This window comes from Rana temporaria, assembly GCF_905171775.1.
Source record: "Rana temporaria chromosome 8 unlocalized genomic scaffold, aRanTem1.1 chr8y, whole genome shotgun sequence".
In the NCBI taxonomy this organism is placed as follows: domain Eukaryota; kingdom Metazoa; phylum Chordata; class Amphibia; order Anura; family Ranidae; genus Rana; species Rana temporaria.
The window spans coordinates 1-144,179 of record NW_024404475.1 but is presented as its reverse complement, the minus strand read 5'-3'; the positions used below and the strand labels follow the sequence as shown (position 1 = coordinate 144,179).

General features: G+C 53.8%; 1 protein-coding gene across 1 annotated transcript; it reads left to right on the top strand.

The window, feature by feature from the left end:
* The first annotated feature begins 40,689 nt into the window (after positions 1-40,689).
* LOC120921893 (tumor necrosis factor receptor superfamily member 26-like) lies at positions 40,690-144,006 on the top strand. Its single transcript, XM_040334392.1, has 8 exons — positions 40,690-40,943; positions 67,698-67,782; positions 113,100-113,219; positions 114,705-114,893; positions 131,309-131,419; positions 134,360-134,379; positions 140,939-140,960; positions 142,577-144,006. The coding sequence occupies exons 1-8, from the start codon at positions 40,875-40,877 to the stop codon at positions 142,681-142,683; spliced, it is 723 nt and encodes a 240-aa protein (XP_040190326.1). The 5' UTR covers positions 40,690-40,874; the 3' UTR covers positions 142,684-144,006.
* Positions 144,007-144,179: the final 173 nt, after the last annotated feature.

Here is a 144,179-nt window from a genome sequence, read left to right as displayed (position 1 = left end):
AATTTCAACAGGTATCAAACTAGATATAATGCAAAACATTACTTTTTACTTTATCAGCTACTGTCAGACTTTAATTTAAGAGGAAAATATTTTTGTCTTTACAACCCCTTTAAGAAGCATGTATCAGGGTCCATACCTCTTGCACTCTTTGGGGACCAAAGAATTCAAGTGGGGGGAGTGCGTAGCGGGGTCATCCTGTCAGAGCTTCATGACTGGTCATCCCTACTGGAATTGCGTTCAAATTGTAAATATGTTAGACCCTATTATGAAGCTATGCATTGCGGGGTTGTGAGTAGCAGGAGATATGGACTCCATTGACTCTGAGGAGAAAACAGACTATGCCCCCTTGCAATGCCCCGTACCCTTGGAACATGTGACAACTCCAATCAGCCAGTCAGGATGAACATGGGAAGTTATTTAAAGAAAAGGAGGGGCCAATTTCGCTTTCTCGGGATCTGCACTTTCTCCTCTGCGGAGCTGCTGATATTCACCGTCGTGCTGTTAGGCCATAAGCCTGGGCCTAACCACCGAGGGACCAACCATCCAGACGGAAGCAAGACCCCAACGTACCAGCCTGTGTTCCCGGAGATCGGAGAGGCAGCCCAGCTGACAGCCGAAACAGTGGAGCACCCTCGTCCGGGATTCCATGTGCTGTGGAACAGTGTCTTACCTACGCATCCCCTGCTGAGGAGAAATCAGGCGGGTCGGCCCGTTGGGTGAGAGAGCACATGCTCAACTTCTGATTCTCTGGTTATCATAGACAGCCAGTTTCATTTCACAGGCCACGGATACATGTTCAGCTCATATCCGGAGTTTAGGGGCCTAGTTAACTGTTACAGTATTTCACCAAAGTGACTGACGCTGACGAGCGATCAATTCACCAACGTTATGCTACACTAGACATTCTGTTGTGTGGTTTTCTCCTTTAACTATCACCAGTGGATTACAAATCTTTCACGTGCACCACCCGGCCGCAACGCGAATATTGACTAATTTACAGAACCTCCCGCTAGGGGCGCTCGCGAGCATAGACTGACTTTTTTTTTGTTTAAACAGATGGTACCATTCCTAGGTTAAGACCATCACATTGATTCACATTAATTGCTGATTCTTGCAAGGGCTCTTGCGAATCAGATTGAGCCATTACTTATTGATTGCATTGTATTTGAATCTTATGTCTGTCGTTTCTAAGTTCCTATATAGTAAACTTACCCCTTTTATTCAATCATATTCATTGTGTGGAGTATACTTTTTGCCTGGAGGGACCGTTCCATTATAGCAGGTAATTCTTTGTCATAACGTCTCTGCATGCTGTGTACCTGCTATTGTGATTCCAGCCCAGCAGGGGTCACAATATCATACTACCAGGCTTCTGATGTGTCGGGGGGTTCGAGTCAATTAAACAGGGGTGAACTGAGCCAGAGAGATCCCAAATAAAAATCAACCAGCGGCTCCTTCGGGGGTGAGCGCTACACTTATTTTCGTTAGAAGCTTCGCATTTATCTTTTGGTTGGTGAATTTCTGTCCGGGTCCTTTCCAGGAAATGAAGAGGAAGGAACATTGTTTGTTGACAGGATGACCCCGAAACCTTCAGATCCGTTTCATCAGCATTCTAATTCTAGGGCTTGTTCCAGGAAAATGAAAGCCCCGGTGTGTCGTGACTTGTGGGGTCCCAACATTTCAGCAGATTCTTAAACCTCGTTCACATGTTCTTTGGTCTCTGAAGAGTGACCTGCATTAGGATCAACCTTCAGAGAGCATTTGACAGGTGGTGAGGAGTCATTGCATCGCCTGCTTTAACCCATTGGACCCCCCACTAGCGTGCAGTCGCAGGGCACATTCGTAGAAGCCCCATTTGCTTGAATAGGGTCTAGAGAACGCATCAGGGGGTATAATTCCTCCCACTGCTGAAAAACAAAACATCAGAGATGTGTCAACCCCTGACTGCTGCCTCTGCAGCTAACGAGGGTAGTGTTTGGGGGGGTAAAACCACAGCTCAAATGGGGGGGGCTTAACCACCCCCTGAACTCAGGTGGGGAGAATTCCTTTAGGGCAGTTGTTGTCAACTTATGAGCCAAAGAAAGGCATCAAAGGGCCCCTGACATCACCAAAGGGCCCCACATAATGTTCAGTATATGTAATGCTGAGAGGAGTGTCAGAGACTGCAGGCCTAATAGAGGAAATGAGGGTCAGAGAGTGAGGGCATGGGGGGGGGGTGTAGCTGGCCAGCTAGAACCTGTCCTAGGTAGCTAATATAACCTACATGTATATATACAGCTAAAGAACAAGAACCTAAATGTAATGCACATGTTTATATGTGTGAAACAAAAGCAAAGTTATTCACTGGGATTTTATGCTTGAATGTCATTGTGATACATTTGCCTATATGTCTCAGTGTACTGCTCCCTGCTAGCCATATGGGTAGAGGTAGAAAGGAATTTCATGTGTGATTCATTCCTCTGACAGGTTATTGACGTGCTAATGTCCCCTCACTATTCTAAACGTTAATTGATTTATTGTGTTGTGTGAAGAAGATCTGTGTTTACCCTTAAAAGATGTGTATTGTATCATCAGGCTAAATGATTAGAGAAGTGGGATGTTAATTATTCTGATTGCTTCAGTGTAGTAATTAACTCCCCTGATGTCTTTATCTAAAGAAACGTGTCTGCATGGTCGGCTCCGACTTGTCTCCTATAATCTGTATGGGAAACCCCACTGTGTGAGGGGGGCGTTCCTAACAGGCTGCAACCACATATAAGCTGAGTTTTTGTGGCAATAAAGTGTCTTGTTCTAGCAGTAAGCTTGTCTCATGTGTGGCTTTCTGGGCGATTCCAGGGATATCCCTCCTCGTGGAATATTGGGGTGATTTTCGTTATGGGAAGAAGGGAACGTTGACGGGGATATCATACCGATACCGTCACAATTGGTTGGTAGCAGCAGGATCTTCCCTTCTATTCCCCTTTACACCCGGATTCCAAGCAGACACTGGAAGACCTACTGGAAGTTCGTGGAAGGATTGCTAGCAACAAAACCAAGCGGGTCATCATAGCAAAATTAATGGAGCTAGACCAGGAGAACGTGATTGCAGCAACGCCAGCAGTACAAGAGATGGAGACACCAGTGATTCAGGAAGAGGAATCACCAGCCAACAAGCTAATGAGAGAGAAGCTAGCGTGGTTCGGCCCGAACCCAACGCCGGATGTGGTGCTGAAAGTGATGGACCTGTTAGCGAAGGAGGCTAAACAAATAAGAGACGCAGAGCTACAGTTAAAACTGGCAGCAGTCCAACCAGCAGCCGCACATTCTCCAAACAGTGAGTACAGCACAGCAGACGCAAGGAAGATTCCGTTTAGCGCTTTTAAAGCTTTTGATGAAAAGGACAGAAAAGCCCGGAGCAAAATAAAAGAATGCCATAGGCGGAGGGCTGGCATGACGGGGTTAATCTGGGAATGTATGAAGAGAGGGAAGTGGGTTGGCAAGAAGAGAGGGTAGGGGGAGGGAGCAGTATAAAATGGAAGGTCCCTCCCACTCCTGTAACACTTCCCCTAACGAAATTTGTGGAATGTCCAGGATTCAGGAGCTACTTGCGGAGCTCAGGGCCGAAGCCTCAGCCAGGGGTGCAGACTGGGTTCAGGAGAACCTGGGGCCTATCATGGACCCTCCAGCAGTGGGTCCGCAGACAAGAGGGAGAAGGTCGGAACGAGCTAGGCTGTCCAGGCCGCCTGAGCGCTTCTCCCCCGACCTCTCCCCCCGAGCCACGCGACCAGGGAATCCCGCTCCGCGGGCCCCGTCGGGTCCACCCGCCAAGCGCCGCAATTCCACCGCTGCGGGGGACGCCGGACGGAATCCCCAGCAGGACCTCAGCTCGTCGGGCGGCCGCTCCGGGAGCTCCGTTGCGGCCGATGCACCCGTCCATCGGCGGGAACCGGAGCGCGCGGGCCCCTCCCACCATGCGGGGAGTCACGTGGGGGGGGCCTCGGCAGATCGTTACCAGGGCGGCGGACCACGGGCCTAATACCTCCGCGGCCGGGTCTCGGAGCCGGATGGAGGTGGATGGTCGTAGAGCGGCAGATAGGAGTGAACCCTGCAGGGCTGGAGAGAGCCCCCCCCCCCGCCCGGGGAAAGCGTCGAGGAAATCGGTCGGCGGGTCCGCCGCGAGGGGGCGGAGCCAGGAGGCGGCAGGACCTTCGCCTTCCAGGGATCCTTCCCCTGGGGGGTTTTCATCTGATGAGGTCGAGCAGGCGGTGGACAGGTCGGAAGGCGAGATTTCCGGATCTGAGGAGGAGAGTGTCAGCGCAGTGAGGACGGCAGCGGTGGATTCGGGACGGTCGGCTGGGGCTTCACTCCCCAGGCTACCCGGTAAGTCTGCTAATAATTCTCGCACTGTTATTGCTTTGAATGCTGCTGGTCAAGGGGCGGTCAGTGGTAGTCAGGAAGGGGTTAGGGATGAGGTCCCCGGGGGGGAGGAGGCTGGTTTTAAGGGGTTTTTAGCCGGGATTAAGGAATTGGTGTCACGTTTCGAAAAGGGGGGTGAAGTTAACCCTGCAGGGGCATGGGGGTCCCCACAGAGTAGTGTTACAGCGGCAGTTGGTGCGAGTGTGGTTGAAACAGGGGGGGGGCAGCCCCCGAACCCAACAGTGACCCCCACAGCCCCCCCCTCGGCTGCGGGTGAGGGGGCACAAAAGAAGGGGGAGGAGGTTAGCAAGTCCTCGGGGGAGAGGCAGGACGTGGTCAGGCTGGCGGACGCAGCCAAGTGCGAAGTATATATATGTTTCGAAGGGCCGTTGGGCACGCACTTGAAGTCGGAGGTGCGGGAAAAAATAGGCAAGGGTGAGTATGTGGAGATTTTTTCATTGCTGCCGCTGGAAAAGTTCAACCTGGACAGGGTGAAGCCGGACGACTATAAAAAAGACGACGAGGAGAAGCGTAGGTATCGTCTCATTCCGCGCACCTTTTCAAATTGGCTGCAAGCCTTCGGCATTCTAGCTAGTGTGATTAGCACTAAGAAGCCGGAGTGCGGTGCAGCGCTTTTTGGGTACCAGGACTCCATAGGGGAGGCCTATAGGGTTTACGGTGGCACTGCCTGGTTGCGCTATGACGAGCAGTTTAGGCAGCGGATGGCCATGCGGCCGGATCTGAGGTGGGACCACAAGGACATCAACTTGTGGGTCCGCCTCATGACGTCCGCCAGGGCACCCAACCAGTTTTTTCGAGACGGGGCCGGCGGGTCGTCCTCCTCTGGACAGTCGGCCTCAAAAACAAAAGGGGTTTGTTGGCAATACAACGCCGGAAATTGTAAGTTCGGGTCCTCCTGCAGATTCAAGCACGAATGCGCTGGCTGCGGGGGATCTCACACCCAGGCGAGGTGTTTCAAGCATGGAAAAGGGCGAACAGGTGAGTTTGGCAACAAGAGGGAGGACTCCGGTGATGGTGGGAAGGATGCGTCCGTTCCTAAATAGGTACCCGGACAGGCAGGCTGCCCGCTTATTGGAAGAGGGTTTTGAGGTGGGGTTCAGGATTCCGTGCTCGCTACAGGAGATACCGCCGATTCCAAAAAATTTGCGTTCGGCCTTCCGACATCCGGAGGTGGTTTCCGAAAAACTGCTGAAGGAGGTGGGTTTGGGGCGCATGGCCGGCCCTTTCACGGACCCCCCCTTGCCCGACTTGGTAGTTTCTCCTTTGGGGGTTGTTCCAAAGAAGGAGCCAAACAAGTTTCGGCTTATACACCATCTCTCCTTTCCGAAAGGGGGTTCGGTGAACGACGCCATAGACCCGGACACTTGCACAGTTAGCTACACGTCATTTGACGCGGCAGTGGCTTGGGTGAGGCACTACGGTCAGGGGGCTTTGTTAGCCAAGGCCGATGTTGAAGCGGCTTTTCGGTTGCTGCCCGTGCACCCGGACAGCTTTCGCCTGTTGGGATGCACCTGGGGGGGGGAATTCTTTGTAGATAAATGTTTGCCCATGGGCTGTTCGGTGTCGTGCTCGCTGTTTGAGCACTTTAGTTCTTTCCTGGAATGGGTGGTCAGGGATGTGTCGGGTGTCAGTTCCATCATCCACTATCTGGACGACTACCTGTGCGTGGGACCGGCGGACTCCAGGACGTGCGCGGTACTGTTGGGAACATTGGAACACGTCGCGGATCGCTTTGGGGTTCCATTGGCCCCGGACAAGACGGAGGGTCCAAGGACGGTGATTACCTTCTTGGGGATTACAATAGACTCGGTCGCCATGGAATGCAGGTTGCCGGAGGGCAAAGTGGACGCGCTGAGGGAGGAAATAGGAGGTGTGTTGGCTTCACGAAAAGTGACGCTGAGAGATCTCCAATCATTGCTGGGCAAACTCAATTTTGCCTGCCGCATTATACCCATGGGAAGGGCCTTTTGCCGACGGCTGTCGGCCAGCACGGCGGGGGTGCGTTCACCGCACCACTTTATCCGGCTGTTGAAGGGGCACAGGCAGGATTTGCGGGTTTGGCACACATTCCTGGAGTCCTTTAACGGGAGGGCTGTGTGGATGTCGGGGCCGGTTAGCAACTTCGACATGGAGTTGTTTACCGATGCAGCCGGCTCCTCGGGCTTTGGAGCCTTTTTCCAAGGAAAATGGTGTGCAGGCTCCTGGCCACTGAGTTGGGTTAAGGCGGGTTTTACAAAAAACCTGGTGCTTCTGGAGCTGTTCCCGGTGGTGCTGGCAGTGGAACTGTGGGGGGAGTCTTTCCGGGACCGGAAAGTCCGTTTTCACGTGGACAACATGGGAGTCGTTCAGGTACTTAACAAGTCGTCTGCTTCTTCCCCACCGGTGGTTAGGATGTTGCAGAGGCTGATTTTGCGTTGTATGCAGCTTAATATTTTTGTTTATGCTGTACACATCCCTGGTATTGAGAACGTTATCGCTGACGCGTTATCTCGTTTTCAGTGGGCCAGGTTTCGGGAGTTGGCACCAGAGGCGGATCAACGTGGGCTCCCTTGTCCCGACTGGCTGTGGAAAATTGCGTTGGAGTAGCGCATAGGTGGATTCGCAGGTCGGTGAGTGAGACGACGTGGGCCTCTTACAGCAAGGTTTGGGATGAATGGGCGGGGGTGGGCCGTGAAACAGGGGTCGATACCAGGGGTGCGGAAGCACGTTTGCTGGTGTTGTACTTTGTTTCCAGGGCAATGGAGGAAGGGGCATCAGTGTCGGGCATAAATAAGAAGGTTGCAGCTTTGGCATTTTTATTTAAATGGCAGGGCCTACCGGATTTTACCAAAGATTTTTGGGTAAAACAGGCGCTAAAAGGGTACAGGAAGGCGACGCCTAGCAAGGATGCCAGACGGCCAGTGTCGTTTGGAGTGCTGCAGGGTCTGTTCGACAGTTTGCCGGAGGTCTGCGCCTCGGCTTATGAGGTAACGCTATTTCGCGTGGCTTTCGCGTTGGCCTTTTTTGGAGCATTCAGAATAGGGGAATTGGTTAGCCCTTCCAAAAAAGTTCAAGGGGGGATCTGGAGGAATGAGGTGAGTTGCGAGAAAGATAGGGTGTTGCTTTGGTTGAGGAAATCCAAGACAGATCAAAGGGGCAAGGGGAAAAGGGTCTTGATTTTTGCAGTGCCGGGGTCACCGTTATGCCCGGTGGTGGCTGTTCAAAAATTTTTGGAGGTATGCCCGGGGGAAGGGAAGCCCTTTTTGATACATGCAGATGGGTCATCATTGTCCAGGTTTCAATTCACTGCGGTGTTTCGCTCCTGTCTGAGGTCCCTGGGTCTGGCCGAAAAGGAATTTTCATCGCATTCTTTTAGGATTGGGGCAGCTACCGAGGCAGCCAGGTGTGGGTTGGACGAGGAATCAGTTAAGAAAATTGGGAGATGGGAGTCCAATAGGTTTCGCATTTATGTGCGCCCCCATTTGTTGGTTCAGTTATAAAAAAAAAAAAAAAAAAAAAAAAAAAAAAAAAAAAAAAAAACACATGTAAGGGGGGGACAGAGTCGTGTTATGAACGGGTAAGGTAAAAAATGTTGGTGTTATGTATCTTATTGGTAGGGCAGCTGGGTTACGCTGGAGCTATTTCTTTTGTCTTACAGGTTCGGTGCCGGCCCTGGTATGGATCATGGGCCATTCGTATGTTTATTGGGGGGCCAAGAGGGCAGAGGCTAGACCGGGTGGTAGACAGTTGGGTTTTCCCAGGGAGGAGGCTAGGATTCATTGGATAGGGGTGAGAGGGATGCTGTGGAGCAGGCTTGTGCCCGAAGTGCATAAATATGCGCGGCTGGACCGACCGCCCGACGTCCTCATTTTGCACGTGGGTGGTAATGATCTCGGCCTTCAGTCTATGTTGGACCTGATCAAGGACATAAAGTTTGATGTCCTCAGGCTGCGCATGGCTTTCCCAGACATGGTGGTAGTGTGGTCTGACATGGTGTCGCGTACGTCGTGGCGCCTCGCCAGATCATGGGGGGGGATTAATAGGGCCAGGAAAAAGGTCAACAGGGACGTTGGGCGGTTCATGGTGAGGAACGGAGGGTTGGTCATTCGGCACATGGAGCTTGAGGAGGAGACGTGGAGGTACTTGCGCAGGGATGGGGTGCACTTATCAGATGTCGGGATCGACATGTGGGTGCTAGGTCTGCAAGACGGGATACAGAGGGCCCTTAGGGTGTGGAGGGTCGCCCAACTGTAAAGGCTTTTACAGTGGTGCGCTGTGGCGGGTGTCGGTCGTTTTGCAGGAGAAGAAAATACCAGTAAAAGAAGGGTCAGGACTCGTCGTTGGTATGGGTTCCTGATAGTTTGGATTTTCAGCAAGCGGAGGCTTAGTTTGAAGTACGGAAAATGGGGCACTGCGGTCAGGACCTGTCTTTTAGCCAGGAAGGCGGCTTGAGGCCTAGTATCGGATGAAGAAGGCCGCAGTGCAAGAAGTGGTTAAAAAGGTTTAATAAAGGTTTCCTGCAAAATTGATCACACCTTGGGTTTGAACGAGTTTTTGGTTTTGAGTTATGTTAAAGTTTATATTTTTATATTTTAAAATAAAGGAGGCTGCTACGGCCATGTTTTACTCCACACCCTCGGTTTGGTCTAAATTACTTTAGAAGGTATAGTATGTTAAGTAGTGTTTTAGAGGTAATGACATAGATTATACAACAGTCAAGAAAAGCCCGGAGCAAAATAAAAGAATGCCATAGGCGGAGGGCTGGCATGACGGGGTTAATCTGGGAATGTATGAAGAGAGGGAAGTGGGTTGGCAAGAAGAGAGGGTAGGGGGAGGGAGCAGTATAAAATGGAAGGTCCCTCCCACTCCTGTAACACTTCCCCTAACGAAATTTCCCGCCCACCCTTCCCCAAGAATTACGGGACTGGGAGTTGTGTTGGTTTTTTTTTCCCCCTTTTTTGTTTCCTTATCTATCTAGATTATGACGTTGCCTATGTCGTGGCAGTGGCGGGTGTCGGTCGTTTTGCAGGAGAAGAAAATACCAGTAAAAGAAGGGTCAGGACTCGTCGTTGGTATGGGTTCCTGATAGTTTGGATTTTCAGCAAGCGGAGGCTTAGTTTGAAGTACGGAAAATGGGGCACTGCGGTCAGGACCTGTCTTTTAGCCAGGAAGGCGGCTTGAGGCCTAGTATCGGATGAAGAAGGCCGCAGTGCAAGAAGTGGTTAAAAAGGTTTAATAAAGGTTTCCTGCAAAATTGATCACACCTTGGGTTTGAACGAGTTTTTGGTTTTGAGTTATGTTAAAGTTTATATTTTTATATTTTAAAATAAAGGAGGCTGCTACGGCCATGTTTTACTCCACACCCTCGGTTTGGTCTAAATTACTTTAGAAGGTATAGTATGTTAAGTAGTGTTTTAGAGGTAATGACATAGATTATACAACAGTCATGTGAGATTGATAACTTCCTGGCGTATTTTGAGCGACAATGTAACCTGCACCGAATAGCTAGAGGAGAGTGGGTCGCAATATTGTCAGGCAAACTGTCAGGCAAAGCTTCTGATGCTTTCCGGACCGTGCCAGATCAAGATATCCATAGCTACGCCCGGGTTAAAGAAGCGCTCCTGGCTCGTTATGCAGTAACCCCAGAGTCCCACCGACAGAAGTTCAGGGACTCACGCAAAACCACGAAAGACTCTTATGCGGAATGGGCATGCCAGTTGTCCCGGTCGGCCTCTAACTGGGCTAACAGCAGCCAGGCCACCACCGCAGAGGACATTTTGCAACTAATGCTCCTGGAGCAATTTTACAATCACATCCAGACGGACGTCAAAGACTGGGTGAGAGATCGCAGGCCCATGACTCTACCAGAGGCCGCGAAGTTGGCGGATGAATATGCGGATACTCGCAAGACAAACCAGGTCACACCACGGGTACAACCTCCACCACAAACGGTACCCTCACACCCACCAGCCGCTAGATACCAACCTCCTAACAGACCGATGACATCTAGCCCTCGCTATCCACGCCAGGAGGACAACGAACAACGCTGCTTCCGGTGCAAACAGCTGGGTCACTTCAAGCAGAATTGCCCCATGAGTGACAACACCAGGTCAAATTGGTCTCAACCTGGGTACCGCCCACCAGCAGCAGCCCATTGTGTAGACTCGGCTTGGGATCTCCAGGAGCTGGGTCCGGAAGAACCATCGGACACCGTTTACGAAGTCCTCACGGTACAATCTGGTATTACGGACAACAGGGAACACCATTGTCAGCTGGTCATGGGCGACAGCCATGAGACGGAGGGGCCCTGGAGGGAGCTGGGCAGAAAGAGGCACCGCCAGCCACCCTTCAAGAAGAAGAGGTCCTGGAAGCCGTATAACAAGCTGACCTGGGAGGAGAAGAAGCGACTGGAGGAGAGGGAGTCGCAGCGGGCATCCCAGATGCGGGCCGAGATGTTCACCAAGGGCCCACCGGTGGCCCCTTACACCACCACCCAGTTCCTGATGATGAAGGACCACGTGGAGAGCCTGCAGGACATGAGCAAGCAGGAGCTGATCCGTGAGTACATAGAGCTGGAGGAATGCATAAGCCGCATGGAGGAGGAGAACAACCACCTGAGGTCACAGCAGGCTGACCCCCCCAGGCTCCATGAACTGGAGATGGAGCTGGAGAAGCTCCAAGAGGAGAACCGGCGGCTGCGGAGGGAGCAGGGGGTGGCTGATCTTATGGGGCTCTGATTCCCCTCCCCCCCCCCGGACTCTGAGCACCAGTGCTACAGCATTTCAACAAATATAACTTTTTCTTTTTATGAATCTCCTGTGATTGTCACTTCAGAGCCATAACCTGCCCCCTCCCATAGCGGGACACCTAGATGGCGGCGCACAGACCCATTCGCTGTCTTCACACTGACTTCTGGTGACTTTGCAGATCGCACAAAGACTTGGGGACTGAACGGCGTGTGATCTGACGACCCGGTGACATACCTGAGTCTGAAGCAGTTGTCAAGGGAGGTCAGTCATGCCAATGGAGTTAACCTCGGACTAAAAGCTCTGAACCCGTCAACCCTACTGGACCAGGGAAGGTCCAACCGGGTTTGCCGGAGCAGGGAGCAAAAGGGGGGCCATTGTGATACATTTGCCTATATGTCTCAGTTTACTGCTCCCTGCTAGCCATATGGGTTAGAGGTAGAAAGGAATTTCATGTGTGATTCATTCCTCTGACAGGTTATTGACGTGCTAATGTCCCCTCACTATTCTAAACGTTAATTGATCTATTGTGTTGTGTGAAGAAGATCTGTGTTTACCCTTAAAAGATGTGTATTGTATCCTCAGGCTAAATGATTAGAGAAGTGGGATGTTAATTATTCTGATTGCTTCAGTGTAGTAATTAACTCCCCTGATGTCTTTATCTAAAGAAACGTGTCTGCATGGTCGGCTCCGACTTGTCTCCTATAATCTGTATGGGAAACCCCACTGTGTGAGGGGGGGGGCGTTCCTAACAGGTTGTAACCACATATAAGCTGAGTTTTTGTGTCAATAAAGTGTCTTGTTCTAGCAGTAAGCTTGGCATGTGTGGCTTTCTGGGCGACTCCAGGGATATCCCTCCTCGTGGAATATTGGGGTGATTTTCGTTATGGGAAGAAGGGAACGTTGACGGGGATATCATACCGATACCGTCACAGTCATATAATAGTTCTATGTTGTGTTCACAGAAGCAAAAGAAAAAATATGCCTTTAAGAATCGTTTATTTATATGACAGTGAAGGTAAGCTCAAATTACACAGTAGAATTCATACCAGAAAGCATAGAGTTAAGCATTTGTGACTCATCAGTAGCCTTGGCCAATCACAGCTAATCTCATATTGAGCAGAGTCTTGACCTATCACAGCTACCTTTGCATCCATTCTGTCTGGGAGGTTCCTAATACTAAACATGTGCTGCAAATTCATTCCACATGAAGACAGAGAGCAGAGCAGACATACAGAGTTCAGTTTTATGGAAGCAAGGGCCTAAATAGGTATGTTACAAACGTTATATATATATATGTTCTTATTGTAAATAGTGTGATCAGAACTGTATACTGATCTAGTTGTGTGTTCACTTATAGTTCCACCGAACTAAGCCATCAAACAAAGTCATCTAACTGCCCTGACTGCATTCAGTCATTCGAGTCACATCTATCCATCCACTCTAACAAACTCATTACCGAACTAAAGCAACACTGCAAACCAAGTTGCAAACCACAGTTATACCTTTCAGAGAAATCCAAGAATGCTTTGATAACTTACAGAGAGAGAGAGGGAGTATAAATACTGAAGAAAGAAATATATCCACCATTTTACGTTGAATGACAAGATTGAATATTTGAACCGCCATTTTGTACATGGACTGTCTTCTGCAAAGCAGCGGTGTTATCTATGAAGAAAGTGAAGTTAATAAAGAAGTTATTTTAAGCATTTGATGTGCTCTTTAAACCTACTGCTTCCATAGAACGGCAATAGAGGAATTTCAGAGTAATAGACAGTCTTGTTGGACTGAAAAGTCCTCGGACTGAGGTCCGAGGGCCACACATCATATACTGGGGGGCCGCATTCAGCCTTCGGACAACAGGTTGGGCACCAGGACCTTAGGGTATTACTACAAAGGAAGACCCAACACAACAACTCTGGCTCTGTCATTTTCAGCCTCCCTTAATGAAGGTCTCCAACTTATAAATGACCGGATACTAATATTCCAGTAATAAAATTTAGGAACCCTCCAATGATTGGTCACGTGACTTTGGAAGGGGTAGACTCATAGATGTTTGGGTAGAAGCATCCAGTCTATGATTGTAGCTGATCAGGGATTTCTCCCATTCAGTACACAAGACCAATGCCAAGACCAACACCAGGACCAACACCAGGACCAACACCAGGACCAAGGCCATGACCAACTTCATGACGAACCCCAGGACAAACGCCATGACCAACGCAAGGACCAACGCCAGGACCAACTTCATGACCAACGCCAGGACCAACTCCATGACCAACGCCATGACCAACGCCAGGACCAACACCATGACCAACGCCAGGCCCAACTTCAAGACCAATGTCAGGCCCAACTTCATGACCAACGCCAGGCCTGAATTCATGACCAACGCCAGGCCCAACTTCATGACCAACGCCAGGCCTGAATTCATGACCAACGCCAGGCCCAACTTCATGACCAACGCCAGGACCAATACCATGACCAACGCCAGGACCAATACCATGACCAATGACAGGCCCAACTTCATGACCAACACCAGGACCAACTCCATGACCAACGCCAGGTTCAATTCCATGACCAACGTCAGGTTCAATTCCATGACCAACGCCAGGACAAACGCTATGACCAACGCCTGGACCAACATCATGACCAACTCCTTGACTAACGCCTGGACCAATGCCATGAGCAACGCCAGGATCAACGTCAGGACCAATGCCATGAGCAACGCCAGGATCAACGTCAGGACCAACGCCATGACCAACTCCATGATCAACGCCACGACCAACGGCAGGACCAAAGGCAGGACCAACTTCATGACCAACGCCAGGACCAACTTCATGACCAAGGGCAGGACCAACTTCATGACCAACGGCAGGACCAATGCCATGAGCAAAGCCAGGATCAACGTCAGGACCAACGCCATGACCAACGCCAAGACCAACGGCAGGACCAATGGCAGGACCAACTTCATGACCAACTCCATGACCAATACCATGACCAACACCATGACCAACACCATGACCAACGCCAGGCCCAAATCCATGACTAACACCATGACCAACGTCAGGACTAACACCATGACCAATGCCAGGCCCAACTTCATGACCAACACCATGACCAAGGCTAGGCCCAACTTTTTTGACCAACGCCATGACCAACGCTATGACCAATTCCATGACACGTGCCGAGAATGCAGAGAATAAAGTGCCAATCTAGCCAATGATTTTCATTTTTATGTAGTAGGGAATGATTATATGTAGTAGAGAATGATTATATGTAGTAGGGAATGTAGTAGGGATTGTAGTAGGGAATGTAGTAGGGAATGATTATATGTAGTAGGGAATGTAGTAGGGAATGATTATATGTAGTAGGGAATGTAGTAGGGAATGTAGTAGGGAATCCTCGTCTCGTATATCTTGCTGTCTGTAGACTCACATCGGGTGATCCTCTCACTTCCTCACCATTTGTTCTCTATTCGAAGATTTGTGTTCTTCCATCCAATTGCATAAACAGCATTTTCTAACCCTAACCCCCCCCCCCCTCTCTTCCCACATCCCCTCCCCCTCTCTTCCCACATCCTCCCCCTCTCTTCCCACATCCTCCCCCCCCTCTCTTCCCACATCCTTCCCCTCCTCCGGTAAATAAAAAAAACGTTTGGCATCGATAGTCCAGATAGAATCTGACGCTGGACTTTAACCCCTTGCCTACCGGGCACTCCCCTCCCCCTTCCTGACAATTACTCACCTGTATATGTCCCTGTTGCGTCAGAGGGGGGCGGGGTCACCTGTATATGTCCCTGTTGCGTCAGAGGGGGGCGGGGTCACCTGTATATGTCCCCGTTGCGTCAGAGGGGGCGGGGTCACCTGTATATGTCCCTGTTGCGTCAGAGGGGGGCGGGGTCACCTGTATATGTCCCCGTTGCGTCAGAGGGGGGCGGGGTCACCTGTATATGTCCCCGTTGCGTCAGAGGGAGGCGGGGTCACCTGTATATGTCCCTGTTGCGTCAGAGGGGGGCGGGGTCACCTGTATATGTCCCCATTGCGTCAGAGGGGGGCGGGGTCACCTGTATATGTCCCCGTTGCGTCAGAGGGAGGCGGGGTCACCTGTATATGTCCCCGTTGCGTCAGAGGGGGTGAGGTCACCTGTATATGTCCCTCTTGCGTCAGAGGGGGGCGGGGTCACCTGTATATGTCCCCGTTGCGTCAGAGGGAGGCGGGGTCACCTGTATATGTCCCTGTTGCGTCAGAGGAGGGCGGGGTCAGCCATGCACATGACGGTTAACCCCGCCCTCAGCTATTTAAGAGCTGTCACGGTGGGTTTAGTATCAGCCTGGAGGCGGACCGCGTTTTTTCTCCGTATCCTACGCTCGAGAATGGATTTACATCGCTGGAGGGGGGGGGGGGGTCTGGGGAGTGCCCTTTGTTAAAGGAGACTTTCAGATTCCCAAAACCCCCCCGCATACCCCTCACAATCACCGGGCAAGGGTTGTGGGGATGAGGCCCTTGGTGCTTTGGACCCAAAGCATCCTCCCCATGTTGAGGGCATGTGGCCTGGTACGGTTCAGGAGGGGGGCGCTCTCTTGTCACCCCTCTTTACCTGCGGCCTGCCAGGTTGTGTGCTCGGATAAGGGCCTGGTGTGGAATTTGGGGGAACCCCATGCCATTTTTTTTAAAATTTTGTTTCAATGACTTATCTATATTGCCGGGACCCAACAATTCATTATAACCGCGAGTGATTTTAAATAACTTTTTTTCCTTTAGAAATTACATTTTGTGCAGAGACAGTTCTAAACCCGGGAAACATGCGCCACTTCTCAGGCATACTATAGACACCCCCCAGGTACAACATTTAAAGGAATATTTCACTTTTATAGTTTAACTTTAAGCATCATTAAATTCACTGCTTCCGAAAAAACGGAAGTTTTTAAAACTTTTTTGCATTGATACATGTCCCCTGGGGCAAGACCCGGGTCCCCAAACACTCCCCATGGGGCAGGACCCGGGTCCCCAAACACTCCCCCTGGGGCAGGACCCGGGTCCCCAAACACTCCCCCTGGGGCAGGACCCGGGTCCCCAAACACTCCCCTGGGGCAGGACTCGGGTCCCCAAACACTCCCCACGGGGCAGGACCCGGGTCCCCAAACACTCCCCCTGGGGCAGGACCCGGGTCCCCAAACACTCCCCCTGGGGCAGGACCCGGGTCCCCAAACACTCCCCTGGGGCAGGACTCAGGTCCCCAAACACTCCCCACGGGGCAGGACCCGGGTCCCCAAACACTCCCCCTGGGGCAGGACCCGGGTCCCCAAACACTCCCCATGGGGCAGGACCCGGGTCCCCAAACACTCCCCATGGGGCAGGACCGGGTCCCCAAACACTCCCCATGGGGCAGGACACGGGTCCCCAAACACTCCCCATGGGGCAAGACCCAGGTCCCCAAACACTCCCCATGGGGCAGGACTGGGTCCCCAAACACTCCCCATGGGGCAGGACACGGGTCCCCAAACACTCCCCATGGGGCAGGACCCGGGTCCCCAAACACTTCCCATGGGGCAGGACACGGGTCCCCAAACACTCCCCCTGGGGCAGGACCCGGGTCCCCAAACACTCCCCATGGGGCAGGACACGGGTCCCCAAACACTCCCCCTGGCGCAGGACACGGGTCCCCAAACACTCCCCATGGGGCAGGACCCGGGTCCCCAAACACTCCCCATGGGGCAGGACACGGGTCCCCAAACACTCCCCATGGGGCAGGACCCAGGTCCCCAAACACTCCCCATGGGGCAGGACCCGGGTCCCCAAACACTCCCCCTGGGGCAGGACCCGGGTCCCCAAACACTCCCCTGGGGCAGGACTCAGGTCCCCAAACACTCCCCACGGGGCAGGACCCGGGTCCCCAAACACTCCCCCTGGGGCAGGACCCGGGTCCCCAAACACTCCCCATGGGGCAGGACCCGGGTCCCCAAACACTCCCCATGGGGCAGGACCGGGTCCCCAAACACTCCCCATGGGGCAGGACACGGGTCCCCAAACACTCCCCATGGGGCAGGACTGGGTCCCCAAACACTCCCCATGGGGCAGGACACGGGTCCCCAAACACTCCCCATGGGGCAGGACCCGGGTCCCCAAACACTTCCCATGGGGCAGGACCCGGGTCCCCAAACACTCCCCCTGGGGCAGGACCCGGGTCCCCAAACACTCCCCATGGGGCAGGACACGGGTCCCCAAACACTCCCCCTGGCGCAGGACACGGGTCCCCAAACACTCCCCATGGGGCAGGACCCGGGTCCCCAAACACTCCCCATGGGGCAGGACACGGGTCCCCAAACACTCCCCATGGGGCAGGACCCAGGTCCCCAAACACTCCCCATGGGGCAGGACCCGGGTCCCCAAACACTCCCCCTGGGGCAGGACCCGGGTCCCCAAACACTCCCCTGGGGCAGGACTCAGGTCCCCAAACACTCCCCACGGGGCAGGACCCGGGTCCCCAAACACTCCCCCTGGGGCAGGACCCGGGTCCCCAAACACTCCCCATGGGGCAGGACCCGGGTCCCCAAACACTCCCCATGGGGCAGGACCGGGTCCCCAAACACTCCCCATGGGGCAGGACACGGGTCCCCAAACACTCCCCATGGGGCAAGACCCAGGTCCCCAAACACTCCCCATGGGGCAGGACTGGGTCCCCAAACACTCCCCATGGGGCAGGACACGGGTCCCCAAACACTCCCCATGGGGCAGGACCCGGGTCCCCAAACACTTCCCATGGGGCAGGACACGGGTCCCCAAACACTCCCCCTGGGGCAGGACCCGGGTCCCCAAACACTCCCCATGGGGCAGGACACGGGTCCCCAAACACTCCCCCTGGGGCAGGACCCGGGTCCCCAAACACTCCCCATGGGGCAGGACACGGGTCCCCAAACACTCCCCCTGGCGCAGGACACGGGTCCCCAAACACTCCCCATGGGGCAGGACCCGGGTCCCCAAACACTCCCCATGGGGCAAGACCCGGGTCCCCAAACACTCTCCTGGGGCAGGACACGGGTCCCCAAACACTCCCCCTGGGGCAGGACCCGGGTCCCCAAACACTCCCCATGGGGCAGGACCCGGGTCCCCAAACACTCCCCATGGGGCAGGACACGGGTCCCCAAACACTCCCCCTGGGGCAGGACCCGGGTCCCCAAACACTCCCCATGGGGCAGGACCCGGGTCCCCAAACACTCCCCATGGGGCAGGACCCGGGTCCCCAAACACTCCCCATGGGGCAGGACACGGGTCCCCAAACACTCCCCATGGGGCAGGACCCGGGTCCCCAAACACTCCCCATGGGGCAGGACCCGGGTCCCCAAACACTCCCCATGGGGCAGGACCCAGGTCCCCAAACACTCCCCATGGGGCAGGACCCGGGTCCCCAAACACTCCCCATGGGGCAGGACCCAGGTCCCCAAACACTCCCCATGGGGCAGGACCCAGGTCCCCAAACACTCCCCATGGGGCAGGACCCGGGTCCCCAAACACTCCCCCTGGGGCAGGACCCGGGTCCCCAAACACTCCCCTGGGGCAGGACCCGGGTCCCCAAACACTCCCCTGGGGCAGGACCCGGGTCCCCAAACACTCCCCCTGGGGCAGGACCCGGGTCCCCAAACACTCCCCTGGGGCAGGACACGGGTCCCCAAACACTCCCCATGGGGCAGGACACGGGTCCCCAAACACTCCCCCTGGGGCAGGACCCGGGTCCCCAAACACTCCCCTGGGGCAGGACCCGGGTCCCCAAACACTCCCCATGGGGCAGGACCCGGGTCCCCAAACACTCCCCATGGGGCAGGACCCGGGTCCCCAAACACTCCCCATGGGGCAGGACACAGGTCCCCAAACACTCCCCCTGGGGCAGGACCCGGGTCCCCAAACACTCCCCATGGGGCAGGACCCGGGTCCCCAAACACTCCCCATGGGGCAAGACCCGGGTCCCCAAACACTCTCCTGGGGCAAGACCCGGGTCCCCAAACACTCCCCATGGGGCAGGACCCGGGTCCCCAAACACTCCCCATGGGGCAGGACTCGGGTCCCCAAACACTCCCCCTGGGGCAGGACCCGGGTCCCCAAACACTCCCCATGGGGCAGGACCCGGGTCCCCAAACACTCCCCCTGGGGCAGGACCCGGGTCCCCAAACACTCCCCTGGGGCAGGACCCGGGTCCCCAAACACTCCCCTGGGGCAGGACCCGGGTCCCCAAACACTCCCCCTGGGGCAGGACCCGGGTCCCCAAACACTCCCCTGGGGCAGGACACGGGTCCCCAAACACTCCCCATGGGGCAGGACACGGGTCCCCAAACACTCCCCCTGGCGCAGGACACGGGTCCCCAAACACTCCCCTGGGGCAGGACCCGGGTCCCCAAACACTCCCCATGGGGCAGGACCCGGGTCCCCAAACACTCCCCATGGGGCAGGACCCGGGTCCCCAAACACTCCCCATGGGGCAGGACACAGGTCCCCAAACACTCCCCATGGGGCAGGACCCGGGTCCCCAAACACTCCCCATGGGGCAGGACCCGGGTCCCCAAACACTCCCCATGGGGCAAGACCCGGGTCCCCAAACACTCTCCTGGGGCAGGACACGGGTCCCCAAACACTCCCCCTGGGGCAAGACCCGGGTCCCCAAACACTCCCCATGGGGCAGGACCCGGGTCCCCAAACACTCCCCATGGGGCAGGACACGGGTCCCCAAACACTCCCCCTGGGGCAGGACCCGGGTCCCCAAACACTCCCCATGGGGCAGGACCCGGGTCCCCAAACACTCCCCATGGGGCAGGACCCGGGTCCCCAAACACTCCCCATGGGGCAGGACACGGGTCCCCAAACGGGCAGGACCCGGGTCCCCAAACACTCCCCATGGGGCAGGACCCGGGTCCCCAAACACTCCCCATGGGGCAGGACACAGGTCCCCAAACACTCCCCATGGGGCAGGACACGGGTCCCCAAACACTCCCCCTGGCGCAGGACACGGGTCCCCAAACACTCCCCATGGGGCAGGACCCGGGTCCCCAAACACTCCCCATGGGGCAAGACCCGGGTCCCCAAACACTCTCCTGGGGCAGGACACGGGTCCCCAAACACTCCCCCTGGGGCAAGACCCGGGTCCCCAAACACTCCCCATGGGGCAGGACCCGGGTCCCCAAACACTCCCCATGGGGCAGGACACGGGTCCCCAAACACTCCCCCTGGGGCAGGACCCGGGTCCCCAAACACTCCCCATGGGGCAGGACCCGGGTCCCCAAACACTCCCCATGGGGCAGGACCCGGGTCCCCAAACACTCCCCATGGGGCAGGACCCGGGTCCCCAAACACTCCCCATGGGGCAGGACCCGGGTCCCCAAACACTCCCCATGGGGCAGGACCCGGGTCCCCAAACACTCCCCATGGGGCAGGACACAGGTCCCCAAACACTCCCCATGGGGCAGGACCCGGGTCCCCAAACACTCCCCATGGGGCAGGACCCAGGTCCCCAAACACTCCCCATGGGGCAGGACCCAGGTCCCCAAACACTCCCCATGGGGCAGGACCCGGGTCCCCAAACACTCCCCCTGGGGCAGGACCCGGGTCCCCAAACACTCCCCTGGGGCAGGACCCGGGTCCCCAAACACTCCCCTGGGGCAGGACCCGGGTCCCCAAACACTCCCCCTGGGGCAGGACCCGGGTCCCCAAACACTCCCCTGGGGCAGGACACGGGTCCCCAAACACTCCCCATGGGGCAGGACACGGGTCCCCAAACACTCCCCCTGGCGCAGGACACGGGTCCCCAAACACTCCCCTGGGGCAGGACCCGGGTCCCCAAACACTCCCCATGGGGCAGGACCCGGGTCCCCAAACACTCCCCATGGGGCAGGACCCGGGTCCCCAAACACTCCCCATGGGGCAGGACACAGGTCCCCAAACACTCCCCATGGGGCAGGACCCGGGTCCCCAAACACTCCCCATGGGGCAGGACCCGGGTCCCCAAACACTCCCCATGGGGCAAGACCCGGGTCCCCAAACACTCTCCTGGGGCAAGACCCGGGTCCCCAAACACTCCCCATGGGGCAGGACCCGGGTCCCCAAACACTCCCCATGGGGCAGGACTCGGGTCCCCAAACACTCCCCCTGGGGCAGGACCCGGGTCCCCAAACACTCCCCATGGGGCAGGACCCGGGTCCCCAAACACTCCCCATGGGGCAGGACCCGGGTCCCCAAACACTCCCCATGGGGCAGGACACGGGTCCCCAAACACTCCCCATGGGGCAGGACCCGGGTCCCCAAACACTCCCCATGGGGCAGGACACAGGTCCCCAAACACTCCCCATGGGGCAGGACCCGGGTCCCCAAACACTCCCCATGGGGCAGGACACGGGTCCCCAAACACTCCCCATGGGGCAGGACCCGGGTCCCCAAACACTCCCCATGGGGCAGGACCCGGGTCCCCAAACACTCCCCCTGGGGCAGGACCCGGGTCCCCAAACACTCCCCTGGGGCAGGACTCAGGTCCCCAAACACTCCCCACGGGGCAGGACCCGGGTCCCCAAACACTCCCCCTGGGGCAGGACCCGGGTCCCCAAACACTCCCCATGGGGCAGGACCCGGGTCCCCAAACACTCCCCATGGGGCAGGACCGGGTCCCCAAACACTCCCCATGGGGCAGGACACGGGTCCCCAAACACTCCACCATGGGGCAAGACCCAGGTCCCCAAACACTCCCCATGGGGCAGGACTGGGTCCCCAAACACTCCCCATGGGGCAGGACACGGGTCCCCAAACACTCCCCATGGGGCAGGACCCGGGTCCCCAAACACTTCCCATGGGGCAGGACACGGGTCCCCAAACACTCCCCCTGGGGCAGGACCCGGGTCCCCAAACACTCCCCATGGGGCAGGACACGGGTCCCCAAACACTCCCCCTGGCGCAGGACACGGGTCCCCAAACACTCCCCATGGGGCAGGACCCGGGTCCCCAAACACTCCCCATGGGGCAAGACCCGGGTCCCCAAACACTCTCCTGGGGCAGGACACGGGTCCCCAAACACTCCCCCTGGGGCAAGACCCGGGTCCCCAAACACTCCCCATGGGGCAGGACCCGGGTCCCCAAACACTCCCCATGGGGCAGGACACGGGTCCCCAAACACTCCCCCTGGGGCAGGACCCGGGTCCCCAAACACTCCCCATGGGGCAGGACCCGGGTCCCCAAACACTCCCCATGGGGCAGGACACAGGTCCCCAAACACTCCCCATGGGGCAGGACCCGGGTCCCCAAACACTCCCCATGGGGCAGGACCCGGGTCCCCAAACACTCCCCATGGGGCAAGACCCGGGTCCCCAAACACTCTCCTGGGGCAAGACCCGGGTCCCCAAACACTCCCCATGGGGCAGGACCCGGGTCCCCAAACACTCCCCATGGGGCAGGACTCGGGTCCCCAAACACTCCCCCTGGGGCAGGACCCGGGTCCCCAAACACTCCCCATGGGGCAGGACCCGGGTCCCCAAACACTCCCCATGGGGCAGGACCCGGGTCCCCAAACACTCCCCATGGGGCAGGACACGGGTCCCCAAACACTCCCCATGGGGCAGGACCCGGGTCCCCAAACACTCCCCATGGGGCAGGACACAGGTCCCCAAACACTCCCCATGGGGCAGGACCCGGGTCCCCAAACACTCCCCATGGGGCAGGACACGGGTCCCCAAACACTCCCCATGGGGCAGGACCCGGGTCCCCAAACACTCCCCATGGGGCAGGACCCGGGTCCCCAAACACTCCCCCTGGGGCAGGACCCGGGTCCCCAAACACTCCCCTGGGGCAGGACCCGGGTCCCCAAACACTCCCCATGGGGCAGGACACGGGTCCCCAAACACTCCCCATGGGGCAGGACACGGGTCCCCAAACACTCCCCATGGGGCAGGACCCGGGTCCCCAAACACTCCCCTGGGGCAGGACCCGGGTCCCCAAACACTCCCCATGGGGCAGGACCCGGATCCCCAAACACTCCCCATGGGGCAGGACCCGGATCCCCAAACACTCCCCCTGGGGCAGGACCCGGGTCCCCAAACACTCCCCATGGGGCAGGACCCGGTCCCCAAACACTCCCCACGGGGCAGGAGTCGGGTCCCCAAACACTCCCCACGGGGCAGGACCCCGGTCCCCAAACACTCCCACGGGGCAGGACACAGGTCCCCAAACACTCCCCATGGGGCAGGACACGGGTCCCCAAACACTCCCCATGGGGCAGGACCCGGGTCCCCAAACACTCCCCATGGGGCAGGACCCGGGTCCCAAAACACTCTCCTGGGGCAGGACCCGGGTCCCCAAACACTCCTCATGGGGCAGGACCCGGGACCCCAAACACTCCCCATGGGGCAGGACCCGGGTCCCCAAACACTCCCCTGGGGCAGGACCCGGGTCCCCAAACACTCCCCCTGGGGCAGGACCCGGGTCCCCAAACACTCCCCCTGGGGCAGGACCCGGGTCCCCAAACACTCCCCTGGGGCAGGACCCGGGTCCCCAAACACTCCCCACGGGGCAGGACCCGGGTCCCCAAACACTCCCCCTGGGGCAGGACCCGGGTCCCCAAACACTCCCCCTGGGGCAGGACCCGGGTCCCCAAACACTCCCCTGGGGCAGGACTCAGGTCCCCAAACACTCCCCACGGGGCAGGACCCGGGTCCCCAAACACTCCCCCTGGGGCAGGACCCGGGTCCCCAAACACTCCCCATGGGGCAGGACCCGGGTCCCCAAACACTCCCCATGGGGCAGGACCGGGTCCCCAAACACTCCCCATGGGGCAGGACACGGGTCCCCAAACACTCCCCATGGGGCAAGACCCAGGTCCCCAAACACTCCCCATGGGGCAGGACTGGGTCCCCAAACACTCCCCATGGGGCAGGACACGGGTCCCCAAACACTCCCCATGGGGCAGGACCCGGGTCCCCAAACACTTCCCATGGGGCAGGACACGGGTCCCCAAACACTCCCCCTGGGGCAGGACCCGGGTCCCCAAACACTCCCCATGGGGCAGGACCCGGGTCCCCAAACACTCCCCCTGGCGCAGGACACGGGTCCCCAAACACTCCCCATGGGGCAGGACCCGGGTCCCCAAACACTCCCCATGGGGCAAGACCCGGGTCCCCAAACACTCTCCTGGGGCAGGACACGGGTCCCCAAACACTCCCCCTGGGGCAAGACCCGGGTCCCCAAACACTCCCCATGGGGCAGGACCCGGGTCCCCAAACACTCCCCATGGGGCAGGACACGGGTCCCCAAACACTCCCCCTGGGGCAGGACCCGGGTCCCCAAACACTCCCCATGGGGCAGGACCCGGGTCCCCAAACACTCCCCATGGGGCAGGACCCGGGTCCCCAAACACTCCCCATGGGGCAGGACACGGGTCCCCAAACACTCCCCATGGGGCAGGACCCGGGTCCCCAAACACTCCCCATGGGGCAGGACCCGGGTCCCCAAACACTCCCCATGGGGCAGGACACAGGTCCCCAAACACTCCCCATGGGGCAGGACCCGGGTCCCCAAACACTCCCCATGGGGCAGGACCCGGGTCCCCAAACACTCCCCCTGGGGCAGGACCCGGGTCCCCAAACACACCCCTGGGGCAGGACACGGGTCCCCAAACACTCCCCATGGGGCAGGACCCAGGTCCCCAAACACTCCCCATGGGGCAGGACCCGGGTCCCCAAACACTCCCCCTGGGGCAGGACCCGGGTCCCCAAACACTCCCCTGGGGCAGGACCCGGGTCCCCAAACACTCCCCCTGGGGCAGGACCCGGGTCCCCAAACACTCCCCATGGGGCAGGACACGGGTCCCCAAACACTCCCCATGGGGCAAGACCCAGGTCCCCAAACACTCCCCATGGGGCAGGACTGGGTCCCCAAACACTCCCCATGGGGCAGGACACGGGTCCCCAAACACTCCCCATGGGGCAGGACCCGGGTCCCCAAACACTTCCCATGGGGCAGGACACGGGTCCCCAAACACTCCCCCTGGCGCAGGACACGGGTCCCCAAACACTCCCCATGGGGCAGGACCCGGGTCCCCAAACACTCCCCATGGGGCAAGACCCGGGTCCCCAAACACTCTCCTGGGGCAGGACACGGGTCCCCAAACACTCCCCCTGGGGCAAGACCCGGGTCCCCAAACACTCCCCATGGGGCAGGACACGGGTCCCCAAACACTCCCCCTGGGGCAGGACCCGGGTCCCCAAACACTCCCCATGGGGCAGGACCCGGGTCCCCAAACACTCCCCATGGGGCAGGACCCGGGTCCCCAAACACTCCCCATGGGGCAGGACACGGGTCCCCAAACACTCCCCATGGGGCAGGACCCGGGTCCCCAAACACTCCCCATGGGGCAGGACCCGGGTCCCCAAACACTCCCCATGGGGCAGGACACAGGTCCCCAAACACTCCCCATGGGGCAGGACCCGGGTCCCCAAACACTCCCCATGGGGCAGGACACGGGTCCCCAAACACTCCCCATGGGGCAGGACACGGGTCCCCAAACACTCCCCATGGGGCAGGACCCAGGTCCCCAAACACTCCCCATGGGGCAGGACCCGGGTCCCCAAACACTCCCCCTGGGGCAGGACCCGGGTCCCCAAACACTCCCCTGGGGCAGGACCCGGGTCCCCAAACACTCCCCATGGGGCAGGACACGGGTCCCCAAACACTCCCCCTGGCGCAGGACACGGGTCCCCAAACACTCCCCTGGGGCAGGACCCGGGTCCCCAAACACTCCCCATGGGGCAGGACCCGGGTCCCCAAACACTCCCCATGGGGCAGGACCCGGGTCCCCAAACACTCCCCATGGGGCAGGACAAGGGGCCCCAAACACTCCCCATGGGGCAGGACACAGGTCCCCAAACACTCCCCATGGGGCAGGACCCGGGTCCCCAAACACTCCCCATGGGGCAGGACCCGGGTCCCCAAACACTCCCCATGGGGCAGGACCCGGGTCCCCAAACACTCCCCATGGGGCAGGACCCGGGTCCCCAAACACTCCCCCTGGGGCAGGACCCGGGTCCCCAAACACTCCCCATGGGGCAGGACCCGGGTCCCCAAACACTCCCCATGGGGCAGGACACGGGTCCCCAAACACTCCCCATGGGGCAGGACCCGGGTCCCCAAACACTCCCCTGGGGCAGGACCCGGGTCCCCAAACACTCCCCTGGGGCAGGACTCGGGTCCCCAAACACTCCCCTGGGACAGGACCCGGGACCCCAAACACTCCCCATGGGGCAGGACACGGGTCCCCAAACACTCCCCATGGGGCAGGACACGGGTCCCCAAACACTCCCCTGGGGCAGGACCCGGGTCCCCAAACACTCCCCATGGGGCAGGACCCGGGTCCCCAAACACTCCCCTGGGGCAGGACCCGGGTCCCCAAACACTCCCCATGGGGCAGGACCCGGATCCCCAAACACTCCCCATGGGGCAGGACCCGGTCCCCAAACACTCCCCACGGGGCAGGACCCGAGTCCCCAAACACTCCCCACGGGGCAGGACCCCGGTCCCCAAACACTCCCACGGGGCAGGACACAGGTCCCCAAACACTCCCCATGGGGCAGGACCCGGGTCCCCAAACACTCCCCATGGGGCAGGACCCGGGTCCCAAAACACTCTCCTGGGGCAGGACCCGGGTCCCCAAACACTCCTCATGGGGCAGGACCCGGGACCCCAAACACTCCCCATGGGGCAGGACCCGGGTCCCCAAACACTCCCCTGGGGCAGGACCCGGGTCCCCAAACACTCCCCCTGGGGCAGGACCCGGGTCCCCAAACACTCTCCTGGGGCAGGACCCCGGGTCCCCAAACACTCCCCATGGGGCAGGACCCGGGTCCCAAAACACTCTCCTGGGGCAGGACCCGGGTCCCCAAACACTCCTCATGGGGCAGGACCCGGGACCCCAAACACTCCCCATGGGGCAGGACCCGGGTCCCCAAACACTCCCCTGGGGCAGGACCCGGGTCCCCAAACACTCCCCCTGGGGCAGGACCCGGGTCCCCAAACACTCCCCATGGGGCAGGACTCGGGTCCCCAAACACTCCCCTGGGACAGGACCCGGGTCCCCAAACACTCCCCCTGGGGCAGGACCCGGGTCCCCAAACACTCCCCATGGGGCAGGACTCGGGTCCCCAAACACTCCCCTGGGACAGGACCCGGGTCCCCAAACACTCCCCTGGGGCAGGACCCGGGTCCCCAAACACTCCCCCTGGGGCAGGACTCGGGTCCCCAAACACTTCCCTGGGACAGGACTCGGGTCCCCAAACACTCCCCTGGGACAGGACTCGGGTCCCCAAACACTCCCCTGGGACAGGACTCGGGTCCCCAAACACTCCCCTGGGGCAGGACTCGGGTCCCCAAACACTCCCCCTGGGGCAGGACCCGGGTCCCCAAACACTCCCCTGGGGCAGGACCCGGGTCCCCAAACACTCCCCACGGGGCAGGACCCGGGTCCCCAAACACTCCCCTGGGGCAGGGCTCGGGTCCCCAAACACTCCCCCTGGGGCAGGACCCGGGTCCCCAAACACTCCCCCTGGGGCAGGACCCGGGTCCCCAAACACTCCCCCTGGGGCAGGACCCGGGACCCCAAACACTCCCCACGGGGCAGGACCCGGGTCCCCAAACACTCCCCACGGGGCAGGACCCGGGACCCCAAACACTCCCCACGGGGCAGGACCCGGGTCCCCAAACACTCCCCACGGGGCAGGACCCCGGTCCCCAAACACTCCCCACGGGGCAGGACCCGGGTCCCCAAACACTCCCCACGGGGCAGGACCCGGGTCCCCAAACTCTCCCCTGGGACAGGACCCGGGTCCCCAAACACTCCCCCTGGGGCAGGACCCGGGTCCCCAAACACTCCCCCTGGGGCAGGACCCGGGTCCCCAAACACTCCCCTGGGGCAGGACCCGGGTCCCCAAACACTCCCCTGGGGCAGGACCCGGGTCCCCAAACACTCCCCTGGGACAGGACCCGGGTCCCCAAACACTCCCTTGGGACAGGACCCGGGTCCCCAAACACACCCCTGGGGCAGGACCCGGGTCCCCAAACACTCCCCTGGGGCAGGACCCGGGTCCCCAAACACTCCCCTGGGGCAGGACCTGGGTCCCCAAACACTCCCCATGGGGCAGGACCCGGGTCCCCAAACACTCCCCATGGGGCAGGACCCGGGTCCCCAAACACTTCCCTGGGGCAGGACCCGGGACCCCAAACACTCCCCATGGGGCAGGACCTGGGTCCCAAAACACTCTCCTGGGGCAGGACCCGGGTCCCCAAACACTCCCCCTGGGGCAGGACCCGGGTCCCCAAACACTCCCCACGGGGCAGGACCCGGGACCCCAAACACTCCCCACGGGGCAGGACCCCGGTCCCCAAACACTCCCCACGGGGCAGGACCCGGGTCCCCAAACACTCCCCACGGGGCAGGACCCGGGTCCCCAAACACTCCCCACGGGGCAGGACCCGGGTCCCCAAACACTCCCCATGGGGCAGGACCCGGGTCCCCAAACACTCCCCACGGGGCAGGACCCGGGTCCCCAAACACTCCCCCTGGGGCAGGACCCGGGTCCCCAAACACTCCCCCTGGGGCAGGACCCGGGTCCCCAAACACTCCCCCGGGGCAGGACCCCGGTCCCCAAACCCCCCCCCTGGGGCAGGACCCGGGTCCCCAAACACTCCCCACGGGGCAGGACCCGGGTCCCCAAACACTCCCCCTGGGGCAGGACCCGGGTCCCCAAACACTCCCCCTGGGGCAGGACCCGGGTCCCCAAACACTCCCCCTGGGGCAGGACCCGGGTCCCCAAACACTCCCCTGGGGCAGGACCCGGGTCCCCAAACACTCCCCACGGGGCAGGACCCGGGTCCCCAAACACTCCCCTGGGGCAGGGCTCGGGTCCCCAAACACTCCCCCTGGGGCAGGACCCGGGTCCCCAAACACTCCCCCTGGGGCAGGACCCGGGTCCCCAAACACTCCCCCTGGGGCAGGACCCGGGACCCCAAACACTCCCCACGGGGCAGGACCCGGGTCCCCAAACACTCCCCACGGGGCAGGACCCGGGACCCCAAACACTCCCCACGGGGCAGGACCCGGGTCCCCAAACACTCCCCACGGGGCAGGACCCCGGTCCCCAAACACTCCCCACGGGGCAGGACCCGGGTCCCCAAACACTCCCCCTGGGGCAGGACCCGGGTCCCCAAACACTCCCCCTGGGGCAGGACCCGGGTCCCCAAACACTCCCCTGGGGCAGGACCCGGGTCCCCAAACACTCCCCTGGGGCAGGACCCGGGTCCCCAAACACTCCCCTGGGACAGGACCCGGGTCCCCAAACACTCCCCTGGGACAGGACCCGGGTCCCCAAACACACCCCTGGGGCAGGACCCGGGTCCCCAAACACTCCCCTGGGGCAGGACCCGGGTCCCCAAACACTCCCCTGGGGCAGGACCTGGGTCCCCAAACACTCCCCATGGGGCAGGACCCGGGTCCCCAAACACTCCCCATGGGGCAGGACCCGGGTCCCCAAACACTTCCCTGGGGCAGGACCCGGGTCCCCAAACACTCCCCATGGGGCAGGACCTGGGTCCCAAAACACTCTCCTGGGGCAGGACCCGGGTCCCCAAACACTCCCCCTGGGGCAGGACCCGGGTCCCCAAACACTCCCCACGGGGCAGGACCCGGGACCCCAAACACTCCCCACGGGGCAGGACCCCGGTCCCCAAACACTCCCCACGGGGCAGGACCCGGGTCCCCAAACACTCCCCACGGGGCAGGACCCGGGTCCCCAAACACTCCCCACGGGGCAGGACCCGGGTCCCCAAACACTCCCCATGGGGCAGGACCCGGGTCCCCAAACACTCCCCACGGGGCAGGACCCGGGTCCCCAAACACTCCCCCTGGGGCAGGACCCGGGTCCCCAAACACTCCCCCTGGGGCAGGACCCGGGTCCCCAAACACTCCCCCGGGGCAGGACCCCGGTCCCCAAACACTCCCCCTGGGGCAGGACCCGGGTCCCCAAACACTCCCCACGGGGCAGGACCCGGGTCCCCAAACACTCCCCCTGGGGCAGGACCCGGGTCCCCAAACACTCCCCCTGGGGCAGGACCCGGGTCCCCAAACACTCCCCCTGGGGCAGGACCCGGGTCCCCAAACACTCCCCTGGGGCAGGACCCGGGTCCCCAAACACTCCCCACGGGGCAGGACCCGGGTCCCCAAACACTCCCCTGGGGCAGGGCTCGGGTCCCCAAACACTCCCCCTGGGGCAGGACCCGGGTCCCCAAACACTCCCCCTGGGGCAGGACCCGGGTCCCCAAACACTCCCCCTGGGGCAGGACCCGGGTCCCCAAACACTCCCCCTGGGGCAGGACCCGGGTCCCCAAACACTCCCCACGGGGCAGGACCCGGGACCCCAAACACTCCCCACGGGGCAGGACCCGGGTCCCCAAACACTCCCCACGGGGCAGGACCCCGGTCCCCAAACACTCCCCACGGGGCAGGACCCGGGTCCCCAAACACTCCCCACGGGGCAGGACCCGGGTCCCCAAACTCTCCCCTGGGGCAGGACCCTGGTCCCCAAACACTCCCCTGGGACAGGACCCGGGTCCCCAAACACTCCCCCTGGGGCAGGACCCGGGTCCCCAAACACTCCCCCTGGGGCAGGACCCGGGTCCCCAAACACTCCCCTGGGGCAGGACCCGGGTCCCCAAACACTCCCCTGGGGCAGGACCCGGGTCCCCAAACACTCCCCTGGGACAGGACCCGGGTCCCCAAACACTCCCCTGGGACAGGACCCGGGTCCCCAAACACACCCCTGGGGCAGGACCCGGGTCCCCAAACACTCCCCTGGGGCAGGACCCGGGTCCCCAAACACTCCCCATGGGGCAGGACCGGGTCCCCAAACACTCCCCTGGGGCAGGACCTGGGTCCCCAAACACTCCCCATGGGGCAGGACCCGGGTCCCCAAACACTCCCCATGGGGCAGGACCCGGGTCCCCAAACACTTCCCTGGGACAGGACCCGGGACCCCAAACACTCCCCATGGGGCAGGACCTGGGTCCCAAAACACTCTCCTGGGGCAGGACCCGGGTCCCCAAACACTCCCCCTGGGGCAGGACCCGGGTCCCCAAACACTCCCCACGGGGCAGGACCCGGGACCCCAAACACTCCCCACGGGGCAGGACCCCGGTCCCCAAACACTCCCCACGGGGCAGGACCCGGGTCCCCAAACACTCCCCACGGGGCAGGACCCGGGTCCCCAAACACTCCCCATGGGGCAGGACCCGGGTCCCCAAACACTCCCCACGGGGCAGGACCCGGGTCCCCAAACACTCCCCCTGGGGCAGGACCCGGGTCCCCAAACACTCCCCCTGGGGCAGGACCCGGGTCCCCAAACACTCCCCCGGGGCAGGACCCCGGTCCCCAAACACTCCCCTGGGGCAGGACCCGGGTCCCCAAACACTCCCCTGGGGCAGGACCCGGGTCCCCAAACACTCCCCTGGGGCAGGACCCGGGTCCCCAAACACTCCCCATGGGGCAGGACAAGGGGCCCCAAACACTCCCCTGGGGCAGGACCCGGGTTCTCAAACACTCCCCTGCTACTACTAGACCACTACTACACCGCTACTACACAACTACTAGACCACTACTACACAACTACTACTACACAACTACTAGACCACTACTACACAACTACTACTACACAACTACTAGACCACTACTACACAACTACTACTACACAACTACTAGACCACTACTACACCGCTACTACTACACAACTACTAGACCACTACTACACCACTACTACACAACTACTACACCGCTACTACACAACTACTAGACCACTACTACACCACTACTACACAACTACTACACCGCTACTACACAACTACTACACCACTACTACACAACTACTAGACCACTACTACACAACTACTAGACCACTACTACACAACTACTACTACACAACTACTAGACCACTACTACACCGCTACTACACAACTACTAGACCACTACTACACCACTACTACACAACTACTACACCGCTACTACACAACTACTACACCACTACTACACAACTACTAGACCACTACTACACAACTACTAGACCACTACTACACAACTACTACACCGCTACTACACAACTACTAGACCACTACTACACCACTACTACACAACTACTACACCGCTACTACACAACTACTACACCACTACTACACAACTACTAGACCACTACTACACAACTACTAGACCACTACTACACAACTACTACTACACAACTACTAGACCACTACTACACCGCTACTACACAACTACTAGACCACTACTACACCACTACTACACAACTACTACACCGCTACTACACAACTACTACACCACTACTACACAACTACTAGACCACTACTACACAACTACTAGACCACTACTACACAACTACTAGACCGCTACTACACGGCTACTACAGTAATCTCCACCACCTCCTGGGTCCCGTACTGATTTCCTCAATGACTGGAGAGGTAGGGTAGTGATGTCACGCTCTCCACCTCGTCCAATCACAGAATGTTTTGGCTCCCATGACCTCCTGTGTTCAGTCTCTCTGCAGAGGTCCCTCAGAAGGTCTATAAAGGGATTTCCAGGTGCAGAGACTACAAATCCCATCATGCCTCTGCCTTGGGGGGTCATGCCTGTAGTGCATCATGGGACTTGCAGCTGGAGTGCCTTGAGAGGGACCCCAGAGGAATGGACTCCAACAATACAGAGCAAAGTGTCAGCTCCTCTGCCAAGGGCTCCTCCTTGGACCTCTTATGACTCCCCTGGATATAGAGGAACTCTGCTGTGACCATGCTCAGGCCTTGCAGCCAGTCGCTGGGGGGGGGGGAGGGGTGACGGCACCACCGTCTGCGGGGTCCCCAGCGCCGTTTTCAGTGCCAGCTGTGATAGACAGGAAAGGCGATGTGATGTGCACACCGTGGGCTGTCAATCACAGGCTGTGTGCTGGCACTCCCTCCCCTGTCACCTTTTATCTCTTGGTGTCGCAGATAGCAGTGGGGGGAGGGGAGGGGGAGGAGTCATGTAGTTCAGATTTCATGTGCGGAAGCAGGCAGTGATTATGGGTAAGTCCCTTCACCTGTGTGGGGTTCCCATCCCCCATCCGCAGTGCATGGCGGCCGCTCTGCCAGCGGGTGCAAATACCGAGTGACATAAAAAATTGCAGCACCCACCATTTTATTCTCTGGGGTCTCTGCCTAAATGTATAGCATTTATTTCAGGTACTTGTATAGCGCCGTCAGTTTACATATATCTAATGTCCTCAACTAACATTCATACATACCGGGGCCAATTTATAGGGGAGCCAAGTGTGGGAGGAAACTGGAGGACCCGGAGGAAACTGGAATTACCCGGAGGAAACCGGAGAACCCGGAGGAAACCGGAGAACCCGGAGGAAACCAGAGAACCCAGAGGAAACCGGAGTTACCCTGAGGAAACCGGAGAACCCAGAGGAAACCGGAATTACCCTGAGGAAACCGGAGAACCCAAGGAAACCGGAGAACCCGGAGGAAACCAGAGAACCCGGAGGAGACCAGAGTTACCCTGAGGAAACTGGAATTACCCGGAGGAGACCGGAATTACCCGGAGGAAACCGGAGAACCCGGAGGAAACCAGAGAACCCAGAGGAAACCGGAGAACCCAGAGGAAACCGGAGTTACCCTGAGGAAACCGGAGAACCCAGAGGAAACCGGAATTACCCTGAGGAAACCGGAGAACCCAAGGAAACCGGAGAACCCGGAGGAAACCAGAGAACCCGGAGGAGACCAGAGTTACCCTGAGGAAACTGGAATTACCCGGAGGAGACCGGAATTACCCGGAGGAAACCGGAGAACCCGGAGGAAACCAGAGAACCCAGAGGAAACCGGAGAACCCAGAGGAAACCGGAGTTACCCTGAGGAAACCGGAGAACCCAGAGGAAACCGGAATTACCCTGAGGAAACCGGAGAACCCAAGGAAACCGGAGAACCCGGAGGAAACCAGAGAACCCGGAGGAGACCAGAGTTACCCTGAGGAAACTGGAATTACCCGGAGGAGACCGGAATTACCCGGAGGAAACCGGAGAACCCGGAGGAAACCAGAGAACCCAGAGGAAACCGGAGAACCCAGAGGAAACCGGAGTTACCCTGAGGAAACCGGAGAACCCAGAGGAAACCGGAATTACCCTGAGGAAACCGGAGAACCCAAGGAAACCGGAGAACCCGGAGGAAACCAGAGAACCCGGAGGAGACCAGAGTTACCCTGAGGAAACTGGAATTACCCGGAGGAGACCGGAATTACCCGGAGGAAACCGGAGAACCCGGAGGAAACCAGAGAACCCAGAGGAAACCGGAGAACCCAGAGGAAACCGGAATTACCCTGAGGAAACCGGAGAACCCGGAGGAAACCGGAGAACCCAGAGGAAACCGGAGAACCCGGAGGAAACCGGAGAACCCGAGGAAACCGGAATTACCCGGAGGAGACCAGAGTTACCCTGAGGAAACTGGAATTACCCGGAGGAAACCAGAGAACGCAGAGGAAACCGGAATTACCCTGAGGAAACCGGAGAACCCGGAGGAAACCGGAGAACCCGGAGGAAACCGGAGAACCCAGAGGAAACCGGAATTACCCTGAGGAAACCGGAATTACCCTGAGGAAACCGGAGAACCCGGAGGAAACCGGAGAACCCAGAGGAAACCGGAGAACCCAGAGGAAACCGGAGAACCCGGAGGAAACCGGAGAACCCGGAGGAAACCGGAGAACCCGAGGAAACCGGAATTACCCTGAGGAAACCGGAGAACCCGGAGGAAACCGGAGAACCCAGAGGAAACCGGAATTACCCTGAGGAAACCGGAATTACCCTGAGGAAACCGGAGAACCCGGAGGAAACCGGAGAACCCAGAGGAAACCGGAGAACCCAGAGGAAACCGGAATTACCCTGAGGAATCCGGAGGAAACCAGAGAACCCGGAGGAAACCAGAGTTATCCGGAGGAAACTGGAATTACCCTGAGGAATCCGGAGGAAACTCGCGCAGGCACAGGGAGAACCCGGAGGAAACTGGAATTACCCTGAGGAATCCGGAGGAAACCGGAGAACCCGGAGGAAACCAGAGTTACCCTGAGGAAACTGGAATTACCCTGAGGAATCCGGAGGAAACTCGCGCAGGCAGGCACAGGGAGAACATGCGCACTCTACACTGTATATAAATAATATTTGGGGGATTTAACCCCTTGGGATCCGCGCCAGAGATGAAAGACGTCCGCAGCGCGGCTCTCAAGTCCCATGTGGACGTCCTGTTGTTTACATTCCCCCTGCGCGCCGCTGGGGGGCGCTCAGCGGGTAAACACTGTGCCCGGCGCATCGCTCGGGAGCCGATGTGAGTGCCTGGCGGCCGCGATGTGCGCCGGGTACCCGCGATCGGCGGTGACAGCAGGGAGGTGGAGCTCTGTGTGTAATGATGGGGTGTAAACACAGAGCTCCACGTCCTGTCAGAGGAGAGGAGACGGATCTGTGTCCCTTGTACATAGGAACACAGATCGGTCACCTCCCCCAGTTACCCCCTCCCCCACACAGCATCGGTCACCCCCTCCCCCACACAGCATCAGTCACCTCCCCCAGTCACCCCCCTCCCCCCACACAGCATCGGTCACCTCCCCCAGTCACCCCCCTCCCCCCACACAGCATCAGTCCCCTCCCCCAGTCATCCCCCTCCCCCCACACAGCATCAGTCCCCTCCCCCAGTCATCCCCCTCCCCCCACACAGCATCGGTCCCCTCCCCCAGTCACCCCCTCCCCCCACACAGCATCAGTCCCCTCCCCCAGTCATCCCCCTCCCCCCACACAGCATCGGTCCCCTCCCCCAGTCACCCCCTCCCCCCACACAGCATCGGTGACCTCCCCCAGTCACCTCCCTCCCCCCACACAGTTAGAACACACCCAGGATACACATTTAACCCCTTCCTCACCCCCTAGTGTTACCCCCTTCCCTGCCAGTTACATTTATACAGTAATCAGAGCATTTTTATAGCACTGTTCGCTGTATAAATGTGAATGGTCCCAAAATTGTGTCCGATGTGTCCGTCGCAATATCGCAGGCCTGACAAAAAAATCGCAAATCACCGCCATTACAAGTAAAAAAATAAATCATAAATCTATCCCCTTTATTGTAGACTTGAAAACTTTTGCGCAAACCGATCAATAAACGCTTATTGGGATTTTTTTTAACAAAAATATGTAGAAGAATACGAATCGGACTGAACGGAGGGAAATTTTTTTTTTTTTTTTAAAATTGGGATATTTATTATAACAAAAAAGTAAAAAATATTGGCCCAGATTCAAGAAGCACGTGCGCCCGCGCAACCATAGGTTACGCAGCGCAAGTGCTTACTTGCTCCGGTGTAGCGAGTGCTCCTGATTCAGGAACCTCGTTACACCGACACTCTTATTCCACGCAGATTTTAGGCTGCATTCTAGCGATGGCCGCTAGGGGGCGCTCCCATTGTGTATCAGCGTGTAGCATGCAAATTGGAGTTTCCGTACGGCTACTTTTAGCGCAAGGTTGCCCCTTCTAATAGTAGGGGCAGCCAATGCTAAAGTATAGCCGGCCTTCCCGCGCCGTGAAATTTGAATTTCACGGCGTTTGTGTAAGTGAAACGTGAATGGCGCTGGAGGCCATTCACGTTCACTTAGAAGCAAATGACGTCCTTGCGACGTCATTTGCCGCAATGCACGTCGGGAAAGTTTCCCGACGGAGCATGCGCTGTACGCTCGGCGTGGGAGCGCGCCTAATTTAAATGATTCCCGCCCCGGCGGGATCATTTAACTTGCGCGCGCTTACGCCGGGCAAATTTGCCGGCGCACCCTCGCAATTCACGGAGCTACTGCTCCGTGAATCGAGGGCAGCGCAAAATATTTGCGGGGGCGCAGGGCAAAATCGTTGCCCTGCTCCCCCGCAAATATCGCGCAATTCTACTTGAATCTGGGCCATTGTGTTTTTTTTTCAAAATTTTCTGTCTATTTTTGTTTATAGCGCAAAAAATAAATATCGCAGAGGTGATCAAATACCACCAAAAGAAAGCTCTATTTGTGGGGAAAAAAATGATAAAAATATAATTTGGGTACAGTGTAGCACGACCGCGCAATTGTCATTCAAAATGTGTCAGCGCTGAAAGCTGAAAATTGGTCTGGGCAGGAAGGGGTTAAAGTCATTTTCTAGCAAAAAAAAAAGCCGATTTTAAGTTGTAAACAGAAAGGCCCGGATTCACGTACAGCGGCGTATATTTGAGCGGGCGTAGCGCATCTCATATGCGCTACGCCGACGCAGTATTCACAAAGCACTCGCTCCCTACGTTGCGCCGGCATAGCGTAAATTGGTCGGCGTAAGCCCGCCTAATTCAAAGTAGGAAGGAAGTGGGCGTGATCCATTTAAATGAAGCGTGACCCCATGTAAATGAAGGGCCGAACGAACGGCGCATGCGCGCGCATGCTCACAATCACGTCGCATATACTCCCTAAGATACGACGGCATAATGCGTACGACGTGAACGCAACTTACGCCCAGCCCCATTCACGTACGACTTACGTAAACGGCGTAGCTAAATCCCACGGGAGTAAGTACGTTCGTGAATCGGCGTATCTCGCTCATTTACATATTCGACGTGTAAATCAATGGAAGCGCCCCTTGCGGCCAGCGTAAATATGCGCCCAAGGTACGACGGCGTAGGAAACTTACGTCGGTCGGAGCCAAAATTCAGGCGTATCTTACTTGCAGAATCCGGCGCATAGATATGACGGCACATCCGTGCAATTACGCGGCGTATCAGTCCCTACATTGTGACGATCGATGTGTCCCTACAATGTGACGATCGATGTATCCCTACAATGTGACGATCGATGTGTCCCTACAATGTGACGATCGATGTGTCCCTACGATGTGACGATCGATGTGTCCCTACAATGTGACGATCGATGTGTCCCTACATTGTGACGATCGATGTGTCCCTACAATGTGACGATCGATGTGTCCCTACAATGTGACGATCGATGTGTCCCTACAATGTGACAATCGATGTGTCCCTACAATGTGACGATCGATGTGTCCCTACAATGTGACGATCCATGTGTCCCTACATTGTGACGATCGATGTGTCCCTACAATGTGACGATCGATGTGTCCCTACAATGTGACGATCGATGTGTCCCTACAATGTGACGATCGATGTGTCCCTACAATGTGACGATCGATGTGTCCCTACAATGTGACGATCGATGTGTCCCTACAATGTGACGATCGATGTGTCCCTACAATGTGACAATCGATGTGTCCCTACATTGTGACGATCGATGTGTCCCTACAATGTGACGATCCATGTGTCCCTACATTGTGACGATCGATGTGTCCCTACAATGTGACGATCGATGTGTCCCTACAATGTGACGATCGATGTGTCCCTACAATGTGACGATCGATGTGTCCCTACAATGTGACGATCGATGTGTCCCTACATTGTGACGATCGATGTGTCCCTACAATGTAACGATCGATGTGTCCCTACGATGTGACGATCGATGTGTCCCTACAATGTGACGATCGATGTGTCCCTACGATGTGACGATCGATGTGTCCCTACAATGTGACGATCGATGTGTCCCTACATTGTGACGATCGATGTGTCCCTACAATGTAACGATCGATGTGTCCCTACAATGTGACGATCGATGTGTCCCTACAATGTGACGATCGATGTGTCCCTACGATGTGACGATCGATGTGTCCCTACAATGTGACGATCGATGTGTCCCTACAATGTGACGATCGATGTGTCCCTACAATGTGGGAACCTTCTGATACTTTGTATAGGGAGGACTGGGAGATCGGTGATCGGTGTGATGATCGGTGTGATGATCGATGTGATGATCGGTGTGATCGGTGTGATGATCGGTGTGATGATCGATGTGATGATCGGTGTGATGATCGGTGTGATGATCGGTGTGATGATCGGTGTGATGATCGGTGTGATAATCGGTGTGATGATCGGTGTGATGATCGGTGATCGGTGTGATGATCGGTGTGATGATCGGTGTGATAATCGGTGTGATGATCGGTGTGATGATCGGTGATCGGTGTGATGATCGGTGTGATGATCGGTGTGATGATCGGTGTGATGATCGGTGATCGGTGTGATGATCGGTGTGATGATCGGTGTGGAGACTCCTGATGATCGGTTCCTCCTCCTCCTCAGCCTCTCCCTTTTCCTTGAAATGAGAAGTTGCGCCGCCACCTTCCGCATTCCCCCCCCCATGTATCGGTGTGATCGGTGTGATGATCGATGTGATGATCGGTGTGATCGGTGTGATGATCGATGTGATGATCGATGTGATGATCGGTGTGATGATCGGTGTGATGATCGATGTGATGATCGGTGTGATGATCGGTGATCGGTGTGATGATCGGTGTGATGATCGATGTGGAGACTCCTGATGATCGATGTGATGATCGGTTCCTCCTCCTCAGCCTCTCCCTTTTCCTTGAAATGAGAAGTTGCGCCGCCACCTTCCGCATTCCCCCCCTCCCCTCCCCCCCATGTATCGGTGTGATGATCGGTGTGATGATCGGTGTGATAATCGGTGTGATGATCGGTGTGATGATCGGTGTGATGATCGGTGTGATGATCGGTGTGATAATCGGTGTGATGATCGGTGTGATGATCGGTGATCGGTGTGATGATCGGTGTGATAATCGGTGTGATGATCGGTGTGATGATCGGTGATCGGTGTGATGATCGGTGTGATGATCGGTGTGATGATCGGTGTGATGATCGGTGATCGGTGTGATGATCGGTGTGATGATCGGTGTGGAGACTCCTGATGATCGGTTCCTCCTCCTCCTCAGCCTCTCCCTTTTCCTTGAAATGAGAAGTTGCGCCGCCACCTTCCGCATTCCCCCCCCCATGTATCGGTGTGATCGGTGTGATGATCGATGTGATGATCGGTGTGATCGGTGTGATGATCGATGTGATGATCGATGTGATGATCGGTGTGATCGGTGTGATGATCGATGTGATGATCGATGTGATGATCGGTGTGATCGGAGTGATGATCGGTGTGATCGGAGTGATGATCGGTGTGATCGGAGTGATGATCGGTGTGATCGGAGTGATGATCGGTGTGATGATCGGTTCCTCCTCCTCCTCCTCAGCCTCTCCCTTTTCCTTGAAATGAGAAGTTGCGCCGCCACCTTCCGCATTCCCCCCCCTCCCCCTCATGTATCGGTGTGATCGGTGTGATGATCGGTGTGATGATCGGTGTGATGATCGGTGATCGGTGTGATGATCGGTGTGATGATCGGTGTGATGATCGGTGATCGGTGTGATGATCGGTGTGATGATCGGAGTGATGATCGGTTCCTCCTCCTCCTCCTCAGCCTCTCCCTTTTCCTTGAAATGAGAAGTTGCGCCGCCTCCCCTCCCCCCCTCCCCTCCCCCCCCCCCATGTATTACTGGAATAGCAGGAAGAGATTTGTCGCCTTTTCTCGCCAGCAGGAAAGTTCAGCTTTAGAGATCCGAAATAGAAGAGAATCTGAGTTCTCATGGAGGAGAGGAGACCCGAGGCTGAAGTCCCTCTAATGGATCTTTAAATTCCAACAACTTTCCGGGAAGTAATATGTGATCTGATCGAACGCGATCGAACGCGGAATAATGAAGATCCTGCCACAAATCCAACTCTGTCTCCTGCTTCTCATCACTCTCCTGGAGAAAGCCCAGCAGGTAAGGTGGGGGGGGGGGCTCAGCAGGCAATGTGGGGGGGGGCTCAGCAGGCAATGTGGGGGGGGGCTCAGCAGGTAATGTGGGGGTGGGGGCTCAGCAGGTAATGTGGGGGTGGGGGGGCTCAGCAGGTAATGTGGGGGTGGGGGGGCTCAGCAGGCAATGTGGGGGGGGGGCTCAGCAGGCAATGTGGGGGGGGGCTCAGCAGGTAATGTGGGGGTGGGGGCTCAGCAGGTAATGTGGGGGTGGGGGGGCTCAGCAGGTAATGTGGGGGGGGGGCTCAGCAGGTAATGTGGGGGTGGGGGGGCTCAGCAGGTAATGTGGGGGGGGGGCTCAGCAGGTAATGTGGGGGGGGCTCAGCAGGTAATGTGGGGGGGCTCAGCAGGTAATGTGGGGGTGGGGGGGCTCAGCAGGTAATGTGGGGGTGGGGGGAAGTCAGCAGGTAATGTGGGGGTGGGGCTCAGCAGGTAATGTGGGTTGGGGGGGCTCAGCAGGTAATGTGGGGGTGGGGGAAGTCAGCAGGTAATGTGGGGGTGGGGGGGCTCAGCAGGTAATGTGGGGGTGCTCAGCGGGTAATGTGGGGGTGGGGGGGCTCAGCAGGTAATGTGGGGGGCTCAGAGGGTAATGTGGATGTGGGGGGGGGCTCAGCAGGTAATGTGGGGGTGCTCAGCGGGTAATGTGGGGGTGGGGGGGCTCAGCAGGTAATGTGGGGGGGGGGGGGGGAGTCAGCAGGTAATGTGGGGGGAACTCAGCGGGTAATGTGGGGGTGGGGGGGCTCAGCAGGTAATGTGGGGGGAACTCAGCGGGTAATGTGGGGGTGGGGGGGCTCAGAGGGTAATGTGGATGTGGGGGGGGGCTCAGCAGGTAATGTGGGGGTGGGGGGAAGTCAGCAGGTAATGTGGGGGTGGGGCTCAGCAGGTAATGTGGGTTGGGGGGGCTCAGCGGGTAATGTGGGGGTGGGGGGGGCTCAGCAGGTAATGTGGGGGGGGGGCTCAGCAGGTAATGTGGGGGGGGCTCAGCAGGTAATGTGGGGGGGCTCAGCAGGTAATGTGGGGGGGGGGGGGCTCAGCAGGTAATGTGGGGGTGGGGGGAAGTCAGCAGGTAATGTGGGGGTGGGGCTCAGCAGGTAATGTGGGTTGGGGGGGCTCAGCAGGTAATGTGGGGGTGGGGGAAGTCAGCAGGTAATGTGGGGGGGGGGGGGCTCAGCAGGTAATGTGGGGGTGCTCAGCGGGTAATGTGGGGGGGGGGGGGCTCAGCAGGTAATGTGGGGGGCTCAGAGGGTAATGTGGATGTGGGGGGGGGCTCAGCAGGTAATGTGGGGGTGCTCAGCGGGTAATGTGGGGGTGGGGGGGCTCAGCAGGTAATGTGGGGGTGGGGGGGGGAGTCAGCAGGTAATGTGGGGGGAACTCAGCGGGTAATGTGGGGGTGGGGGGGCTCAGCAGGTAATGTGGGGGGAACTCAGCGGGTAATGTGGGGGTGGGGGGGCTCAGAGGGTAATGTGGATGGGGGGGGGGGCTCAGCAGGTAATGTGGGGGTGGGGGGAAGTCAGCAGGTAATGTGGGGGTGGGGCTCAGCAGGTAATGTGGGTTGGGGGGGCTCAGCGGGTAATGTGGGGGTGGGGGGGGCTCAGCAGGTAATGTGGGGGTGGGGGGAAGTCAGCAGGTAATGTGGGGGTGGGGCTCAGCAGGTAATGTGGGTTGGGGGGGCTCAGCAGGTAATGTGGGGGTGGGGGGAAGTCAGCAGGTAATGTGGGGGTGGGGCTCAGCAGGTAATGTGGGTTGGGGGGGCTCAGCGGGTAATGTGGGGGTGGGGGGAACTCGGCAGGTAATGTGGGGGTGGGGGGGCTCAGCAGGTAATGTGGGGGTGGGGGGGGAGTCAGCAGGTAATGTGGGGGGAACTCAGCGGGTAATGTGGGGGTGGGGGGAACTCGGCAGGTAATGTGGGGGTGGGGGGGCTCAGCAGGTAATGTGGGGGTGGGGGGGGAGTCAGCAGGTAATGTGGGGGGAACTCAGCGGGTAATGTGGGGGTGGGGGGGCTCAGCAGGTAATGTGGGGGTGGGGGGGCTCAGCGGGTAATGTGGGGGTGGGGGGGAGTCAGCAGGTAATGTGGGGGGAACTCAGCGGGTAATGTGGGGGTGGGGGGGCTCAGCAGGTAATGTGGGGGTGGGGGGGGAGTCAGCAGGTAATGTGGGGGGAACTCAGCGGGTAATGTGGGGGTGGGGGGGCTCAGCAGGTAATGTGGGGGTGGGGGGGGCTCAGCGGGTAATGTGGGGGTGGGGGGGGGAGTCAGCAGGTAATGTGGGGGGAACTCGGCAGGTAATGTGGGGGTGGGGGGGCTCAGCAGGTAATGTGGGGGTGGGGGGGGAGTCAGCAGGTAATGTGGGGGGAACTCAGCGGGTAATGTGGGGGTGGGGGGGCTCAGCGGGTAATGTGGGGGTGGGGGGGCTCAGCAGGTAATGTGGGGGGAACTCAGCGGGTAATGTGGGGGTGGGGGGGCTCAGCGGGTAATGTGGGGGTGGGGGGAGTCAGCAGGTAATGTGGGGGGAACTCAGCGGGTAATGTGGGGGTGGGGGGAACTCGGCAGGTAATGTGGGGGTGGGGGGGCTCAGCAGGTAATGTGGGGGTGGGGGGGGAGTCAGCAGGTAATGTGGGGGGAACTCAGCGGGTAATGTGGGGGTGGGGGGGCTCAGCAGGTAATGTGGGGGTGGGGGGGCTCAGCGGGTAATGTGGGGGTGGGGGGGAGTCAGCAGGTAATGTGGGGGGAACTCAGCGGGTAATGTGGGGGTGGGGGGGCTCAGCAGGTAATGTGGGGGTGGGGGGGGAGTCAGCAGGTAATGTGGGGGGAACTCAGCGGGTAATGTGGGGGTGGGGGGGCTCAGCAGGTAATGTGGGGGTGGGGGGGCTCAGCGGGTAATGTGGGGGTGGGGGGGGGGAGTCAGCAGGTAATGTGGGGGGAACTCGGCAGGTAATGTGGGGGTGGGGGGGCTCAGCAGGTAATGTGGGGGGGGGGGGGGAGTCAGCAGGTAATGTGGGGGGAACTCAGCGGGTAATGTGGGGGTGGGGGGGCTCAGCGGGTAATGTGGGGGGGGGGGGGCTCAGCAGGTAATGTGGGGGGAACTCAGCGGGTAATGTGGGGGTGGGGGGGCTCAGCGGGTAATGTGGGGGTGGGGGGAGTCAGCAGGTAATGTGGGGGGAACTCAGCGGGTAATGTGAGGGTGGGGGGGCTCAGCAGGTAATGTGGGGGGGGGGAGTCAGCAGGTAATGTGGGGGGAACTCAGCGGGTAATGTGGGGGTGGGGGGGCTCAGCAGGTAATGTGGGGGTGGGGGGGCTCAGCGGGTAATGTGGGGGTGGGGGGGGGAGTCAGCAGGTAATGTGGGGGGAACTCAGCGGGTAATGTGGGGGTGGGGGGGCTCAGCAGGTAATGTGGGGGTGGGGGGGGGAGTCAGCAGGTAATGTGGGGGGAACTCAGCGGGTAATGTGGGGGTGGGGGGGCTCAGCAGGTAATGTGGGGGTGGGGGGGCTCAGCGGGTAATGTGGGGGTGGGGGGGGAGTCAGCAGGTAATGTGGGGGGAACTCAGCGGGTAATGTGGGGGTGGGGGGGCTCAGCAGGTAATGTGGGGGTGGGGGGGGGAGTCAGCAGGTAATGTGGGGGGAACTCAGCGGGTAATGTGGGGGTGGGGGGTAGGGTGACCACGTGTCCCGTAATTTACATGCCCGATCCCGCCAGGAAGCCGACACTCCACAGTGCTAATCAATGTATGGGCTGCCTAAGAGCTAAGACCAGCCATAGACAGTTTATATCTCAGCTGGTTCAGCAGGAACTGGCTGAGATTTGAACCATTAATGAGCAGATTCTCTTATAATTATCACTAGTGGTTGCTGTATAGTCACTGGTGATAATCACTGTTTGTCGGGAGAATATAATTGCTGGGCGGGAGGGATATTCCCGTCACCACTGTCTGTTGATGGGGGAATCATGCAAGTTTCTTTCCTGCAATCTGTGGATGAAGGAAATAAATTTGCACCGTATATTATCTGCCTAACTGAAAGTGAAAGTAAATTGTGAATGTTTTGAAAGAACAGGAGAGGGGGAGGGAGACAGATGGGGGAGAGAAGGGATGGAGATAATGTAGTTCAGTGATTACAGTGTGCTGCAGTCTGCAGTGCACACACTTAAACACGGCCCAGGCTAGAATATCTGGTTGTGTGAGCGCTCGCATTATGCAGTGTCGGCGAGCAGAGGGAGGGGGAGGAATCCCCCGCAGAGCTGACTGGGGACTCTCTCCCTCTCGGGGAGCAAAATACAAAAAAAATAAAAAAATTAAAAAAAATTTTGGGGGGGGGGGGCACATGGTGGGGCACAGCATGATGTTGGGGGGGGTCAGGGCCCCCTCTGGCCCCCCCTAGGGACGCCTCTGGCTGCATTTGATGAGGCACAGTGGTGGCATTAGATGGGGCACAGTGGCAGCATTTGATGGGGCCTAGGGCCCTCTTTTGATCTTGCACACGGGCCCGCTGATTTCATGATACGCCCCTGCCCCCAAAATACGCAAAAAAATATGTAAAAAAACATAAATTTTTTAGGGGGGGGGGGGGGGTGTCCCTGAATGGCAGTTTGGAAATGTGGTAACCCTAGTGGGGGGGAGCTCAGCAGGTAATGTGGGGGGAACTCAGTGGGTAATGTGGGGGTGGGGGGGGGGAAGTCAGCAGGTAATGTGGGGGTGGGGGGGAACTCAGTGGGTAATGTGGGGGTGGGGGGGCTCAGCCGGTAATGTGGGGGGGCTCAGCAGGTAATGTAGGGGTGGGGGGGGGGCCTAGATACGGATCTTCTTACAATGTAATGAGGGTGTTTAGCAGAAAGTAAAAAGGTTCCTCAACCTAAAGGGGGGGGATGGGAATTGGGAAACAGGAAATAAAAAGGTCGGATCCACAGAATTGATATTTTCTTGTTCAATATTTTTTATTTTTAAAGAGATTTTATTGTATAAATAACTGTGCACTGTGCCCAGAGTGGGCACAGTGCATCCGGACAGGCCTCTCTCACCAGCCTGGCAGCCAGAGTGGGTATAGTGCATCCGGACAGGCCTCTCTCACCAGCCTGGCAGCCAGAGTGGGTACAGTGCATCCGGACAGGCCTCTCTCACCAGCCTGGCAGCCAGAGTGGGTATAGTGCATCCGGACAGACCTCTCTCACCAGCCTGGCAGCCAGAGTGGGTACAGTGCATCCGGACAGGCCTCTCTCACCAGCCTGGCAGCCAGAGTGGGTATAGTGCATCCGGACAGGCCTCTCTCACCAGCCTGGCAGCCAGAGTGGGTATAGTGCATCCGGACAGACCTCTCTCACCAGCCTGGCAGCCAGAGTGGGTATAGTGCATCCGGACAGGCCTCTCTCACCAGCCTGGCAGCCAGAGTGGGTATAGTGCATCCGGACAGGCTTCTCTCACCAGCCTGGCAGCCAGAGTGGGTATAGTGCATCCGGACAGGCCTCTCTCACCAGCCTGGCAGCCAGAGCGGGTACAGTGCATCCGGACAGGCCTCTCTCACCAGCCCGACAGCCAGAGTGGGCACAGTGCATCCGGACAGGCCTCTCTCACCAGCCTGGCAGCCAGAGTGCGCACAGTGCATCCGGACAGGCCTCTCTCACCAGCCTGACAGCCAGAGTGGGTATAGTGCATCCGGACAGGCCTCTCTCACCAGCCTGGCAGCCAGAGTGCGCACAGTGCATCCGGACAGGCCTCTCTCACCAGCCTGGCAGCCAGAGTGGTTACAGTGCATCCGGACAGGCCTCTCTCACCATCCTGGCAGCCAGAGTGGGCACAGTGCATCCGGACAGGCCTCTCTCACCAGCCTGGCAGCCAGAGTGGGTATAGTGCATCCGGACAGGCCTCTCTCACCAGCCTGGCAGCCAGAGTGGGTATAGTGCATCCGGACAGGCCTCTCTCACCAGCCTGGCAGCCAGAGTGCGCACAGTGCATCCGGACAGGCCTCTCTCACCAGCCTGGCAGCCAGAGTGGGTACAGTGCATCCGGACAGGCCTCTCTCACCAGCCTGGCAGCCAGAGTGGGTACAGTGCATCCGGACAGACCTCTCTCACCAGCCTGGCAGCCAGAGCGGGTACAGTGCATCCGGACATGCCTCTCTCACCAGCCTGGCAGCCAGAGTGGGTACAGTGCATCCGGACAGGCCTCTCTCACCAGCCTGGCAGCCAGAGTGGGTACAGTGCATCCGGACAGACCTCTCTCACCAGCCTGGCAGCCAGAGTGGGTATAGTGCATCTGGACAGGCCTCTCTCACCAGCCTGGCAGCCAGAGTGGGCACAGTGCATCCGGACAGGCCTCTCTCACCAGCCTGGCAGCCAGAGCGGGTACAGTGCATCCGGACAGGCCTCTCTCACCAGCCTGGCAGCCAGAGTGTCACTCGGATGAAGTCTCTGCCACAGACCCTCCTGAAGATTGGAGACAATTTCGGTCCAGAATCCCTCTTGACTGGATTCAGCGCCCGGTTCTCCTTCACAAAGCTTCTGGTTGGATCAGCAACTGATAGGCGACCTGGTCCAGCCTCTCAGAACCAAAGTGTCCTCCGATGAATGGACAGGCCTCTCCTAGAACACCAGCCTCGTGCTCGGTATCCCCCGGAGAGGATCCTCATCAGACGGCTTCCTCCTATTGGACGGACAGCCGAGGACCATCTGGCAAGTTAGATACCCAGTCGACTCACTGGATCCACCAGATAGATGAATGTGCTTCAGACCAACGCCGTCCCGGAGCCAGGAACACACACCCCAGCCAGGAGGGCCACAGACGGGGTGGTGTAACGACTGCCCAGCTCAAGGGTGGGAACACAGCGACCCCGAACCAATGGTGTCTGCCCTTTAAATACCCCTCCCCAGCATGCACAGCGAGGCGACCAACCCTCCTGATAGGCTGCTGGGAGGAGATATTCAACTTGACCCTACTGCAGCCACCTGTCGGGCCTGGGGCAGAACTCACTCCCCAGACAAGGACAGTATGTGCAAACAGTACAGCCAAAGCTGGAGCAGAGGTCCTCTCTGAACTCCCCTAAATTTACAATAGCACCGCCTCTGAAAACAGCCAGGCGCTACAAGAGAGGAAAGAGAAGGGAGTGGGGTGCTCAGGCCCCAGACATGACCCCCAATAGTGAGGAGACCACAATCACCAAGGACAGCGCAATCACAGCCAGGTGCTAAAAATCGATCCCCCAAGGCTGCCGGTGATATTGGGGTCCCTGGATTATAAAACACAAAAACAAACCTGCCGCTGGATTCAGATATTGAAGGGTCACCGGGGGGGTCACCGGGGGGGGGTCACCGGGTACACTCGCTCCGGTTCGGCAGAACTCCACAAAACGGGAACGTCCCCAGGAACAGGGAATGGACCCGGAGTTGAGAATCTGCAAACAAGCCAATGAGAGCGCCAAACATACATCGAAGAGTCCAAAGTTCTGCCCTCAAAATGCGTTGGGTTTTTCTGCTCTCGTTGGATTGGATGTTTGAAGCTCTCGTTGGATTGGATGTTTGAGGCTCTCGTTGGATTGGATATTTGAGGCTCTCGTTGGATTGGATGTTTGAGGCTCTCGTTGGATTGGATGTTTGAGGCTCTCGTTGGATTGGATGTTTGAGGCTCTCGTTGGATTGGATGTTTGAGGCTCTCGTTGGATTGGATATTTGAGGCTCTCGTTGGATTGGATGTTTGAGGCTCTCGTTGGATAGGATGTTTGAGGCTCTCGTTGGATTGGATATTTGAGGCTCTCGTTGGATTGGATGGATGAGGCTCTCGTTGGATTGGATGTTTGAGGCTCTCGTTGGATTGGATGTTTGAGGCTCTCGTTGGATTGGATGTTTGAGGCTCTCGTTGGATTGGATATTTGAGGCTCTCGTTGGATTGGATGTTTGAGGCTCTCGTTGGATAGGATGTTTGAGGCTCTCGTTGGATTGGATATTTGAGGCTCTCGTTGGATTGGATGGATGAGGCTCTCGTTGGATTGGATGTTTGAGGCTCTCGTTGGATTGGATGTTTGAGGCTCTCGTTGGATTGGATGTTTGAGGCTCTCGTTGGATTGGATGTTTGAGGCTCTCGTTGGATTGGATATTTGAGGCTCTCGTTGGATTGGATGTTTGAGGCTCTCGTTGGATTGGATGGATGAGGCTCTCGTTAGATTGGATGTTTGAGGCTCTCGGATTGGATGTTTGAGGCTCTCGTTGGATTGGATGTTTGAGGCTCTCGTTGGATTGGATGTTTGAGGCTCTCGTTGGATTGGATGGATGAGGCTCTCGTTGGATTGGATGGATGAGGCTCTCGTTGGATTGGGTAGACGAGGCTCTAGTTGGATTGGATGGATGAGGCTCTCGTTGGATTGGATGGATGAGGCTCTAGTTGGATTGGATGGATGAGGCTCTCGTTGGATTGGATAGACGAGGCTCTCGTTGGAGTGGATGTTTGAGGCTCTCGTTGGATTGAATGTTTGAGGCTCTCGTTGGATTGGACGTTTGAGGCTCTCGTTGGATTGGATAGATGAGGCTCTAGTTGGATTGGATGTTTGAGGCTCTCGTTGGATTGGATGGATGAGGCTCTCGTTGGATTGGATGTTTGAGGCTCTCGTTGGATAGGATGTTTGAGGCTCTCGTTGGATTGGATGGATGAGGCTCTCGTTGGATTGGATGTTTGAGGCTCTCGTTGGATTGGATGGATGAGGCTCTCGTTGGATTGGATGTTTGAGGCTCTCGTTGGATTGGATGGATGAGGCTCTAGTTGGATTGGATGTTTGAGGCTCTTGTTGGATCGGATGGATGAGGCTCTCGTTTGATTGGATGTTTGAGGCTCTCGTTGGATTGGATGGATGAGGCTCTAGTTGGATTGGATGTTTGAGGCTCTCGTTGGATTGGATGTTTGAGGCTCTCGTTGGATTGGATGGATGAGGCTCTCGTTGGATTGGATGGATGAGGCTCTCGTTGGATTGGATGGATGAGGCTCTCGTTGGATTGGATGTTTGAGGCTCTCGTTGGATTAGATGTTTGAGGCTCTCGTTGGATTGGATGTTTGAGGCTCTCGTTGGATTGGATGGATGAGGCTCTCGTTGGATTGGATGAGGCTCTCGTTGGATTGGATGGATGAGGCTCTCGTTGGATTGGATGGATGAGGCTCTCGTTGGATTGGATGGATGAGGCTCTCGTTGGATTGGATGTTTGAGGCTCTCGTTGGATTGGATGAGGCTCTCGTTGGATTGGATGGATGAGGCTCTCGTTGGATTGGATGAGGCTCTCGTTGGATTGGATGTTTGAGGCTCTCGTTGGATTGGATTGGATGAGGCTCTCGTTGGATTGGATGAGGCTCTCGTTGGATTGGATGGATGAGGCTCTCGTTGGATTGGATGTTTGAGGCTCTCGTTGGATTGGATGGATGAGGCTCTCGTTGGATTGGATGGATGAGGCTCTCGTTGGATTGGATGAGGCTCTCGTTGGATTGGATGGATGAGGCTCTCGTTGGATTGGATGAGGCTCTCGTTGGATTGGATGGATGAGGCTCTCGTTGGATTGGATGGATGAGGCTCTCGTTGGATTGGATGGATGAGGCTCTCGTTGGATTGGATGTTTGAGGCTCTCGTTGGATTGGATGAGGCACTCGTTGGATTGGATGGATGAGGCTCTCGTTGGATTGGATGAGGCTCTCGTTGGATTGGATGTTTGAGGCTCTCGTTGGATTGGATTGGATGAGGCTCTCGTTGGATTGGATGGATGAGGCTCTCGTTGGATTGGATGTTTGAGGCTCTCGTTGGATTGGATGGATGAGGCTCTCATTGGATTGGATGGATGAGGCTCTCGTTGGATTGGATGTTTGAGGCTCTCGTTGGATTGGATGGATGAGGCTCTCGTTGGATTGGATGGATGAGGCTCTCGTTGGATTGGATGAGGCTCTCGTTGGATTGGATGGATGAGGCTCTCGTTGGATTGGATGAGGCTCTCGTTGGATTGGATGGATGAGGCTCTCGTTGGATTGGATGAGGCTCTCGTTGGATTGGATGGATGAGGCTCTCGTTGGATTGGATGTTTGAGGCTCTCGTTGGATTGGATGTTTGAGGCTCTCGTTGGATTGGATGGATGAGGCTCTCGTTGGATTGGATGTTTGAGGCTCTCGTTGGATTGGATGGATGAGGCTCTCGTTGGATTGGATGAGGCTCTCGTTGGATTGGATGGATGAGGCTCTCGTTGGATTGGATGGATGAGGCTCTCGTTGGATTGGATGGATGAGGCTCTCGTTGGATTGGATGGATGAGGCTCTCGTTGGATTGGATGTTTGAGGCTCTCGTTGGATTGGATGAGGCTCTCGTTGGATTGGATGGATGAGGCTCTCGTTGGATTGGATGAGGCTCTCGTTGGATTGGATGTTTGAGGCTCTCGTTGGATTGGATTGGATGAGGCTCTCGTTGGATTGGATGAGGCTCTCGTTGGATTGGATGGATGAGGCTCTCGTTGGATTGGATGTTTGAGGCTCTCGTTGGATTGGATGGATGAGGCTCTCGTTGGATTGGATGGATGAGGCTCTCGTTGGATTGGATGAGGCTCTCGTTGGATTGGATGTTTGAGGCTCTCTACCAGAGAGTGCAGCCAGGCCCTTGGCACACCGCCAGATTACTGACTGGACTGTGAATGAATGGCAGCACACCAATGAGAATTTATCTTTTGCTTACACTTGTCAGGATATTCACTTTAGCGCATTCAGCAGGACCCGATTGGTTCTGTAGCGCTAACCCCGAAGGAGTGACTTGGTAATTTGGGTTCTCTGTTCTGCGACTCCAAGAACACCGCCAGCCCCTCTGACACACCTGGTATGGGTTAGAATGGTGATATGAGGAGAAATGAAGACACAGAATGGAGGCGCAGTCCAGTAGACCGTATAATCGCCATGCCAAGGCTTGGAATAGAGTTCTGTACCGATAGAGCGGAATTATCCAACGAATCAGCAATAAATAGTCATATAAGGGTTACCACAATGTGAAGTCTAGGAGGATGGCTGGGATTGGGTGCTCTGTGCCCTGAGAAGTACCTCTTAGCATAAGCAATGGGCGAAGGTCTCTGTGTAGCAACTGTACAGGGACAGGCTTTAGTCCTAACTCTTGAGCCGGCTAGCATTGGGGCCCAGTTGTACCATTGTTATGCATGCAGGCAGCAATAAGGCTACTAGATGGTTGTGTTTATCAGTTCCTAAAGGACCCAGTCTCTCTTTCTCTAGCAGCAGATAGAATATTCCAACAGCAGCCCCAGCGATAATGCAGCTCTGGTCACACAGCGATTACTGTCTGCACCCAGGTGACTCTCCAGGTCCTGCTCAGGCCTCCGTTATGAAGCAATGTTGGTGCACATGGGACATTCTCTGGGAAGCTGTGTCCTCAGAACATGCCGCTCCTACCCCTCCCCCTGGCAATCTCCCTCTGGGAAATGTAGTTAAGAAGCTCCCAATTACAGTCTGTCCTCTGGACTACAGTTCCCACAGTGCAGTGCTGCCTGACACCATCTATTGAACTCTTCCTGCTCAGTGGCTCCCTCCTCTGGCTGATCGAGCTGTTAACCAGTTCAGCACTGCAGGGCAGCAGATACAGAGAGCAGCTGCAGCCAGTGTCTCTCTCACACTCCATTCTTAACCAATCACATGGCTATGTTTCCTACAGCTGAGCCTCTATCTTCTGGTCTGGGTGCTCCACAGAAGATCACGGGAGGTTCAGGTCAGGACAAATTCCGCCATTTATATTCTCTGTATGACTTCGTAACCAACACATAACCGGATTATCTTCTAAACAAACATATTTTCCCACAGCTCAGCCTGAAGGCCGGGCAGCCGAATAATCTGAAGAGAAATGGCAACGCTCCAATCAAATCATACAAAGCTATTTAACCCCTCGCCTTCCGGAAGTTTTACCAGGCCATTATCTGCGATACGGCACTGCGCCGCTTTCACATACAATTGCGCGGTCGTGCGACGCTGTACATAAATAAATCTTTTGGTGTCCAGTGTAATACTGTAGCAGCGCTACTCTCAAACCCCCGTGTGAAAGACCTCTATATGTAGTGCATATAGGAAACAACAATGGTGCAGCTCGTTGATCATAATATTCCTTAACCAGTGCTCCTTTCACCAGGGGGTAGTCACCACCGTGGGGGGGTAGTCACCTCCGTGGGGGGGTAGTCACCACCGTGGGGGGGTAGTCACCTCCGTGGGGGGGTAGTCACCACCGTGGGGGGGTAGTCACCTCCGTGGGGGGGTAGTCACCACCGTGGGGGGGTAGTCACCTCCGTGGGGGGGGTAGTCACCACCGTGGGGGGGTAGTCACCACCGTGGGGGGGTAGTCACCTCCGTGGGGGGGTAGTCACCACCGTGGGGGGGTAGTCACCTCCGTGGGGGGGTAGTCACTTCCGTGGGGGGGTAGTCACCTCCGTGGGGGGGTAGTCACTACCGTGGGGGGGTAGTCACCTCCGTGGGGGGGGTGGTCACCACCGTGGGGCGGGTAGTCACCACCGTGGGGGGGTAGTCACCACCGTGGGGGGGGTAGTCACCTCCGTGGGGGGGTAGTCACCTCCGTGGGGGGGGGGTAGTCACCACCATGGGGGGGGGTAGTCACCACCATGGGGGGGTAGTCACCTCCGTGGGGGGGTAGTCACCACCGTGGGGGCGGTAGTCACCTCCGTGGGGGGGTAGTCACCACCGTGGGGGGGTAGTCACCTCCGTGGGGGGGTAGTCACCACCATGGGGGGGTAGTCACTACCGTGGGGGGTAGTCACCACCGTGGGGGGGGCACTCACCAAAAAGTGAACTTAAATCAGCATGGAACAATCATCTGCATCTGTCCTGAATGTTGCACTCTCCACCACTTGTTCACCGCAATCCCATATAAGGTTCATATAGTGCAGTACCGTTTAAAAAGTTTATTACAAACCCCACAGGTACCCCTTATACAAATATGCGTACCCCAAGAAAAAAGATCTCAAGCATGTATTGTGTTACTTGTGCCTGTGTTTGCTCCGGTCACCATGACAATGAAGTCGCTCTGTTACCAGTATTCCTGCAGACTTCCTTGTTCCTGGTCCTTGGAACGCTAACAGTGCTTCTGGTCGTGCGATAGGAGTCACTCTGACGCGTTTCGTCATTGGCTGTCTTCGTCTGAGGGCGTGACTCAACCTATCCACGGCCTGTTATATATGCCCGCACGTATCTCTCCTCCCACTCATTGGCTGGCGCCAGTTACGCTCGCGTCATTCTGGCGTAGGCGCACTCGGGACTTTTGAGGATCTTGCCATATTATGGGCGGAAGTGAGCGGAGTTGTTCACGCACAGCCGCACTGATCCCATTGAAGATCATGCCAGACTGAGGGCGGAACACACATCTATTACTCGTACGATCTCAGTGTCAGCAGCGCATAATGATTTACTACGGGTGAGCACTTACCACACACTAAGTTTTCATACCCCAGTACATGAAAAACAGTGCATTATATTAAACTCACATTAAAATAAATCCTATGTACACATAAATATACGATGAACGTAATGGATAGTCCATGATTATAGTTATGTATGTACACCCTACACCTGCATTATATAATTTGTGGGTAGGGCGATACTAGCCCTTCTTCTGGTGGGATTTGATCGCCTCTGCGGTTTTTATTTTTTGCTCTATAAACAAAAAAAAGACAATTAAAAAAAAGACGCTATTTCGTACTTTCTGCTATAAAACATCCAATGAATTAAAAACATTGAATTTCTTCATGAATTTAGGAGAATCTGTATTCTGCTACATGTTTTTGATAAAAAAAATCACAATAAGTTTTATATTGATTGTTTTCCGCAAAAGTTATCGCGTCTACAAATACCACCAAAATAAATCTCTATTTGTGGGGAAAAAATGATAGAAATGCCATTTGGGTACAATGTTGCATGATCGTGCAAATGTCGGTTAAAGTAGGGCAGTGCTGAATAGCAAAGAATGGCCTGATCATAAAGGGGGGAAAACACTCTGGAGCTGAAGTGGTTAAAATATAAGTGAACCCCCCACCATGTAAAACAACCCAATCAGGTTAAAATAGAATAGGTGGTGGAATCCCTTTAACAGGAAGAAGCCCCTCGCTGTTCCAAAGCTCGGACTATTTATATGCCACTCCAGCCACCTACTGGGCACCCTTCCCCAGGGATTGGCTGAAGCACAATAATAAAGTAAGGTTGCCCATTTGCTTTGCTTAACCTCCTATGTTACAAAGCCTCTAGAAAACAGAGGAGAGAAATCAAACCTGTAGAGCCTGTGAGATCCAGAACAGCCCAAAGAAATCAATAGCTGCTTTAATGATACAGATGAGTCAAGGCGGGAGTCTGAGCTGGTTTTAGTGCCAGGGGGTGTCTGAGCTGGTTTGGGTGCCAGGCGGGAGTTGGAGCTGGTTTTAGTGCCAGGGGGTGTCTGAGCTGGTTTTGGTGCCAGGGGGTGTCTGAGCTGGTTTTGGTGCCAGGCGGGAGTCTGAGCTGGTTTTGGTGCCAGGGGGTGTCTGAGCTGGTTTTGGTGCCAGGGGGGAGTCTGAGCTGGTTTGGGTGCCAGGTGGGAGTCTGAGCTGGTTTGGGTGCCAGGCGGGAGTCTGAGCTGGTTTGGGTGCCAGGCGGGAGTCCGAGTTGGTTTTGGTGCCAGGGTGGAGTCTGAGCTGGTTTTGGTGCCAGGGGGGGGGGTCTGAGCTGGTTTTGGTGCCAGGGGGGAGTCTGACCTGGTTTTGGTGCCAGGGGGGAGTCTGAGCTGGTTTTGGTGCCAGGGGGTGTCTGAGCTGGTTTTGGTGCCAGGGGGGGGGTCTGAGCTGGTTTTGGTGCCAGGCGGGAGTCTGAGCTGGTTTTGGTGCAAGAGGGGAGTCTGAGCTGGTTTTGGTGCCAGGGGGGAGTCTGAGCTGGTTTTGGTGCCAGGGGGGAGTCCGAGTTAGTTTTGGTGCCAGGGTGGAGTCTGAGCTGGTTTGGGTGCCAGGGGGGGAGTCTCAGCTGGTTTTGGTGCCAGGGGGTGTCTGAGCTGGTTTTGGTGCCAGGGGGGTGTCTGAGCTGGTTTTGGTGCCAGGCGGGAGTCTGAGCTGGTTTTGGTGCCAGGGGGTGTCTGAGCTGGTTTTGGTGCCAGGCGGGAGTCTGAGCTGGTTTTGGTGCCAGGGGGGAGTCTGAGCTGGTTTGGGTACCAGGGGGGAGAGTCTGAGCTGGTTTTGGTGCCAGGGGGGAGTCTGTGCTGGTTTTGGTGCCAGGGGGGAGTCTGAGCTGGTTTTGGTGCCAGGCGGGAGTCTGAGCTGGTTTTGGTGCCAGGGGGGAGTCTGAGCTGGTTTTGGTGCCAGGGGGGAGTCCGAGTTAGTTTTGGTGCCAGGGTGGAGTCTGAGCTGGTTTTGGTGCCAGGGGGGGGGGTCTGAGCTGGTTTTGGTGCCAGGGGGGAGTCTGAGCTGGTTTTGGTGCCAGGGGGGAGTCTGAGCTGGTTTTGGTGCCAGGGGGTGTCTGAGCTGGTTTTGGTGCCAGGGGGGAGTCTGAGCTGGTTTTGGTGCCAGGGGGGAGTCTGAGCTGGTTTTGGTGCCAGGTGGGAGTCTGAGCTGGTTTTGGTGCAAGAGAGGAGTCTGAGCTGGTTTTGGTGCCAGGGGGGAGTCTGAGCTGGTTTTGGTGCCAGGGGGGAGTCCGAGTTAGTTTTGGTGCCAGGGTGGAGTCTGAGCTGGTTTGGGTGCCAGGGGGGGAGTCTCAGCTGATTTTGGTGCCAGGGGGTGTCTGAGCTGGTTTTGGTGCCAGGGGGGTGTCTGAGCTGGTTTTGGTGCCAGGCGGGAGTCTCAGCTGGTTTTGGTGCCAGGGGGGTGTCTGAGCTGGTTTTGGTGCCAGGGGGGAGTCTGTGCTGGTTTTGGTGCCAGGGGGGAGTCTGAGCTGGTTTTGGTGCCAGGCGGTAGACTGAGCTGGTTTTGGTGCCAGGGGGGAGTCCGAGTTGGTTTTGGTGCCAGGGGGGAGTCCGAGTTGGTTTTGGTGCCAGGGGGGAGTCCGAGTTGGTTTTGGTGCCAGGGGGGAGTCTGAGCTGGTTTTGGTGCCAGGCGGGAGTCTGAGCTGGTTTTGGTGCCAGGGGGGTGTCTGAGCTGGTTTTGGTGCCAGGGGGGAGTCTGTGCTGGTTTTGGTGCCAGGGGGGAGTCTGAGCTGGTTTTGGTGCCAGGCGGGAGTCTGAGCTGGTTTTGGTGCCAGGGGGGTGTCTGAGCTGGTTTTGGTGCCAGGGGGGAGTCTGTGCTGGTTTTGGTGCCAGGGGGGAGTCCGAGTTAGTTTTGGTGCCAGGGTGGAGTCTGAGCTGGTATGGGTGCCAGGGGGGGAGTCTCAGCTGGTTTTGGTGACAGGGGGTGTCTGAGCTGGTTTTGGTGCCAGGGGGGTGTCTGAGCTGGTTTTGGTGCCAGGCGGGAGTCTGAGCTGGTTTTGGTGCCAGGGGGGAGTCTGAGCTGGTTTTAGTGCCAGGGGGTGTCTGAGCTGGTTTTGGTGCCAGGCGGGAGTCTGAGCTGGTTTTGGTGCCAGGGGGTGTCTGAGCTGGTTTGGGTGCCAGGTGGGAGTCTGAGCTGGTTTGGGTGCCAGGCGGGAGTCTGAGCTGGTTTGGGTGCCAGGCGGGAGTCCGAGTTGGTTTTTGGTGCCAGGGTGGAGTCTGAGCTGGTTTTGGTGCCAGGGGGGGGGTCTGAGCTGGTTTTGGTGCCAGGGGGGAGTCTGAGCTGGTTTGGGTGCCAGGTGGGAGTCTGAGCTGGTTTGGGTGCCAGGCGGGAGTCTGAGCTGGTTTGGGTGCCAGGCGGGAGTCCGAGTTGGTTTTGGTGCCAGGGTGGAGTCTGAGCTGGTTTTGGTGCCAGGGGGGGGGTCTGAGCTGGTTTTGGTGCCAGGGGGGAGTCTGAGCTGGTTTTGGTGCCAGGGGGGAGTCTGAGCTGGTTTTGGTGCCAGGGGGTGTCTGAGCTGGTTTTGGTGCCAGGCGGGAGTCTGAGCTGGTTTTGGTGCAAGAGGGGAGTCTGAGCTGGTTTTGGTGCCAGGGGGGAGTCTGAGCTGGTTTTGGTGCCAGGGGGGAGTCCGAGTTAGTTTTGGTGCCAGGGTGGAGTCTGAGCTGGTTTGGGTGCCAGGGGGGGAGTCTCAGCTGGTTTTGGTGCCAGGGGGTGTCTGAGCTGGTTTTGGTGCCAGGGGGGTGTCTGAGCTGGTTTTGGTGCCAGGCGGGAGTCTGAGCTGGTTTTGGTGCCAGGGGGGAGTCTGAGCTGGTTTGGGTACCAGGGGGGAGAGTCTGAGCTGGTTTTGGTGCCAGGGGGGAGTCTGTGCTGGTTTTGGTGCCAGGGGGGAGTCTGAGCTAGTTTTGGTGCCAGGCGGGAGTCTGAGCTGGTTTTGGTGCCAGGGGGGAGTCTGAGCTGGTTTTGGTGCCAGGGGGGAGTCCGAGTTAGTTTTGGTGCCAGGGTGGAGTCTGAGCTGGTTTTGGTGCCAGGGGGGGGGTCTGAGCTGGTTTTGGTGCCAGGGGGGAGTCTGAGCTGGTTTTGGTGCCAGGGGGGAGTCTGAGCTGGTTTTGGTGCCAGGGGGTGTCTGAGCTGGTTTTGGTGCCAGGGGGGAGTCTGAGCTGGTTTTGGTGCCAGGGGGGAGTCTGAGCTGGTTTTGGTGCCAGGTGGGAGTCTGGGCTGGTTTTGGTGCAAGAGAGGAGTCTGAGCTGGTTTTGGTGCCAGGGGGGAGTCTGAGCTGGTTTTGGTGCCAGGGGGGAGTCCGAGTTAGTTTTGGTGCCAGGGTGGAGTCTGAGCTGGTTTGGGTGCCAGGGGGGGAGTCTCAGCTGATTTTGGTGCCAGGGGGTGTCTGAGCTGGTTTTGGTGCCAGGGGGGTGTCTGAGCTGGTTTTGGTGCCAGGCGGGAGTCTCAGCTGGTTTTGGTGCCAGGGGGGTGTCTGAGCTGGTTTTGGTGCCAGGGGGGAGTCTGTGCTGGTTTTGGTGCCAGGGGGGAGTCTGAGCTGGTTTTGGTGCCAGGCGGTAGTCTGAGCTGGTTTTGGTGCCAGGGGGGAGTCCGAGTTGGTTTTGGTGCCAGGGGGGAGTCCGAGTTGGTTTTGGTGCCAGGGGGGAGTCTGAGCTGGTTTTGGTGCCAGGGGGGAGTCTGAGCTGGTTTTGGTGCCAGGCGGGAGTCTGAGCTGGTTTTGGTGCCAGGGGGGTGTCTGAGCTGGTTTTGGTGCCAGGGGGGAGTCTGTGCTGGTTTTGGTGCCAGGGGGGAGTCTGAGCTGGTTTTGGTGCCAGGCGGGAGTCTGAGCTGGTTTTGGTGCCAGGGGGGTGTCTGAGCTGGTTTTGGTGCCAGGGGGGAGTCTGTGCTGGTTTTGGTGCCAGGGGGGAGTCCGAGTTAGTTTTGGTGCCAGGGTGGAGTCTGAGCTGGTATGGGTGCCAGGGGGGGAGTCTCAGCTGGTTTTGGTGCCAGGGGGTGTCTGAGCTGGTTTTGGTGCCAGGGGGGTGTCTGAGCTGGTTTTGGTGCCAGGCGGGAGTCTGAGCTGGTTTTGGTGCCAGGCGGGAGTCTGAGCTGGTTTGGGTGCCAGGGGGGAGTCTGAGCTGGTTTTGGTGCCAGGCGGGAGTCTGAGCTGGTTTTGGTGCCAGGGGGGAGTCTGAGCTGGTTTTAGTGCCAGGGGGGAGTCTGAGCTGGTTTTGGTGCCAGGCGGGAGTCTGAGCTGGTTTTGGTGCCAGGGGGGAGTCTGAGCTGGTTTTGGTGCCAGGGGGTGTCTGAGCTGGTTTTGGTGCCAGGGGGGTGTCTGAGCTGGTTTTGGTGCCAGGCGGGAGTCTGAGCTGGTTTTGGTGCCAGGGGGTGTCTGAGCTGGTTTTGGTGCCAGGGGGGTGTCTGAGCTGGTTTTGGTGCCAGGCGGGAGTCTGAGCTGGTTTTGGTGCCAGGGGGGAGTCTGAGCTGGTTTTGGTGCCAGGAGGGAGTCTGAGCTGGTTTTGGTGCCAGGAGGGAGTCTGAGCTGGTTTTGGTGCCCAGGATCTCTAAGTTTGGCCGGCTCCTCCATAGACACATAACATTGCAGACGGTTTCCGCAGAACTCGGAGGGATTTTCCTCAGAACTCGGAGTCTCGGAGGGATTTTCCTCAGAACTCGGAGTCTCGGAGGGGTTTTCCTCAGAATGCAGAAACATTTTTCTTGGATTTGTCTGACGTTTTTTTCTGCTGTTGTGCGTCTCTGTAAATTCCCTACAAAGCATCTGTGACAGAACCCACCGTCACTGTGTGTTTTGGAAGGGACTGTGGGCGGGCCTCTCACCCACAGATTATGGCCCAGAGGACACTGCAGACCTGGGGACAAGCTGGCATTGAGATAATGTAATGTTACATCCCTTCTCCCCCATCCCCCTCCTCTTGTTGCTGTGTCTAAGGCCCCTTTCACACGGACGGCTGTTTTGCCGCAGCTAAAAGCATGTTTATGATTTGCTGGAATTCAAGACTCCAGGCACAGCGATTAGCTTTTATCTGCGATTGCATTTAGCCGTGGCACGATATTGAACGGGGATCTGACTTGAATCCCTGCCAATACCAAGCACTGTGTTTGGTATGAATCTTGAGGGGGAACTCCACGGCAAATATCAAATAAAAAAACGGCATGGGTTCCCCCTACAGGAGCATACCAGGCCCTTGGGTCTGCTATGGATTTTAAGGAGAACCCCCGTACGCCGAAAAAACGGCGTGGGGTTCCCCCCAAAATCCATACCAGACCCGTATCCGAGCAGCAGCCCAGCCGGTCAGGAAAGGGGTGGGGACGAGCGCCTGTCCCCAAGTTGATGAGGACAGGGCCTCTTCCCGACAACCCTGGCCGTTGGTTGTCGGGGTCTATGGGAGGGGAGCTTATCGGAATCCGGCAGCCTCCTTTAATAAGGGGGCCCCCAGATGCTGGCCCCCCACCCTAGTCGAATGAGTATGGGGTACATCGTACCCCTAGCCATTCACCTGGCGGAAACAAAAATGTAAAAAACACACTACACACGGTTTTTAAAGTACTTTATTAGTCAGCTCCGGGGGCCCCCCTCTCTTCTTTAGCTCTTTTACGAGGGGGGCCTGCTTCTTTGATGTCTTCTGCGGGGGGGGGTCCCGGTCTTCACCGCCATCTGGTTCTCTTCCGCCGGGGGGGCGCTTTCTTCTTTAGCTCTTTTATAGCAACCCCCTCCCGGGCTTCTTCGACGTCTTCGGCAAATTCCCTGAACCGCCTCCGCAAACTCTTTAATTTAGTCACTCAATCTATGAACCCAGCCTGCCTAGAGGCCCCGAATTTTGAATCACAATAATTTTGCAACGAATTATCGGATTATTTTATTAACAAAATTTACAAAATCCGTGAAAGTATTTAGCAAAATACAACCTCCATCTACCCCCCCTAAATCACAAATCTAATACCCACATAAATCCGCCGCAATCAACCAATTTCACTCTAAAACCCATCTCCATCGATGCCACTAAAAATATCATCGCTACTCTGCAAAACAGCACAGCGCCTAATGATATCATCCCCACTAAACTGCTGAAAGAATGTGCCGATATTGTGGCACCGGCTATCACCCATCTCATAAACCAGTCATTTAAGGAAGGCATAGTGCCGACCCAACTGAAAACAAGGTATAATCAAACCAATTCTAAAAAAATAAACACCCTCGACCCCAAAGACCCAAACCACCGTCGCCCCAGAACCGGCCTAAATGTCTTCTCCAAGGTAATGGAGAAAGAAGTTGTACAACAGCTACAACATCATTTAGACACCCAAAAATTACTCGATCCGATTCAATCGGGTCAGAAACGGCGCTGCTCAAAATATGGGATGACGCTCTAGAGGCCGCAGGCGAAGGAGAATCTTGTCTTCTGATACTGCTGGACCTAAGCGCAGCTTTTGATACGGTAGACCACGAATTACTACTGACACGGCTAGTTGAAGTAGCTGGAGTTGCGGAATGCGATTTATCCTGGTTCTCCTCCTTTTTGGAAAACCGATCACAAATAGTGAAACTTGGTCCTTTCACTTCTGAAGAACGCACGGTGTCATGCGGAGTCCCTCAGGGATCCCCTTTGTTGCCTGTTCTGTTCAATATCTATCTCCGCCCTCTTTTTATCTATCTCCGCCCTCTTTTTATCTATCTCCGCCCTCTTTTTATCTATCTCCGCCCTCTCTTTATCTATCTCCGCCCTCTCTTTATCTATCTCCGCCCTCTCTTTATCTATCTCCGCCCTCTTTTTATCTATCTCCGCCCTCTTTTTGAAATCATCAGTAACCAGAAGTTACTTTACCACTCTTAAGGCCCTTTCACACGGGGCGGATCAGTAATGATCAGCTCCGTGTGTCCGCAAAGCTCAGCGGGGATCCTCTGTAAAATCCCTGCTGAGCTGGCAGCTGACATGGCGGTCTCCGCACACTGTGCAGAGACCGCCCTGTCTTTCCTCCGCTCTCCCCTATGGGGGATCGGATGAACACGGACCGTATGTCCGTGTTCATCCGATCCGATCCGGCAGACGGAAGAAAAATAGGATTTCTTCCGTCCGCAAATGCGGATCTTTGTTGAGGCAGACACAGATACACCCGTAATCACATAGGGACCAATGTATGTCCCGTTTTCATCCGCAAACGGACGGATGAAAATGCGGACATACGGTCCGTACGTGTGAAAGGGCCCTTATGTAGACGACACACAACTATATTTTCGCATCTGCAGCAAAAAGGATCATTCTCTCGGACTAGAGAAATGCCTTACTTTGATAGAAAATTGGATGACATCCAGTTACCTTAAACTCAACGGTTCGAAAACAGCGCTTCTCCTGTTTCAGGCCAATCGGAAGATTCATCCCGCACCAATATGGACCCCCCGCCCATTCTGGGTAAAAACATCACCCCCCAGCACCAAAGTCAAAAGTCTCAGAGTCATTTTCCATGACAACGGATGCACAAATAGGGTCAGTAGTCAGCGGATCCCAGCGGATGTGGACGTGGTATACTTAGACAGAGGCATGGCTGTGGACGTGGTAGACTTGGATAGAGGGGTGGATGTGGATGTGGTATACTTGGACAGAGGGGTGGATGTGGACGTGGTATACTTGGACAGAGGGGTGGATGTGGACGTGGTATACTTGGACAGAGGGGTGGCGGTGGACGTGATATACTTGGACAGAGGCATGGCTGTGGACGTGGTATACTTGGACAGAGGGGTGGATGTGGAGGTATACTTGGACAGAGGGGTGGCGGTGGGCGTGGTATACTTGGACAGAGGGGTGGCGGTGGACAAGGTATACATGGACAGAGGGGTGGCAGTGGACGTGGTATACTTGGACAGAGGGGTGGATGTGGGCGTGGTATACTTGGACAGAGGGGTGGCAGTGGGCGTGGTATACTTGGACAGAGGGGTGGCGGTGGAGGTGGTATACTTTGACAGAGGGGTGGCGGTGGACGTGGTATACTTGGACAGAGGGGTGGATGTGGACGTGGTATACTTGGACAGAGGGGTGGCTGTGGATGTGGCATACTTGGACAGAGGGGTGAACGTGGTATACTTGGACAGAGGGGTGACTGTGGATGTGATATACTTGGACAGAAGGGTGGCGGTGGACGTGGCATACTTGGACAGAGGGGTGGCTGTGGACGTGGTATACTTGGACAGAAGGGTGGCGGTGGACATGGCATACTTGGACAGAGGGGTGGTGGTGGATGTGGTATACTTGGATAGAGGGGGGGGTGGCGGTGGACGTGGTATACTTGGACAGAGGGGTGGCTGTGGACGTGGTATACTTGGAAAGAGGGGTGGCGGTGGACGTGGTATACTTGGAAAGAGGGGTGGCTGTGGACGTGGGATACTTGGACAGAGGGGTGGATGTTGAATACTTGGACAGAAGGGTGGGTGTGGACGTGGTATACTTGGACAGAGGGGTGGATGTTGAATACTTGGACAGAAGGGTGGGTGTGGACGTGGTATACTTGGACAGAGGGGTGACTGTGGATGTGGCATACTTGGACAGAGGGGTGGTGGTGGACATGGCATACTTGGACAGAGGGGTGGCGGTGGACGTGGTATACTTGGACAGAGGGGTGGCTGTGGACGTGGTATACTTGGACAGAGGGGTGGCGGTGGACGTGGTATACTTGGACAGAGGGGTGGCTGTGGATGTGGTATACTTGGACAGAGGGGTGGCTGTGGACGTGGTATACTTGGACAGAGGGGTGGCTGTGGACGTGGTATACTTGGACAGAGGGGTGGCTGTGGACGTGGTATACTTGGAAAGAGGGGTGGTGGTGGATGTGGTATACTTGGATAGAGGGGGGGGTGGCGGTGGACGTGGTATACTTGGACAGAGGGGTGGCTGTGGACGTGGTATACTTGGACAGAGGGGTGGCTGTGGACGTGGTATACTTGGACAGAGGGGTGGCTGTGGACGTGGTATACTTGGAAAGAGGGGTGGCGGTGGACGTGGTATACTTGGAAAGAGGGGTGGCGGTGGACGTGGTATACTTGGACAGAGGGGTGGATGTTGAATACTTGGACAGAAGGGTGGGTGTGGACGTGGTATACTTGGACAGAGGGGTGGATGTTGAATACTTGGACAGAGGGGTGACTGTGGATGTGGCATACTTGGACAGAGGGGTGGTGGTGGACGTGGCATACTTGGACAGAGGGGTGGCGGTGGACATGGTATACTTGGACAGAGGGGTGGCTGTGGACGTGGTATACTTGGACAGAGGGGTGGCGGTGGACGTGGTATACTTGGACAGAGGGGTGGCTGTGGACGTGGTATACTTGGACAGAGGGGTGGCTGTGGACGTGGTATACTTGGACAGAGGGGTGGCTGTGGACGTGGTATACTTGGACAGAGGGGTGGCTGTGGACGTGGTATACTTGGAAAGAGGGGTGGCGGTGGACGTGGTATACTTGGAAAGAGGGGTGGCGGTGGACGTGGTATACTTGGACAGAGGGGTGGATGTTGACTACTTGGACAGAAGGGTGGGTGTGGACGTGGTATACTTGGACAGAGGGGTGGACGTGGTATACTTGGACAGAGGGGTGGCTGTGGCGTGGTATACTTGGACAGAGGGGTGGCGGTGGACGTGGTATACTTGGACAGAGGGGTGGCTGTGGACGTGGTATACTTGGACAGAGGGGTGGATGTGGACGTGGGATACTTGGACAGAGGGGTGGCGGTGGACGTGGTATACTTGGACAGAGGGGGGCTGTGGACGTGGTATACTTGGACAGAGGGGTGGCGGTGGGAGTGGTATACTTAGACAGAGGGGTGGCGGTGGGCGTGGTATACTTGGACAGAGGGGTGGCGGAGGACGTGGTATACTCGGACAGAGGGGTGGCTGTGGACGTGGTATACTTGGACAGAGGGGTGGCGGTGGACGTGGTATACTCGGACAGAGGGGTGGATGTGGACGTGGTATACTTGGACAGAGGGGTGGCGGTGGGCGTGGTATACTTGGACAGAGGGGTGGCGGAGGACGTGGTATACTCGGACAGAGGGGTGGCTGTGGATGTGGTATACTTGGACAGAGGGGTGGGTGTGGACGTGGTATACTTGGACAGAGGGGGGCTGTGGACATGGTATACTTGGACAGAGGGGTGGTGGTGGACGTGGTATACTTGGACAGAGGGGGGGCGGTGGACGTGGTATACTTGGACAGAGGGGTGGCGGTGGACGTGGTATACTTGGACAGAGGGGTGGATGTGGACGTGGTATACTTGGACAGAGGGGTGGATGTGGACGTGGTATACTTGGACAGAGGGGTGGCTGTGGACGTGGTATACTCGGACAGAGGGGTGGATGTGGACGTGGTATACTCGGACAGAGGGGTGGCTGTGGACGTGGTATACTTGGACAGAGGGGTGGGTGTGGACGTGGTATACTTGGACAGAGGGGGGCTGTGGACGTGGTATACTTGGACAGAGGGGTGGTGGTGGACGTGTTATACTTGGACAGAGGGGGGCGGTGGACGTGGTATACTTGGACAGAGGGGTGGCGGTGGACGTGGTATACTTGGACAGAGGGGTGGCGGTGGACGTGGTATACTTGGACAGAGGGGTGGATGTGGACGTGGTATACTTGGACAGAGGGGGGCTGTGGACGTGGTATATTTGGACAGAGGGGTGGCGGTAGATGTGATATACTTGGACATAGGGGTGGGTGTGGACGTGGTATACTTGGACAGAGGGGTGGATGTGGTATACTTGGACAGAGGGGTGGCGGTGGATGTGGTATACTTGGACAGAGGGGTGGATGTGGACGTGGGATACTTGGACAGAGGGGTGGCGGTGGATGTGGTATACTTGGACAGAGGGGTGGCGGTGGATGTGGTATACTTGGACAGAGGGGTGGCGGTGGACGTGGTATACTTGGACAGAGGGGTGGACGTGGTATACTTGGACAGAGGGGTGGATGTGGAGGTGGTATACTTGGACAGAGGGGTGGCTGTGGACGTGGTGTACTTGGAAAGAGGGGTGGCGGTGGACGTGGTATACTTGGACAGAGGCGTGGTGGTGGACGTGGTATACTTGGACAGAGGGGTGGTGGTGGACGTGGTATACTTGGACAGAGGAATGGCTGTGGACGTGGTATACTTGGACAGAGGAATGGCTGTGGACGTGGTATACTTGGACAGAGGGGAGGCTGTGGACGTGGTATACTTGGACAGAGGGGTGGCGGTGGATGTGGTATACTTGGACAGAGGGGTGGCGGTGGACGTGGTATACTTGGACAGAGGGGTGGATGTTGAATACTTGGACAGAGGGGTGGCTGTGGACGTGGTATACTTGGAAAGAGGGGTGGCGGTGGACGTGGTATACTTGGACAGAGGGGTGGATGTGGAATACTTGGACAGAGGGGGAGGTGGACGTGGTATACTTGGACAGAGGGGTGGACGTGGTATACTTGGACAGAGGGGTGGACGTGGTATACTTGGACAGAGGGGTGGATGTGGGCGTGGTATACTTGGACAGAGGGGTGGCTGTGGGCGTGGTATACTTGGACAGAGGGGTGGCGGTGGACGTAGAATATACTTGGTGGCGGTGGACGTGGTATTTGTGTTTTTCAAAGTCCTGCTTGCTGCATTTGTGGTGCATGTGGTAAGAAAGACACAACAAAAATGCACCTCCCGTTGAAACGAGTGGAAAACACATCTGTGCATTTTTGAGTCACACGTCCTATTTCTCACAGGTGCAAAGCACACGAGAAATTTGATAAGATGCGTTTTTACCAAGGGTGTTTTGCAATGGAGCAGTGTGAAAGTAGCCTTACCTTTTTTACAAGGTTAAAAAGTTCTCTTGTGACCATTCATCTCTTCTTTCTGATGCACAGGATACTGTGCAGACAAACAGCATGCCTGTAACCCATAGTCTGTTCAGACTGTGCCAAGATACATGCTGTGCTTGAGCAGGGGGCGTGTCCAAGAAGTAGGCTGTGATTGGGAGGGGGTGTATGACAGAGGAAGGCAGTGATTGGTTGGAGAGAGTGGTGGCTGAACAAACTACCCAATAGTGGCATGCCGTGTGCCTGCACAGTATCCTGTACCTCTGAATGGCCAGACAGATCAGCTTGTGGGCTTTGTATGGTCAGTTTAAAAGAAGGAAGGAAGGTGACCGGTGGGATTAATTAGCTACACTCTGTATATGAATACACAGAGAAATACATATTGAGGGTAAAACTGTAAAATGAAGATTCTTTTTAGAGTTCAGGGACAATTGTATGTCAGTAATTTGTGTGCAGACCGGGAATGATGGTGGATTGACATTTTCTCGTTTATTTCAGGTCGCATCGAGCGATAATCAGACTTGTAACGATCGGCAATACCTGGAACAAACATTGGGAAAGTGCTGCTCCCGCTGCGAGCCGGGTAAGACCGCCCCTCCTCCGCTATGACAACCATCTGCCCAATCAGAGACAGTCTTACATGTGCCACCAATCAGAGCCACTCTAACATGTGCCACCAATCAGAGCCACGCCTACAATTGCCACCAATCAGAGACACTCTAACATGTGCCACCAATCAGAGACACTCTAACATGTGCCACCAATCAGAGACACTCTTACATGTGCCACCAATCAGAGACACTCCTACATGTGCCACCAATCAGAGACACTCTTACATGTGCCACCAATCAGAGAAACTCTTACATGTGCCACCAATCAGAGACACTCTTACATGTGCCACCAATCAGAGACACTCCTACATGTGCCACCAATCAGAGACACTCTTACATGTGCCACCAATCAGAGAAACTCTTACATGTGCCACCAATCAGAGACACTCTTACATGTGCCACCAATCAGAGACACTCTTACATGTGCCACCAATCAGAGCCACGCATACATGTGCCACCAATCAGAGCCACGCCTACAATTGACACCAGAGACACTCTTACATGGGCCACCAATCAGAGCCACTCATACATGTGCCACCAATCAGAGACACTCTTACATGTGCCACCAATCAGAGACACTCTAACATGTGCCACCAATCAGAGACACTCTTACATGTGCCACCAATCAGAGCCACGCCTACAATTGCCACCAATCAGAGACACTCTTACATGTGCCACCAATCAGAGACAGTCTTACATGTGCCACCAATCAGAGCCACTCTAACATGTGCCACCAATCAGAGACACTCTTACATGTGCCACCAGAGACACTCTTACATGTGCCACCAATCAGAGACACTCATACATGTGCCACCAATCAGAGACACTCTAACATGTGCCACCAATCAGAGACACTCTTACATGTGCCACCAATCAGAGACACTCATACATGTGCCACCAATCAGAGACACTCTAACATGTGCCACCAATCAGAGAAACTCTTACATGTGCCACCAATCAGAGACACTCTTACATGTGCCACCAATCAGAGACACTCTTACATGTGCCACCAATCAGAGACACTCTTACATGTGCCACCAGAGAAACTCTTACATGTGCCACCAATCAGAGACACTCTTACATGTGCCACCAATCAGAGACACTCTTACATGTGCCACCAATCAGAGACACTCTTACATGTGCCACCAGAGACACTCTTACATGTGCCACCAATCAGAAACACTCTAACATGTGCCATCAGAGACACTCTAACATGTGCCACCAATCAGAGACACTCTTACATGTGCCACCAATCAGAGACACTCTAACATGTGCCACCAATCAGAGACACTCTTACATGTGCCACCAATCAGAGACACTCTAACATGTGCCACCAATCAGAGACACTCTAACATGTGCCACCAATCAGAGACACTCTTACATGTGCCACCAATCAGAGACACTCATACATGTGCCACCAATCAGAGACACTCTAACATGTGCCACCAATCAGAGACACTCTTACATGTGCCACCAATCAGAGACACTCTTACATGTGCCACCAATCAGAGACACTCATACATGTGCCACCAATCAGAGACACTCTAACATGTGCCACCAATCAGAGACACTCTTACATGTGCCACCAATCAGAGACACTCTAACATGTGCCACCAATCAGAGACACTCTAACATGTGCCACCAATCAGAGACACTCTTACATGTGCCACCAATCAGAGCCACGCCTACAATTGCCACCAATCAGAGACACTCTTACATGTGCCACCAATCAGAGACAGTCTTACATGTGCCACCAATCAGAGCCACTCTAACATGTGCCACCAATCAGAGACACTCTTACATGTGCCACCAGAGACACTCTTACATGTGCCACCAATCAGAGACACTCATACATGTGCCACCAATCAGAGACACTCTAACATGTGCCACCAATCAGAGACACTCTTACATGTGCCACCAATCAGAGACACTCATACATGTGCCACCAATCAGAGACACTCTAACATGTGCCACCAATCAGAGAAACTCTTACATGTGCCACCAATCAGAGACACTCTTACATGGGCCACCAATCAGAGACACTCTTACATGTGCCACCAATCAGAGACACTCTTACATGTGCCACCAATCAGAGACACTCTTACATGTGCCACCAGAGACACTCTTACATGTGCCACCAATCAGAAACACTCTAACATGTGCCACCAGAGACACTCTAACATGTGCCACCAATCAGAGACACTCTTACATGTGCCACCAATCAGAGACACTCTAACATGTGCCACCAATCAGAGACACTCTTACATGTGCCACCAATCAGAGACACTCTAACATGTGCCACCAATCAGAGACACTCTAACATGTGCCACCAATCAGAGACACTCTTACATGTGCCACCAATCAGAGACACTCATACATGTGCCACCAATCAGAGACACTCTAACATGTGCCACCAATCAGAGACACTCTTACATGTGCCACCAATCAGAGACACTCTTACATGTGCCACCAATCAGAGACACTCATACATGTGCCACCAATCAGAGACACTCTAACATGTGCCACCAATCAGAGACACTCTTACATGTGCCACCAATCAGAGACACTCATACATGTGCCACCAGAGACACTCTTACATGGGCCACCAATCAGAGACACTCTTACATGGGCCACCAATCAGAGACACTCTTACATGTGCCACCAATCAGAGACACTCTTACATGTGCCAACAATCAGAGACACGCCTACAATTGACACCAGAGACACTCTTACATGTGCCACCAATCAGAGACACTCTAACATGTGCCACCAATCAGAGAAACTCTTACATGTGCCACCAATCAGAGACACTCTTACATGGGCCACCAATCAGAGACACTCTTACATGTGCCACCAATCAGAGACACTCTTACATGTGCCACCAATCAGAGACACTCTTACATGTGCCACCAATCAGAGACACTCTTACATGTGCCACCAGAGACACTCTTACATGTGCCACCAATCAGAAACACTCTAACATGTGCCACCAGAGACACTCTAACATGTGCCACCAATCAGAGACACTCTTACATGTGCCACCAATCAGAGACACTCTAACATGTGCCACCAATCAGAGACACTCTTACATGTGCCACCAATCAGAGACACTCTAACATGTGCCACCAATCAGAGACACTCATACATGTGCCACCAATCAGAGACACTCTAACATGTGCCACCAATCAGAGACACTCTAACATGTGCCACCAATCAGAGACACTCTAACATGTGCCACCAATCAGAGACACTCATACATGTGCCACCAATCAGAGACACTCTTACATGTGCCACCAATCAGAGACACTCCTACATGTGCCACCAATCAGTGACACTCTTACATGTGCCACCAATCAGAGACACTCTTACATGTGCCACCAATCAGAGACACTCTTACATGTGCCACCAATCAGAGACACTCTTACATGTGCCACCAAACAGAGACACTCTTACATGTGCCACCAATCAGAGACACTCTTATATGTGCCACCAATCAGAGACACTCATACATGTGCCACCAATCAGAGACACTCATACATGTGCCACCAATCAGAGACACTCTTACATGTGCCACCAATCAGAGACACTCATACATGTGCCACCAATCAGAGACACGCCTACAATTGACACCAAGGTTCAACAACCTTGAAAGCAAGAATCTCATTGGCTCTTGTGGGCGATGGATATTTCCCTTGTGAGGTCTATGCAGAGGAATGAGGTCCCTGACTTCCGAGTCACATGGTGCTGCGGCGGCGTGCGTTCCGGTATGCAGGAAATCCTGCGTCTTTGCGGATGTGTGGGGATGCAATCAGAATTCATGGCACCCGACAGATATTGTGAATAGATGTGCATTTCTCTGCATGTCAGAAGAGTTTTACACGTGTTCCCGAAACGCACTGGTGTGCCGCTTCACACTTCTCATGTTGTAACGCAACGTCACTCCGCGTGAAAAACACACCAAAACAAGTTATTATAATGAAGGGTCAGGGTTTCCCATTGGAGAATATGGTTAGGACTCAGGAATTGGAATAGGGACCTCCCCCAGAGGTCAAAGGTCAGAAGGCGGGTCCCCAGAGGTCAATGGTCAGAGCTGACCCACCCCCACCAAAGTGTACCGCCTACGCCAACTAAGTCGGGGAAAGTGCTTATCGCGCGCTCCAGCGCTTAGCAGTAGATGGAAGCGCGCTGCATTTTTGCTTGTTGCAATTTTTGTGTGTTTTAGTAAAATTGGGGATTTCATTGGAAAACGCACAAAAACGCACAACATGCATTCTGTGCCTTGGAGAAAGATCACGTCTTTTCTAACCTAGCCACACGGTACACAAGGGGCCACACGGTACACAAGGGGCCACACGGTACACAAGGGGCCACGCGATACACAAGGGGCCACACGGTACACAAGGTACACAAGGGGCCACGCGATACACAAGGGGCCACACGGTACACAAGGGGCCACGCGGTACATGCGGTACACAAGGGGCCACGCGGTACACAAGGGGCCACGCGGTACATGCGGTACACAAGGGGCCACACGGTACACAAGGGGCCACACGGTACACAAGGGGCCACACGGTACACAAGGGGCCACGTGGTACATGTGGTACACAAGGGGCCACGCGGTACACAAGGGGCCACGCGGTACACAAGGGGCCACACGGTACACAAGGGGCCACGCGGTACATGCGGTACACAAGGGGCCACGCGGTACACAAGGGGCCACGCGGTACACAAGGGGCCACACGGTACACAAGGGGCCACACGGTACATGCGGTACACAAGGGGCCACGCGGTACACAAGGGGCCACACGGTACACAAGGGGCCACACGGTACATGCGGTACACAAGGGGCCACGCGGTACACAAGGGGCCACACGGTACACAAGGGGCCACACGGTACACAAGGGGCCACACGGTACACAAGGGGCCACGCGGTACACAAGGGGCCACGCGGTACACAAGGGGCCACGCGGTACACAAGGGGCCACGCGGTACACAAGGGGCCACGCGGTACACAAAGGGCCACGCGGTACACAAAGGGCCACATACTCCCCGCCCCTTTCTTTCGTGGCAAGCCATGTTTTATGCTTGGATAAGGGTCTAATGTGAGTTTTAGGTGGGGCTCCACCCTATTGTTTTCATGTGCCCTCCAATCCACACCAGACTCCTATCTAGAAAAAGAGAGCCTCAGGGGTAAAGTAAGTTAATATTATAGTGGGAGGTACCATCATCCTTGAGAATATAGGGTACATGGGTCTAGGGTCCCCGGACCAAAGGGCCAAGAGGGGGAAATACGGGCCAATTAGGACTATCGCGGTACCGGTGTAGAGTTACAAAATAAAATAAGAATATGTAAAAAATTGATCATTTTTATTTCAGAATACATACAAGACAATTACATAATAAAAGGCACCAAAACAGAGGTCCCCAGAGGGGAAAACATTGCGATGAGTTGAGGGTTGTGACAGTATCTCAACTAGTTTCGCGGATTTGTACCGCTTCATCAGGAGAAAGCTCTAACAGAAGTCCGCCAATGGGGTACAGCGGGCGGGACCAGACAAGAACCCCCGCGGGGGCCAACAGGGACACAAGTGTGGAGGGACCTGCTTGTCCTGGTGAATGAGGGGGTCCCGGGAGCAGGAGCCCAGTAGTGGCACATATTGAGGTACAACTGGGTGTGTGTGTTGTTGGGAGGCACCAAACCTTGTCCCGATGGAGCGTCAGGGTAATGATGCCGCCTGCAGTACACTGGGCTGGGTAGAGCCACAGCAGTCCCGGGGTCCGGCTTTTATGTATTCTGAAATAAAAATGATCAATTTTTTACATATTCTTATTTTATTTTGTAACTCTACACCGGTAATTGGCCCGTATTTCGGTCCGGGGACCCTAGACCCAAGTACCCTATATTCAGACTCCTATCTAGAATAAAGATCTTGTATAGATATTGGGGATACCCCGCGTCCTTTTTGTGGGAGGTCCCATCATGACCGGGGCTCTATGGAGAGGAACATGGAGGTCTGTTCCCAGCTCAGGGCAGATATGGTGACAGAGACCGTGCACCAGGCTGTTAGCAGAACGTTTGCCACCACATCAGGAATCAAGAATGTCACTGCCTGATCATTGGGTAGAATGCCACTGACGCTGACCGGTGGTGCCACCTGATCATTGGGTAGAATGCCACTGACCGGTGCTGCCACCTGATCATTGGGTAGAATGCCACTGACGCTGACCGGTGCTGCCACCTGATCATTGGGTAGAATGCCACTGACACTGACCGGTGCTGCCACCTGATCATTGGGTAGAATGCCACTGACGCTGACCGGTGCTGCCACCTGATCATTGGGTAGAATGCCACTGATGCTGACCGGTGCTGCCACCTGATCATTGGGTAGAATGCCACTGATGCTGACCGGTGCTGCCACCTGATCATTGGGTAGAATGCCACTGACGATGACCGGTGCTGCCACCTGATCATTGGGTAGAATGCAACTGATGCCGACTGGTGCTGCCACCTGATCATTGGGTAGAATGCCACTGACCGGTGCTGCCACCTGATCATTGGGTAGAATGCCACTGATGCCGACTGGTGCTGCCACCTGATCATTGGGTAGAATGCCACTGACCGGTGCTGCCACCACCTGATCATTGGGTAGAATGCCACTGATGCTGACCGGTGCTGCCACCTGATCATTGGGTAGAATGCCACTGACGCTGACCGGTGCTGCCACCTGATCATTGGGTAGAATGCCACTGATGCCGACTGGTGCTGCCACCTGATCATTGGGTAGAATGCCACTGATGCCGACTGGTGCTGCCACCTGATCATTGGGTAGAATGCCACTGACCGGTGCTGCCACCTGATCATTGGGTAGAATGCCACTGACACTGACCGGTGCTGCCACCTGATCATTGGGTAGAATGCCACTGACGCTGACCGGTGCTGCCACTTGATCATTGGGTAGAATGCCACCGATGCTGACCGGTGCTGCCACCTGATCACTGGGTAGAATGCCACCGACGCTGACCGGTGCTGCCACCTGATCACTGGGTAGAATGCCACTGACGCTGACCGGTGCTGCCACCTGATCATTGGGTAGAATGCCACTGATGCCGACTGGTGCTGCCACCTGATCATTGGGTAGAATGCCACTGATGCCGACTGGTGCTGCCACCTGATCATTGGGTAGAATGCCACTGACCGGTGCTGCCACCACCTGATCATTGGGTAGAATGCCACTGACGCTGACCGGTGCTGCCACTTGATCATTGGGTAGAATGCCACCGATGCTGACCGGTGCTGCCACCTGATCACTGGGTAGAATGCCACCGACGCTGACCGGTGCTGCCACCTGATCACTGGGTAGAATGCCACTGACGCTGACCGGTGCTGCCACCTGATCATTGGGTAGAATGCCACTGATGCCGACTGGTGCTGCCACCTGATCATTGGGTAGAATGCCACTGATGCCGACTGGTGCTGCCACCTGATCATTGGGTAGAATGCCACTGACCGGTGCTGCCACCTGATCATTGGGTAGAATGCCACTGATGCCGACTGGTGCTGCCACCTGATCATTGGGTAGAATGCCACTGACCGGTGCTGCCACCACCTGATCATTGGGTAGAATGCCACTGATGCTGACCGGTGCTGCCACCTGATCATTGGGTAGAATGCCACTGACGCTGACCGGTGCTGCCACCTGATCATTGGGTAGAATACCACTGATGCCGACTGGTGCTGCCACCTGATCATTGGGTAGAATGCCACTGATGCCGACTGGTGCTGCCACCTGATCATTGGGTAGAATGCCACTGACCGGTGCCACCTGATCATTGGGTAGAATGCCACTGATGCTGACCGGTGCTGCCACCTGATCATTGGGTAGAATGCCACTGATGCTGACCGGTGCTGCCACCTGATCATTGGGTAGAATGCCATTTACGCTGACTGGTGCTGCCACCTGATCATTGGGTAGAATGCCACTGATGCTGACCGGTGCTGCCACCTGATCATTGGGTAGAATGCCATTGACGCTGACCGGTGCTGCCACCTGATCATTGGGTAGAATGCCATTGACGCTGACTGGTGCTGCCACCTGATCATTGGGTAGAATGCCACTGACGCTGACCGGTGCTGCCACCTGATCATTGGGTAGAATGCCACCGACGCTGACCGGTGCTGCCACTTGATCATTGGGTAGAATGCCACCGACGCTGACCGGTGCTGCCACCTGATCACTGGGTAGAATGCCGCTGACCGGAGCTGCTACCTGATCACTGGAGAAAATGCAGCTACCGCTGACTTCACCCAGACATCATAGGAGAACTGAGAGACCAGCTGTCACCTCAATACTTGGTCTGCTGTCCAAACTCTACTGTACCTTATTAAATAGGAACAGTATTATATGCTTGAGCTACAATACAAGGGCCTATACCTGGGTTAAGAGGAACTTATCTTGAGCGTTCAAACGCTGGATCTGGGCCCCAACATGCTGGCCAGCAGGCAAAAGGTTTAATACAGACTGACAGATTGTTATTGTAACATTGTCCCTCAGGCAGGACCACCCTCAGCATAGAGCTTAGGGGTTATCCTCTGGACCACTGGCTTGTTATCAACAGTATGTCCTATTTCCTACTATGCAGAAAACAATAAGTGCAGCGCTAAAGTTGATATTGAGTGGAAAAATGTTGCCAAGATCACATATCATTGGAAGTGAGAACAACAGAGGACTGTGAGGAATGTGAATGGGAATTCACTCAGCATGGGGGCAATGCTTGTAATGAGTCCATGTGTGTATAACCTAACAGGTGAATGGAAACACCGACCAGGTGCAATGAACAATGAAAAGTTCAATGAACAAATGGAAACAGTTCATAGGTATGCTTCCCAGTGGAAGGATAAAACACTTCAAACGTAATGCTGGTTCAGATAAAGAAAGTAGCAGTCATGGCTTGTCTGTAGCAATCTTCAGAAAATCATATAAAGAGGGTGGATACTCTTACCAGCTAAGGTGGACTTGCATGTTAGTACTAACATCAAGTCGGATACAGCATGGTGGTCACAGCGGACCCTGGGCTCTGTACGGATGGATCTGTGGGATGGTCTCTCCAACTGGAACGATGGAACCGATCTTTTCAGATACCTCTCTCAGGAACAGAAACCCAAATGGACAGGGCCGATGACTCATGGATCAACACAGCATGTGTGGAAAGGAAAAAAAATGCTCCAATGGTGCAGGTCAAAAAAAAACCGTGAAGGCTTTATTTGTAAAAAAATTAAACAATAAAATCACGTGAATAGTTATAAAAGGCAGTATGGGGTACTAAGCATGTTACCCGACGCGTTTCGGCTCTAAGCCATCAACAGGGGCATGTATCTGTACCCCCACACTGCTAAATTTATATGTACCAAACAATCCAAAGCTCCTCCCCAGGGAGGGAGGAGACAGGAAGTTAAACAATCATGGTAATGCATGGCATAAGCTGATGCGTATTTTACATATGCAAAACATGTCATACAAGTATACATCATAAAACCATTAAATAAAAATGCACATATGTAGCACAAAAATATAAAAAATGACTTGCAGAGGGTAAAATTTGACTTATACCAACTATTTGTGTAGCAAACCGTTTATCACAGTATATGTTAAAACGTGTCAATGCTGAGTGTCCAACTGGAAGCTGCAATCCGCCGCCAGCCATAACACATCACCCCTTCTGGAAGAAGCACACACTCTCCAGCACCAACATGTATAAAAAAAAAAAAAAAAAAAACGCACAAAAGCCCAGAACTTGAGCTAACACAATACACAGCTCCTGGAAATCAATCCGGAGCGTGTATCAGTGTACAGGGGACACCCTACGTGATTGGAGGACAACGGAGAAGGCTAGGGGGCGGGGCCGGTGACGCGAACCGATAAACATCCAATCGCGGTCATCAGCCACAGCCGCGCCCCCAGGTCAGGTCCGTATACTGAAGACTAATGGAGGGGGAGGGCCCCAAATCGCAACCTATTAACAGAGAGGATCGTCGATGACTGACAAGCATCAGCGATCCGACGTGAGGTGCAGAGAACGGGCGCGGTGACGACGAATCGCCAGCACGGCCGCCCACTGAACTACCGCCGACACCACGTGTGCTCGTCATGTGACATAAACACCATCAGTCTAGGGAAATAAACAAAAGCTCCGGACGTACAGCGAATTACGTGATAACGTCATAATCGGAGAGCCAATTGAATGGGTGTATCAAAGGCCGAGGGCTAAAGGGGCAATTCAGCCCTGGGGGACACTCGAAGGGTAGGATGGCAAAACATTGATGCAAGAAACAAAAAATAGTTTGAAAATAATCTGTGTCAGTAGACATCCAAATAAACACAGTGAGCGTGCCTTGATGGAATCATATTGGTGGTGAAACTTTATATTAGATATTCGGTGCACATCAGAATAGGACATGGATGTCACAACAGCCCAATGAATGGACGCACGTCAAAAATAATTTGTGTCAGTGGGCATCCAAATAAAAACAATGAAAGTGCCTAGATGGACTACATGTTTAATGGTGAAACTTAATATTAGATATTCAGTGCACACCAGAATCAGACATGGACGTCACAAAGGCCCAATAGAGGGACGCATGTCGAAACCAGGGGGCACTGAAATCTGTGGCTTTGAGATAACCTTTACAAAAAAAGGAGAAACGGAGGAGAAACATGACACTTAGGAGCTCACGCCCGGTTGATGAAACAGTTGACATCCCAGTCAACGTTCATGCCGTGGGGCGTGTAGCTCCTAAGTTCATGTATCCAAAAGGTCTCTAAGCGGGAGACCCCCCTCACACAGGAGTCACCCCGCCAATGAGGCACAAATTTATCGATAACTTGGAAAGAGGTACCCCTAGGATCTTTCGCATGGCATTCCAAGTAGTGTCTGGAGACTGTGTGCTTTGGGCAGCCCTTCCTAATCTTACCCAAATGCTCATTCACTCGAATGGCAAAGTTGCGAATGGTTCGGCCCACGTATTGCAACTTGCAGGGACATGTAATCAGGTACACTATATAGCTAGTGAAGCATGTAGTAAAATGCTTCATCTGATACGTGCGGTTGGTTACAGTGGAAACAAAAGTATCCGTCCTCCGTCGGCCCAGAACATTGACAATGCATGGGTTGCACTTCCGACAGGGATGGTAACCTTTAGTTTCTGGAAAAAATACAACTTTTTTTGGTGGATCTATGACATTGGGTGCAATTTCACTTTGTACGGATTTTGCTCCCCTGAAAATTACACCTGCCCTTTCAGGTAAGGAGGGTCCTAGAATCTTGTCACTACGGAGGACCTTCCAGTGTCTATTGAGTATTTTCTTTATGTCATTATGTTGTACAGAAAAATCAGTGAAGAAGGACCATTTAAACCTATCGTCCCTATCTTTCTTGGGTTTGTCCATAAGCAAAGAAGACCTTTCAAGGTTAGAAACAGTGTTAATAGCCTCGTCCAAATCATGAGTTCTGTATCCTTTATCCAAGAATCTCTTTTTTTAAATCTGGCACTGAGAATCAAAATCTTCCCTCCTGGTACAATTTCTCTTCATACGAAGGAATTGACCCTGAGGGACAGATCGCAGCCATTGATGGTAATGGCAGCTATCGACCGGAATATAGCCATTCCGGTCGGTTGGCTTAAAGTAAGTCTTAAACTCGAAGTGACCATCGATTGCCAAGATCTCTAGATCTAAAAAGTGGATCGAGGTGGAACTGGCTTCGTATGACAAAACGATACCACGATTGTTGTCATTAAGGAAGGACATGAAGGAGTCAAGAGACTCCCTCGTGCCCTTCCAAAGGAGGAGGATGTCGTCGATATAACGCGCCCAGAGAATCAGTTCGGGTCTACGTGGGGTATCGACGACATCCTCCTCCCACTGGGCCATGAAAAGATTGGCGAGGCTGGGGGCATATTTGGCCCCCATCGCCACGCCTTTGACTTGGGAAAAAAACTGCCCCTGAAACCAGAAGTAGTTGTGCTTTGTGGCGAAGTTCAGTAACTCCATAACAAAGTTCCTCTGGATCACAGAAAGGGAAGAGTTACGTGTAAGGAACAGTTCCACCGCGGCCAGGCCCAATTGATGGGAAATACATGTATATAAGGCGGAAACGTCAGCCGTCACCAACAATATTTCACCCTCATAATGGACAGACTCAAGTAATTTAATAGTGTCCTTAGTATCCCTCAGATATGAGGGAACCGATTTTACAAGAGGCTGAAGATAGAAATCTATATACCTGCCGATACGCGATGTCACTGAGTCAATCCCGCTGACGATGGGTCGCCCAGGGGGATTGACAACGTCCTTATGGACCTTCGGCAGGTAATAGATGACCGGAATACGCGGTGCCAAAGGGACTAGGTATTCCGCTTCCTTTTTGTTTAGGATGTTGAGGGCTGAACCTTCTTTAATTAAGGCTGTTAAGGCCTTTTTGTATTTGGAGGTGGGATCTCCAGGGAGGATGATATATGTGGTGTTGTCACCCAGCAATCTATTCATCTCCTGGAGGTACGCTTCTTTATCCAATATCACCATTCCCCCGCCTTTGTCGGCTGGGCGAATGATGATATTTTTCTTGGCACAGAGGGTCTGTAGACCCGCTTGTATAGTGGGATCTTGATGAATTCTCTTTTTGGGTAGCTTGTCTAAATCGTTCAAAACCAAACTGCGGAACACGTTGACAGAGTGGGCTGTGTTAGCCGCAGGGTTGAATAAAGAGGGATTAGACAAGCCAGAGTGTATGGTCGCTACATTCAAGGTAGAGTTAGAAGTGACAGAGTGTGTGGTCACTGCATGTGAGGTAGAGTTGAATATGACGGGGGGGGGGGGGAATGGCTGACGACGTCAAAGTTCCACCCTGTTGGGTGGACATAGATTGGGATAAAAAGTGTCTCTGTATATTCAATTTACGAATAAATTTTTGCACATCGATGAAAGTGGAAAAACCATTGAGCTTCCTGGGAGGAACAAATTTCAGACCCTTGTCAAGGACAGTTTGTTCATCTTCAGAAAGGGTAACTGAACTGAGGTTAAATAGACCTATGCCTCTGAGATTTTTCTTTTTTTGGCGCTGAACACGCCAGCCACCTCTGATACCTCGTTTGGTCTTTGGCTGCGAGGTATGTGATAAGTGGGAGGGTGGAAGCCCTGTGGTCTGGGAAAACCCGGTTCCTCATACCACCCATCATGAGAACCTCTAGGGTGGTCTTCGCCATCCCCATAGTAGTGAGGGTATGGGCGGAAGTCATAATGGGCTTCATATGTCTCTCCCATGCGTGGAGCATTAGAATATGAAGTCCTCACTGGGGTGTGATAGGTGGATCCCCTTCTAATTGGACCGTTCTCCTGTGTCCACCTAGAAGGGCCCACATCATATTCTCCAGAATGTGTATAATTAGGGTCATGTTGGATATAACCTCTATTACCCCGATTGTGGCCCCTCCCTCTATATGGGAAACCCCTGCTATTGGAAGAAGATCGATGTCTACCACGACCCTCTACATGTGGGGGGGGGGTGTTGTTTGGGGGGATTCTTGATGTTAGTATCTCTTTTAGGAGGCGGTCTTGTGGAAGGCTGGGAAGGAGCCTCATAGACCAGCGTCCTATCAGAGATAGCATCGGGAGGTGCAGAAATTTCCATATCCGAATGAGCATTAGCAAGGCTAATGGAAATTTTCTTCTGCCAATTGAAGACAGTTTTGGCTTTATAATCAGCTATATCCCGATTGTATTTCTTTTGCTTCTTTGTCTTCTGCTCTTTCTCCTCTTTTTCAAGCAGAGTTGTTAGACCAGAAGACAAAGAAACATACTCAGGAGTATTGATAGAGGGAATGAGTCTTTCTCTAGTTTCCTTGATCTCTTTGTCCAAGATCTTCAAACGAGCTTTTTTGCGTTCCATCAGGTAGGCAATAAGCTGAAGACCAGCCTCGTCTATGAGGCTCCTTCCCAGCCTTCCACAAGACCGCCTCCTAAAAGAGATACTAACATCAAGAATCCCCCCAAACAACATCCCCCCCCACATGTAGAGGGTCGTGGTAGACATCGATCTTCTTCCAATAGCAGGGGTTTCCCATATAGAGGGAGGGGCCACAATCGGGGTAATAGAGGTTATATCCAACATGACCCTAATTATACACATTCTGGAGAATATGATGTGGGCCCTTCTAGGTGGACACAGGAGAACGGTCCAATTAGAAGGGGATCCACCTATCACACCCCAGTGAGGACTTCATATTCTAATGCTCCACGCATGGGAGAGACATATGAAGCCCATTATGACTTCCGCCCATACCCTCACTACTATGGGGATGGCGAAGACCACCCTAGAGGTTCTCATGATGGGTGGTATGAGGAACCGGGTTTTCCCAGACCACAGGGCTTCCACCCTCCCACTTATCACATACCTCGCAGCCAAAGACCAAACGAGGTATCAGAGGTGGCTGGCGTGTTCAGCGCCAAAAAAAGAAAAATCTCAGAGGCATAGGTCTATTTAACCTCAGTTCAGTTACCCTTTCTGAAGATGAACAAACTGTCCTTGACAAGGGTCTGAAATTTGTTCCTCCCAGGAAGCTCAATGGTTTTTCCACTTTCATCGATGTGCAAAAATTTATTCGTAAATTGAATATACAGAGACACTTTTTATCCCAATCTATGTCCACCCAACAGGGTGGAACTTTGACGTCGTCAGCCATTCCCCCCCCCCCCGTCATATTCAACTCTACCTCACATGCAGTGACCACACACTCTGTCACTTCTAACTCTACCTTGAATGTAGCGACCATACACTCTGGCTTGTCTAATCCCTCTTTATTCAACCCTGCGGCTAACACAGCCCACTCTGTCAACGTGTTCCGCAGTTTGGTTTTGAACGATTTAGACAAGCTACCCAAAAAGAGAATTCATCAAGATCCCACTATACAAGCGGGTCTACAGACCCTCTGTGCCAAGAAAAATATCATCATTCGCCCAGCCGACAAAGGCGGGGGAATGGTGATATTGGATAAAGAAGCGTACCTCCAGGAGATGAATAGATTGCTGGGTGACAACACCACATATATCATCCTCCCTGGAGATCCCACCTCCAAATACAAAAAGGCCTTAACAGCCTTAATTAAAGAAGGTTCAGCCCTCAACATCCTAAACAAAAGGAAGCGGAATACCTAGTCCCTTTGGCACCGCGTATTCCGGTCATCTATTACCTGCCGAAGGTCCATAAGGACGTTGTCAATCCCCCTGGGCGACCCATCGTCAGCGGGATTGACTCAGTGACATCGCGTATCGGCAGGTATATAGATTTCTATCTTCAGCCTCTTGTAAAATCGGTTCCCTCATATCTGAGGGATATTAAGGACACTATTAAATTACTTGAGTCTGTCCATTATGAGGGTGAAATATTGTTGGTGACGGCTGACGTTTCCGCCTTATATACATGTATTTCCCATCAATTGGGCCTGGCCGCGGTGGAACTGTTCCTTACACGTAACTCTTCCCTTTCTGTGATCCAGAGGAACTTTGTTATGGAGTTACTGAACTTCGCCACAAAGCACAACTACTTCTGGTTTCAGGGGCAGTTTTTTTCCCAAGTCAAAGGCGTGGCGATGGGGGCCAAATATGCCCCCAGCCTCGCCAATCTTTTCATGGCCCAGTGGGAGGAGGATGTCGTCGATACCCCACGTAGACCCGAACTGATTCTCTGGGCGCGTTATATCGACGACATCCTCCTCCTTTGGAAGGGCACGAGGGAGTCTCTTGACTCCTTCATGTCCTTCCTTAATGACAACAATCGTGGTATCGTTTTGTCATACGAAGCCAGTTCCACCTCGATCCACTTTTTAGATCTAGAGATCTTGGCAATCGATGGTCACTTCGAGTTTAAGACTTACTTTAAGCCAACCGACCGGAATGGCTATATTCCGGTCGATAGCTGCCATTACCATCAATGGCTGCGATCTGTCCCTCAGGGTCAATTCCTTCGTATGAAGAGAAATTGTACCAGGAGGGAAGATTTTGATTCTCAGTGCCAGATTTAAAAAAAGAGATTCTTGGATAAAGGATACAGAACTCATGATTTGGACGAGGCTATTAACACTGTTTCTAACCTTGAAAGGTCTTCTTTGCTTATGGACAAACCCAAGAAAGATAGGGACGATAGGTTTAAATGGTCCTTCTTCACTGATTTTTCTGTACAACATAATGACATAAAGAAAATACTCAATAGACACTGGAAGGTCCTCCGTAGTGACAAGATTCTAGGACCCTCCTTACCTGAAAGGGCAGGTGTAATTTTCAGGGGAGCAAAATCCGTACAAAGTGAAATTGCACCCAATGTCATAGATCCACCAAAAAAAGTTGTATTTTTTCCAGAAACTAAAGGTTACCATCCCTGTCGGAAGTGCAACCCATGCATTGTCAATGTTCTGGGCCGACGGAGGACGGATACTTTTGTTTCCACTGTAACCAACCGCACGTATCAGATGAAGCATTTTACTACATGCTTCACTAGCTATATAGTGTACCTGATTACATGTCCCTGCAAGTTGCAATACGTGGGCCGAACCATTCGCAACTTTGCCATTCGAGTGAATGAGCATTTGGGTAAGATTAGGAAGGGCTGCCCCAAGCACACAGTCTCCAGACACTACTTGGAATGCCATGCGAAAGATCCTAGGGGTACCTCTTTCCAAGTTATCGATAAATTTGTGCCTCATTGGCGGGGTGACTCCTGTGTGAGGGGGGTCTCCCGCTTAGAGACCTTTTGGATACATGAACTTAGGAGCTACACGCCCCACGGCATGAACGTTGACTGGGATGTCAACTGTTTCATCAACCGGGCGTGAGCTCCTAAGTGTCATGTTTCTCCTCCGTTTCTCCTTTTTTTGTAAAGGTTATCTCAAAAGCCACAGATTTCAGTGCCCCCTGGTTTCGACATGCGTCCCTCTATTGGGCCTTTGTGACGTCCATGTCTGATTCTGGTGTGCACTGAATATCTAATATTAAGTTTCACCATTAAACATGTAGTCCATCTAGGCACTTTCATTGTTTTTATTTGGATGCCCACTGACACAAATTATTTTTGACGTGCGTCCATTCATTGGGCTGTTGTGACATCCATGTCCTATTCTGATGTGCACCGAATATCTAATATAAAGTTTCACCACCAATATGATTCCATCAAGGCACGCTCACTGTGTTTATTTGGATGTCTACTGACACAGATTATTTTCAAACTATTTTTTGTTTCTTGCATCAATGTTTTGCCATCCTACCCTTCGAGTGTCCCCCAGGGCTGAATTGCCCCTTTAGCCCTCGGCCTTTGATACACCCATTCAATTGGCTCTCCGATTATGACGTTATCACGTAATTCGCTGTACGTCCGGAGCTTTTGTTTATTTCCCTAGACTGATGGTGTTTATGTCACATGACGAGCACACGTGGTGTCGGCGGTAGTTCAGTGGGCGGCCGTGCTGGCGATTCGTCGTCACCGCGCCCGTTCTCTGCACCTCACGTCGGATCGCTGATGCTTGTCAGTCATCGACGATCCTCTCTGTTAATAGGTTGCGATTTGGGGCCCTCCCCCTCCATTAGTCTTCAGTATACGGACCTGACCTGGGGGCGCGGCTGTGGCTGATGACCGCGATTGGATGTTTATCGGTTCGCGTCACCGGCCCCGCCCCCTAGCCTTCTCCGTTGTCCTCCAATCACGTAGGGTGTCCCCTGTACACTGATACACGCTCCGGATTGATTTCCAGGAGCTGTGTATTGTGTTAGCTCAAGTTCTGGGCTTTTGTGCGTTTTTTTTTTTTTTTTTTTTTATACATGTTGGTGCTGGAGAGTGTGTGCTTCTTCCAGAAGGGGTGATGTGTTATGGCTGGCGGCGGATTGCAGCTTCCAGTTGGACACTCAGCATTGACACGTTTTAACATATACTGTGATAAACGGTTTGCTACACAAATAGTTGGTATAAGTCAAATTTTACCCTCTGCAAGTCATTTTTTATATTTTTGTGCTACATATGTGCATTTTTATTTAATGGTTTTATGATGTATACTTGTATGACATGTTTTGCATATGTAAAATACGCATCAGCTTATGCCATGCATTACCATGATTGTTTAACTTCCTGTCTCCTCCCTCCCTGGGGAGGAGCTTTGGATTGTTTGGTACATATAAATTTAGCAGTGTGGGGGTACAGATACATGCCCCTGTTGATGGCTTAGAGCCGAAACGCGTCGGGTAACATGCTTAGGTGTCCGTTTAATAAACTGTGAAGTTTTTTCTCCGTTCAGTTCACAGCAGTTCACGGCAGTTCTCATGAGGAGAATTATCTCCTCTGCAGCCGGTTTAATAAACTGAGAACTTCAGTTCTCAGATGGTGAACAGAGGTGAAGTTTTTTCTCTGAAAACAGCCGAGATCTGTGTAAAAGTGGGTGGACTGCCTGTAATCTCGTGAGATATTGTGAGATTATGGTGCAGCCGAATTCAAGTTTAAAAGAACATGTAATTAATGTTTTCAGACATGTGATAACATATTATATATATATATATATATATATATATATATAATATATATATAAAATTACATATATATATATATATATACACACATATACACATACACACATACACATACATATATACATATATACCGTATTTATCAGCCTATTGTGCGCACCCGCGTATAGCGTGCACCCCTACTCTGGACGTGAAATTCCTGAATTTTATTTATTTTTTATTACTTACAGTTTTGGTGTCTTGCCTGTCGTCCATCGGTGGCCTTGTCCGGTCCGGCGTCCGTCTGCGGCCTTCGTGGTGTCCTCCCCGCTGCTCCTGCGCTGTCTCTGAGCCGATCCCTGCTTCCCGCGCTGTGTTTGAACGCCGCCGCCGACATATACCGAGCGCACTACACTCGAGCACACTCAGCTCCTCTCGCATAACCTAGAAGGGAGCCGAGCCTGGCCGACTGTACCCGAATGTACTGCGCTCGGTATATGTCCGCGGCGGCGTTCAAACACAGTGCGGGAAGCAGGGATCGGCGGCAAAGTTCAAACACAGTGCGGGAAGCAAGTATCGGCGTATATCGCGCACCCACAATTTTGCCCTGATTTTAAGGGCAAAAAAGTGCGCGGTATACGCCGATAAATACGGTATATATATGTGTGTGTGTATGTGTATGTGTGTGTATGTATGTGTATATATATATATATATATATACACACACACACACGTGTTATATAGATACTGTATGTATGTGTATATATATATATACATACACACACACACACGTGTATATTGTTGTTAATATTCATTTTTAACCCACTGGTGTTGAAATTAGGAAGAAATAAGCTTTCTTCCTCTTATCACACCAGCTTCTCTCCCAGATTCTCCACCTCTGAGCTGGTGAATCTGGAAGGGAGATATTTCAGGTGAAGAGCAGTGAAATCTTCAGATCACGGTTTATTAAACTGGCCGTTTGTGACAAAACATCCATGTGCTGTGATGTGAAGTGAAGAATGTGTTCTCTGCTCCTTATCACAGTTTATTAAACCGGCAATGCTCTGTGATAAGCAGTGATCAGCCGTGATCATCATGATCTCCGCTTATCACGGTTTATTAAACGTACACCTTAGTGTGAAGGATGTCAGTGTAAATCTCCCTGCTTGGTTCATGTGTCACAAGCTATTGACATGTTAATGACCCTTCCTCAGCCAGCTCCCTAGTTCAAATGGTAATTGATTTATTGTGTGTGGGAAGGAGACCGGCCTTACTGTTTACAATGATTAGATAAGGGGCTCATGTTAATCATTCTGATTGCTTCATTGTGGTCAGGCTGTTACACCTAGTAATTAACTCCGCTGATGTCTTTATCTAAAGAAACATGTCTGCATGGTCGGCTCCGACTTGTCTCCTATAATCTGTATGGGAAACCCCACTGTGTGAGGGGGCGTTCCTAACAGGCTGTAACCACATATAAGCTGAGTTTTTGTGTCAATAAAGTGTCTTGTTCCAGCAGTAAGCTTGTCTCATGTGTGGCTTTCTGGGCGATTCCAGGGATATCCCTCCTCGTGGAATATTGGGGTGATTGTCGTTATGGGAAGAAGGGAACGTTGACGGGGATATCATACCGATACCGTCACACTTAGTACCCCATACTGCCTTTTATAACTATTCACGTGATTTTATTGTTTAATTTTTTTACAAATAAAGCCTTCACGGTTTTTTTTGACCTGCACCATTGGAGCATTTTTTTTCCTTTCCACACATGCTGTGTTGATCCATGAGTCATCGGCCCTGTCCATTTGGGTTTCTGTTCCTGAGAGAGGTATCTGAAAAGATCGGTTCCATCGTTCCAGTTGGAGAGACCATCCCACAGATCCATCCGTACAGAGCCCAGGGTCCGCTGTGACCACCATGCTGTATCCGACTTGATGTTAGTACTAACATGCAAGTCCACCTTAGCTGGTAAGAGTATCCACCCTCTTTATATGATTTTCTGAAGATTGCTACAGACAAGCCATGACTGCTACTTTCTTTATCTGAACCAGCATTACGTTTGAAGTGTTTTATCCTTCCACTGGGAAGCATACCTATGAACTGTTTCCATTTGTTCATTGAACTTTTCATTGTTCATTGCACCTGGTCGGTGTTTCCATTCACCTGTTAGGTTATACACACATGGACTCATTACAAGCATTGCCCCCATGCTGAGTGAATTCCCATTCACATTCCTCACAGTCCTCTGTTGTTCTCACTTCCAATGATATGTGATCTTGGCAACATTTTTCCACTCAATATCAACTTTAGCGCTGCACTTATTGTTTTCTGTTTATACTTGACTTTGTTTGTTTGTGTGCTGGCTGCTACATGGTCTAAATTTCTCTAACTAGCGCAATTTTTTCCCCCACATTTTTTTTATACTATTTCCTACTATATATATATGTCTGTTTACCAAATGTATACCCTAGTAGCTGTTCTTGGGGGGGGGGGGGGGGGGGTGTTCCTGTCTCCATTTCTTTGGTTATTGTAGTATTACGTATATTGTTGCAGTGAATCCCCCTCTTCAGATAGCATGGTGCTAGTTACAACAGTGGATGTCAATTAATGAGCTAAAGGGGCCCCTGACATCACCAAAGGGCCCCACATAATGTTCAATAAATGTAATGCTTGAGAGAACTGTCAGAGAGAGCAGACCCCCTTGGGGGGCCAGGTGTCATATACCAAAGGGCCACAGGTTGGGTACAAGGCATGTACAGAGTTGTGGTCTCTGGGAACGGGGGGGGGGGGGGGCTGGAGAACATAGCTGCACCCATCGGGGGGGCTGGAACATAGCTGCACCCATCGGGGGGGCCGGGAACATAGAGGCAACCATTGGGGGGCCGGAGAACATAGCCGCACCCATGGGCGGGGTCATATACCAAAGGGCCACAGGTTGGGCACCAGGGATGTACAGAATCGTGGTCTCTGGGAACCGGGGGGGCTGGAGAACATAGCGGCACCCATGGGGGCGCCGGGGACATAGCGTCACCCATCGGGGGGCCGGGAACATAGCGGCACCCATCGGGGGGGCCGGGAACATAGAGGCAACCATGGGGGGGCCGGAGAACATAGCCGCACCCATCGGGGGGGCCGGGAACATAGAGGCAACCATGGGGGGGCCGGAGAACATAGCCGCACCCATGGGCAGGGTCATATACCAAAGGGCCACAGGTTGGGCCCCAGGGACGTAGAGTTGTGGTCTCTGGGAACCGGGGGGGGGGGGGCTGGATGTAATTTTGCTGTGTGGGTTTATTTGCCATGAGAAAACTTTACCAACAGGAAACCTGCAGAGTCAGAGGCTTGTTATTTCCGGAGCCGAAAGGGGAAACGTCCACTTCTACTTTCCAAGGCACGCCGGCTGCGGTTCCCGGAGGCGTCAGAGATTCGTGTGACGGAATCCGGGGACTGTTGCTATGGATACACAAAATTCTGTAGCAAAGGTCAGGCGCTCCGTCCAATGAAAGCGATCGGCGTGCTGCAGACACTCATTTCTGAAGAAGTCGATCTTCTTGGCACCAAGATAATTATAATGATTAGTTGTGACCACACCCAGGAACGCCGCGAGTCCCATAATTAGGGGCGTGGTCTGTGCAAGAAATCTCTCATTATATGCAATTGCCCTTTAAGGGCGGCTTCTTCCATCAGAGATCAGGAGATGTATTCGGGGCGGTTTACTAAAATAGACTTTGCAAAGGGAATTTTCTCTTTAAAGAGTAACTCCCCTTTCGGTCAGAATAACCCCTCCCCCTCGGGGTGATCTCTGTACATTATGGGGAATAAACCCCTCCCCCTCGGGGTGATCTCTGTACATTATGGGGAATAAACCACTCCCCCTCGGGGTGATCTCTGTACATTGCGGGGAATAAACCCCTCCCCCTCGGGGTGATCTCTGTACACTACGAGGAATAAACTCCTCCCCCTCGGGGTGATCTCTGTACATTGCGGGGAATAAACCCCTCCCCCTCTGGGTGATCTCTGTACATTATGGGGAATAAACCCCTCCCCCCTCGGGGTTATCTCTGTACATTATGGGGAATAAACCCCTCCCCCTCGGGGTGATCTCTGTACATTACGGGGAATAAACCCCTCCCCCTCGAGGGTGATCTCTGTACATTATGGGGAATAAACCCCTCCCCCTCGGGTGATCTCTGTACATTACAAGGAATAAACCCCTCCCCCTCGGGGTGATCTCCGTACATTGCGGGGAATAAACCCCTCCCCCTCGGGGTGATCTCTGTACATTACAAGGAATAAACCCCTCCCCCTTCTGGGTGATCTCTGTACATTGCGGGGAATAAACCCCTCCCCCTCGGGGTGATCTCTGTACATTACGTGGAATAAACCCCTCCCCCTCGGGGTGATCTCTGTACATTATGGGGAATAAACCCCTCCCCCTCGGGGTGATCTCCGTACATTGCGGGGAATAAACCCCTCCCCCTCGGGGTGATCTCTGTACATTGCAGGGAATAAACCCCTCCCCCTCTGGGTGATCTCTGTACATTGCAGGGAATAAACCCCTCCCCCTCTGGGTGATCTCTGTACATTGCAGGGAATAAACCCCTCCCCCCTCTGGGTGATCTCTGTACATTACGTGGAATAAACCCCTCCCCCTCGGGGTGATCTCTGTACATTATGGGGAATAAACCCCTCCCCCTCGGGGTGATCTCCGTACATTGCGGGGAATAAACCCCTCCCCCTCGGGGTGATCTCTGTACATTACAAGGAATAAACCCCTCCCCCTCGGGGTGATCTCTGTACATTACGAGGAATAAACTCCTCCCCCCTCGGGGTGATCTCTGTACATTACGAGGAATAAACCCCTCCCCCTCGGGGTGATCTCTGTACATTGCCAGGAATAAACCCCTCCCCCTCGGGGTGATCTCCGTACATTGCGGGGAATAAACCCCTCCCCCTCGGGGTGATCTCTGTACATTGCCAGGAATAAACCCCTCCCCCTCGGGGTGATCTCCGTACATTACAAGGAATAAACCCCTCCCCTCGGGGTGATCTCTGTACATTGCAGGGAATAAACCCCTCCCCCTCTGGGTGATCTCTGTACATTATGGGGAATAAACCCCTCCCCCTCGGGGTGATCTCCGTACATTGCGGGGAATAAACCCCTCCCCCTCGGGGTGATCTCTGTACATTACGAGGAATAAACTCCTCCCCCCTCGGGGTGATCTCTGTACATTACGAGGAATAAACCCCTCCCCCTCGGGGTGATCTCTGTACATTGTCAGGAATAAACCCCTCCCCCCTCGGGGTGATCTCCGTACATTGCGGGGAATAAACCCCTCCCCCTCGGGGTGATCTCTGTACATTACAAGGAATAAACCCCTCCCCCTTCTGGGTGATCTCTGTACATTGCGGGGAATAAACCCCTCCCCCTCGGGGTGATCTCTGTACATTACGTGGAATAAACCCCTCCCCCTCGGGGTGATCTCTGTACATTATGGGGAATAAACCCCTCCCCCTCGGGGTGATCTCCGTACATTGCGGGGAATAAACCCCTCCCCCTCGGGGTGATCTCTGTACATTGCAGGGAATAAACCCCTCCCCCTCTGGGTGATCTCTGTACATTGCAGGGAATAAACCCCTCCCCCTCTGGGTGATCTCTGTACATTGCAGGGAATAAACCCCTCCCCCCTCTGGGTGATCTCTGTACATTACGTGGAATAAACCCCTCCCCCTCGGGGTGATCTCTGTACATTATGGGGAATAAACCCCTCCCCCTCGGGGTGATCTCCGTACATTGCGGGGAATAAACCCCTCCCCCTCGGGGTGATCTCTGTACATTACAAGGAATAAACCCCTCCCCCTCGGGGTGATCTCCGTACATTGCCGGGAATAAACCCCTCCCCCTCGGGGTGATCTCTGTACATTACGAGGAATAAACCCCTCCCCCCTCGGGGTGATCTCTGTACATTACAAGGAATAAACCCCTCCCCCTCGGGGTGATCTCTGTACATTACGAGGAATAAACTCCTCCCCCCTCGGGGTGATCTCTGTACATTACGAGGAATAAACCCCTCCCCCTCGGGGTGATCTCTGTACATTGCCAGGAATAAACCCCTCCCCCTCGGGGTGATCTCCGTACATTGCGGGGAATAAACCCCTCCCCCTCGGGGTGATCTCTGTACATTATGGGGAATAAACCCCTCCCCCTCTGGGTGATCTTTGTACATTACAAGGAATAAGCCCCTCCCCCTCGGGGTGATCTCTGTACATTATGGGGAATAAACCCCTCCCCCTCTGGGTGATCTCTGTACATTACGGGGAATAAGCCCCTCCCCCTCGGGGTGATCTCTGTACATTATGGGGAATAAACCACTCCCCCTCGGGGTGATCTCTGTACATTATGGGGAATAAACCACTCCCCCTCGGGGTGATCTCTGTACATTCGGAGAATAAACCCCTCCCCCTCTGGGTGATCTCTGTACATTATGGGGAATAAACCCCTCCCCCCTCGGGGTGATCTCTGTACATTGCGGGGAATAAACCCCTCCCCCTCTGGGTGATCTCTGTACATTACAAGGAATAAACCCCTCCCCCCCTCGGGATGATCTCTGTACATTGCGGGGAATAAACCCCTCCCCCTCGGGGTGATCTCTGTACATTACGAGGAATAAACCCCTCCCCCCCTCGGGATGATCTCTGTACATTACGAGGAATAAACCCCTCCCCCCCTCTGGGTGATCTCTGTACATTATGGGGAATAAACCCCTCCCCCCCTCGGGGTGATCTCTGTACAATATGGGGAATAAGCCCCTCCCCCCTCGGGGTGATCTCATTACATTGCAGGGAATAAACTCCTCCCCCTCTGGGTGATCTCTGTACATTGCTGGGAATAAACCCCTCCCCCTCGGGGTGATCTCTGTACATTACAAGGAATAAACCCCTCCCCCTCGGGGTGATCTCTGTACATTACAAGGAATAAACCCCTCCCCCTCGGGGTGATCTCTGTACATTACAAGGAATAAACCCCTCCCCCTCGGGGTGATCTCTGTACATTACAAGGAATAAACCCCTCCCCCTCGGGGTGATCTCTGTACATTACAAGGAATAAACCCCTCCCCCTCGGGGTGATCTCTGTACATTACAAGGAATAAACCCCTCCCCCTCGGGGTGATCTCTGTACATTATGGGGAATAAACCCCTCCCCCTCAAGTGATCTCTGTACATTGCGGGGAATAAACCCCTCCCCCTCGCGGTGATCTCCGTACATTGCCGGGAATAAACCCCTCCCCTCGGGGTGATCTCTGTACATTACAAGGAATAAACCCCTCCCCCTCGGGGTGATCTCTGTACATTACAAGGAATAAACCCCTCCCCCTCGGGGTGATCTCTGTACATTATGGGGAATAAACCCCTCCCCCTCGGGGTGATCTCTGTACATTATGGGGAATAAGCCCCTCCCCCCTCGGGGTGATCTCTGTACATTATGGGGAATAAACCCCTCCCCCCTCGGGGTGATCTCTGTACATTACCGGGAATAAGCCCCTCCCCCCTCGGGGTGATCTCTGTACATTGCCGGGAATAAACCCCTCCCCCCTCGGGTGATCTCTGTACATTACCGGGAATAAGCCCCTCCCCCCTCGGGGTGATCTCTGTACATTATGGGGAATAAACCCCTCCCCCCTCGGGGTGATCTCTGTACATTACAAGGAATAAACCCCTCCCCCTCGGGGTGATCTCTGTACATTATGGGGAATAAGCCCCTCCCCCCTCGGGGTGATCTCTGTACATTATGGGGAATAAACCCCTCCCCCCTCGGGGTGATCTCTGTACATTACCGGGAATAAGCCCCTCCCCCCTCGGGGTGATCTCTGTACATTGCCGGGAATAAACCCCTCCCCCTCGGGGTGATCTCTGTACATTATGGGGAATAAACCCCTCCCCCCTCGGGGTGATCTCTGTACATTACCGGGAATAAGCCCCTCCCCCTCGGGGTGATCTCTGTACATTACCGGGAATAAACCCCTCCCCTCGGGGTGATCTCTGTACATTGCCGGGAATAAACCCCTCCCCCTCGGGGTGATCTCTGTACATTGCCGGGAATAAACCCCTCCCCCTCGGGGTGATCTCTGTACATTACCGGGAATAAGCCCCTCCCCCCTCGGGGTGATCTCTGTACATTATGGGGAATAAGCCCCTCCCCCTCGGGGTGATCTCTGTACATTATGGGGAATAAGCCCCTCCCCCCTCTGGGTGATCTCTGTACATTATGGGGAATAAACCCCTCCCCCTCGGGGTGATCTCTGTACATTACCGGGAATAAACCCCTCCCCCTCGGGGTGATCTCTGTACATTACCGGGAATAAGCCCCTCCCCCCTCGGGGTGATCTCTGTACATTGCCGGGAATAAACCCCTCCCCCTCGGGGTGATCTCTGTACATTGCCGGGAATAAACCCCTCCCCCTCGGGGTGATCTCTGTACATTACCGGGAATAAGCCCCTCCCCCCTCGGGGTGATCTCTGTACATTGCCGGGAATAAACCCCTCCCCCTCGGGGTGATCTCTGTACATTGCCGGGAATAAACCCCTCCCCCTCGGGGTGATCTCTGTACATTGCCGGGAATAAACCCCTCCCCCTCTGGGTGATCTCTGTACATTGCCGGGAATAAACCCCTCCCCCTCGGGGTGATCTCTGTACATTATGGGGAATAAACCCCTCCCCCTCGGGGTGATCTCTGTACATTATGGGGAATAAACCCCTCCCCCTCGGGGTGATCTCTGTACATTATGGGGAATAAACCCCTCCCCCTCGGGGTGATCTCTGTACATTGCCGGGAATAAACCCCTCCCCCTCGGGGTGATCTCTGTACATTACGAGGAATAAACCCCTCCCCCTCTGGGTGATCTCTGTACATTGCCGGGAATAAACTCCTCCCCCCTCGGGGTGATCTCTGTACATTACGAGGAATAAACCCCTCCCCCTCTGGGTGATCTCTGTACATTGCCGGGAATAAACTCCTCCCCCCTCGGGGTGATCTCTGCACATTACGAGGAATAAACCCCTCCCCCTCGGGATGATCTCTGTACATTGCCGGGAATAAACCCCTCCCCCTCGGGGTGATCTCTGTACATTACGAGGAATAAACCCCTCCCCCTCTGGGTGATCTCTGTACATTGCCGGGAATAAACTCCTCCCCCCTCGGGGTGATCTCTGCACATTACGAGGAATAAACCCCTTCCCCCTCGGGGTGATCTATGTACATTCCCGGGAATAAACCCCTCCCCCTCGGGGTGATCTCTGTACATTCCCGGGAATAAACCCCTCCCCCTCGGGGTGATCTCTGTACATTGCCGAGAATAAACCCCTCCCCCTCGGGGTGATCTATGTACATTACCAGGAATAAGCCCCTCCCCCCTCGGGGTGATCTCTGTACATTACGAGGAATAAACCCCTCCCCCTCGGGGTGATCTATGTACATTGCCGGGAATAAACCCCTCCCCCCTCGGGGTGATCTCTGTACATTGCCGGGAATAAACCCCTCCCCTCGGGGTGATCTCTGTACATTGCCGGGAATAAACCCCTCCCCCTCGGGGTGATCTCTGTACATTGCCGGGAATAAACCCCTCCCCTCGGGGTGATCTCTGTACATTGCGGGGAATAATCCCCTCCCCCTCTGGGTGATCTCTGTACATTACGGGGAATAAACCCCTCCCCCTCGGGGTGATCTCTGTACATTGCTGGGAATAAACCCCTCCCCCTCGGGGTGATCTCTGTACATTGCGGGGAATAATCCCCTCCCCCTCTGGGTGATCTCTGTACATTACAAGGAATAAACCCCTCCCCCTCTGGGTGATCTCTGTACATTGCCGGGAATAAACCCCTCCCCCTCGGGGTGATCTCTGTACATTACAAGGAATAAACCCCTCCCCCTCGGGGTGATCTCTGTACATTACAAGGAATAAACCCCTCCCCCTCGGGGTGATCTCTGTACATTACAAGGAATAAACCCCTCCCCCTCGGGGTGATCTCTGTACATTACAAGGAATAAACCCCTCCCCCTCGGGGTGATCTCTGTACATTATGGGAAATAAGCCCCTCCCCCCTCGGGGTGATCTCTGTACATTGCCGGGAATAAACCCCTCCCCCTCGGGGTGATCTCTGTACATTGCTGGGAATAAACCCCTCCCCCTCGGGGTGATCTCTGTACATTGCGGGGAATAAACCCCTCCCCCTCGGGGTGATCTCTGTACATTGCCGAGAATAAACCCCTCCCCCTCGGGGTGATCTCTGTACATTGCCGAGAATAAACCCCTCCCCCTCGGAGTGATCTCTGTACATTACGGGGAATAAACTCCTCCCCCCACGGGGTGATCTCTGTACATTATGGGGAATAAACCCCTCCCCTCGGGGTGATCTCTGTACATTGCCGGGAATAAGCCCCTCCCCCTCGGGGTGATCTCTGTACATTGCGGGGAATAAACCCCTCCCCCTCGGGGTGATCTCTGTACATTACAAGGAATAAACCCCTCCCCCTCGGGGTGATCTCTGTACATTACAAGGAATAAACCCCTCCCCCTCGGGGTGATCTCTGTACATTACAAGGAATAAACCCCTCCCCCTCGGGGTGATCTCTGTACATTACAAGGAATAAACCCCTCCCCCTCGGGGTGATCTCTGTACATTGCGGGGAATAAACCCCTCCCCCTCGGGGTGATCTCTGTACATTACAAGGAATAAACCCCTCCCCCTCGGAGTGATCTCTGTACATTACAAGGAATAAACCCCTCCCCCTCGGGGTGATCTCTGTACATTGCCGGGAATAAACCCCTCCCCCTCGGGGTGATCTCTGTACATTACAAGGAATAAACCCCTCCCCCTCGGGGTGATCTCTGTACATTGCCGGGAATAAACCCCTCCCCCTCGGGGTGATCTCTGTACATTGCCGGGATTATAACAAACATTGATGCAGATCCCTACCTTCTGTTATTGTGAAGAAATCCCTGTGTGTTTCTCTGTGTCCATGAGCAAAATGGGAGGGACTTTATAATTATCAATCAGCTGCTGCACCTGCAAAGTGAAAAGGAAAAGGGAAGTTTTAATAACATTCAATTACAATACGATGTCCCGATTACAATACGATGTCCCGATTACAATACGATGTCCCAATTACAATACGATGTCCCAATTACAATACGATGTCCCAATTACAATACGATGCCCCGATTACAATACGATGTCCCAATTACAATACGATGCCCCAATTGCAATACGATGTCCCGATTACAATACGATGTCCCAGTTACAATACGATGTCCCGATTACAATACGATGTCCCGATTACAATACGATGCCCCAATTACAATACGATGTCCCAGTTACAATACGATGTCCCAGTTACAATACGATGTCCCAATTACAATACGATGTCCCAATTACAATACGATGTCCCGATTACAATACGATGTCCCAATTACAATACGATGTCCCAATTACAATACGATGTCCCGATTACAATACGATGTCCCAATTACAATACGATGTCCCGATTACAATACGATGTCCCAATTACAATACGATGTCCCGATTACAATACGATGTCCCGATTACAATACGATGTCCCGATTACAATACGATGTCCCAATTACAATACGATGCCCCAATTACAATACGATGTCCCGATTACAATACGATGTCCCAATTACAATACGATGTCCCGATTACAATACGATGTCCCGATTACAATACGATGTCCGAATTACAATACGATGCCCCAATTACAATACGATGCCCCAATTACAATACGATGTTATTTTTTCCCCACAAAGGTGGAGTTGCCCTCTAATTTAGGGAATGTGAAGAATATTGACTTTGCAAAGAACAGCCAATCCCAGACGAGGGAAATGGAAAGTCCGGATAGCCAATGAATCTTCTTCTCATTCCCTCAGCGAAGGGAAAGGTTTGTCTTTAGATTTGGGGTACAAATAATGGGGTTCCAGCGCGATTCTGGGGTGCGCATTACATGGAGGGCGTCTTTCTGCGCCATTATTGTCAGATTTATCGGGAAGTCATTCGCTACCAAATCATTATTGTCTGAAAACGACGACCCTGGAGAATAAGATGGCGGCGGTTCCATTTTTATGTCACATGAAAGTAACGCTTTCTGAAACCCAAAAATGTAAGTAAAACAATAAAGTGACATTTCAGTCACACAAATGTTTTACCCTTTTTGTGGTAAAATATAAAAGATGAAGTTGGGCGAAATAAATAAATGTCTCACCTGTCATTCAGAGGAGCTAATGGAGTGCAGATTGTGCTTCATTAGCTTCGTTCTTGGCAATACTGTCTGGGAAAGTGACACCAGGACCCCGGAAGTGATGTTTTGCAGGAAGGGGAGATTAGCGAATGTGAGGGGGGCACGTTGGGGGTGAGTGGGGCACGTTGGGGGTGAGGGGGGCACGTTGGGGGTGAGTGGGGCACGCTGGGGGGGTGAGGGGGGCATGCTGGGGGGGTGAGGGGGCACGTTCGGGGTGAGGGGGGCACGTTGGGGGTGAGTGGGGCACGCTGGGGGGGTGAGGGGACATGCTGGGGGGGTGAGGGGGGCACGTTGGGGGTGGGAAGGTGACATGTTGGGGGTGAGGGTGCACATTGAGGGTGTGAAGGTGACATGTTGGGGGTGAGGGGGCACGCTGGGGGGGTGAGGGGGCATGCTGGGGGGGTGAGGGGGGCACATTGGGGGTGGGAAGGTGACATGTTGGGGGTGAGGGGGGCACGTTAGGGGTGAGGGGGGCACGTTGGGGGTGTGAAGGTGACATGTTGGGGGTGAGGGGGGCACGCTGGGGGTGGGAAGGTGACATGTTGGGGGTGAGGGGGCACGCTGGGGGGGTGAGGGGGCATGCTGGGGGGGTGAGGGGCCACGCTGGGGGGGTGAGGGGTGCACATTGAGGGTGTGAAGGTGACATGTTGGGGGTGAGCGGGCACGCTGGGGGGGTGAGGGGGCATGCTGGGGGGGTGAGGGGGGCACATTGGGGGTGGGAAGGTGACATGTTGGGGGTGAGGGGGCACGCTGGGGGGGTGAGGGGGCACGCTGGGGGGTGAGGGGGGCACATTGGGGGTGGGAAGGTGACATGTTGGGGGTGAGGGGGCACGCTGGGGGGGTGAGGGGGCACGCTGGGGGGGGAGGGGGGCACATTGGGGGTGGGAAGGTGACATGTTGGGGGTGAGGGGGCACGCTGGGGGGGTGAGGGGGGCATGCTGGGGGGTGAGGGGGGCACATTGGGGGTGGGAAGGTGACATGTTGGGGGTGAGGGGGCACACTGGGGGGGTGAGGGGGGCACGCTGGGGGGGTGAGGGGGGCACATTGGGGGTGGGAAGGTGACATGTTGGGGGTGAGGGGGCACGCTGGGGGGGTGAGGGGGCATGCTGGGGGGGTGAGGGGGGCACATTGGGGGTGGGAAGGTGACATGTTGGGGGTGAGGGGGCACGCTGGGGGGGTGAGGGGGCATGCTGGGGGGTGAGGGGGGCACATTGGGGGTGGGAAGGTGACATGTTGGGGGTGAGGGGGCATGCTGGGGGGGTGAGGGGCATGCTGGGGGTGGGAAGGTGACATGTTGGGGGTGAGGGGGCACGCTGGGGGGGTGAGGGGGCACGCTGGGGGGTGAGGGGGGCACATTGGGGGTGGGAAGGTGACATGTTGGGGGTGAGGGGGCACGCTGGGGGGGTGAGGGGGGCATGCTGGGGGGTGAGGGGGGCACATTGGGGGTGGGAAGGTGACATGTTGGGGGTGAGGGGGCACGCTGGGGGGGTGAGGGGGCATGCTGGGGGGGTGAGGGGGGCACATTGGGGGTGGGAAGGTGACATGTTGGGGGTGAGGGGGCACGCTGGGGGGGTGAGGGGGGCATGATGGGGGGTGAGGGGGGCACATTGGGGGTGGGAAGGTGACAGTTATGGGGGGAGTTGAAGTGATTGGGCAGATCGCTTCCATGTGACAGAGTCACACTCCTGAAGGAAGGTGCGGAGGATTTTAGGGCTGTCCATACAATTCAGAGATATAGAAGAACAAATGATTGCCACACTTCGTTCTTCTTTTTTGCTGAACTCAAAATCATTTTGCCGGAACGTTGGAGTCGTTACAAATAATAGGAATGCACCTTAAATAATGTGTAACGGTCAGGGGTTAACACCGTTTACAATTTCCCATTCCACCAATCCAAGACAGCTTATCCGACAATCCAGCCGACAGGACCCATTTCATTTCCCAGAATAACGACACTTCACACAGCTCTGTTCTCTGGTTCCAAAATGAATGAATGAATGCTTTAATGGTTAGCTCTCTTATATACAGTACAGACATGTTACAGTTAATCAAAGGAACAAAGAAACTCTCCACCCACACATCACACAATGGGGCTTCAATCACATTCTTTTAGATAATGACATTCAGAGGAGTTAATTATCCCCCAGACTTCCTGACTCCGACAATAAGTGATTCACCTGCATAATAAACATTCCTATGTCAGACGTTTTGGCACCGGTCTGACCTAATTACTAATCATTATCCAGACAGCCCGTCTCCGCATACAGCCTGACAAGTCACATTCCACATCTTATACTTTTCACACAAAACAGTGTTATTAGCATACATAATGAGAGGTCTTAGGAGCCAGGCTGAATGAACACCTAAAAGCTAGACATCTGACCTTTACAGACTTAGGGCCAGATTCAGATAGACTTACGACGGGCGTATCCGTAGATAGGCCGTCGTAAGTCAGAATCCGCGCCGTCGCAACTTTAAGGCTGCATTCACACCTATGCGTATTGTCGCCTGTAGCGCGATGCTATTGCAGCCTGCAATACGCTGGAGGGGTGATTTAACATTGTCGGCATGGAGATGGTTCACATCTCCACGCCGAACGCCGAAACGCCGTACGCCTGAAGCTCAAAACAAGTCCCGGACCTTTTTTTCAGGTGGCTTTCGGCGTTCGGCAAAGCCGACAATGTTGATCACCCCTCCGGCGTATGTTAGGTTTAAAAAACGCCGCGTTTTGTTGCGGCAAATTGTGGGACAAAACGCCGCAATTTGTCGCGGCAAATCGCGGTAACATACGCCGCGTTCAGGTGTGAATGCAGCCTAAGCGTATGCTCAAACTGAGATACGCTTAAATGTTGCTAAGATACGGCCGGCGTAAGTCTCCTACGCCATCGTATCTTAACTGCCTATTTACGCTGGCCGCTAGGGGCGTGTACGCTGATTTACGCCTAGAATATGTAAATCAGCAAGATACGCCTATTCACGAACGTACGATTGCCCGTCGCAGTAAAGATACGCCGTTTACGTAAGGCGTTTTCAGGCGTAAAGATAAACCACCAAAAACATGGCGCAGCCAATGTTAAGTATGGAGATTTTTTTATTTTTAAAACTACGACCATAAAAAAGTTAATATACAAATAAACTAAATAACACAAAACAAACAACACACACAAACCATCATACCACCCTCCAAAAAAAAAAACTGCAAAAAAAAAAAAAAAAAACCATAAACAACATTAGAACGGGTATTTACAACAGGCTCACTGGTACAAGAAAAAGTCTTTATAGTCCATCAGAAAAAGCTTGTCCAGATCATTGCCAACAAAAAAAAAAAGAACAAAACCAACTTAAAACGGCTCACTGGTACAGTAGGGAAATATTAAAGTCCATAAAAACCACTACTGTCCAGATCATTGCCAACCCACAACACACCCCACCACCAGAACAACAAATACCTACAACCCACGTATGAGCGAGAACATGATAATCAGACATGTCTGTAGCCTTATTTCAAAAATAAACTATAAACAAAATCTAAGGGGGGTGAGAAAGGAAAGTTGCCCCTACCCGTGGAGAGGGGCAGGGTCATGGCCTAAGGGGGCTGGAAGAGGAACCCCCTCCATAAATGGGCACACCTCTCAGGCCCGACCCTGCTCCTTTCCAGATCCCGCACCTTCACCAACTCCCGAAAGATATCGCCCACCACCTCATGCACAGACAGGATTTTGTCCCTAGTGGACACCAAACACCGAGCGTGCCAAGTGTAGTAAAGCACAACTACGCTGACTAAATAAAGTGACGATAACTCAAAACCCCTGCGGACCCCGAAGTCACCATACACCCGCTCAGCATAGGTCAGGGCCGGAAGGCGGGGGTAGCCAATGGCACCCCCTACCCCCGTAAGAACCTCCATGTTGAAGGGACATTGGACCAGAAAATGGTCCATGGTCTCCGATGTCCCTCCACATTCCCGTCGGGGACAGCCCCTGTCCCCTAGGTTCAGATATATGAGATTTGCACGGACGTACAGCCGTCCATGGAACGACCTCCATGCAAGATCCCAAAACTTGTTCGGAATTCTGGAAGAATTCAAGAGGGCTAACCCCTCCGTGAGGACCCTCTCAGGACAGTCCCTTAAAGACAGGGGCTTCAAAAAGTCCGAGGCCATGACCCTCAGGTACAGCTCACGCCGACCCAGAGAGCCCACCTCAAGGGCAGTTATCCGCCACTGCCTCAGTACCTTCAATGCCAGGGGGACGTAGGATGGGAGATACCCATGCGATCTCCTCAGATCGCCGGGCCTCCCCCCCTCCTCCCACCTCCTCAGGAACAGCAAGAGCCAGTCCTTGCATGAACATTCCCACCAGGAAGGCGCATCCACAAAGATGGACTGCAAGTTGTACTTTACAAAAATGATGATGAAGAACACCACCGGGTTGACCATGTCCAACCCTCCTTGCCTTCGCTGGCGGTATGTGACCTCCCTCTTGATCAGGTTCAGTCTGTTTCCCCACAACAGCAGGAAGAACAGACCATAGACCCGAGCATAGAGAGATGCTGGCAAAAGACACACGTAGCTCACAAAGAGAAACTCAGGCAGTAAGTACGTCTTGACCAAGCATACCCTTTCCCTCAGGGAAAGTTTCCAACCTTTCCAGGCCTTCACCTTCCGAGTGGCACTCACCAGCCTGCGCTCCCAATTTAGCTTGGGATAATCACCCGGGCCGAAATGAATGCCAAGTACTCGAATCTCTGGTACGGGCGTGGGGAACACGTCCGGAAGGGGGAACTGCTCCCCCTCCTTCCCCATCCAGAAAACTTCACTCTTGTCCCAATTGACCAGCGAACCTGACGCCTCAGAGTAGCACCCGATCTGGGATTCCACATAATGGGCCTCCTCACGACCAGATACCACCACCGAGACGTCATCCGCGTAGGCCACGACCTTCACTGCCGAAACCGGACCCCCGACAGGTCCCACCGGAACCCCCACAAGACGCTCGCAGTCTAGCCTCCTTACGAAGGGGTCAACCGCAAAGACGTACAGGAGGGGGCTCAACGGGCAGCCCTGCCGGACGCCAGAGTCCACAGAAAAGGCCCGACCCACCCAACCGTTGACAAGAGGGAAGCTCTCAGCTCCCCTATACAATACCTGTAGCCAATCAACAAATTGATCAGGCAGACCGTATCTCCTCAGAAGCAGCCAAAGGTACTCATGGTTCACCCGATCAAACGCCTTAGCCTGATCCAGTGCAAGCAGATACCGCTCGCTGCCATCAGCCCTGCACCTTTCCACAGCCTCCCGGACGTTCAGGACGGCACCAAAAGTGCCCCGGCCAGGAATTGTGCAGTGCTGAGAGGGAGACAGCATCCTGCCCGCCAAAGCAGACAGACGTGTAAACAAGATCTTTGCCAGTATCTTCCTATCTGTGGTAAGAAGGGCGATCGGACGCCAATTCTCCACCACAGACGGGTCTTTCCCCTTTGACAGAAGGATCAGAGCTGACCTTCTCATTGAGGGAGGCAGCAGGCCATAGGCCAAACATTCACGGTACACATCCCTCAAATGAGGAGCCAAGAGGCTCTTAAAGGTTTTGTAAAACTCTGCCGTGAGCCCATCGGGCCCAGGCGACTTTTTAGATGCTAAAGAGCTGATAGCCTGCTCGACTTCAGCCACCGAGATCTCTTCTGTCAGAGAGTCAGGAAGGTCAGACCTCACTTCCAGTGGGGTCTCATCAAGGAATTCCCTGACTTTCTCCATGTCTAGAGGCCGCTTCTTCAGGAGGTCCGAAAAGTGGTCTCTGACGACACCCAGGATCCCCGATCTGGACCGGACCAGAGATCCCGAGGCATCCTTCAGGCCGTGTACGACCTTCGAACTCGCCGCCTCACCACAGCTCCTGTAGGGATCAGGAGAGATAAACTTCCCATAATCCCTCTCAAAAACCAGGGAGGCGAGACGGTCGTACTGACACTCCTTCATCTGCGCCTTCAGACCGGATATCTGTTCCCGAGAGCCCCCAGAGGACACCAGGCGGTCAAGCTGCCTGCGTAGTCTCTGGTAGGCCTGGTACTTGGAAGCTGCCCTGTACCCAGAGATTTCCCGGAAAAAGTCACCAGACCTCTTTTTAACTACTTCCCACCATTCAAGGCGGGAGCAGTTGCCCTCAAGGAGCGAGGTCTGGTCCAGGAAGAAAACTTCATAGGCTTCCCTAACCTCAGGATCCTCCAGTAACGCCGTACGCCTGAAGCTCAAAACAAGTCCCGGACCTTTTTTTCAGGTGGCTTTCGGCGTTCGGCAAAGCCGACAATGTTGATCACCCCTCCGGCGTATGTTAGGTTTAAAAAACGCCGCGTTTTGTTGCGGCAAATTGTGGGACAAAACGCCGCAATTTGTCGCGGCAAATCGCGGTAACATACGCCGCGTTCAGGTGTGAATGCAGCCTAAGCGTATGCTCAAACTGAGATACGCTTAAATGTTGCTAAGATACGGCCGGCGTAAGTCTCCTACGCCATCGTATCTTAACTGCCTATTTACACTGGCCGCTAGGGGCGTGTACGCTGATTTACGCCTAGAATATGTAAATCAGCAAGATACGCCTATTCACGAACGTACGATTGCCCGTCGCAGTAAAGATACGCCGTTTACGTAAGGCGTTTTCAGGCGTAAAGATAAACCACCAAAAACATGGCGCAGCCAATGTTAAGTATGGACGTCGGAACCGTGTCGAATTTTTCACGTTTCACGTCGTTTGCGTAAGTCGCCCATGAATGGGGCTAGGCGTAGGTTACGTTCACGTCAAAAGCATTGACTATTTGCAACGTGATTTGGAGCATGCGCACAGGGAAACGATCACGGATGGCGCATGCGCCGTTTGTTAGAGATGTCATTTACGTGGGGTCACACTTAATTTACATAAAACACGCCCACAGCTTTAACATTTGAATTAGGTGGGCTTACGCCGCCCCTAATACGCTACGCCGCAGTAACTTTGGCCGCAAAATCTTTCTGAATACCATACTCTCCTCTCAAAGTTACGGCGGTGTAGCGTATAGGAGATATGCTACGCCCGCATAAAGGTATCGGAATCTAGCCCTGAATTAGCATCTCAACAGCCTAGGCTAAGCATTGAAGGAGACATCCTATTGACCTGTTGTGGACGTCATTAACCAAACTGTAATATTCCAAGATATCCTGCAAAACATGAATTATCATTTATCAGTCACCCTATGCCCAAAAGGGGCACAGGGTGACCCTAGACACAAGAGTCATTAGTGATGCTGGCACAGGAGTACCCCCCCATCCTTCAAAAGTCTCTGGGTGTCCCGGGTCATTCCGTTACAATGAGAAATACTGGATATTACTCTCCCCGACCTCCAAGCCTGATGGTGACCCCCAGAGGCCGGAAGGGCCGAAATTCCTCCTCAGGGTGCAGGTTACTAAGCATGGTGGGTGTTGTGCAAGGTGGAAAGATGGGCGCCAGTCACTCTTAACAGGATCAGAGGGAGAGAGGGGTAGGGCACAGGACACCCTTAGGCAAATGCAATAGCAAACTTGGCAGATTCCTTGGACAAAAATAAAACCCGGCAATAGAGATAAACGGCCTTCAAGCTGAACGGAGCGACCTGCATCTCGTAGCAACTGCTGTCTCCTATAGCAACAAGCTTCACCCACAGCTACCCGCTGTACTCCTCTTCAAGCTTCACCCACAGCTACCCGCTGTACTCCTCTTCAAGCTTCACCCACAGCTACCCGCTGTACCCCTCTTCAAGCTTCACCCACAGCTACCCGCTGTACTCCTCTTCAAGCTTCACCCACAGCTACCCGCTGTACTCCTCTTCAAGCTTCACCCACAGCTACCCGCTGTACTCCTCTTCAAGCTTCACCCACAGCTACCCGCTGTACTCCTCTTCAAGCTTCACCCACAGCTACCCGCTGTACTCCTCTTCAAGCTTCACCCACAGCTACCCGCTGTACTCCTCTTCAAGCTTCACCCACAGCTACCCGCTGTACTCCTCTTCAAGCTTCACCCACAGCTACCCGCTGTACTCCTCTTCAAGCTTCACCCACAGCTACCCGCTGTACTCCTCTTCAAGCTTCACCCACAGCTACCCGCTGTACCCCTCTTCAAGCTTCACCCACAGCTACCCGCTGTACTCCTCTTCAAGCTTCACCCACAGCTACCCGCTGTCTCCTCTTCAAGCTTCACCCACAGCTACCCGCTGTACTCCTCTTCAAGCTTCACCCACGCTACCCGCTGTACTCCTCTTCAAGCTTCACCCACAGCTACCCGCTGTCTCCTATAGCAACAACTTCACCCACAGCTACCCGCTGTACTCCTCTTCAAGCTTCACCCACAGCTACCCGCTGTACTCCTCTTCAAGCTTCACCCACAGCTACCCGCTGTACTCCTCTTCAAGCTTCACCCACAGCTACCCGCTGTACTCCTCTTCAAGCTTCACCCACAGCTACCCGCTGTACTCCTCTTCAAGCTTCACCCACAGCTACCCGCTGTACTCCTCTTCAAGCTTCACCCACACTACCCACTGTACCCCTCTTCAAGCTTCACCCACAGCTACCCGCTGTACTCCTCTTCAAGCTTCACCCACAGCTACCCGCTGTACTCCTCCTCAGGCTTCACCCACGCTACCCGCTGTACTCCTCTTCAAGCTTCACCCACAGCTACCCGCTGTACTCCTCCTCAGGCTTCACCCACAGCTACCCGCTGTACTCCTCCTCAAGCTTCACCCACGCTACCCGCTGTACCCCTCTTCAAGCTTCACCCACAGCTACCCGCTGTACTCCTCTTCAAGCTTCACCCACAGCTACCCGCTGTACTCCTCTTCAAGCTTCACCCACACTACCCGCTGTACTGTTCTTCAAGCTTCACCCACACTACCCGCTGTACTCCTCTTCAAGCTTCACCCACACTACCCGCTGTACCCCTCTTCAAGCTTCACCCACAGCTACCCGCTGTACTCCTCTTCAAGCTTCACCCACACTACCCGCTGTACCCCTCTTCAAGCTTCACCCACAGCTACCCGCTGTACTCCTCTTCAAGCTTCACCCACAGCTACCCGCTGTACTCCTCTTCAAGCTTCACCCACACTACCCGCTGTACCCCTCTTCAAGCTTCACCCACAGCTACCCGCTGTACTCCTCTTCAAGCTTCACCCACACTACCCGCTGTACTCCTCTTCAAGCTTCACCCACAGCTACCCGCTGTACTCCTCTTCAAGCTTCACCCACAGCTACCCGCTGTCTCCTATAGCAACAACTTCACCCACAGCTACCCGCTGTACTCCTCTTCAAGCTTCACCCACAGCTACCCGCTGTCTCCTATAGCAACAACTTCACCCACAGCTACCCGCTGTACTCCTCTTCAAGCTTCACCCACAGCTACCCGCTGTACTCCTCTTCAAGCTTCACCCACAGCTACCCGCTGTACTCCTCTTCAAGCTTCACCCACAGCTACCCGCTGTACTCCTCTTCAAGCTTCACCCACAGCTACCCGCTGTACTCCTCTTCAAGCTTCACCCACAGCTACCCGCTGTACTCCTCTTCAAGCTTCACCCACACTACCCGCTGTACCCCTCTTCAAGCTTCACCCACAGCTACCCGCTGTACTCCTCTTCAAGCTTCACCCACAGCTACCCGCTGTACTCCTCTTCAAGCTTCACCCACACTACCCGCTGTACTGTTCTTCAAGCTTTACCCACACTACCCGCTGTACTCCTCTTCAAGCTTCACCCACACTACCCGCTGTACCCCTCTTCAAGCTTCACCCACAGCTACTCGCTGTACTCCTCTTCAAGCTTCACCCACACTACCCGCTGTACCCCTCTTCAAGCTTCACCCACAGCTACCCGCTGTACTCCTCTTCAAGCTTCACCCACAGCTACCCGCTGTACTCCTCTTCAAGCTTCACCCACACTACCCGCTGTACCCCTCTTCAAGCTTCACCCACAGCTACCCGCTGTACTCCTCTTCAAGCTTCACCCACAGCTACCCGCTGTACTCCTCTTCAAGCTTCACCCACAGCTACCCGCTGTACCCCTCTTCAAGCTTCACCCACAGCTACCCGCTGTACTCCTCTTCAAGCTTCACCCACAGCTACCCGCTGTACTCCTCTTCAAGCTTCACCCACAGCTACCCGCTGTACTCCTCTTCAAGCTTCACCCACAGTTACCCGCTGTACTCCTCTTCAAGCTTCACCCACGCTACCCGCTGTACTCCTCTTCAAGCTTCACCCACACTACCCGCTGTACCCCTCTTCAAGCTTCACCCACAGCTACCCGCTGTACTCCTCTTCAAGCTTCACCCACAGCTACCCGCTGTACTCCTCTTCAAGCTTCACCCACACTACCCGCTGTACTGTTCTTCAAGCTTCACCCACAGCTACCCGCTGTACCCCTCTTCAAGCTTCACCCACAGCTACCCGCTGTACTCCTCTTCAAGCTTCACCCACAGCTACCCGCTGTACTCCTCTTCAAGCTTCACCCACAGCTACCCGCTGTACTCCTCTTCAAGCTTCACCCACAGCTACCCGCTGTACTCCTCTTCAAGCTTCACCCACGCTACCCGCTGTACTCCTCTTCAAGCTTCACCCACACTACCCGCTGTACCCCTCTTCAAGCTTCACCCACAGCTACCCGCTGTACTCCTCTTCAAGCTTCACCCACAGCTACCCGCTGTACTCCTCTTCAAGCTTCACCCACACTACCCGCTGTACTGTTCTTCAAGCTTCACCCACAGCTACCCGCTGTACTTCTCTTCAAGCTTCACCCACAGCTACCCGCTGTACTCCTCTTCAAGCTTCACCCACAGCTACCCGCTGTACTCCTCTTCAAGCTTCACCCACACTACCCGCTGTACTCCTCTTCAAGCTTCACCCACAGCTACCCGCTGTACTCCTCTTCAAGCTTCACCCACAGCTACCCCCTGTACTCCTCTTCAAGCTTCACCCACACTACCCGCTGTACTCCTCTTCAAGCTTCACCCACAGCTACCCGCTGTACTCCTCTTCAAGCTTCACCCACAGCTACCCGCTGTACTCCTCTTCAAGCTTCACCCACACTACCCGCTGTACTCCTCTTCAAGCTTCACCCACAGCTACCCGCTGTACTCCTCTTCAAGCTTCACCCACAGCTACCCGCTGTACTCCTCTTCAAGCTTCACCCACAGCTACCCGCTGTACTCCTCTTCAAGCTTCACCCACACTACCCGCTGTACTCCTCTTCAAGCTTCACCCACAGCTACCCGCTGTACTCCTCTTCAAGCTTCACCCACAGCTACCCGCTGTACTCCTCTTCAAGCTTCACCCACACTACCCGCTGTACTCCTCTTCAAGCTTCACCCACAGGTACCCGCTGTACTCCTCTTCAAGCTTCACCCACAGCTACCCGCTGTACTCCTCTTCAAGCTTCACCCACACTACCCGCTGTACTCCTCTTCAAGCTTCACCCACAGCTACCCGCTGTACTCCTCTTCAAGCTTCACCCACAGTTACCCGCTGTACTCCTCTTCAAGCTTCACCCACAGCTACCCGCTGTACTCCTCTTCAAGCTTCACCCACAGCTACCCGCTGTACTCCTCTTCAAGCTTCACCCACAGCTACTCTCTGTACTCCTCTTCAAGCTTCACCGACACTACCCCACTGTACTCCTCTTCAAGCTTCACCCACACTACCCGCTGTACTCCTCTTCAAGCTTCACCCACACTACCCGCTGTACTCCTCTTCAAGCTTCACCCACAGTTACCCGCTGTACTCCTCTTCAAGCTTCAACCACAGCTACCCGCTGTACTCCTCTTCAAGCTTCACCCACAGCTACCCGCTGTACTCCTCTTCAAGCTTCACCCACGGCTACCCGCTGTACTCCTCTTCAAGCTTCACCCACAGCTACCCGCTGTACTCCTCTTCAAGCTTCACCCACAGCTACTCTCTGTACTCCTCTTCAAGCTTCACCGACACTACCCCACTGTACTCCTCTTCAAGCTTCACCCACACTACCCGCTGTACTCCTCTTCAAGCTTCACCCACAGCTACCCGCTGTACTCCTCTTCAAGCTTCACCCACAGCTACCCGCTGTACTCCTCTTCAAGCTTCACCCACAGCTACCCGCTGTACTCCTCTTCAAGCTTCACCCACACTACCCGCTGTACCCCTCTTCAAGCTTCACCCACACTACCCGCTGTACCCCTCTTCAAGCTTCACCCACAGGTACCCGCTGTCTCCTCTTCAAGCTTCACCCACACTACCCCGCTGTACTCCTCTTCAAGCTTCACCCACAGCTACCCGCTGTACTCCATTGAATGGATGCTGGACCCCGGGATCTCTGTGGCCTTACCTAGCCCACAGTGCCACTGGTTGGTTCCATCACCCTGGAGCCTTCCTGGGATCCAACGTGGTCCCCCTCCCTTTTTGGGTCCACTACCATGGACCCTCCCTGTTGGAGGCTATATGTGGCTTTTTACACTTGCCTCAGCCTGGGCTCCTGTATCCCGGGGCCCCCTACACGCAATACACTCCTGTATTTAAAGTAGGTCCATCCAGACAATTGCGCGCCCCCTCGGTCGCCATACACGACCTTGTGCGGCGGCACCCGCCTCGCTCGCTTGCGGGGTTCTTAGACATGCTTCTGACGAAGCGGCCAAAGCCGCGAAACTAGTCAAGCCGAATGTCATTGTGTTTTTATCTGCTGTAATTTTTTACTAATGTTGTATCCAATAAAAATGTGTTACTTATAATTATATATCTGTGTCTGTACATTCTATTACCCGTACCGCAATAGTCCCAAAAAATGGCCCCACTCCCCTTTGGTTCTCTGGTTGGGGATCTCAGAACCAATCCCTTTATATAGCTACCCGCTGTACTCCTCTTCAAGCTTCACCCACAGCTACCCGCTGTACTCCTCTTCAAGCTTCACCCACAGCTACCCGCTGTACTCCTCTTCAAGCTTCACCCACACTACCCGCTGTACTCCTCAGCAAGCTTCACCCACACTACCCGCTGTACTCCTCTTCAAGCTTCACCCACACTACCCGCTGTACTCCTCTTCAAGCTTCACCCACACTACCCGCTGTACTCCTCTTCAAGCTTCACCCACACTACCCGCTGTACTCCTCTTCAAGCTTCACCCACAGCTACCCGCTGTACTCCTCTTCAAGCTTCACCCACACTACCCGCTGTACTCCTCTTCAAGCTTCACCCACAGCTACCCGCTGTACTCCTCTTCAAGCTTCACCCACAGCTACCCGCTGTACTCCTCTTCAAGCTTCACCCACACTACCCGCTGTACTCCTCAGCAAGCTTCACCCACACTACCCGCTGTACTCCTCTTCAAGCTTCACCCACACTACCCGCTGTACTCCTCTTCAAGCTTCACCCACAGCTACCCGCTGTACTCCTCTTCAAGCTTCACCCACAGCTACCCGCTGTACTCCTCTTCAAGCTTCACCCACAGCTACCCGCTGTACTCCTCTTCAAGCTTCACCCACACTACCCGCTGTACTCCTCTTCAAGCTTCACCCACAGCTACCCGCTGTACTCCTCTTCAAGCTTCACCCACAGCTACCCGCTGTACCCCTCTTCAAGCTTCACCCACAGCTACCCGCTGTACTCCTCTTCAAGCTTCACCCACAGCTACCCGCTGTACTCCTCTTCAAGCTTCACCCACACTACCCGCTGTACCCCTCTTCAAGCTTCACCCACAGCTACCCGCTGTACTCCTCCTCAGGCTTCACCCACAGCTACCCGCTGTACTCCTCCTCAGGCTTCACTCACACTACCCGCTGTACTCCTCTTCAAGCTTCACCCACAGCTACCCGCTGTACTCCTCTTCAAGCTTCACCCACAGCTACCCACTGTACTCCTCTTCAAGCTTCACCCACAGCTACCCGCTGTACTCCTCTTCAAGCTTCACCCACAGCTACCCGCTGTACTCCTCCTCAGGCTTCACTCACACTACCCGCTGTACTGTTCTTCAAGCTTCACCCACACTACCCGCTGTACTCCTCCTCAAGCTTCACCCACGGCTACCCGCTGTACTCCTCTTCAAGCTTCACCCACAGCTACCCACTGTCTCCTCTTCAAGCAATTATAACTCTTAATTGCACGCCGGCGCCTCCGCCATTGTCTAAGTTTAGACTTGTCTATAAACCTCTGAAAAGGGATCAGTGTTTGGATCTCTTTTAGGTGACACCTCAGCTGCAGGGATTTTATTTTTGTCTGGTCTCTGGTCAGACACGCCCCTTCTCTTCCTTTGTGATGAGGGGTGTGGCCATTACTCAGCTCCGCCAGCATAAAACTCTGCAGTGAGAGGAAGCGAATTTCTGCAAAAAAGTAAAAAGGAAATTTTTAGGCAATTTCCAGGCAAATAATGTCACAAATGATAAAAGTTCCAGAAATCTGAGACTTGGATTGCATTGAATTCTCTATTCTCTCCAATCAGGTAAACATATGAAGACGGAATGTACAGAGACGTCTGACACCGAGTGCCGGCCGTGTGAGGAGGGAAGGTACACATCCAACTGGAACTACGCCACACGGTGCATGTCCTGCAAATCATGTGGTAAGTCCTTCATGGTGGTGCATGGATCTCCACCTCAGGCTGTGTGCTGTGCGGGTGGCTGCGGCTCCAGGAATGGGTGTGGACCGGCTGTGGGAACCACGCCTAACATGTGTGGTCTTGTATGAGATAGGGTTGTCACCTATGGGTGTTACCAAGGGTGGTCTATCTAGGAACGCCCACCCCTCCAGAATGTCACCCACCCATCAAGGTATTTTGTTATCCACCTAACTCCCCCCATGAGCCCGCCCACTGGTTGCATCATGGCTGAAGACTCTTGAGAGGAGTACTGAGGCGAGGTATTGTCAGGCTTTCAGGACGCTATGTACCGCCCCCTCCCACCAGCCATCATCTGCCTGCATTGCATAGAGAGGCGCAGAGTCCTAGTGATGGGCGTAAGAAAATAAAATAAAAAAGTATGCAATGAAAATGGAAAAGCTTTATTTAAAAACCTTATTAGTGTGTTAATAAAGGGAAAGAGGAAACCACGCAATACAAAGGATTCCTTCCTGATGATGGCTTTTTAATTGGCTGAAAAGTCGAGGTAATACCGCGTCATCGCGTCACTTCCTCTCTGACTAAAACTACCAGAAAATCGCGCACCAGGACGCCGCTACAGGGGCTCATTCAGGGCCGATTACCCTTTTAATTAATCGCCTGCTATACACGCCGGGTGCCGGGACTAACAGGCACTCAGCAATGCAAGTGTAATGTTTTTATACAGCATTGCGCAATGAGGCCCTTTCTCTTCTGATCCCATTCATCCCTATGCGGTACATCTCCACCAATAAGACGTGAGTCCGGGGTCCCCACATGCCTAATAGACCACCCTAGAGATAGATGTACACTCACCGCAAAGTGTGGACCAACTATGTGCGGCACCCAGTCTGAGCACCATATGGGATTATTACAGGTTACCATTCAATGTTAGAAATACCTCGATATTGCTCTGCCACTTCAAATACCTTCGTGGAGGATTTGTAGAGCATTTTTATTTTTCTTAATACAAATTATTAAACTTTAGGATTATTTGAGGAATTTTGCAGCTTTTCCTCTTCCTTGGATGTGGGTCATTTTCTCCAAACATCACAGTATATAGAATATATTATACAGTAATACAGTATATAGTATTTAGTGTACAGTATATAGAATATATTATATAGTATACAGTATGTAGAATATATCATACAGTATATAGTATTTAGTGTACAGTATTAGTATATAGTATATAGTATACAGAATATATTATACAGTAATACAGTATATAGTATTTAGTGTACAGTATATATTATACAGTATATAGTATTTAGTGTACAGTATATAGAATATATTATATAGTATACAGTATGTAGAATATATTATACAGTATACAGTATGTAGTATATAGTATATATTTAGCGTACAGTATATAGTATTTAGTGTACAGTATATACTCGGGCCGGTAATATTTTGTCTCACATTTTTCTGTTTTCTATCTTTGTTCTGCAGATCCACCATTAGTTGAAAAAGAAAAATGTTCCCGTACCAAGAAGGCGCAGTGCGGCTGTCCGGAGGGGTATAGTTGTATTCAGCTCTCCGGGACGGGCGTTTGCCTGGTCTGTAAGCCGGATCTTATTCCGACTACCGTCCCATTGCCAACCGACCCGACTGAGCCGAGCATTACCCCGACTTCATCCGGTGAGATTCCTTTTCCTTCACTTTGTCTATTAATATTCCCCATGTTATAAAAGTGTATTTATAGTCAACATAGTCCATTAGTTTTCAATTTTGGATGGAGTAAGGTAACGACCCTGTCAGCTAATGAGAGGCACTGGACCCAAGAGTGGGATACTAAATGAGAGGCACTGGACCCAAGAGTGTGATACTAAATGAGAGGCACTGGACCCAAGAGTGTGACAATAAATGAGGGGCACTGGACCCAAGAGTGTGATACTAAATGAGAGGCACTGGACCCAAGAGTGGGATACTAAATGAGAGGCACTGGACCCAAGAGTATGATTCTAAATGAGAGGCACTGGACCCAAGAGTGTGATACTAAATGAGAGGCACTGGACCCAAGAGTGTGATACTAAATGAGAGGCACTGGACCCAAGAGTGCGACAATGAGAGGCACTGGACCCAAGAGTGTGATTCTAAATGAAAGGCACTGGACCCAAGAGTGTGATACTAAATGAGAGGCACTGGACCCAAGAGTGTGATACTAAATGAGAGGCACTGGACCCAAGAGTGTGATTCTAAATGAGAGGCACTGGACCCAAGAGTGTGATTCTAAATGAGAGGCACTGGACCCAAGAGTGTGATACTAAATGAGAGGCACTGGACCCAAGAGTGTGATACTAAATGAGGGGCACTGGACCCAAGAGTATGATTCTAAATGAGAGGCACTGGACCCAAGAGTGTGATACTAAATGAGAGGCACTGGACCCATGAGTGTGATTCTAAATGAGAGGCACTGGACCCAAGAGTGTGATACTAAATGAGAGGCACTGGACCCAAGAGTGTGACAATAAATGAGGGGCACTGGACCCAAGAGTGTGATACTAAATGAGAGGCACTGGACCCAAGAGTGTGATACTAAATGAGAGGCACTGGACCCAAGAGTGTGATACTAAATGAGAGGCACTGGACCCAAGAGTGTGATACTAAATGAGAGGCAATGGACCCAAGAGTGTGATACTAAATGAGAGGCACTGGACCCAAGAGTGCGACAATGAGAGGCACTGGACCCAAGAGTGTGATTCTAAATGAGAGGCACTGGACCCAAGAGTGTGATACTAAATGAGAGGCACTGGACCCAAGAGTGTGATACTAAATGAGAGGCACTGGACCCAAGAGTGTGATACTAAATGAGAGGCACTGGACCCAAGAGTGTGATACTAAATGAGAGGCACTGGACCCAAAAGTGTAATACTAAATGAGAGGCACTGGACCCAAGAGTGTGATACTAAATGAGAGGCACTGGTCCCAAGAGTGTGATACTAAATGGGAGGCACTGGACCCAAGAGTGCGATACTAAATGAGAGGCACTGGACCCAAGAGTGTGATACTAAATGAGAGGCACTGGACCCAAGAGTGTGATACTAAATGAGAGGCACTGGACCCAAGAGTATGATTCTAAATGAGAGGTTGTCCAGTGGTGGGGTCCAGATCCAGAAGATGGCAGCGGCGTCATTTTGCCACAGTGTGGGGACTGGTCGGCGGTTGGCATTGATTGCCCATCCGGGAAAAGACACACATGGATCACATGACCGTGGATCACATGACCGTGGACTGGGGCAAGTTTGATCTGCCTTAAAGGGCTTTAAAAAAATCACTTCCTGTATCTTCTTATTAAGAGATCCAACGTGTCACAATTACATCTTCTTGTTAGGAAATTGTAATCGTCACTTAGGGGTCAATTTATGAAAAAAGATCTGTGTGAACGTCTCAAGCATTTGCACAGCCATCATAAATAATCGCCGTAATGCGTGTAATCTGTTTCTCAAGATCATCAGCTCCATCTAGTGGCCATAATGTAGTATTTTCTGAAATACCTCAATTAGCAGAATGCTACATTATGACCACTAGATGGAACTGATGATCTTAGGAAATAAACATATTACACATGTGAAGAAAATAAACTTTATTCTGTATTTTCTCAGAGGTTCATTTATTTATTTTTAAAGAACCCCTGGACCGATCTGGGCGAAATTTGCATATGTTGGTCCCCCAGATCGGGGCTATCAGGGGATATGTAATTGTAGGGATACCTTGTGTGGAAAGGGATGTTCCAACTTTTGGGAAAATTGTGTGCTCTCTGCCTGGACATAATTGTTTTATTCCTTAACTGATATCAATATCTCCCAAGAAGGCGGGTGTGGGGTACTCCCGTTTCAGCTTCACCGATGACTCTTGTGGCTAAAGTCATCCTATGTCCACTAGGGGCATAGGATGACTGAGGAATGATATCTTGGATTACAGGAGATGGGACAGTGATAATTCACAATGTATTCCAGGATATCTTGAAATATTACAGGTTATTAATTCTAAACCCAACCGGTCAATAGAAAGAGTGATTCATTCAATGTGGGAACACAGACTGTTAAGGTGTTTAATGTCGTCTGCTACTGTCATGTAAATGAACCTTAGTCTGGCTCTCAAGAACCTTTCATTGTGTGATGCTAATTGACACTGTATTGTGTGAATTCCTATTGATGATAAATGTGTATTGTATATCAGGTGAGAAGAGCTTATCTCCGAGTCACCTTGTCTGGGTAAATGATTAGTAATTAGCTCATGTAGATTATCTCGGAGACAGAATGTCTGTCTCCTAAAGGATGTGTATTGGAGGCTCGTTAGTACCCATTGTATGATGTTGTGGGTGGAGTGTGTCATTGTCCATTTGATTACTGCAAGTATTCTTTTTGGTGTATATAAGAGCCTGGGATAATAAATCTCGCGCCAAAAGATATTAAAAAAATATATGTAAACAAAATAGCTGCTCCCCAAACAATTCAAATAAGAATAAATTCAAATAAGAATGGACATATGGAAGGAAATTAAATAGGGGGCGCTGATAATAATATATGTATGAAGTGGCAGTAAAGTGCCTGTGCAAACTATAATACAAAAGGTCTCCTGGGAAGAACCTGTGAAAAATTATACTAATAAATCAGGGTATGAATACCTGTAATAAGTGTGCCAAAATACAAGTGAATAAAGTGCATGTGCAATTCATGAACCAGTGTAAATTGTGTATGAACCTTAAATATAAATCACACAAACCATTTAAACATCCGTCAACTACACGATAAATAAATATATGGTAGGTTGACATATAAATGTGCTGAGTGCCCCCAATCAAAAAGGGGGGAAGAAACCTCAGTAAAAAATGGAAATAAAGATAAACAATAAAAATAAAAATAAAAAATACTGAAAAAAAAAAAAAAATTAATAATAAAATAAAAATAAAAATAAAAAGTAAAATAAGATACCAAACAATATAAGTGATTGTGAAATATTACACAAAAGTGTGAACCAGTGAATAATCACAAAAAAGAGTCCAAAATCAGAAATAATAAACGTCCATAAATTTCTTATTCTGTGCTGCTTATGTGGTAAGTTGAGAAGAAGTGGGAATTACACCTTCACCAGTCCTATAAGCTTTGCAAAGCTTACTCGATCTTTTTTTAGCTAAAAAGATCCACTCCATGCGGTAAGGGGCCATCCTTTATGCACGTTTGGGTGATAGGACTGGTGAAGGTGTAATTCCCACTAGTGTTGAGCAGAATATGCCATATTCGATTTCGCGATATATCTCGAATATATATTCGAATATTCGAGATATATTCGCTAAATTCGAATATTCGTGATATTTTATCGAAAGTAAATGATTGCGATTTTTCGCTATTGCGAATGCGAAAATAATTGCGATTTTTTGATAACTGCGGTAGGAGCACTCTGATTGGCTCAGAATATTCGTGATATTTTATCGAAATATCGCAACATGCGAATGCGATATTTATTGCGCAATTTCGAGAAATGCTGTAGGAGCACTCTGATTGGCTCAGAATATTCGTGATATTTTACAATACAAAATAATTGCGAATATTCGGCAAATGCGGAAGGAGCACTCTGATTGGCTCAGAATATTCTTGATATTTTACAATACAAAATAATTGCGAATATTCGGCAAATGCAGAAGGAGCACTCTGATTGGCTCAGAATATTCTTGATATTTTACAATACAAAATAATTGCGAATATTCGGCAAATGCAGAAGGAGCACTCTGATTGGCTCAGAATATTCTTGATATTTTACAATACAAAATAATTGCGAATATTAGACAAATGCGGAAGGAGCACTCTGATTGGCTCAGAATATTCTTGATATTTTACAATACAAAATAATTGCGAATATTCGGCAAATGCGGAAGGAGCACTCTGATTGGCTCAGAATATTCTTGATATTTTACAATAGAAAATAAAAAGTGTTTTGCATTGGTGGTGATTCTTTACTCTATCCATCTGTCACAGCCGTTTGTCAATCAAACACCTTGAAGATTGAACACGTTCATGCTGCATGCTTTGGACTTTTTTTCACTTCACATATCAAAGACATTTTTATGAAAGATTATTTTTCTATTATTGGGACTATATTTCTTTATATATTTGTTTCACTGTGTATTTCACAAGTTATTTGCGCTTGCTTATTTTATAATTTGCCCACATGTCTTGTCACTAGACATATTTTTTATTCTTGTAGAGCGACTCCATTTTCTGTCTTGTATTAATTTATGTTGTATAACATTTTTGAGTTGCTGCTGTATTCTCCCCTTTTTTAAGGTATGCGCAATTTTTTCCTTCTTACAAAAAATAATAATATCAAACATACAAATATTCATAACATACACATACACATACACAAAGCCCCCCCCTTTTGCATCAGAGACAATCAGAGTTCTCCTACCACAGTTATCGAAAATTCGCAATCATTTTCGCATTCGCAATAGCGAAAAATCGCAATTTTTTTTTTTTCAATTTGGCAACATAATAGGATCGCCTCAGCTTAGCTACTCGGCCCAGGGTCTCTAATCATACCAGCAATGCTTTTAGACGTCGATAGGATGTGATCTGTTTTAAAAATCAAATTGAAAAAATGCGAATATTCGGAATTGCGAATATTCACCGCGAAATTCGAAATATAGCGCGATTTCTCGAATATGCTATATTCGAGTCGAATATTCGCAATGCGAATATTCGTGAGCAACACTAATTCCCACTTCTTCTCAACTTACCACATAAGCAGCACAGAATAAGAAATTTATGGACGTTTATTATTTCTGATTTTGGACTCTTTTTTGTGATTATTCACTGGTTCACACTTTTGTGTAATATTTCACAATCACTTATATTGTTTGGTATCTTATTTTACTTTTTATTTTTATTTTTATTTTATTATTAATTTTTTTTTTTTTTCAGTATTTTTTATTTTTATTTTTATTGTTTATCTTTATTTCCATTTTTTACTGAGGTTTCTTCCCCCCTTTTTGATTGGGGGCACTCAGCACATTTATATGTCAACCTACCATATATTTATTTATCGTGTAGTTGACGGATGTTTAAATGGTTTGTGTGATTTATATTTAAGGTTCATACACAATTTACACTGGTTCATGAATTGCACATGCACTTTATTCACTTGTATTTTGGCACACTTATTACAGGTATTCATACCCTGATTTATTAGTATAATTTTTCACAGGTTCTTCCCAGGAGACCTTTTGTATTATAGTTTGCACAGGCACTTTACTGCCACTTCATACATATATATAAGAGCCTGCTTCTCAATAAAGATGTTCTATGCTTGGTACACCCTTCATGAAGTCTTGGCTCATGTTTGGGGGAATATTCTAACCATAGGGAAGAATCATCCTGGAAACTGCATTCATCTCCACTATCCCTCTACTTCTTATGGTAGCGATAATCACTTATGCCCGGCGATTGAGGGATGGAAAGAAGACCACTGCAGGTCTTAAAAACACACATTATGGCAATTGATTAAAAGTTTGCAAAGTCCAATAATTGAATCTATCATATATAGAGGATATTGTACCACAACAGTCACCGCTTCATAAAATCTTCAGTAAACATCGCAGCCACATATTTGTATTATTTAGTGGTTGACAAACGTAATTCTCTGACTCAGACAACGTCTTGGAAATTCCCAAATGATGTCCTCGCTGGGGCTGATCCTGTGTTGGATGGTCACATGTCCATATAGATATAGGTGTTAGCATGGCAGCGTTTATCTTTTAATGATATACCATTTTATAAAGGGAGGTTACCCCTTTCCTGAGGCTTCTTGGGGTATACAGAGACGCGTATACAATGGGCTGTATATATCTAAAAATGGGATATCTTCACTGATCCCAGCGCTCAATGGCACCAAATGGCAAAATCTTGCAGTCAAGCAGCGATTATAAACATTCAAACCAAATAAAATATACTTCACTCTACAATTAGAACATTAATAGAATCAAATATTAACAGCGCTAAATTAGGAATGAAAACTTCCAATATTAATATGTAGCCATATCCAGCAAATATACAAATAATTCCACTTTCCTTAAACTGAGTGTGTAAAAGGAAAAAAGAAACATTCAGAACATTCCCATCACTGCATCCATTGTAATGAAATCAGATGTAAGCTAGAAATATTGCTCTCTGCTGGAAACAGTGCATAAAACGTTCATATGAAGTGGCAGTCAAGAATGTCGATCAATCCCAGTGGCTGGAAAATATAGGATGATGAAAGCGAATTTCCGTCACTGATCGCACTTCTGACACTCCCTTTGGTAATCTACTCACCGAACAAATCTGTCTGGATGGTGCAGTCTGTCCCTCTCGGGGTGTGCGGTGGTGCTGGGCAGTGGATGGATGCATGCAGCAGTGCGGTCATATATAAAAACACAAGGGGAACCCTAACCTTAAGCCAATCCCCCCTGTACATAAATGCTTACAATGTTTAAAACGAAAATAGCAACATGTCACATCAGGTATACGTCTCTCTCACTTGCTTGCTGCTGAGGGATCATCATCAGCATTCAGACTTTACAAAGAATGTAACAAGAAATGTAAGGGGGCAATCAGGGCGGCTAAGATAGAACATGAAAGATGCATAGCGGAGGGGAGCAAAAGAATCCTAAGAAATTCTTTAAGTATGTAAACAGTAAAAAAGGAGGACGGGCCCATAAAGAATGAGGAAGGACATCTGGTTACAAAGGATGGGGAGATGGTGAAGGTATTGAATTTATTGATGGAGGGAATGATAAGGCACTTGTAACGGTCAGGGGTTAACGCCGTTTACGATTTTCCATTCCACCAACCCACGACAGCTTATCTGACACTCCAACAATCCAGCAGACACGACCCATTGGATTCCCCAGAATAACAAGACACAAGCTCTGTTCTCTGGATTCGCATCCTTAGTCAGACTTTCAGGCACTGAATCCACATGACTTAATTACTACAGCTGACAAGTCAGACGTTATGACTCTCACCTGCTATTCAACAAACATTCCTTTGTAGACGTAAGTCAGATGTCTGACCTTTAGAGGGTGCTAAGTCACATATTATCATCAATAGAACTTCACACAATGAGAGGTTCTTCAGAGGCAGACTTAATTAGCACAATAGACAATAGAATACAATCACAGCAAGCTTTTATCACTACAGCCAGGTAGACTTAATTAGCACCTCAACAGTCTATGTTCCACATTGAAGGAGACACTCTATTGACCTGTTGGGTTCAGAATTAACCACCTGTAATATCTCAAGATATCCTGCAATACATGAATTATCATTAATGTCCCATCTCATGTAATCCGAGATATCATTTCTCAGTCATCCTATGCCCCTATTGGACATAGGATGACCCTTGACATAAGAGTCATTGGTGAAGCTGAAACAGGAGTACCCCACATCCTTCTAAAGTCTCTGGGTATCACGGGCCATTCCGTTACATCACTATATACAAATATCTTAATGGGGATCCCAGGATAGGAGAGACACTATACATAATTACATAGTATAATATAGAACAGGGGTCTCCAAACTTTTCAAACAAAGGGCCACTTTATTCCCCTTCAGACTTTAGAAGGGCCGGATTGTGGCCAGCAGGAGAAGAAAATGTCACAGGCTCGGCATCAGTGAGAACAAATATGGCCTCAGGGTTGGTGGTCAATGAGAGGAGCAGTATACCCCCTATTAGTAGGAGGAATAGTATCCCATCATTGATTTCCGTGGATGATATAGTGCCCCATTGTTGGTGTCAGTGGGAGGAATTGTGCCCCAAGGGCTGGATAAAGGCTGGCAAAGGGCCACATCTGGCCCTCGGGCCGCAGTTTGGAGACCCCTGCTATAGAACAAGGAAGCTCTTGGAGGGGATGATAAGGGACTATATACAGGATGAGAAGGGGTAAGTGGTACAATCTCTGTATTTGCGGACAATACTAAGCTAAGCAGGACAATAACTTCTCCACAGGATGTGGAAACCTTACAAGAAGATCTGAACAAATTAATGGGGGGGGGGGGGGGGGCAACTACATGGCCAATGAGGTTCAATGTAAAAAAATGAAAATACATTTTGGGTGGTAAAAATATGAATGCAATCTATACACTGGGGGGAGAACCTCTGGGGGGGATCTAGGATGGAAAGGGACCTGGGGGTCCTAGTGGATGATAGGCTCAGGTATAAGGGAGGGAGGAAAAGTGGTTGTCACCGGTGCAAAAATAAGTTCTAAATAATACTATATTGACCTGCTGCAGTGCTGTATAAACCTTCTATGAGGTTTAGGTGAAAAAATTAAAAAGGTGTTGGTACTGCGCTGGTATAATAATGTGATCTAGTTTACCCCAAAAAATGTTTTCTCTATTTGACCCCTATAGTGATATAGTGCTAGATCCAGTACAGTGATGTACGTGATGGGTCACTATAGAAACAGCTCTTGTGAACATATGTACTAGCGTGATGCTATGTGCATATGCTGTGCCATCAAAAATAAATAAATGAATAAATAAATAAATAGATAAATATGGCTACCCCAAATGATGTGCTTGTGAAACAATATTCCAAAGTGCTATAAGTGAGTCTATAAACTATTATGAATATACATGCACAAGTGTGCAAACATATAAATAATGAATAATATTATTTATATATAAAAATAATAATATGGTGCATTGGTGCCAAAAATTAGTTTTTCACAATTCATGTGCATTCATGCTGCACCACGTCCCCAATTACTGTATGGGTAAGCGCCAGTTCACAAATTCCAGTCCAAACAGAAAGTGTTGCTGAGTTTAAATCCTGGTGCTATATTTCATGCATACAGGGTGCTGTCACTTCTTCCACCCGACAAAGATAAGTGCTACCACCACCAACTGCTGAAATGCAAACTCACCAGACCCCAGCTGGTAATGTGCCTCAAAAACTTATTCCGTTAAAGTTGGTGAGTCCTCTCAGGATGTTCCTCAATGCCTCAAAGAAACCAAGGGGCTCATCATGGTGAAATACGTTTAAAAATATATTTATTTAAAATTCATAATAAAAAAAGCCTGGCTAAGCAGGACAATAACTTCTCCACAGGATTTGGAAACCTTACAAGAAGATCTGAACAAATTAATGGGGGGGGGGGGGGCAACTACCTGGCAAATGAGGTTCAATGTAAAAAAATGAAAATACATTTTGGGTGGTAAAAATATGAATGCAATCTATACACTGGGGGGAGAACCTCTGGGGGGGATCTAGGATGGAAAGGGACCTGGGGGTCCTAGTGGATGATAGGCTCAGGTATAAGGGAGGGAGGAGCTCAGGTATGGGGAGGGAGGAGCTCAGGGATGGGGGAGGGAGGAGCTCAGGTATGTGGGGAGAACCTCTGGGGGGATCTAGGATGGAAAGGGACCTGGGGGTCCTAGTGGATGATAGGCTCAGGTATAAGGGAGGGAGGAGCTCAGGTATGGGGAGGGAGGAGCTCAGGTATGGGGGAGGGGAGGAGCTCAGGTATGGGGGGAGGGAGGAGCTCAGGTATGGGGGGAGAACCTCTGGGGGGATCTAGGATGGAAAGGGACCTGGGGGTCCTAGTGGATGATAGGCTCAGGTATAAGGGAGGGAGGAGCTCAGGTATGGGGAGGGAGGAGCTCAGGGATGGGGGAGGGAGGAGCTCAGGTATGTGGGGAGAACCTCTGGGGGGATCTAGGATGGAAAGGGACCTGGGGGTCCTAGTAGATGAAAGGCTCAGATATGGGGGAGGGAGGAGCTCAGGTATGGGGAGGGAGGAGCTCAGGTATGGGGGAGGGGAGGAGCTCAGGTATGGGGGAGGGAGGAGCTCAGGTATGGGGGGAGAACCTCTGGGGGGATCTAGGATGGAAAGGGACCTGGGGGTCCTAGTGGATGATAGGCTCAGGTATAAGGGAGGGAGGAGCTCAGGTATGGGGAGGGAGGAGCTCAGGGATGGGGGAGGGAGGAGCTCAGGTATGTGGGGAGAACCTCTGGGGGGATCTAGGATGGAAAGGGACCTGGGGGTCCTAGTGGATGATAGGCTCAGGTATAAGGGAGGGAGGAGCTCAGGTATGGGGGAGGGAGGAGCTCAGGTATGGGGGGGAAAACCTCTGGGGGTCCTAGTAGATGAGAGGCTCAGCAATGCCAACAAAGCAAACCGAATATTGGCAATAAAAAGGGGAACAACTCCAGAGATAAAAGGATAATTCTCTCTGTGACAACCCCTCGTTTTCAAACCGGACTACATCCGCCATCAATGCTTCCTCTGTCCAGAAGCAGCCCCATCCAAGACTCTTTAGCCCCCCCAGTCACCAGCCGTACTTCAGTGGAGGGTAAAAACCAGCAGACTAACTTTTTTCAAGCACATGTTACACAGATATCCCACTTCAAAAACAGGGCAGGGTAAACTGTCCAATGACAATGGACACACAGGTCAGGTGGGTTCAAACTTCTCATCAGTAAACAGTCTTATCAGCAGGGGGGCTGCTGGAGGAATCCCCCTCCCTCACAGCAAACACACTTGCATATCCCATAATAGTTGAGGCAGAAACCACAATAGACAATAGAATACAGTCACACCCCAAACCATCACAGCAAAGGGAGATCACAACAGCCAACACACAATATATACAACATTGAGTTTGATTAGTACAGATCATAGTGGGGTTCTCGGTCCCCCCTGGACCCTTATTAGAGACACAGGGTGATCTACACATAAGAGGGTCAGAGGAAGCTGGACAAGGAGCCTCCAGAGCTCTCCAGGGCAAGCTGAGTCCCACAAACCCCCCACCCAAAGTGACTCCTGTCACACATCTCCCCTTTCGGCAGGAGACTAACGCAGGAGGAGACTCCAGACGGGTTGACTCCGAAGTTAGTCACTAGATCCAGTCCTCCAATGCCCGTACCCACACAGTACCCCAAATAAATTGTCCCAAACATAGAATTACTCACCCCGCCAACCTCTGCCTCTCTCAGAGAACATACCTGCCGCTGGGGAGAGGCCTGGACTGGCCCTTCCCCCTGGAGTCCTTTCAGCCGCTGGAGAGAAGACAGGGTGACTGGGCTCAGTCCATCATGATGTTGGGGATCTGGGCCGACTGCCCCCATCCTGGGGGTACTCCCCATCACAGCCCCCCACAAATCTACACCCCTTCACAACCCCCCCACAAATCTGCACCCCCCATCACATCACAGCCCCCCACAAATCTGCACCCCATCACATCACAGCCCCCCACAAATCTGCACCCCATCACAGCCCCCCACAAATCTGCACCCCCCATCACATCACAGCCCCCCACAAATCTGCACCCCATCACAGCCCCCACAATTCTACACCCCATCACAGCCCCCCACAAATCTACACCCCTTCACAACCCCCCCACAATTCTACACCCCATCACATCACAGCCCCCCACAAATCTACACCCCATCACAGCCCCCCACAAATCTACACCCCCATCAAATCACAGCCCCCCACAATTCTACACCCCATCACATCACAGCCCCCACAAATCTACACCCCCATCACATCACAGCCCTAAGGGGAGGCTCTGGCTCCTAAATGGTGGGACAGGAGCGGTCCGGGTGGGGCAGTGACTTGGTCCGGGTGGGGCAGTGACTCGGTCCGGGTGGGGCAGTGACTCGGTCCGGGTGGGGCAGTGACTCGGTCCGGGTGGGCAAGTGACTCGGTCAGGATGGGGCAGTGACTCGGTCCGGGTGGGCAAGTGACTCGGTCAGGATGGGGCAGTGACTCGGTCCGGGTGGGCAAGTGACTCGGTCCGGACCGGATGGGACAGTGAGTCGGTCCGGATGGGAGACAGTGAGTCGGTCCGGATGGGAGACAGTGAGTCGGTCCGGACCGGATGGGACAGTGACTCGGTCCGGACCGGATGATAGACAGTGACTCGGTCCGGATGGGAGACAGTGAGTCGGTCCGGATGGGACAGTGACTCGGTCCGGATGGGACAGTGACTCGGTCCGGACCGGATGGGACAGTGACTCGGTCCGGATGGGACAGTGACTCGGTCCGGACCGGATGGGACAGTGACTCGGTCCGGATGGGACAGTGAGTCGGTCCGGATGGGACAGTGAGTCGGTCCAGATGTCGGTCCGGATGGGACAGTGAGTCGGTCCGGATGGGACAGTGAGTCGGTCCGGATGGGGCAGTGACTCGGTCCGGATGGGACAGTGACTTGGTCCGGATGGGACAGTGACTCGGTCCGGACCAGATGGGACAGTGAGTCGGTCCGGATGGGACAGTGACCGGTCCGGATGGGGCAGTGACTCGGTCGGGATGGGACAGTGACTCGGTCAGGATGGGGCAATGACTCGGTCCGGATGGGAGACAGTGAGTCGGTCCGGATGGGACAGTGACTCGGTCCGGATGGGACAGTGACTCGGTCCGGACCGGATGGGACAGTGACTCGGTCCGGATGGGACAGTGACTCGGTCCGGTTGGGAAAGTGACTCGGTCCGGATGGGACAGTGACTCGGTCCAGACCGGATGGGACAGTGAGTCGGTCCGGACTGGATGGGACAGTGAGTCGGTCCGGATGGGACAGTGAGTCGGTCCGGATGGAACAGTGAGTCGGTCCAGATGTCGGTCCGGATGGGACAGTAAGTCGGTCCGGATGGGACAGTGACTCGGTCCAGACCGGATGGGACAGTGACTCGGTCCGGACCGGATGGCACAGTGAGTCGGTCCGGATGGAACAGTGAGTCGGTCCAGATGTCAGTCCGGATGGGACAGTGAGTCGGTCCGGATGGGACAGTGACTCGGTCCAGACCGGATGGGACAGTGACTCGGTCCGGACCGGATGGCACAGTGAGTCGGTCCGGATGGAACAGTGAGTCGGTCCAGATGTCAGTCCGGATGGGACAGTGAGTCGGTCCGGATGGGACAGTGACTTGGTCCGGATGGGACAGTGACTCGGTCCGGACCAGATGGGACAGTGACTCGGTCAGGATGGGGCAATGACTCGGTCCGGATGGGAGACAGTGAGTCGGTCCGGATGGGACAGTGACTCGGTCCGGATGGGGCAGTGACTCGGTCAGGATGGGGCAATGACTCGGTCCGGATGGGGCAGTGAGTCGGTCCGGATGGGGCAGTGACTCGGTCAGGATGGGGCAGTGACTCGGTCCGGATGGGGCAGTGAGTCGGTCCGGATGGGGCAGTGAGTCGGTCCGGATGGGGCAGTGACTCGGTCAGGATGGGGCAGTGACTCGGTCCGGATGGGGCAGTGAGTCGGTCCGGATGGGGCAGTGACTCGGTCCGGATGGGGCAGTGACTCGGTCCGGATGGGGCAGTGACTCGGTCCGGATGGGGCAGTGACTCGGTCCGGATGGGACAGTGACTCGGTACGGTTGGGAAAGTGACTCGGTCAGGATGGGGCAGTGACTCGGTCCGGATGGGGCAGTGACTCGGTCCGGATGGGACAGTGACTCGGTCAGGATGGGGCAGTGACTCAGTCCGGATGGGGCAGTGACTCGGTCAGGATGGGGCAGTGAATCGGTCAGGATGGGGCAGTGACTCGGTCCGGATGGGGCAGTGACTCGGTCCGGATGGGGCAGTGACTCGGTCAGGATGGGGCAGTGACTCGGTCCGGATGGGGCAGTGACTCGGTCAGGATGGGGCAGTGACTCGGTCAGGTTGGGGCAGTGACTCGGTCCGGATGGAAGACAGTGACTCGGTCCGGATGGGGCAGTGACTCGGTCCGGATGGGGCAGTGACTCGGTCAGGATGGGGCAGTGACTCGGTCCGGATGGGACAGTGACTCGGTCAGGATGGGGCAGTGAATCGGTCAGGATGGGGCAGTGACTCGGTCCGGATGGGGCAGTGACTCGGTCCGGATGGGGCAGTGACTCGGTCAGGATGGGGCAGTGACTCGGTCCGGATGGGGCAGTGACTCGGTCAGGATGGGGCAGTGACTCGGTCAGGTTGGGGCAGTGACTCGGTCCGGATGGAAGACAGTGACTCGGTCCGGATGGGGCAGTGACTCGGTCCGGATGGGGCAGTGACTCGGTCAGGATGGGGCAGTGACTCGGTCCGGATGGGACAGTGACTCCGTCAGGATGGGGCAGTGACTCGGTCCGGATGGGGCAGTGACTCGGTCAGGATGGGGCAGTGACTCGGTCCGGATGGGGCAGTGACTCGGTCCGGATGGGACAGTGACTCGGTCCGGATGGGGCAGTGACTCGGTCCGGATGGGGCAGTGACTCGGTCAGGATGGGGCAGTGACTCGGTCCGGATGGGACAGTGACTCGGTCAGGATGGGACAGTGACTCGGTCCGGATGGGACAGTGACTCGGTCCGGATGGGGCAGTGACTCGGTCCGGATGGGGCAGTGACTCGGTCAGGATGGGGCAGTGACTCGGTCAGGATGGGGCAGTGACTCGGTCCGGATGGGGCAGTGAGTCGGTCCGGATGGGACAGTGACTCAGTCCGGATGGAACAGTGAGTCGGTCCGGATGGGACAGTGACTCGGTCAGGATGGGACAGTGACTCGGTCCGGATGGGACAGTGACTCGGTCCGGATGGGACAGTGACTCGGTCCGGTTGGGAAAGTGACTCGGTCAGGATGGGGCAGTGACTCGGTCCGGACCAGATGGGACAGTGACTCGGTCCGGATGGGACAGTGACTCGGTCCGGATGGGGCAGTGACTCGGTCCGGATGGGGCAGTGAGTCGGTCCAGATGGGACAGTGACTCGGTCAGGTTGGGGCAGTGACTCGGTCCGGATGGGGCAGTGACTCGGTCCGGATGGGGCAGTGACTCGGTCAGGATGGGGCAGTGACTCGGTCAGGATGGGGCAGTGACTCGGTCTGGATGGGGCAGTGACTCGGTCCGGATGGGGCAGTGAATCGGTCCGGATGGGGCAGTGAGTCGGTCCGGATGGGACAGTGACTCGGTCAGAATGGGACAGTGACTCGGTCAGGATGGGGCAGTGACTCGGTCCGGATGGGACAGTGACTCGGTCTGGATGGAAGACAGTGACTCGGCCCGGATGGGGCAGTGACTCGGTCCGGATGGGGCAGTGACTCGGTCAGGATGGGGCAGTGACTCGGTCCGAATGGGGCAGTGACTCGGTCAGGATGGGGCAGTGACTCGGTCCGGATGGGGCAGTGACTCGGTCCGGATGGGGCAGTGAGTCGGTCCGGATGGGGCAGTGACTCGGTCAGGATGGGGCAGTGACTCGGTCAGGATGGGACAGTGACTCGGTCAGGATGGGGCAGTGACTCGGTCCGGATGGGGTAGTGACTCGGTCCGGATGGGGCAGTGACTCGGTCCGGATGGGGCAGTGACTCGGTCCGGATGGGGCAGTGACTCGGTCAGGATGGGACAGTGACTCGGTCCGGATGAGGCAGTGACTCGGTCAGGATGGGGCAGTGACTCGGTCCGGATGGGGCAGTGAGTCGGTCCGGATGGGGCAGTGACTCGGTCAGGATGGGGCAGTGACTCGGTCAGGATGGGGCAGTGACTCGGTCAGGATGGGGCAGTGACTCGGTCCGGACCAGATGGGACAGTGACTCGGTCAGGATGGGGCAGTGACTCGGTCCGGATGGGACAGTGACTCGGTCAGGATGGGACAGTGACTCGGTCCGGATGGGGCAGTGACTCGGTCCGGATGGGGCAGTGACTCCGTCAGGATGGGGCAGTGACTCGGTCCGGATGGGGCAGTGACTCGGTCCGGATGGGGCAGTGACTCGGTCAGGATGGGACAGTGACTCGGTCCGGATGGGACAGTGACTCGGTCAGGATGGGGCAGTGACTCGGTCCGGATGGGGCAGTGACTCGGTCCGGATGGGGCAGTGACTCGGTCAGGATGGGGCAGTGACTCGGTCCGGATGGGACAGTGACTCGGTCCGGATGGGGCAGTGACTCGGTCCGGATGGGGCAGTGACTCGGTCAGGATCCGCCACTTAGTGATGTCTGGTCTATATCCTCCTGCTATCCATTTATAGTTTGTCTTCACAATTTAGATGCCCTCTATGACAGGTGCTCTTTACTATCATGGTGGTCTCTGTGGAATGTATAACCATTCTCTCTTTCCATAGAGAATCCTCCATGGATCTACGCCATCATCATCGCTGTCGTGTTCACAGCGCTCGTTATTTCAGTAATATTCTTCATAAACTGCAAGAAGTCCAGAATCATGGAGAAGCTCGGTGAGTGAAACCATTGCTTACTAGAAAGGTCCATCACGGTATAGTCATAGATCTGAATACTGCCCTCCGGTGGAGAGATGAGGCATTGCTTACTAGAAAGGTCTATCACCGGTATAGTCATAGATCTGAATACTGCCCTCCGGTGGAGAGATGAGGCATTGCTTACTAGAAAGGTCTATCGCCGATATAGTCATAGATCTGAATACCGCCCTCCCATGGAGAGATGAGGCATTGCTTACTAGAAAGGTCCATTCCAGGTATAGTCATAGATCTGAATACTGCCCTCCGGTGGAGAGATGAGGCATTGCTTACTAGGAAAGGTCTATCGCCAGTATAGTCATAGATCTGAATACCGCCCTCCGGTGGAGAGATGAGGCATTGCTCACTAGAAAGGTCCATTCCAGATATAGTCATAGATCTGAATACTGCCCTCCGGTGGAGAGATGAGGCATTGCTTACTAGAAAGGTCCATCACAGGTATAGTCATAGATTTAAATACCGCCCTCCAGTGGAGAGATGAGGCATTGCTTACTAGAAAGGTCCATCATGGTATAGTCATAGATCTGAATACCGCCCTCCGGTGGAGAGATGAGGCATTGCTTACTTGAAAGGTCTATCACCGGTATAATCATAGATCTGAATACCGCCCCCTGGTGGAGAGATGAGGCATTGCTTATTAGAAAGGTCCATTCCAGGTATAGTCATAGATCTGAATACCGCCCTCCGGTGGAGAGATGAGGCATTGCTTACTAGAAAGGTCCATTCCAGGTATAGTCATAGATCTGAATACCGCCCTCCGGTGGAGAGATGAGGCATTGCTTACTAGAAAGGTCCATCACGGGTATAGTCATAGATCTGAATACCGCCCTCCGGTGGAGAGATGAGGCATTGCTTACTAGAAAGGTCTATCGCCGGTATAGTCATAGATCTGAATACTGCCCTCCGGTGGAGAGATGAGGCATTGCTTACTAGAAAGGTCTATCGCCGGTATAGTCATAGATCTGAATACCGCCCTCCGGTGGAGAGATGAGGCATTGCTTACTAGAAAGGTCTATCGCCGGTATAGTCATAGATCTGAATACTGCCCTCCGGTGGAGAGATGAGGCATTGCTTACTAGAAAGGTCCATCACCAGTATAGTCATAGATCTGAATACTGCCCTCCGGTGGAGAGATGAGGCATTGCTTACTAGGAAAGGTCTATCACCGGTATAGTCATAGATCTGAATACCGCCCTCCGGTGGAGAGATGAGGCATTGCTTACTAGAAAGGTCCATCACAGGTATAGTCATAGATCTGAATACTGCCCTCCGGTGGAGAGATGAGGCATTGCTTACTAGAAAGGTCCATCACAGGTATAGTCATAGATCTGAATACTGCCCTCCGGTGGAGAGATGAGGCATTGCTTACCAGAAAGGTCTATCGCCGGTATAGTCATAGATCTGAATACTGCCCTCCGGTGGAGAGATGAGGCATTGCTTACTAGGAAAGGTCTATCACCGGTATAGTCATAGATCTGAATACCGCCCTCCGGTGGAGAGATGAGGCATTGCTTACTAGAAAGGTCCATCACAGGTATAGTCATAGATCTGAATACCGCCCTCCGGTGGAGAGATGAGGCATTGCTTACCAGAAAGGTCTATCGCCGGTATAGTCATAGATCTGAATACTGCCCTCCGGTGGAGAGATGAGGCATTGCTTACTAGAAAGGTCCATCACAGGTATAGTCATAGATCTGAATACTGCCCTCCGGTGGAGAGATGAGGCATTGCTTACCAGAAAGGTCTATCGCCGGTATAGTCATAGATCTGAATACTGCCCTCCGGTGGAGAGATGAGGCATTGCTTACTAGAAAGGTCCATCACAGGTATAGTCATAGATCTGAATACTGTCCTCTGGTGGAGAGATGAGGCATTGCTTACTAGAAAGGTCTATCGCCAGTATAGTCATAGATCTGAATACCGCCCTCCAGTGGAGAGATGAGGCATTGCTTACTAGAAAGGTCCATCACCAGTATAGTCATAGATCTGAATACTGCCCTCCGGTGGAGAGATGAGGCATTGCTTACTAGAAAGGTCCATCACTGGTATAGTCATAGATCTGAATACTGCCCTCCGGTGGAGAGATGAGGCATTGCTTACTAGGAAAGGTCTATCACCGGTATAGTCATAGATCTGAATACTGCCCTCCGGTGGAGAGATGAGGCATTGCTTACTAGAAAGGTCCATCACAGGTATAGTCATAGATCTGAATACTGCCCTCTGGTGGAGAGATGAGGCATTGCTTACTAGAAAGGTCCATCACCGGTATAGTCATAGATCTGAATACTGCCCTCCGGTGGAGAGATGAGGCATTGCTTACTAGAAAGGTCTATCGCCAGTATAGTCATAGATCTGAATACTGCCCTCCGGTGGAGAGATGAGGCATTGCTTACTAGAAAGGTCCATCACCAGTATAGTCATAGATCTGAATACTGCCCTCCGGTGGAGAGATGAGGCATTGCTTACTAGAAAGGTCTATCGCCAGTATAGTCATAGATCTGAATACTGCCCTCCGGTGGAGAGATGAGGCATTGCTTACTTGAAAGGTCCATCACCAGTATAGTCATAGATCTGAATACTGCCCTCCGGTGGAGAGATGAGGCATTGCTTACTAGAAAGGTCTATCACAGGTATAGTCATAGATCTGAATACTGCCCCCTGGTGGAGAGAGGAGGATCACGCTGTGTAGGTTCATTATCCCAAGGCATTCATCTCCTTTATTTAGTAAAAAAATTAAAACAAAAGGATATCCAAACCCAGGAACTAAAATAAAATATATTTCAGCTCACCATTTCTTAGATGTAGTGGCCCTAGTTTTCTTTTTTCAGGCTAAAAACATTTTCAGCAAGTACAGAAAACTTTGTTTCCATTTCTGAAAATTGTCTTTTCTTTGTTTCTCAGGTTGTGTGGCTAAAATCAAGGTAAGATTCTTCCTCCGGAGTCCTAATAAATATCAGGAGGTGTGAAAGGCCCTGATTGGTGGGATTTTCCTCCAACCTACATGAGTGCCCCTGTCACCTCCCCTGAGCGCAGGGACCCCGATATACATACAGTATGTGACAAAAGTCAGTACACCCCTAAGTGTGCCCAATTTGGAAATTTTCCCTTAGGGGTGTCCTGACTTTTGGCAGCGGTTTAGACATTAATGGCTGTGTGTTGAGTTATTTGTTATACAAGCTGTACACTCACTACACAACATTGTATTTGTCCATTCCGTCCCGAGATTTACACAGTCCTGCCTCCTGGTAGATAGTGCGCCTGAAGACCTGACTTTGCTGTATTGCAGATAAGAAATGTAACAAGGTCTTCTCTCGACTTCCAGCTTTTCAATGGACAATAAAGGATCAGCAGCACTGATGGGCTCATCTTTCTGTCACTCTGCTTTCTCCTGCTGTCAGCACAGCACAGCACATGAGCACAACTAATGGGTAGCTTCTGCTGCTTCTCCCTCTCTTAGTCTGAGCTCTGCTGTAAAGGGATTGAGGGAAGCTGATACCAAGTTAAACTGAGCAACACAGAAATTGCAACATGAAACAGTAATATATATATATATACACATACACACATATATATATATATACACACACACATATACACACACACATATATATATATATACACACACACATATACACACACACATATACACACACACATATATATATATATACACACACACATATACACACACACATATATATATATACACACACACACACACACAGGTATATAAATACTCCAGGAATAGGTACAGGTACTCTTTCCACCCTGACTTGCATTTAAGCACCATCTCTTGTCTCCGCCCCCCACCCACCTCCTAGTACCGCTCCTTTAAGAGAATACAGAGCCAAGTATTATTTCGTCAAGTACATTCTTTTGTATGCAATTGGTTAATAACAAACCCCTCCCCCAGCAACAATAGACCCCCCCCCCCAGCAACAATAGACCCCCCAGCAACAACAGATCCTTCCGAGCAGACCAGCGGGGTGACACTTGCAGAGCAGTCTTGTGTGCCCAGCCAGGGACCGAGCAGAGGGGGGGTGACACTTGCAGAGCAGTCTTGTGTGCCCAGCCAGGGACCAAGCAGAGGGGGGGGGTGACACTTGCAGAGCAGTCTTGTGTGCCCAGCCAGGGACCGAGCAGAGGGGGGGGGGTGACACTTGCAGAGCAGTCTTGTGTGCCCAGCCAGGGACCGAGCAGAGGGGGGGGGGGTGACACTTGCAGAGCAGTCTTGTGTGCCCAGCCAGGGACTGAGCAGAGGGGGGGTGACACTTGCAGAGCAGTCTTGTGTGCCCAGCCAGGGACCGAGCAGAGAGGGGGGGGGTGACACTTGCAGAGCAGTCTTGTGTGCCCAGCCAGGGACCGAGCAGAGAGGGGGGGGTGACACTTGCAGAGCAGTCTTGTGTGCCCAGCCAGGGACCGAGCAGAGAGGGGGGGGGGTAACACTTGCAGAGCAGTCATGTGTGCCCAGCCAGGGACCGAGCAGAGAGGGGGGGTGACACTTGCAGAGCAGTCTTGTGTGCCCAGCCAGGGACCGAGCAGAGAGGGGGGGTGACACTTGCAGAGCAGTCTTGTGTGCCCAGCCAGGGACCGAGCAGAGGGGTGGGGGTGACACTTGCAGAGCAGTCTTGTGTGCCCAGCCAGGGACCGAGCAGAGGGGGGGTGACACTTGCAGAGCAGTCTTGTGTGCCCAGCCAGGGACCGAGCAGAGGGGGGGGGGGGGGTAACACTTGCAGAGCAGTCTTGTGTGCCCAGCCAGGGACCGAGCAGAGAGGGGGGGGTGACACTTGCAGAGCAGTCTTGTGTGCCCAGCCAGGGACCGAGCAGAGAGGGGGGGTGACACTTGCAGAGCAGTCTTGTGTGCCCAGCCAGGGACCGAGCAGAGGGGTGGGGGGTGACACTTGCAGAGCAGTCTTGTGTGCCCAGCCAGGGACCGAGCAGAGGGGGGGGGGGGTGACACTTGCAGAGCAGTCTTGTGTGCCCAGCCAGGGGCCGAGCAGAGAGGGGGGGGTGACACTTGCAGAGCAGTCTTGTGTGCCCAGCCAGGGGCCGAGCAGACCAGCGGGGTGACACTTGCAGAGCAGTCTTGTGTGCCCAGCCAGGGACCGAGCAGAGGGGGGAGTGACACTTGCAGAGCAGTCTTGTGTGCCCAGCCAGGGACCAAGCAGAGGGGGGGGTGACACTTGCAGAGCAGTCTTGTGTGCCCAGCCAGGGACCGAGCAGAGGGGGGGGGTGACACTTGCAGAGCAGTCTTGTGTGCCCAGCCAGGGACCAAGCAGAGGGGGGGGTGACACTTGCAGAGCAGTCTTGTGTGCCCAGCCAGGGACCGAGCAGAGGGGGGGGGGGGGTGACACTTGCAGAGCAGTCTTGTGTGCCCAGCCAGGGACCGAGCAGAGGGGGGGGGGGTGACACTTGCAGAGCAGTCTTGTGTGCCCAGCCAGGGACCGAGCAGAGGGGGGGGTGGGGTGACACTTGCAGAGCAGTCATGTGTGCCCAGCCAGGGACTGAGCAGAGAGGGGGGGGGTGACACTTGCAGCGCAGTCTTGTGTGCCCAGCCAGGGACCGAGCAGAGGGGGGGGGGGGTGACACTTGCAGAGCAGTCTTGTGTGCCCAGCCAGGGACCGAGCAGAGGGGGGGGGGTGACACTTGCAGAGCAGTCTTGTGTGCCCAGCCAGGGACCGAGCAGAGGGGGGGGGGGGGGTGACACTTGCAGAGCAGTCTTGTGTGCCCAGCCAGGGACCGAGCAGAGGGGGGGGGTGACACTTGTAGAGCAGTCTTGTGTGCCCAGCCAGGGACCGAGCAGAGGGGGGGGGGGGGGTGACACTTGCAGAGCAGTCTTGTGTGCCCAGCCAGGGACCGAGCAGAGGGGGGGGGGGGGTGACACTTGCAGAGCAGTCTTGTGTGCCCAGCCAGGGACCGAGCAGAGGGGGGGTGACACTTGCAGAGCAGTCTTGTGTGCCCAGCCAGGGACCAAGCAGAGGGGGGGGTGACACTTGCAGAGCAGTCTTGTGTGCCCAGCCAGGGACCAAGCAGAGGGGGGGGGTGACACTTGCAGAGCAGTCTTGTGTGCCCAGCCAGGGACCGAGCAGAGGGGGGGGGGGGGTGACACTTGCAGAGCAGTCTTGTGTGCCCAGCCAGGGACCGAGCAGAGGGGGGGGGGTGACACTTGCAGAGCAGTCTTGTGTGCCCAGCCAGGGACCGAGCAGAGGGGGGGGTGGGGTGACACTTGCAGAGCAGTCATGTGTGCCCAGCCAGGGACTGAGCAGAGAGGGGGGGGTGACACTTGCAGCGCAGTCTTGTGTGCCCAGCCAGGGACCGAGCAGAGGGGGGGGGGGGGTGACACTTGCAGAGCAGTCTTGTGTGCCCAGCCAGGGACCGAGCAGAGGGGGGGGGGGTGACACTTGCAGAGCAGTCTTGTGTGCCCCGCCAGGGACCGAGCAGAGGGGGGGGGGGGGTGACACTTGCAGAGCAGTCTTGTGTGCCCAGCCAGGGACCGAGCAGAGGGGGGGGGTGACACTTGTAGAGCAGTCTTGTGTGCCCAGCCAGGGCCCGAGCAGAGGGGGGGGGGGGGGGTGACACTTGCAGAGCAGTCTTGTGTGCCCAGCCAGGGCCCGAGCAGAGGGGGGGGGGGGTGACACTTGCAGAGCAGTCTTGTGTGCCCAGCCAGGGACCGAGCAGAGGGGGGGTGACACTTGCAGAGCAGTCTTGTGTGCCCAGCCAGGGACCGAGCAGAGGGGGGGGGGTGACATTGCAGAGCAGTCTTGTGTGCCCAGCCAGGGGCCGAGCAGACCAGCGGGGTGACACTTGCAGAGCAGTCTTGTGTGCCCAGCCAGGGGCCGAGCAGAGGGGGGGGGGGTGACACTTGTAGAGCAGTCTTGTGTGCCCAGCCAGGGACCGAGCAGAGGGGGGGGGGTGACACTTGCAGAGCAGTCTTGTGTGCCCAGCCAGGGACCGAGCAGAGAGGGGGGGTGACACTTGCAGAGCAGTCTTGTGTGCCCAGCCAGGGACCAAGCAGAGGGGGGGGTGACACTTGCAGAGCAGTCTTGTGTGCCCAGCCAGGGGCCGAGCAGAGGGGGGGGGGACACTTGCAGAGCAGTCTTGTGTGCCCAGCCAGGGACCGAGCAGAGGGGGGGGGGGGGGGTGACACTTGCAGAGCAGTCTTGTGTGCCCAGCCAGGGACCGAGCAGAGGGGGGGGGGGGTGACACTTGCAGAGCAGTCTTGTGTGCCCAGCCAGGGACCGAGCAGAGGGGGGGGGGGGGGGTGACACTTGCAGAGCAGACTTGTGTGCCCAGCCAGGGGCCGAGCAGAGGGGGGGTGACACTTGCAGAGCAGTCTTGTGTGCCCAGCCAGGGGCCGAGCAGACCAGCGGGGTGACACTTGCAGAGCAGTCTTGTGTGCCCAGCCAGGGACCGAGCAGAGGGGGGGGGTGACACTTGCAGAGCAGTCTTGTGTGCCCAGCCAGGGGCCGAGCAGAGGGGGGGGGGGGGTGACACTTGCAGAGCAGTCTTGTGTGCCCAGCCAGGGACCGAGCAGAGAGGGGGGGGGGGGTGACACTTGCAGAGCAGTCTTGTGTGCCCAGCCAGGGACCGAGCAGAGGGGGGGGGGGGGTGACACTTGCAGAGCAGTCTTGTGTGCCCAGCCAGGGGCCGAGCAGAGGGGGGGGGGGTGACACTTGCAGAGCAGTCTTGTGTGCCCAGCCAGGGACCGAGCAGAGGGGGGGGTGACACTTGTAGAGCAGTCTTGTGTGCCCAGCCAGGGACCAAGCAGAGGGGGGAGGGGGGGTGACACTTGCAGCGCAGTCTTGTGTGCCCAGCCAGGGACCGAGCAGAGGGGGGGGGGGTGACACTTGCAGAGCAGTCTTGTGTGCCCAGCCAGGGACCGAGCAGAGGGGGGGGGGGTGACACTTGTAGAGCAGTCTTGTGTGCCCAGCCAGGGACCGAGCAGAGGGGGGGGGTGACACTTGTAGAGCAGTCTTGTGTGCCCAGCCAGGGACCGAGCAGAGGGGGGGGGTGACACTTGTAGAGCAGTCTTGTGTGCCCAGCCAGGGGCCGAGCAGAGAGGGGGGGGGGGTGACACTTGCAGAGCAGTCTTGTGTGCCCAGCCAGGGACCGAGCAGAGAGGGGGGGGGGGGTGACACTTGCAGAGCAGTCTTGTGTGCCCAGCCAGGGACCGAGCAGAGGGGGGGGGGGGGTGACACTTGCAGAGCAGTCTTGTGTGCCCAGCCAGGGACCGAGCAGAGGGGGGGGGGGGTGACACTTGCAGAGCAGTCTTGTGTGCCCAGCCAGGGACCGAGCAGAGGGGGGGGGTGACACTTGTAGAGCAGTCTTGTGTGCCCAGCCAGGGACCAAGCAGAGGGGGGAGGGGGGGTGACACTTGCAGCGCAGTCTTGTGTGCCCAGCCAGGGACCGAGCAGAGGGGGGGGGGGGTGACACTTGCAGAGCAGTCTTGTGTGCCCAGCCAGGGACCGAGCAGAGGGGGGGGGGGGTGACACTTGTAGAGCAGTCTTGTGTGCCCAGCCAGGGACCGAGCAGAGGGGGGGGTGACACTTGTAGAGCAGTCTTGTGTGCCCAGCCAGGGACCGAGCAGAGGGGGGGGGGGGTGACACTTGCAGAGCAGTCTTGTGTGCCCAGCCAGGGACCGAGCGGAGGGGGGGGGGTGACACTTGCAGAGCAGTCTTGTGTGCCCAGCCAGGGACCGAGCAGAGGGGGGGGGTGACACTTGTAGAGCAGTCTTGTGTGCCCAGCCAGGGACCAAGCAGAGGGGGGAGGGGGGGTGACACTTGCAGCGCAGTCTTGTGTGCCCAGCCAGGGACCGAGCAGAGGGGGGGGGGGTGACACTTGCAGAGCAGTCTTGTGTGCCCAGCCAGGGACCGAGCAGAGGGGGGGGGGTGACACTTGTAGAGCAGTCTTGTGTGCCCAGCCAGGGACCGAGCAGAGGGGGGGGGGTGACACTTGTAGAGCAGTCTTGTGAAAGAACTGTTACACTTTGTGATAGGAACTGTCAAAGACTGTTGCCATAGGAGACGGCATTCCTACACATGGAGATGTGACTTCTTGCAGGAGACCTTGTCCTCCTATGGAAGTCTCAGAGCCTACTAATTGAGTTTACAACTATCTAAGGGTGTCCTGGCCCCAACCCTCTCCCCCCAAAAGATACAAAAAGGACTGTTAAGAGAAATAAAACGCAAGAACACAAGAAGTGTCTGGCGCCCAATGACATTCACCATCTTTGCACCCACCACATACAGAAGGATGTCACCTATCTCTGGCCTTTGAGGTCCTCATGAGACCGGAGGGGACCTCCCTACAGAGTGTTATGGGAAGATGTGTGTGGCAATGAATTGTCTGGTGACAGGGGCTCTTTAAGGTGGAGATTTCAGTTATAATGAAGAACTTCTTTTCCTTACATTTTCAGTGCAATTTCTTATAAACTCCTAATAACAATTTTCTAAAATCTTTTCCTTTTCTCTTCCTCTCCAGAAACCTCTCCCGGAAAGTTCAGGTAAGACAATCCAAACCTCTTCTATGAACGATCGAATCCCCAGAGAGAGATCGGACTTCCAGCCTGCATTTCCATAGGCTTGAGTGTTCTGACTCAGCAGGAGGTTTATCTGCAGAGAGACCGCTGCTTCCACAGAGAGAGCAAAGGGTCTTCTATGCTTCGGACATCTTTTGTCTTGATGCCTCCAGAATGTATTTATTTGGCTGAAACCAAAAGTTCAGTTGGACTTTAGTAATTTCTTTCCATGCATGACACCCGGGGGGGGGGGGGGGGGGTAACACCCGGGGGGTACCGGCACCATGACCATAGGTCAGCTGTTCTAAATAGGCACCTCCTCTTCCTGCTCCCTCCTTCCTCCGCACACTCCTATTTTGGCCATAACAGATGGGAATGAAAGCCGCTGCCCTCCATACCGGCTAGCAGCTCTCTTTTTGTCACTTTAACTCCTTCCCACCCACTCCGGTGTCCCTTTATAATGCTCTGAATGCCCGGGGGGGGGGGGGATTGTTAATCATCACAGCACTGTGATTGGCTGTCACAGAGGTCACATGATCAGGAGCGGGTCCGTTCGGCTACTGATCGTTAGTAAAGGACTGTCTGGGGAGCGCACTCTCAGCACAGAAACGTTTCCTGCCCGGTGACGGGTGTGTGCGTGGTGTGTGCGGTGCGTGTGTGGTATGTGTGCGGTGTGGGCTGTGCGTGATGGGCCGTGCGTGATGGGCCGTGCTTGATGGGTGTTTCCTGCCCAGTGACGGGTGTGTGCGGTATGTGGGTGGTGTGTGCGGTGCGTGTGCGGTGTGGGCCGTGCATGATGGGCTGTGCGTGATGGGTGTTTCCCGCCCAGTGATGGGTGTGTGTGGTATGTGGGCGGTGCGTGCGTGTGTGGTGTGTGTGCGGTGTGGGCCGTGCGTGATGGGCCGTGCTTGATGGGTGTTGCCTGCCCAGTGACGGGTGTGTGCGGTATGTGGGTGGTGTGTGCGGTGCGTGTGCGGTGTGGGCCGTGCATGATGGGCTGTGCGTGATGGGTGTTTCCCGCCCAGTGATGGGTGTGTGTGGTATGTGCGTGGTGTGTGTGGTGCGTGTGCGGTGTGGGCCGTGCATGATGGGCTGTGCGTGATGGGCGTTTCCCGCCCGGTGACGGTGGTGTGTGCGGTGTGTGGGTGGTGTGTGCGGTGTGGGCCATGCGTGATGGGCGTTTCCTGCCCGGTGACGGTGGTGTGTGCGGTGTGTGGGTGGTGTGTGTGGTGTGGGCCATGCGTGATGGGTGTTTGGGGGTTAATGCCGCTCTTTTTCTGCCACACATATGTGTTCTGTGGGGGGGGCAGCAGGTTAAAAGGGAGCCTGTGAGATCGGCAAATAAGAGCTGCAAGTACTGATTGGCCGACATGCTGTCATCACATTTTTTCCTTCATTATCCAGCCACTGATTTATGCAGGACAGCCGTTTTAGACTTCACTTGCTGCATGCTTGTTCTTGATCCATGACTTTTTTAGGCACAGAAGCCTGGATGATGGTCAATGACAACACTGTCTATTTTATTCTCCAAGGTTCCCGCTAAGATTTTATTGACTTACGATTCCAATCCACCAATTCTCCCCTTATTCTCTTCTGTACAGGTTTAGAGTTCGTTGTCTCGTCACCCCCAACCCAAGAGAACGAGAAAGAACTGGGCTACCCCATGGAAGAGACGGATCCATTGCAAAGTGCTGAGTACGCCCCCTGAACTCCAAACACCGGCACCCCAACTCATCATCAGATATCACTCCTATCAGCCAAGGCCTGGCGGCTTCACACCCCGGGGCGGATGGAGCTGCTGCTTTGCACCCTCAAGCCACCAACCCGTGTCTACAGGAAAGAGGAACTATTGCCAAATAAAAAAACATTCACAGCTTTGAAGGGAATGAAATCCTCCTGCAAAGCAGTAATGTGACTACATGAAGATCAGCCTCATGACTCAAAAGATCATAGGGGAGGGGGAGGGGGAAGGTGACATGGCAGCCATGGCGGTCTTACTTTTCCAGATGGATAGCCATAGGCTGCAATGACCCCGAGTTCACGATATTTTGGAAATACAAAGAAAACTAAGACAAGAGCCGCCTTCATTGTTCATTGTTATCCTTCAGAGGGTCTTCTCTTCCCAGTACAAAGGATTAGGAGAAGAACGATTGGCATGACATGACAGTTCATTGGCTTAATACTCCTTCATGATAATCGCCAGTAACATGGAAGAGCCATACAAGACCGGCCCCACTATGTTCCAGTAGAGGAGGTCCGTCTACCACCATCTTTGGTAACCCAACTTGCCCTGTTGACTTATCTTCTTTCTTCCCCTTTAGCCAGCTGTCCCCGCCCCCGACTCAGCAACGCAGCCCGTCCCCAGGCCGAGGGACAATTTATGGGACAGCGGTTGGGGAATGGACAAACGAATGGACCTCGGGATTCGGCATTGTGATGTTCATTTGTTGTAATGAAGTATGAAGTGTGCGATACCCATCCGGACCTCTCAAGTCTGCTTTATGGAACAATAAGCTTGTGAAACCCTCCAGCTTAGTTATCTGAATAGGAAAGAGAATGGGAAAGAGACAGTAAAACCCAACAGATTATGGTGAGAAGAGGCTAAAGAAATCGAAATATTCATATTATATGGCCCAATATTAAAGATGGCCCCACCGTGCATTGTACCGATACGTGATTTCTCACCATAAACTGGACGGTTCTCCTGTCTCGTTGGGTCTCAAGTCCTACGCCATGGAAGCCATGATGTCCAATCACTGATCAAGGCCAAAAACCCGCAGTCAGCTGCTGGTATAAATCGGCCCCATTTGCACTTTACACTGGAAGGTTTGGATGTTGGGACACCATGAAATAATTATATGTTTTTCTCCTGAAATGAAGAATCGATTGTTTAATGATTGAGAATATTTTATAGTAAAGGGAACGGCACATGGAAAGAAAACCCCCAAATTCGGGGTCATACCTTAGAATTCCTAATTATCTCAGTGTTCTCGTGTTTTGTAGCACCCAATACACACAGCTTTATATTTTTTTCTTGTTCTTATTATTTCTCTTTTTATTTATTTATTATCTTATTCTATGAATGGTGATAGGAAGTAGGAAGGATCGGGGGAATGGAGAGAGAAGTTGTAAAGGTTTATATATTTATTTTCTTTTTCTATGAATGGTGATAGGAAGAAGGAAGGGTCGGGGGATGCTGAGAGA

What these genes read in the sequence shown, in the direction of transcription:
- LOC120921893 (XM_040334392.1), top strand. Translation starts at nt 40,875, where the DNA reads ATGAAGATCCTGCCACAAATCCAACTCTGTCTCCTGCTTCTCATCACT. An exon ending in CTGCTCCCGCTGCGAGCCGG is followed by an intron (nt 67,783 to 113,099) that starts GTAAGACCGCCC and finishes CTCTCCAATCAG; the next exon opens with GTAAACATATGAAGACGGAA. An exon ending in CATTACCCCGACTTCATCCG is followed by an intron (nt 114,894 to 131,308) that starts GTGAGATTCCTT and finishes CTCTTTCCATAG; the next exon opens with AGAATCCTCCATGGATCTAC.